Source organism: Dermacentor variabilis, chromosome 5, assembly GCF_050947875.1.
Source record: "Dermacentor variabilis isolate Ectoservices chromosome 5, ASM5094787v1, whole genome shotgun sequence".
Taxonomy (NCBI): Eukaryota; Metazoa; Arthropoda; class Arachnida; order Ixodida; family Ixodidae; genus Dermacentor; species Dermacentor variabilis.
In genome coordinates this window covers 62480835-62602730 of record NC_134572.1, presented here as the reverse complement: position 1 = coordinate 62602730, position 121896 = coordinate 62480835, and the positions used below count along the sequence as shown (strand labels likewise).

General features: G+C 46.5%; 5 protein-coding genes across 5 annotated transcripts; 1 reads left to right on the top strand and 4 right to left on the bottom strand.

Moving 5' to 3' along the window:
- Positions 1 to 5366: 5366 nt before the first annotated feature.
- On the bottom strand, positions 5367 to 35885 carry Nup205 (nuclear pore complex protein Nup205). The gene is made up of 6 exons (XM_075692580.1): positions 33189 to 35885; positions 21906 to 22513; positions 19113 to 19293; positions 16400 to 16666; positions 11298 to 11525; positions 5367 to 6326 (listed from the first exon to the last, which is right to left on the bottom strand). Exons 1-6 carry the CDS (start codon positions 35751 to 35753, stop codon positions 5538 to 5540), a joined length of 4638 nt encoding a protein of 1545 aa, XP_075548695.1. The 5' UTR covers positions 35754 to 35885; the 3' UTR covers positions 5367 to 5537.
- A 50-nt stretch (positions 35886 to 35935) lies between these two features.
- Positions 35936 to 36495, top strand: LOC142582660 (cytochrome c oxidase subunit 7C, mitochondrial-like). Its single transcript, XM_075692583.1, has 3 exons — positions 35936 to 36136; positions 36207 to 36341; positions 36422 to 36495. The coding sequence occupies exons 1-2, from the start codon at positions 36023 to 36025 to the stop codon at positions 36321 to 36323; spliced, it is 231 nt and encodes a 76-aa protein (XP_075548698.1). The 5' UTR covers positions 35936 to 36022; the 3' UTR covers positions 36324 to 36341; positions 36422 to 36495.
- A 590-nt stretch (positions 36496 to 37085) lies between these two features.
- Positions 37086 to 51737, bottom strand: Pldn (biogenesis of lysosomal organelles complex 1 subunit pallidin). Its single transcript, XM_075692581.1, has 4 exons — positions 51656 to 51737; positions 50152 to 50255; positions 44048 to 44129; positions 37086 to 43008 (listed from the first exon to the last, which is right to left on the bottom strand). The coding sequence occupies exons 2-4, from the start codon at positions 50226 to 50228 to the stop codon at positions 42793 to 42795; spliced, it is 375 nt and encodes a 124-aa protein (XP_075548696.1). The 5' UTR covers positions 50229 to 50255; positions 51656 to 51737; the 3' UTR covers positions 37086 to 42792.
- Positions 51738 to 57670: 5933 nt separating this feature from the next.
- LOC142583545 (uncharacterized) lies at positions 57671 to 74511 on the bottom strand. Its single transcript, XM_075694032.1, has 8 exons — positions 74431 to 74511; positions 72594 to 72992; positions 71635 to 71943; positions 69130 to 69600; positions 67235 to 67462; positions 63150 to 63563; positions 58934 to 59226; positions 57671 to 57865 (listed from the first exon to the last, which is right to left on the bottom strand). The coding sequence occupies exons 1-8, from the start codon at positions 74509 to 74511 to the stop codon at positions 57709 to 57711; spliced, it is 2352 nt and encodes a 783-aa protein (XP_075550147.1). The 3' UTR covers positions 57671 to 57708.
- Positions 74512 to 74589: 78 nt separating this feature from the next.
- On the bottom strand, positions 74590 to 77219 carry LOC142581872 (uncharacterized). Its single transcript, XM_075691317.1, has 2 exons — positions 77102 to 77219; positions 74590 to 76835 (listed from the first exon to the last, which is right to left on the bottom strand). Exon 2 carries the CDS (start codon positions 76667 to 76669, stop codon positions 75644 to 75646), a length of 1026 nt encoding a protein of 341 aa, XP_075547432.1. The 5' UTR covers positions 76670 to 76835; positions 77102 to 77219; the 3' UTR covers positions 74590 to 75643.
- Between the last annotated feature and the right edge of the window lie 44677 nt (positions 77220 to 121896).

Below are 121896 nucleotides of genomic sequence, written 5' to 3'. Positions count from 1 at the left end.
TCATATGCCTTTACTCAAATTCATCACGTAAACGTAATAACACTTCTGTTTTCACATTATCATATTCTGAGCACTCAACTATTAAAGGAGACATTCCATGGAATGGACCAGAAGGTATCCTGCTGAATCAATTTTGTCGGTTGCAAGGTGACGGTTGTGTCCTCCCTTCCAAATACACATGGTGAGGGTGGTCGTTGCACATCGAACATGTCGTAAGAGGCACAGTACAGCGAATTATACCATTTATTTGTTATAGTCTGTCTGGTTTGTCTGTAGTTCTTATAGAAAAATGTTGATTTTAACTGTATCCAAGTAGCCAACCTGAAAATTTTCCTGCCATGAGCCTTCAAAAGTGGCCAATTTGGTGCAAAGTAGCCAAACCTGGCAACTCTGGACATGTGTTTTATTATTTCAAATCATATTTCAAATGCCTGGTGTAGCCAGGCTGGTCACAAGCATAACATCGGTAGTACACAAAGGGCGCTAGCTCCTGCTGTATATAATGTCAATGTGCACCCAGGTGCGCTGTGTCTAGAATTCGAGAGCGGTTTTGTCAAACGATAAGCAATTGTTTCGTTGTTGCTATCTAAACTTTTGATAAGAGCTGTGAACTCCAAATCCAGTCCTAGGTCACCGTTTGAGATGCTGGTAGACTGCACCACCTTCGCAATCGGCCCACGAAAACGGTCAGATACCTGGCACAAAGAAAAACTGTCTACATTTGACAAGAATGCTTCGCATTAAAAGCCTTCAATTGTCCCACTAACATTAAGAAATTACCCTTAGTGCCTAGAAACCACCCAAGCTCACTGCAAACTTTCAGACTGCTGGTTCTTCCGCTTTCATGCAGTAATCAGTTACAAATTTGAGTTAAATTGTGGGGTTTAGCGTCCCAAAGCAGAAAGGCAAGCTACAAGGGACCCCGTAGTGGATAGCTCCGCATTAATTTTGACCACCGAGTGTTCTTTAACATGCACAGAGCACAAGCATTTTTTTTATTCTGCCACCAGTGGAATGTGTTCGTCGAAGCCAGGAGTAAAACCCACAACCTTGTGCCCAACAGCACGCCATAACCACTGAGCTACCATGGAGAGTACTGTTTACAAATTTTGGGAGCATGCCTGTGCTGCGTTGGGAGTTCACAGAGCAATTCCTTAATTTTTTGAAATTACAACAGGTTTTTATACTTTAGCCAAAGCTATCTTATAACTTACATCAGTATCTACACAAAATTTTCTCTAACCAATGCAACCAGTTTTTAACCTCAATATGTTTAGTCCTCTAGTAGCAAGTGCTTGAACATTGAGTCTCTCTACTTGAAAGTGGTATGCCAGAGACAATGGTAAAACACTCTGGTGTGGGATATTACCACCTGGTGCTGTAACACAGCTAAAAGGATTACTTTACACAAGTTGGGTATGGCTACTTACAAGTTGGAGAAAGGATAAAATTTACAGGTTTGCCAGTTTTTACACAAAGAAGGAGCTAGAATGGAACTAAACAATTGGCATATGTTATCAAAAAGGGCAGCCAGCCGAATCCTAACATCTATGTTGAAACCCAATGTGTAGCCAAGAGATAATCTACACAAGATTGCGAAATGCAGTTTTATGCTTTCTTGCAGTTTTTTCTTTTAATATATTCACAGCCAACTTGCCATTTGTATACAGCTTGTTTCCTGAGATCTCCTTTGCAGACACAGATATCCCGTTTTTAATCACTGGGTTCAATTAGTATAACCTTCTTGCACAAGTCCGATAGGAGTCAGAAAAATAGTCAACACCAATTTTTTGTACCCTTAGGCATGTAATAGTAGTATGTTTGGCTACTTATATATAGTTATAGGCTACTTATATATAAAGACTATTACAACACGGACAGATGCGAAGAACCATCTACACCATTTTAACATAACCTCGGTGGTAACCTCCATGTTCAGAACTGATTGATTGATTGATGTGTGGTATTTTATGGCGCAAGGGCCAGGTTTGACGAAAGAGCGCCATGACAAGTGGTAATGTTGCTGATGTATTGTGGGTGACGTGCACAATGAATTCATCATGGTAGATGTAATATGGCTGTAAAAGGGCCTAAAAACTTCCGCTGTAGTTGGCGTAGAATATATAGGTGCTAAAATAATGACGGTTACTAGGATGTGATGTGGGCTATGGCAATGGGCTTTCGTTAACACATGATGCAATAAAACATAACACTGACACCACAGTTTCAAGAGAGCCCTTGAATGCAGGGCTGTTAGTCGTGTGCTAAGAGTTGCCTGGCCAAATGATTTTCAGGTAGTCGGTTTCGGCTAAAAAATCTAAGACTGTTTGCAGATTAAAAGGCAATTCATCGCTAAAAAAAAAATGCAGGGTGAAGGGGTATATTCTCGCGATATACAGCAGGGAAATACTTTTCCCTCTCTGTTTCTATGGCAGGGCACTGAATAAGAACATGGATGACTATGAGACTATTGCCGCACTTATTACAAGTTGGAGGATCACCCCCAGTCAAGAGATAAGAGTGAGTATCGTATGTGTGGCCTATCCTTATTCGGCAAAGAAGTATTTCCTTGTACCGTGCTGTTTTCCCACTTATCCAATTCCCCAGTTTTGGTTTTACAATGTGAAGCTTATTCATTTCTTGTGTATCCCACTCACCTTGCCAATGATTCCTCAATTTACGGCGCAGAAAAGGCTTTAGGTCTGTGGCAGGGATGGGCGTATTTCCATCTTTGTTGCTAAAACTCACTGACGTAGCCATTTCGTCAGCAGCCACATTGCCTTCTATACCCCTGTGGCCAGGTACCCAGCATAAGACGATCACTTGGTTGCCCATATTTGCAGAGCACAACAAGGTATACAGTTCATTCAAAACGGAGTTCTTGTGTTTTCGTAGGCTAATTAGGGCTCTCACTACACTTAATGAGTCTGTGAAGACAATAGCCTTAGCGATATTTGTGAGCCGTATGTGTTGAATAGTCTTAAGTATAGCGTATGCTCCCGCTGTGGCACAACTGGACTGTGGCACAAGTGTAGCAGTAGTGATGACACAAGCTGAAGAATATAGGTGCACAAAACTTCGACTTCAGCTGAAAGAGCAGGTGCCTCCATCTTTTTGAAAATATACATATAGGTGAAGAGCAAAGGATGTATGCTAGACATACACAGCACTGAAAGGTAGCGGTTTCACTGACAGTGTGGAGCAGTAACACCAATAGATAATGCATTATTCACACAGCAACACGTGTTTCTTGTAATATAAGCTGCAAAGAGCAATTGAAGTAACTTGCAAGCACTCTGCTCACAATAACCACAGAATTTCTTTGCAACCTTAATTGCGTGTTTCAGCTTGTGCCATCAGCAATGCAGTATTCAACTTCATTGACCTTGTTGACGATGTGATGGAGTTGACGAGGCTTAATTCCCTACAGCAGATGAATCGCTGTCCAACATGACTATGTGGGGCTCTGCAACAATTCTGGCCCCCCGGAGTAGCTTACATGAAGTCAAGGCATATTAATCAAGTGTTTTTGTATTCTGCTCCTATCGATCACAGCTGCCACAAGCCGAGACTCAAACCCACAACTTCGCGCTTGTTCGCAGGGTGCCAATTTACAACTGTCTCGTGCGCCATGTTGTGCACCATAAAGGCTGCCTTGTGAACCATTGCTGTTTGCAGTACTCTGTGAATGGTTTCATGGCACAAGTGTTCAGTGTCGGTTCATGAATGCAAATGCCATCCATGTGCTACAGGCTGCCTCGCCTGCTCTGTAGCAGGCCATCATGACTTCAGAGCTGACAAGGAAAGCAAATCACAAACATGTACAGTCAGAACTCGTTGTAATGAAGTTGCAGCTGCCACTATAGTTACTTTGTTATATTGATATTCATTATAACCAATATCGAAGGAAAAAAAATCTGAGATTGCACTTACGCAAGATAAATCTGAGTGTGACATCGTACGTCGACACTGCCAGCCACCCAGCAATGGAGGTATTTTTGGTCGTTCACTCGGAGATAAAATCACTTTCGCAACATTCTGCGTGACTAGCAACTGACTTGGTGTAGATGGGCAACAAACAGCCCCATAGGTCTGCACACACACATGCACTCATTTCAAAGGCATGAGTGCGAGTGAGTGTGAGTGGAGGTGAGTGCCAGTGCGAGTGAGTGCTCGCGAGTGTGAGAGGAGGTGAGTACGAGATGCTGTCTGATGTGACTGGCACGCCGCTGCACAGCCGTTATCGCTGGGATCGGCCATACAGCACCGAGTGACCAATCCCAGCAATAACGGCTGTGCAGCGGCATGCCAGTCATGTCAAAGCCCAGCAAAACGATACCTGCCCGCTGACCAATCGATTGTGCACCAACACCACGCAGCATGACACGTGAACGCTACCTCACCTGCAAAAACCAATTCATTTGAAAAAAGACAATTGCAGTTGCTGACTGTTCAAGGTACATTGCAGCAAAGCTTATTGTGCTTTGGAGCACAGCTGCTATGGAGCACACATCTGGTCGGACACCAGAATGTGCGCAACTTACAAGCTGTGGCTGGAGCTACGGTTCGCTAGACGCATTCGTGCAAACGACGACAATGCGGTGGCTACGAACGTTAATTTGTGCAACACGCGCAATACGATCACTTTCGTGAGGTTTGACATGACTCGGCACCGGAAGCGTCAGCGTCTATGGGCAATAGCGTTTCTCGCTCGGTGCCGAGCACACTACCTCGGCCTTGTGCCAGGAACGCTGTTTTTCAGACACCAATGTGTTTGATGCTGAGTCATGCAAAAGCAATCGTATTCTGTAAAATGATTGACCGAGAAAGCCCATCTAGAATGCCTGCCTCCCAAGAAACATGCTTTGAACTGTGAGTGAGCAAATATTTGCTTTGCTATATCCGATATTGTGTAGGATCTTGTACTTTCAGTTTTGTTATAGCCATAGGTTAAACCATTGACGTAAACTGGCCAACCAATGTACCAAATTACTTCGTTATATCCGATAATTCGTTATATCCGTGTTCGTTATATTGAGGTTTGACTCTAATAGCCATCTGCTTTAGTAATATATCTGCTGCTCCATCAGCATCTTCACATCAAAGTTAGACTGTTTCTGAACAGCACAGACAATTCAGAGAATGCACTGGCAGTGCTCAAAAGCACAAATTAAAAAGAAAAACTGCACACATATCTGTGTTTAGGAAAGACAAATTGAAACACCCAGGCGAAAATGAAATCCAAGAACACAAGGCTGAATGTACCACTTGACTGGTGGCTGTGGATCTTCCATTCAGAAACAGTAGTTCAAACAAGCCTACCCACTTGAATTAATCTGACAGCCAGACATTTTTGTATTATACTATAACCGAATAAGTTCGTTTTATTCAGTGAAAAGCCATACTCCCCCCCTTAGCCCCCTATATTTATAAGAATAGGCACTTGCACAATAACTCTGAACACAGGCGCACAGTAACAGGCCTAAATAACAACACATGTGACGACACAGACAGCAGGACACCTCCTAACTGGAACCTCAAGTTGCTGGCACACTCAGTGCCATTCTTTGCAAACGGCGTACCAAGGCCTGGCAGAACTTCGACTGTGCATTCAATGGCTCGGCATAGTCAGTCAAGGCGGCATGTGCGTCCGGTCCTAGAGGGCTCTTGCGGTGTCCGCGCCACAGCAGGTAGACCGTGCGCTCAAGCAACTCTGTGTGAGCCTGTTCGCCACTGCCAGCCCATCGCCGTAGCAGGCGTGCCAGCAGGGCCTCGTCCGGTTGAGGTTCGTTTTCGCTACCTGCACAGGCCAGCACTAGTAGCGGCACAGCCAGCGAAGGTTCGTCGGTTGCCGTGGCCAGAAGTGTTAGTGCCTGCTGCCGCAGTGGGAGAGGCGGCGGCTGCCCCAAACGTGCCACCAGTTGCGCGGCCAGTGGGTCCCTCTGCACCAACAGGTCGGCCAGCACTTCACGGTGCGTGACCAACAATGATGCGCCCCAGCGGGGACCCAGTGTGGCCGACAGGGCCAGCAGCAGCCGAAGTGCTGACTTGCTACTGCTTTCTGTCACGGATAGCATGTCGCTCCTGAGGAACTCGGAAGCTGAGAGCTGTGAGTCCAGGCCAGCCTCGAGGAGTGTGCGTGCACCACCTGAAGCTGCGATGCGCATGAGCAGTGCCAGTCGCGCCTCGCGGAGGTGTGGCCGCGCAGCAGGACTAGCCACTACCAGCTGTGGCAGGTATCCGTCTCGTGCCAGATGTTCCAGCCAGAACCTGGCATCCAGTGACACCATGGCATCCAGCACGCACAGTGCGAGCATCTGTGTCACCTGTGGGCAGGATTTGCACCAAGTTGCAGTTCACACATACTGCGCACTAAAGAAACTTGACCTTCAACTTGCACACTGAAAGGGGGACACAACTGCCACATCACATGAGGTAAACATGAGGACCGGTGATAGAGTGACATGATCATGGGCACTGCACACAAGTACATCCTCTGCATGCATGGCTCAAATGTAGAGTTGAAGTGCAATAAAGATCGTGATCTGACCTCTATTAACTTGGAAAATCAGACCACTCGGACCTGCCATCTGGTCGCAGCAAATTTGTGTATTGATCAATGGTATCAGAAACTTGCTAATTTGGAGTTATTTAGCTATGCCCCAATTAATCCAGACAACCCCAAAAATGCGGTAAGCTCAGGTTGTAGTGTTGCGATGTGCTAAGTAGTGTAGTACGTTCCACCACAGCCTACAAGAGTACGGGGAACCCTGTAGGAGCCAAGCAGGAGCGCCATGTTGTTTTGCCTAGTAATATTGTACAGTCATGTGGTGTGCCTTGTGACTGCAGTTGCAGCAAGCACTTGCTACGGTTTGATTTAGTAAGAGACATGCAATGTGAAAAACATAGCAGAAGCCATGGGTAAGTAAATAATGATAAAGGTGCTTCAAGTGAGGACCACACACTAGCTAATGCTGGTGATGATGATGTAGCCGTTGTACTATGAAGCGGATGATCACATGAGTGGATTGGACCAAAAAGAAACTAAGAAAGGAAAGAAAAAGTCACTGTTCTCGGAAAAGTGCCCTACACACTGGGCTTCTTCGATTTGTCGTTCCAGACTGTCCAGGACTGTAAGGGATGGCTTGTCACTTCTGCTGATATTAGTTTATGCTGCCACCATTTTTCCAGATGTCACTTCGTAGTTTCTACCGCCCAGACAACTTCTTGAGTCTTTTTCAGCCCCAGTGCCATTGCCAACACCTCACCATAAGTGTCAATTGGAGGATAAAGAGGAGTGGTCCCGGTTTCATGGCCCATGAGTAATGCGGTACTGATGTGGGGGCAGTGGAGCACAATGTGCTGCAGTCTCTTTCAGTGTGAGAGCATTACTTGGCTCATTGTGTGACTCCGCTGTCATAAGAAAATCAGGCAGGAAAGCCGTGGCAGAAAACTGGCAGACAAATTGTGCCATCTTCATCAAACTTAAAAAAGAAGTAGCTGCGGTGAGGATTTGATTCTCTGCACCACCATTACTGCTACCAGTTCGTAGCCGAGCACGCTAACCACTGCACCACTGTTGCAGCGGGTGACAGTGATGAATACATTCGAGGCTGTGCACGTGGTTGGGCTCTGCCTGGCAGGCATTTCACTAGATGGAATATGATAGTTGCGCCGCCACTGTCGGCGGTATGGAGTCTTCAGTGTCCGAAGTTGAATCGCTCATGTCTGCATCATTAGGCGAGATAGCAAAGCGTGGCAGGAGGCATCAGTTTACTGCCGAATAAGTATGAGACCATCACAACGCAGCAAAACAATGTTCGCCACCCAAGCCCCCACAACTCGAAAGCAGTGCAAGTGACTGCAGAGCAAGCATGGCGAGCTGCAGTAAATGCAGCGAGGCAATTTGCCACAACATAAAACTGAGCGACATAACTCGGTGGCAAGTAATGCTCTCGCATTTACACATTGTAAGAATTGCTTAGGTGCCCCCATAGTTTTTTCATTGCTATACCTAGGACAGCTAGTGTCCAATCTTGGCGAGTACTTTGCTTTGAACACCATAGTGTCAACCATGGCGATTCTCACTTTGCACAGCAGGCCACTTCCTCTGTTGTTGTCACAGGGGGCTTCCCTGGAGATTGTGTTGTTCTTGCAGCTGTATAGCCCCAGCAATGACTAGCGCTCTGCGTCATTCCACTGCCTCTCCATCTGCACCATTTTCACCTGTATGCAAGTTTGCATATACCTCATTGATGACGTTGCCAGCCTGATCAACAAAACTCAGGACAAATTAATCGGGAAATGTGCATGTCAGCACACCTGTCTGAATGAAGACGTGTGTGTGCTTTGTATTCTAAATGAAGTCACATTCTGCAAAAGCTCCAATGCAATAGCATTAAGGGCCCTGCGTAGCAGAAAATACGGCGTCGGTGTATACGGCAAAATACGGCAAAATACGGCAATGTCCGTATGAAAAAAATCATCCCGAACCAAGCATCCTGATTCACGCTGGCCCCCCGCGTGGGGCATAGGCATTACTGAACTAACTGACTTTCTCAAAGTAAAATGCATCAAAAAATTCGTAAGGTGGGACTTATGCGTTACAACCTAAAGACATGATAGCGTCAGATTATAATTTGAATACATGAGAAAATAATTCTATTACGTGGAAACTCAACCACAAACTCCTTTTAAAGATGCCGTTTGAGGTCTGTCTTAGTAGGAGCGGTGCGTCCCGCTCGGTTCCTTGCAGCACCATCCAGATGGCGCATCCACAGCTCTACCCCCCGCCCCCTGTGAGCAGAAAAAAAAAAAGAACCAGAAAGCTCGCCTTTGTGCATAGCGTTCGCCACCAGTGTTTCCAGGAAAACATTACGGTTACATAAGCTGCAGTTGCTGGGAAGTGTGAGAAACGGTCAGGGATCTTTGAATGCTATGCATTCCACTCTTAAAGGCAAAGCTCAGGCATCCTCCAAATTTTTTTTTTTCAAATTATTCTCAATAGCTTGCATATACCCATTTCCTCAAGACAGAGAAAACTGTTTCTTCAAGGATTTCACACAATTCACAATGAATTTCTTCACTAAATGAAGCCACGTTGATGCCATAAACATTCCTTAGTCTCATGAAATTACGAATGAATGGGATTGTACTGTATTGCTTTCAGTGGGCATCAATTAGCAACAAAAGTAATTTGTGGGCAAAAAGGCGCACTTTCTACAGTGATGCAAACTATGCTGCTTCGTTACAGTCGGACACTAAAGCCGCTTTCGTGTCGGGCATTTGTGGCGCTCTGCACTTAGCGTGCTCCAAGGGTTGCACTAATTAATTGGTGGATGGCAAAATGCCTCTGAATTAACAAGAGTTTAATGCCATTAAATAATGCATATGCTTGCAGGAACCAAAGGGCAAGTTCAAATGAACAAGGGTTGAAGGTCAAATTAAGGAGGGTCAAAGTAATTGTTGTATCACATTGTGCACGCTGCGCAACCGGGAGCTAACTTCCTCCTTCATGATGGGAGCTGCACGCGGAGCGAGTTGTGGCCTGCGTCCCAGGCCTGAGGCAAGGGGCACTACATGCTCCTCAGCCAAAGTAACGAGATTTTGCCGTACAGTCAAACGTAGACTCAATGAAACCATAGTTTACAAAATTTTCTACTTATGGAAGTGCCTTTTGATTCCCTGACACAGAATCATTGAGTCCAGTGTATTTAAAGCCTCAAAGTAATAAAATAAACTCAGCGTTTTGCCAACTTTAACAATAATTTTTTGGGCCTCTTGAAGAGGCAGTGCAAGATGACAAAAACAGAAACCAGGAAAGATACAGGACAGTGCTGCATTCTTCTAGAGAACATTTTCTGGGAAACATGGGTAAAATATGAATATATTGAGTTTCAGTTAAGTGATGGACACCAGCAAACTGTTCAAGGGACACTGAAGGAAATACTAAGTCAAGCTAAAGTGATAGATTGGTGCTCAAGAATCTCTAAGGTGTCAATATTATCGCGAACAGAGCCTTAATAATCAAAAAATCAAGGTAAATGCAGGACATGATTAGAGACTCCCCCGGAACATTCAAGCACTTGTCTGATAACGAAAGCACTCGTCAGTTAAATTGTGTCATTAGTACTCAGTTACTCGTTGCAAAAAGCATCCTAGCATTGTATTATAAGAGGAAATAAAATGCTACTTGTCCAGCTCCATTTTACGTTTAGAAAAAAGAGCTACTTGAAATTACTGCTGACAACGATGCGGGCAGTCGAAAGGTTTCGTTTTCACCAGACTCTGTGCCGCCCATGCTTTCACATTTCAGTACTTTCCTGATCGCGTAGTGCTGCGCTGGTTTTGCTGGCTCGCCAAACTCACACAAACTGCAAGTAGCAGAGAATTCAACTTCCATCTGATGTTGTGGGATGTGCAAACGGTCTATGCCACATGACCAAAAAGTATTTCAGTACTTTCAGTACTTTCCTGATCGTGTAGTGCTGCGCTGGTTTTGCTGGCTCGCCAAACTGCAAGTAGCAGAGAATTCAACTTCCATCTGATGTCCTGGGATGCACAAACGGTCTACGCCACATGACCAAAAAGTATTTCAGTACTTTCCTGATCACGTAGTGCTGCGCTGGTTTTGCTGGCTCGCAAAACTCACACAAACTGCAAGTTGCAGAGAATTCAACTTCCATCTGATGTTGCAGGATGCGCAAACGGTCTACGCGACATGACCAAAAAGGCAGCTGCAGCGGCGAATCCGCCGCTGTGTCTTTGCTCGGTGCCGCCTCCTGTCGGGTGCCATTTTACTCACCGACGGCAGCAAAGGGCGGTGGTGGCGTATGCAACGTCACCACTTCCCTGGTTGGGGGGCAGGAGATCTGAATTTTGAGAAAGGTATTCGGACCCTTCAGATACAATTTTCTCGCAAACTAAGTATTTTCTTGGCACGAAACAAGCACTGCGAGGTTTCTGGAAAGGTATTTAAGCAGTCCACATTAATTTAGTATTTGCCTTCGGTGTCCCTTTAAGAAGGTTTGCCGTTCCCATGAAAGAACAAAAGATAAGTGTGTACGCAGGAAAAAATTACTGCTTTTTGATCATGAATAAATATACTAATGTTATTATTTACAAGTGTCTTAATTGTTGTTGATTTAGCAAAGTTCTTGATGTAATTAATTAATGCTTGGGTTCCACTGACTCGTTAAATCAAGGCGTAACTGTAAAGTGGAACAGGCTGAAATTATTTTTTTACACTATAGTGACACTGAACTACCAAAGCTGACGCTAGAACTCTAGCTTCATACCTCATGGGAGGCAGTGGCATCGCGGCAGAGCAGCTGCCGCAGGGGCTGTCCACACAACTGCACCAGCTGAGCCAATGCAACCCTCTCGCCGCTGCCACCTCGCCAGCCCAGCAGGAGGTGCTGCAGTGCTGCGTACAGGTGGGCGCGCAATCGCTGCTGCCCACTGCCGGACACCACCATGCTTTGGAGCAGTGACCGGGTCAGCGCCAATATAGACGTGGGCGACACCTGTGGAACAAAAAGGACGAGAAACACACCCGGACCACCATCAACTCTTTGTGGTCACACGCATTTACCCTATTCACGGTCGTTCTAGTTGGGAACTATTTCGCATAGTTTTATGCCACGCAGAAAAAGTGCTCGGGTAAACAAATGCACTTTAATTGATTTATTTAGGAAAGCTTATTTATTCCTGAGGCTCTGAACAGCACTAGCGCACTGCGCGGTAGCACTCGAAGCACTCACATGGGTGACGGCCAGGATCAGCACTGCAGGTTTCTCTTCGTCACTTTCTTCTAAAGTGCTTTCCTCTGAGGGCATTTACTGACCATATGAAAGCAAGATATATTCATCAAAAGCACTAAAATCATCTTCTGATTCACTGAACTCGCATTAATTTCATCCATAAAACGCACGCACTGAAAACATCGCCATCATGTTGGCGCTTCACGCCACAAGTTACCTGAATATCCCTCCGAGCACGGAAGATGGAAAAGAAAGAGAAGCTGCTCTCGCTCGGAGACATTGCAAAGCGTACTTATTGGTTGATACAGTCCCCGATGGTGGTGCTACCAACCCAAACAACCAGCTAATGTAAGTATGCGTGCCTGTCGGGGACCTCCCAACATCTCACCACAATGGATATTTTTTCAACTCAGGAGCTCAATATATGACCGTAAAGGGTTAAAGCATGCTGTGCTTCTTAGCTTTGCCGTCAGCGTCTACCTATAGGCAGTATCAGAGGGGACCCATGAACACAACAAAAACAGTTTTGAATTTGGGGAAAGGTCACCAAGAATCCAAATACAAATCTTGGCAAACCTGTGCGACTTTGCAGAGCTGATCAAAGATAAAGCTGTCACACTTTCTTTCTGAAGAGCATCACGTCACCATAATGGACCACGCCCTCTGAACACTGGGCCTTTTTCTGATTATCCACTTTTTGAGTGGTACTATCTTGGCCGACCACTTTTGGGGATATGGTCATTTTCATGAAATTTTGCATTGCTCAGCACCAGACAATTGTTGCCTACTATCAACAGTGCTCTTCGCGCAGAGCCTAGCTGTACCAAGTCATGTCAACGTGATCGTACGCCAAAATGTAATTAACTGAAGATATTGCCCCTAGCTTCTATATGATCTTGATGATCTTTCAAGTTTGCCTTTGCGTACCTGCATATGTTGCACATCTGCCTTTGTTACGCACGCCCCATACGGTACGCCACTCTCCCTTCCACCTCTCCGATGTCGACTTCGCATATCGGAGGGGTGGAAGAGAGGTGGAAGAGAGGTACGCAAGGTAACCAATGCCTCCAGCAATGAAGGCGTGCCATGCGGAGTACGAGGCACAAAGGAGGGTGTGGTGAAGGCGTTGGAAATGCAGGCAGGTGCAGCGGCTTGCAATTTTTTTTCTTTTCATTGATCTTTTTCTTTTTAGCACAGATACTCAGTAGCCATATTTAATTGTTATAGCCAATAATGCAAGATGGGAACATTTTAGTAAGTGGTTTATGTTACCAGAGAACATGCACAAGGGTTCACAGTGAGGCAGCTAGCTGTTCATTGTTACATCTGAGTACAGCTCAGGCCACTTACAACGTCACCGCTTATAGTGCAGGACCAGATATTAATGTGGGCTTCCTGAGCCCATTTATTTTCCCATAGAATTCAATGCACATGCATAACGCTTATAATGCAGTCATGTGAGATGAAATACCGGTTATATAGTGAAACCTTGTTACTACGAACACCGCATTAATGAACTTTTCAGAGTAACAAACTTTTGCGAAATCCCCTGCTGATTTCTTATATTTTCAATTTTATTATTTATTATTTTATAAATTTATTATTTCAATATTGTTATTATATTGTTATATTATAATATTCATATTATTTAAATTTTATTATTTCAATATTTCAGTACTACGAACTTCACAATACCAAACTTTTCAGAATAATGAATGTTATTCAGTTGAATGTTAACAATGCCTCAGCACTACAAACTAATATTCAGAAATATCGGAATTGTTAGATATCTGCATAACCTTCACGGCAGTAGAAACCGCAGGCTAGCAGACAAGAAGACGCTGATAGCAAATTCCGTGGTACATGGGGTCGGAAAACTCAAGATGACGCCTATGAAAAAGAAAATGGGGGCGGGAAAAAAAAATTGTTTTCTTGAAATCTACTATGGAGAGGACGACGCATCAGGTCTTATGAGTGCGTGCTCCGTAAAGAAAAGTGTCGCCTAGCAATAGAGGTGCATCTTTTCCTTCTTTCACCCTTCTTTCTGCACACATAAATTTTTCTGACGCTTCTTTCTGCGGCCGCACTAGCTACACGTGCGGATAAATGTGACCTCCGTACTTGCAGGGATTACACATGGTCACCCTTTGCACTTTCCGGAGGGTGTCACTTATGCTCGCTTGTGCTTTTACATAGTTCAGGTCGCTGCCTTCAGTGAAACAGTTGCAATGCCGACGGCAAGGAATGTGAAAAACAAACAAACAGCAAACCATAAGATGCCAACAAACAAACACAGTAAGGGCAGCATAGGGAAATTACTTGTAAGGTCGCTGCCTTCAGTGAAACAGTTGCAATGCCGACGGCAAGGAATGTGAAAAACAAACAAACAGCAAACCATAAGATGCCAACAAACAAACACAGTAAGGGCAGCATAGGGAAATTACTTGTACTTACTTATTGAATTAAAGAAATGATAAATAAATGGAAATAAAGATGGATGAAAAAGCAAACGGCCTAGGTGGGATACAAGCCCATGTCTTCACAACTGGGCTACCACGGCACCATCTTCCCGTCCACTTTGTGGGGTATTTACTGTATGTTTTACTACTAGAACTAACCCTGAGAGTATTAGCTGGCGCCACCACTCACAAACCTTGGCGGTGGATGTGGAACGTCCTTTCTGCCGCAGGTGTCACGAGTATGTGATCTATTTAGGTGACGAAAACTGTTCAATAAACCCACACATGCTACTTGAAGGCATTAATGTTGCCGGATTCGAGACCCTCGCTATGTAATGAACGAGATGAAAGGGAACCAAGGGGCCCGGGGTTAGTTCTAGTAGTTAAACATAACTACAGTTGAACTCACTTATAACAATATTCAAGTGCCCCGAAAATCCCATTGTTATAACCGATGACTGTTATAACCGGGTTGCATGAAAAAATCAAAATAGGGGGATGGCAGAGCTGATGTGAGAAAACTATAATGGTGGGGAGGCCAGTGCCCCTCCCCACCACCTTCCTATCCCCGTCTGCTAATGGTGCTCACTCATTTAACTGCTCCTTGGGAGCTCCGATCGCATGTAACAAGCCGCGGCTGTCAGCTGCTTTAAAGAATGGCACTGCTATAACAACTGCAAAGAGGGTGGCAAGCGATCTGCGAGTACCGCGGAGGCATCACCTTGGTGGCTCCAAAAGGGGCCTTTTAAAGAATGCTAGAAGGTTGCCCCGGCAACCTGTAAGCTTGAGAAATCCAGCAGAAGAAATGCTGAGGTGAGATTGCCAGAAGCATCTCGCCACATACTTTTCACTGGCTTGCACGAGAAAACCCTATGTCCACCAGCCTTGCATGCTTTACGCGAAGCTCACCGACCTCCTTCTCCAAGGCATCCAGGTGCTCCGTGTAGTGCAGCGGAAGGTTTCTCGTGAAAACGAAGCCCTGGAGTGACTTAATGATCTGCCGCGCCTCCACTGAGGACAAAGTTTAAGCAGCCTGCCCTACCGCATCATCACTGCCGTCATCGCTATCTGATGCAAGCACATTCGTGACAATCCCCTCGGTTAGAAGCATTTAGTTTCCAAATCTACAGCCGTGCGCTTTCTTTTCACTGGCAATGTCATGCATTGCCGATGATCAGCGGGCGCATCAGTCATCTTTCGTTTTGGTGGCGAGTCAAACTAACTGTTGATCAAAGGAGGCTGAGAAACCGCATGGTCAGGAACGATTTCGACGCAACCAACAAAGACGAATGCGAGTGATTAAGCTGTTTACAGAACTGCGCTGAATGAAGAGCTAGTGAGCAACATGCAAGCAACCTGCGAGCAGCGCAGTTGGCGCGATCTATTTGTGTTTCGGAGGGTAGGGCGGCTTAGTGCTATGAGCGCAGCCCATTTGTATTCGGAGGGTTGGAAGGGCGACAGGAGCGAGGCACGCGCAGATGGCTGGAAAATGAGTGTGCAGCGGGTGTTAAAGCAGCGGCCCATTGCGCAGCGGCTCGAATTTCTTTTCTTTTTTTCTCTTCAAGGATTTCATATTTCACTACCTTTCGGCTCGGACACCCAGCAGCCAGACTTCATCGCTATTACCGATAATGCGGCATCGGGGCAGTAAGCGAGTTATTTCACCATGGAAAAAATACAAAAGTTGACGGTGCAGCAGCTTCTCATTGTTACAACCGATATAGTGTTAAAACCGGTATTGTTATAAGTGGGTTCGACTGTATATCGAATTTAGTGGTGAACAGAAGTTCAGTGTACGCGTAATACATTGTTATACTTTGGCATGAGATTTTCAAGGAGAGCTTACAACTGTTCCATAGACGATAATTTGATATATCCATGTTTGATCTATCTGGGATAGACTGTAGTGTGGAAATTCGAGACTCCAGTGACTTACGTTATCAGTTATTTATGCTGTATTGTTAAAACTATTAATGCTATTAAGTGGGCTTGTCTGTACTTCTTTCTGTCTAATTAATATGCTTGGATGTATGTCCCCGCTGCTCTTATCGTCCAAGCCAGCTATAAAAATGGAATTTTTTGGGCATTTGAATATTGTTATAAGTGGGTTCGACTGCACTCAATATGATTCAATTAGAAAATCTCTCTATATTTGAACACACCTACAAAAGAACCAACCTGATCGGTGGTCGTGAGGCTTCCCTGGCGCAGAGCGGCCACAATGAGTAGTAGCAGCTCGGCTGCAGGTCCTTGCTCATTTAATGTTCGCGACGGCACCAGGAGTTCGTGTGCAAGCTCTAGCAACAGCTGGGCATCCAGCTGGGATGCCCAGCACACCACCAGCACCGAGGAGAGCTGCTGCCAGGCATTAAATGCTTGGCGTGAAACGTAGGCACGCTCATGCTCCGCGTTTCGCTCTAGCGCAGCTTGCAGCACCGCCTTCACCTGCAATGTAATCCAAACAGTCAGCTCTTATTCACGCTTCACAATAATCAGAGTCCTAACCGTTATAACCACCAGTCTAGCTTTTGACTGGCTGATTAATTCAATCAATTTATTGCTACACTTGGGGATATTCTAAATGTACAAAGAATAAACACAGACATACAGAGATCATCATCAGCATCATCATCATCAGGCTATGCCTTTATGCTTGCTTGTAGGACGAAAGCCCCCTCTCAGCAATCTGCAATTACCTCTGTCTTGCATCAGCTGATTCCATCCTATGCACACAAATTTCCTCATTTCATCATGTCGCCTAGCTCTGTGCTGTGTTCTACTGTGTTTTCTTTCCCTTGGTACCCATTTTGCAACTCTAATAGAACAATGGTTACCTGTTCTATGCATTACATCACCACATCGTCCACATCGAGGCGCAGTTTTGCCGTCACCATCTCAGGCGACCAAGTACAACAACATCGTGAGTGCACTTAACCCGACCACTGCAGCTTTGGTCTGCAAAATTTTGCTAGCTCCTCTGCCCGATGATCAGGACGACACCTTTAAGCGTGAGTTACTATGGCGCACCACCGACTCTGAGTCACGAGAGATTTAACAGCTCCTCTAATCGGAGGAACTTGGTGACACAAAACCGACTGCGCTGCTGTGTCACATGACACAACTCCTGGGAACCTGTCCATCATCAGCAGACTTGAAAATCCTTCGGGAGATCTTCTTCCAGTGACTACCGAACTAGGTACGCATGATTTTATGTGCCTCACCTACTACGACATCTGTCGACGCCTTAGCGACAATGACAGACCAGATTATGGAGTCATTCCATCCTGTGATATCCGCTGTTGACCGTTGTAATGCACCCATGGCAACAAGACCTCAGTTACAGCACAACTTTGACAAACTCGACAGTTCAAGCACGCACCTTGCTGTGCAAGTAGAGGAACTAACGAACAAGTTGGCTGCCTTACACTTTCGTGCGAACAACCATCAGCAGCGGCATCGCTCGCATGACCAAAATGTGTCACACCCTCTGTCTCCCTTTATTTGTTGCTATCACACTATCGCTCTTCTGAGAGCTGCGTTTGACATGAAGGCTTCGACACGTCGGACGAGACCTTTGAGGCCACTTGCCCGGAGGTCGATGGCCCCTTCTGCTGGAGTGACAGAGCAGCGCTTTCTGCAACCACTGGGAGGGAGATGGCGTCACTGCCGGTTCACTGCATGTGGGCCGGACAGCCACCGGAGGCCGTTGTCACTGCCCCCTGAAGCGTCACATCGACAAAGGTGTTCTTTGGCAGGCAGTATACCCGCCTGCATGCTTCCTTAAAACTTACGTATTCCTTTACTTTGACTGTTAAAATTTCCTTTTCTTTTTTCCAGGGTGGTCATGACCGCGAGTATACAGCGTGCTCCCTATCACAAGTTACACAGTGGAGAGAGTTTTCACAAGATTCAGAGGTGTGCCTATGAGCACTGCATTTCGCACAGGCTTGGCGGCCTCGGCAGCTCTGTGAACTGCAGCCGAAACGCTGGCATTTGAAACGTCGGAGGGAATTTGGCACGTGTGGCCTAACACAAATATTGATGTACCTGGCCTCAACGGAGTTGGGCAGAACACTTGAGCCGAAAGTATCAGGTGCTTGGCCTGGATTTCCTTGTCGTCACACCTCATTTTAATTCGTTTAATGTTGATGACGTTCTGCTCGCTGAAGACCTCCAGTTCAGCTTCAGTCAGCTCCAGCTGATCATCATCTGAGACAACACCACGGGTGGTATTCACAGCACAGTGCGGGGTTACTGTTACTTGGGCATCCCCATATGACACTAGATTGGGTAGTTTTTCATATTGTTTCTGGTTACGAAGCTCCAAAAGGAGACCACCACTTGCCATCCAGGATGCTTTATAATCTGTACCAAAAATTTCGGTAAGAGACTTAGAAATGAGGAATGGCAAGATTGTTCCCATTGGCTTGTATGGTTTTCCAGGGTGAATAACATGGAAACAGGGGGAAGATTCCGTTTGATGACCAAAAAACTCGAAGACTTCATCCGTGTGCCCCCTCTTCAAGGAGCGATCAGGTCACAGGGCTCCGATGGTCATGCAATACGACAATGACACTATACACGGACAAAGAATTTTAGTAGTGTTATTCTGGCTTTGTTAACGATATAAGAACAAGCTTATTGTTACGATAAAGCTTAGTATACCTGTTAACAAATGTTAAAGACCCACAGGAGTGCATAGAAATGACCAATCAAATGTGTGCCATCAGGCTTCATATCATGGTTATGGATTCTTCGATTATCCACTGAAAAAAAAAAAAACATGCACACAAGAGGCAAGTTATATGTTGCTCCTCTAGGATTGTTTGCAAACAGGTTTCAGCTGATAGATGCATGCTACTTTGCAATGACCCTCATGAGTACCACTGACCTCCTGCTGGACCCTTTCCTTGCTGTTGACGGCCAGCAGTGCATGGCTGTCCTCAAGCAGTCGCTGGTGAAGTGCCGCCACATCAACCTTGCGGGGACCGCCCAATGGGTCACGCTGCTCTAATGATGACAGAAGAGACTCAACCTGCGATGTTTCCAGCAGATCCCAAGATGTGCCGCTTCTGGAACACCAATGCATGAAACATCAACAAGACCATCCTTGACATAGTTCCACCACACAACGAGCAGCCACCCTTAGTGTTTCATTTTAAGCTACTAATATGTACCACATTCTAATTCCCTTCGAGCGCTGCGTGTGCAATTGTGCACTCCTAGGAAACACCTCAAAATTGGAAGAAGCAATTAAAATAATGATTTAAATATGTGAAGTATATCCGGAGATACTTCTGATCCTATCTGTGCTCGAAAATTTATTTACGTGTGCCGAGTGTATCACTGAAAAGAGTTATAAGATGCAAGTGTGTGTGTTTGCTGCAATGTTAGTATGTTGCCATTTAGAAAGGTTCTCTTTTTTTGTTCTTTGTGACCATATCGGTTTGCACTCAGTGAATTGCTGAAGATTGCCATTTTCCAGTCCCAATACACATGAAGTTGTTGATACGATTCTTGTGCCTCAAGTGCTTCTTATAATTCAGATGTGGAGTCAATATTTGTAACACAACGAAATTCAACGAACTAAAAATTTGTTCAGCTGTTACAGTAAAAGATTGTTAATTTGAATTCTGCAGGGATGTTACAAAAATTCAAATTATACAAGATTCGAACTAATGAAAGTTGGAGAAAAAAAATAGCTCGGTGCAGGTGCGTATATAGTCCGACGTGGCGCGAGCATGCACACACACGCTACGTCATGTTGGTGTGAACAACGTCTATACTTCGAAGCACTGGCACAGCCAACGTGGTCCAACGTGCCCAACATCGAGATCGTTCTTGCGCCATCCGCACATTCGTCGTGCCGACTGGCACGGAGAAAAAACAAATGTCACAGTTTCGCCCAAAAAGCGAAGCATCAATTGCGATACCAAATTAGTAGATAGCTTTATGAAGTAAGGATAGTAGTTTTATCGGCCGTATAAATTTGTAAACATGCGCTTACTAACTAAATTAACAAGTATAGTGTCACGCGTGCACAGGTAAACATGAACACATCTCGCTCTATGACCACGGAAACTCACTGGAGTGAGGAATCGCGGCAGTAGCAGCGAGCGAATTGACCTTCGGACAGCTCTCGCTGCAACGCGAACGAAACGTAGGAAGCACATCGCATACAAAGCTACCGGCACCATGCACAACCTGCAAACATTGCGGATCACTTTCAAGATACGGCACCCGCATGGCCGCACCGTAAGCAGCCGCCTAAGGTCAGGGACCTTACAGCCACCGGAGAAGAATGTCCCCTCCCTCCTTCCCTTTGCCTTACCTCCGTGCCTCATGCGCGACAGGAGAGAGCGCACATCCGTCCCGCGTTCCTCGCTCGCGCACGCGAGACTGAGCTGCGTATGCAGGCTCACCCTCGCACACTTTTTCTCGCACATATGGCGCACGGTGATGATTTTATCACCCTTGAGCTTTGTACGGAACCTCGGGGGAGAGAAGCGACCTGCAACAGTAGCGTTGGCCATGCCTGGCCAGGCACAAACGCGTCTCTCTCCAGTCAGGCCTAAACGAAGGGCCGCGGATAGAAAAAGCAAAGTCGCACGGTGACGCTAGCGTCGCCAACATGCTCCAGCACATTAGCACTCTCCCCATCCACGATGGCGCAGAGTTCTAATTATCAGTGACGATGCGGATTTCAGTGTGAATTAGCGGGATATGTTACATATTGCTTTCAATACATTGTGGCACGGACCACGGCAGCTGCTTTGAATTATCCTAAATTTCGAATTAACGAGTTGTGAATTAACAAGCTTTTACTGTACTTGTCTTTAATGATAATGAAGAGCAAGGAAACATGCTCAATCTGAATATTAAACAAGTGAATTAGATTGTGCCTAAAAGGGTTATTTGAGTAAAGGTTGGCAGTGAATGAAGGTCGATCCTTCAAATTAGAATTCACATGATATGAAAAAAAAAATTGCCTGCCTTGATAATATATTTTGTTCTCCCTAACATGAAGGGACCTTGAACATCCATTACCCGAGCAGATGTTCAGCCCAAAAGAGGTTCGCTGGCTCTATGGGAAGGAAGCAACAGTCACAGGAGTCTTCAGCTCATCAAAGGATTATGCTTAATAGCCGTCTTCACCAAAAGTATACTGTAGGTCTGCGCAGGAAGAAAAATTCGAAGAATGACAATTCTCAGTTTTATGGGGATTTGACAGAAAACCTGAACTGAAGGTAGTCGCATAAAGGCGGATGGCACATGTTGTGGCTGCACCTGTACAACTATTTTCACTGCAGTCACGTTACATACTTCCTGGCTTCATTTTTACTCTGACAATAAACTATACAACTAGCTTTTGCTTCAGTGAAATTAGGTCCCAAGATCTGTCCTCTGCTGAAGGGGGAGAGAGGCAAGATAAAGAAGTTGGCTATGCCATCGCAACAATCGTTTTCAAGAGTTTTAGTGGTGTGGACCAATGATCTGGCACTGTGACTACCTCACGCTGGTTGATCGCAACTGCAGATGGACCTCCTTTCATCACAATTACGAGTTGGCCCTCCTTTCTTGGACAAAACTTTTGGAGATACCTACTGTATCTACTGCCAATCTACTGTATCACAAACTTTACAACAGAAATGCTTAGTAAATAAAGAATGAGAAATGGGCATGCCTCTTGGCAGCAGAGGTAGAAGGCGGCGGCTTGGTGCCATCCAGCATGCGCAGCAGCAGCCGGTCCAGCAACAGTAACCGCACCAAGCGCTGTCCATGTGAGCGGGGCCCGTGCTTGGCTGCCAGGCGCAACTCAAGTGCCAGCAGCCGCACAAACCAGGCTTGGGCCAACGGCGGCGGCCATGATGGCAACAGCTCCAGGTGCCGAGTAAAGAAGTCCCGCGATGAGCGCAAGAAGCGCATTGCAGTGTCCCCGCCACATGCTGGCCGGATGCACAGTGCCCAGAGCAGCTGGTAGCCGAGTGCGAGCAGTGCACCACTCCCGTTGCTTCTGCTGCTGCCACGGTGTGGCGGCGGCCGTTCTAGCAGTGCCAGCAAGGCGTGCAGGCAGGTGCGTGCCTGGCCTCCTACTCCAGGCTCCTGCAGCGAGGCAGTGTGCTCGGCACCCCCCAGCAGCAGGAGCTGTGCTAGGCCAGAGCCCGGCTGCTCGGGAGGCTGCTGCTGTAGACACACTAGCAGGAGCTGTAGCAGCATCCCTGCTGTGGCCGCTCGCACCTCATCAGGGGACCAAGTGTCCTCGTGGCCAACGGGTAGCTCTAAGCTGGGAACCTGGATGAGTGTGAAACCAGAGAGATTCAATGCAAGTTGAAACAAGGACACAAGAACTACTAACAAAAGACAAGTGCTGACTGACAGTGCTAGTCTCGTGGTGGATGTTTTACAGTGTCCTTAATTCAGTTGTGTTGTTGCAGCTTACATCAAAAACAAACCAACTACCTCTCACCAAGATGGTATTATTACGCAGAGCTTCATGCTAGCATATGAATGGGTCTCTGGAACATGTTTCAAGTTCCTTTTGAAGCTGCAGTGGTGAATGAATCGAAATAAAAGCATAAGGCTTCCAGTGTGGTGCAAATTCATGCCTGTTCCCTTGTAGTATAGGTGAAGAATTTACTCAGCAAAGCTAAAAGGCTCTGAGATTAAGAATTCAATGCTCCTAAGAGGCTTCAGAAGCTTGAGAAAACTCAGTGGTGCCTTGTGTTCACAAAGGTCTGGAGTGTGTTAGCATCAAAGACCAACTACAACGAAATTTAAAGGTAAAAAAATGAAAATAAAAACTTCACCTAGAGCAGCCTTGGTACAATATTTTGTTTGAAATGTAGTCGACACGTCACTAAAGGCTCACAATAGTAAAAGTTTTTGATACGGATACTGGAAAGAAAAAAAATGTCACCAAAAGCGATGCCTAACTTAGTATCATAGTACTGATAACCAAAAGCAGGTCAAAAGCCTAATGCAACGAAAACTGACCTACTTGGCAGTTACGCTGGTGCACGCACGAAATGAAGGTGTAATTAATGGTGGCACAGAGTGCTCAATTATGAGACCTTATCACGCAGTGATCTCACATGCTTTATGCTCCCCCGATGATGAGGGAGGCGTAAGCTATCATATGACTCATGGATGCCTTCTAAGGGGCTGCTTTGGCAAAAGCGATCCAGAAGAAATCATTTAAACATCATCTTCCCTCTTTTTGAAGGCTCCCTGAAACAGTTTGCACAAATTTTGTAGATGCGTAGGGTACAGCTACAGTAAAACATTCACACCGCAATTTAAGTGAAGTGTTTCATATTAAGAGAGCTACAGATGATTACAAGTCACCTTCCTCCCTAGCTATGCTTTTTCACCACAACACAATCACCGAAAGGCTGGGGCTAAGCTCAGTATTCCCTCACTCTGCGACATGATGTGACGTCGCGACGTCTACTTATGGTGTCTTGAAGCCAACGTGCGAAGCCTCTCCAACCTCTCCGCAAGCCTCCTGGCTGTTGATCCCCAGCTAGAGCTATCAAGCAGTCTGCGTTTTGAGGGTTGTATTGCAGTGCCGAGTGTGTACTGTATTCTAGTAAACACAGGCGAGCTGGGTGTTCTGACAGATGGGAAGAGGCATAAACTAAAGTTCCTCCATGCTACTACTGCTGAGATGAAGGTACTTTAGCATAAATGAGAGCAGCCTGTATTGTGCAGCTACCTGGTGGTGCAGAGATTAGCCTGCCAAACACAAAGCTAATATTGCTGTAACCAAGTCTAAAAACATTTTAGACACTTAAAGGGACAATAAAGGCAAATACTAAGTCGACGTGGCAAGTTTAAATATTCTTCCAGAAACCTCGGAACGCTTGCTTCGTGCCAAGAAAAGACTTAGTTTACAAGAAAATTGCACCTGAAGAGTCCGAATACCTCTATCGCACTTCAACTCTCCCACCACACAGCCAGGGGAGCGGCGATGTTCAATATGCCATCACCGCACTTTGCAGCCATCAGTGAGTAAAACGGCACACGACAGATGGTGGTACCGGGCATCCTGTCACATCACATGGATGTTGAAGTTTGTGCGAGTTTCGTGAGCCAGCAAAACCAGTGCAGCACTATGCGATAACTACTGAAACGTGAAAGCGTCGGCAGCGGTAGGCGGCGGGGAGTCGAATGTTTTTCCAGGGCTCCGTGGCAGCGACGAAATTATATGTTTTTTGTGCATGCTTTGAGCTTGCTTCTGTTCTTGATTTGCTGATTTTTTAAGCCTTTAAATAACAATAGGGTAGTTTTCCTTTGTTTCTATTTTTTTTTCATTGTGCGGGTGTGTTTCGTGTATATTTGGTTTTGCAGGATAGTCAGAGCATCCTTTTGCACCACGTGCTTCAACACGTATAACCGGGTGGGATGTTAAGTCTTTATAGCCTTTAAATAGTAGCTTGGAAGTGGCAAAACTAATAGCAATTAGTTGTTTTACTGTGTGCTTTGGTGCCTGGAATATTGCTTTTGTAAGAAAGTGAGAGCATGGCCACGTGGTTGAACACGTGCGAACATGTGTCATACCTCAAGTCTGTGCAGCATTGATTGCTTTTAAAACACTGGCTAAAATTACCTTGCGGCATTTAAAAAATTTAGATTCTGTGCGTATCGGTTTTTGCTACAAGGCAGATGTTCTGAAAGCTTTGGTACTGGCATTAGAAAAAGCCATGCAATACTTGGCAAAAAAGAAAGGAAAGCGTGCAGTGTACAGGCAGTCCCTCAAGTCAGACGAGGGGACGGATGAGAATGGAGAGGGAATCGAGTCAATCGGCAGACACTGTGATGTCGATGCTAGGCTGAAGAAAATGGAGGCTTCCCAGGATGAGCTTGTCAAACAGGTTGAAGAGCTCAAAAATTAGCTAAATATGGAACATGATGAACATATGAACACGGAAGGCGGTGGAAAAGACTTCAAGCAGCCGAGGAAAAGCTGAACAGGGCCGCCATTGTGAACGAGAATGGTCATGACAATGGAATGCAGTTTCCTAACGTGACAGCAGAGGGAGCATCAGCAAAGCACGTGGAATGCGTGCAATGGGGAAGGGGAGTAGCTGGAAAGAACGGCACCTACCTTGAGGCCACCACACAAAAAAAGCAGGATTTCAGGGGTCAATGCCCCTTGTCAAGTCCAAATCATGTGGAAAAAGATAACAAAGGGAAGCAGGGAGAGGCCTCGGTGATAGAAGAGAGTGAAATGGCGATTATCGCCGGAAGTTCAAACCTGGCTAGGTGCTCGGAATTGTGGAGAGGGTGAAAGGCAATAAAGGAGTGGTGGTAGGGACATTTCCAGGATGGAGACTGAATTCTGTCATGGAGTGAGCAAAAGCAAGGCTCGCGGAAAATGCCCATGTCTGCAACCTTGTCATAATAGCAGGTGGTCTAAATGACGTCTTAAACAGGAAAGGGACAGGACTAGCCCAGCACTCGGCGAAGGGGCTGACGACTTGCACGAGATGGCAAGTCAGGTGCAGATCGTGGCGTGCACAGTGCCGGAGGTGCCTGTATGTAGCAGTCACGTACAAAGAGCCGTAGTGGCTGCTAATGAGGCGATATGGAAAATGAGACGAGAGAAAGGTTTTCGAGGTTGTCGAAGTAAACAGGGAAGTGAGAAGGTGTGGTGGTTTTGTACGAGACAGGATCCACTTCAATTGCAGGCTTGGATGAGAAGTGGGCTGGCGACTTGCTGGTCGCATTGTTGCTTTTTTAGGGAGCCCACGGGCACTCAGGAGGCCAGAGTAGGTAGTAACGGAGCAGATCCCCTAGGGGAACCTCAGGATAGCATCGCCGTTAATAACAGAAAAAGGAAGAAAGCAAGAAAGAGAGCTCGCCATGCAATAAGCTACATAAACATGCAGGGCAGCAGAAGAAAGAAAAAGTGGGCAGAGATTGAGGAGCAGTTAAATAGAGAACAAATAGGGGTGCATGCGGTATTATGTCTCAACACTACAAAGGCGTTAATTGGACATTTGCCACGTGTCAAAGCACCGCACCTCCTATCCAGACGACAATGCAGCGTAGACACTGATGGTTGAAGGGCACTCACCCCACCATTACCTAGAAACCTGAGCAAAGGATGAAAAAGAGGGAACTGCGACAACGAAATGAGAGGCACGGTTAATTAGGCGAGTCAAATCACCACCCAACCCCCAGCACTTATCCAGCTGTCAAGGCAGTGTGTGAACCGGGTGTTGCAGAGTCCCACGAAAGGCACTCATCCTACCCTTTACCTGGCAGCCTGAGCAAAGAAGAAAGGGGGGAAGGCAACGATGAATGCACTAGGTGTTACCGGTTGATTTCTTTCCACAGATTACAAACCAGTTTCTTCAGAGGCAGAGTTACTGCGGGTTATTGCGAGCATGGCCATCCCAACGGAGTTGACGATGGTGATTTGCTGCTAGAGAGCCTTCAGATTCCCTAGTCTAGGGAAGACAACAATATTAAAAGAAATGTTTTCGAGAGTGAGGACACAGGGTCCTGATGTGAACTGAGACGTTTAACTTGCTCCTGGATGGAGCGGGCTTCTGTATTGAAGCCATGTGATTAAGCCAATAAGCCCTTTTCCCTTCATTTTCTACAACTTGACGTAGTGGTCGATGGGCTTGGTGGATTCCATGCCCTGAACGCCACCCTATTCGCAACAGCAGTTGCAGAAACACACCTTAGAGACTCAGAAGAGCCGCCAGTGATTGAAAATTATGTTTGGGAAGGGTGCAACAGAACCAAGTAGGAAAGAGAGGGAATCGGAATGCTCATCCATCAGGGAGAGAAATGAAAAAGAGTAAATTCAAAATGTCAGGAGCATCTTTGGTTATCAGGTACAATGAGCGGAAAGAAAACTTGGCTGGGCATAACGTATTTGTGGACCGGAAATAATTGCACAGAGAAGAATCAAGAGTTAATGGAATGCCTAAGTGCTCATATTAAGGGTTTCAGGAATGATGCTGAATTTATCCTATTAGGTGACATGAATGCCCACATACAGGATCTAGATGGCTATACTGCCAACAATGGGAAGTTAATGCTAGATCTTTGTGAGCAACATAACCTCATTATCGTGAATATGGGGCCTAAGTGTGAAGGACAGACCACTTGGGAAGAGGGAAACCGGCAGTCGACCACTGCTTACTGTGTAATGACAGAAGGAATTCCTGATAAGTTGAAAGAAATTATCATTGACGAGGAAGGGTATAGCAGCATAGGGAGTGATTATAAACGCATCATCTTGAAAATGGGACATGTAGTTGGGAAAGAGAGCAAGGAGTGCAAAATAGCCAGTCTAAATTTAAACGCTGAACAAATAACAAATATAGTCACAAGAGTTGAGGAAGAACTTGGAAAATGGCCAAGAGTGGGAATATAGCGAGCTGCTAAGTGTAATAATGATAGAAATACAGAAAAAGAAACAATGTGCTCGTTGGAAAGGAAAAAAGAAACCAAAAAGCTGGTGGAACAGGGAAATACGAGAATCAATTGCCGAATGACAGAAAGCATCCCGAGAGCACAGGCAGGCAAAAAAAGCGCAGTTGCCGCAGGATGAAGTAGCCAGTAAATGGGAAATATACCGGGAGAAAAGATCTATGGTTCAAATACTGGTGCAAGCAAAGATAAAAGGTGAAAGTGAACGATGGCTGTCAGAAATACATGAGAAGAAGGCCGCACCTAGAATATTTTGGAACCACATAAAATTATTAGGGAGGAAGTCAACAATACAACAACATATCCTCGAAGAAGATGGAAACAAACTGGAAGGGAATGTGGCATTAAATTACATCCGTAAAATAAAAGCCGAAATCTTTCCAAGGCAATGACGACGTTGTATTTGAAAATAAAAAGAGCATGAAAGAGAACCAGATGGAAAAGGAGCTGGTCTGACTAACTTCCACTGGAAGAAAGCCGAAGGGAAAATTCCTAAGCGCACAGCCACAGGGCTAGGCGAGGTTCCCGTTTGGCTGATTAATGAACTAGGACTAAAAAGTAAGGAAGCACTGGTGCAAGCAGTGGAAAAAACTTTAAAATATAGACGAATACCAGACAGTTGGCGACAAAGTAGATTGAATTTAATTTATAAAGGTAAGGATCAGAAAGATAGAACTCCCTCATATTACATATTTACTCATTACATCGGTAACATACAGGTTAGCAATGCAGGCAATTAAAGCTGCAAGCATGGGCAGAGAATAACGGCATTTTGGGAGAACTTCAGAATGGCTTTAGAATAGGTAGGCATTTGGATGATAACTTATTTGTTCTTACTCGGTGTATTGAAATATCAAGAGCAGAAAGCAGGCCATTATATGTGGCCTTTTCAGACATTACAGGAGCATATGACAACATAGACCCCGAAATTTTGTAGGATATTCTGGAAGGGGAAGGCGACGATTGTCAACAGCTTTGAGAGAGATATACCTAGAAAATACCGTTTGCGTAGAATGGGAAGGGATGAAGAGCGAGGAGAAAGTTGATATCAACAAGGGACTGAGGCAGGGGTGCCCTTTATCCCCACTGCTGTTTATCATGTACATGGTGAAGATGGAGAGGGGGCTAGAAGGAAATAATATCAGCAGTAGAGCAACAGCTTCCAGGTTTATTTTATGCGGACGACATTGTGTTGCTAGATAACAAGCAAGGTGATTTGCAATGTCTGGCTAATATCTGTGGACAGGAAGGCGAGAATTTAGGTCTGAAATTTAGCTTTAAAAAATCGGGTGTTATGGCATTCAATGAAAACAGTGAACAGACAGTGGCAATACAGGGCCAGGAAACACCTCAGGTAAAAGAATACAAATACCTTGGTATATGGATAAACAAAGGCAATAAATATATGGAAACACATGAAAAAAGAATAACAGCACAGGAGAAGCGAAATGCAGCCACAATAATGCACAGAGTGCTATGGGGATACAATAGGTACGAGGTACTCCGGAGTATGCGGAAAGGTGTAATGGTTCAAGGACTTACATGTGAAGATGCGGCTGTTTGCTTGAAATCAGGAGTACAATCAGGACTCAATGGAAAACAAAGGCCAGTGGGACGCCTCGCATTGGGTGCTCACAGGAAGACTACAAATGAAGCTATGCAGGGTGATATGGGCTGGACAAGGTTTGAAGTGAGGGAAGCTCACAGTAAAAATGATCATGAAGAACAACTGAAGAATATGGAAGAAAGTAAATCGGCTGGGAGAGTGTTGAGGTATTTGTAAAGAAAAAACATTGATTTACAGTGGAGGAAAAGAACTAGGAAGCGTACCAGCAAGTACGCGGACTGTAGGGTAAGCAACACAGCAACAAAGAACGCCAAGCGGAAAGTAAGAGAGGTTGAAATAATCTCATGGGTGGCGGCAATGGAAAAGAAACTTGCCATGAGTAACTACTTCAGAGGAAAAAAACGAAATCAGGAAAGAAACAATTTATAACTCAAAGGGAAGCTCATTACTTTTCGAAGCGAGATCAGGATGCCTTAAAACATGCACCTATAAAGCGAGATATAAGAAGGAAGAAGAAACATGTGCTTGCTGCGGTAAAGCTAGGGAAACATGGAACAGTTTTATTAGAATGTGAAGATATCTGCCCAGCGGGCCATTTAAGCACCACTGGCCTCCTTGAGGTCCATGGGTTCAGGGAGAGCAAGGGAAAAGTAAATACGTCCGCAATAGAGCTTAGTAAGGGGCGATTGGAAGATTGGTGGAAGAAATGTAGGGAAATTACAAAAAACAGATGTAGGAAAACAGAGTTCACAATAAGGGGTCAGAAAATTTGATTATTGAAATTCATCATGGTTTTCTTTTCCTTTTCTTTTTTCATCTAGGTAGGACATTAGGCACTATAATAGCAAGAGCTTGGTGGCACAACCCACCGCCCTGTTCTAAAGGGGATGCTCATAACATCCATCCATCCACAGGGATACATTTGCCGTCAAGTGGCGGAGACAGTTCGGGCATCCTGCGACATCATATGGAAGTTCAATTCTCTGCTACTTGTAGTTTGTGCAAGTTTTGCTAGCCAGCAAAACCAGCGCAGCACTAAGCACTAATGAAACTACTGAAGTGCGAAAGCGTGGACAGTGCAAAGTCAAGCGAAAACGAAACCTTTCGACTGCCCGCGTCGTCAAGGGTAATTTCAATGAGTTCTTGTTTCTAAACATGAAATAGAACTGGACAAGTAACATTTTATTTCGTCTTATAATGCAATACAAGGATGCTTTTTTGCAACGAGTGGTTGAGTACTAGTGACAGGATTTAACTCAGGAGTGCTTCCGTAATTGGCCGAGTACTTGCATGTCCCGGGGCAGTCTCTAATCATGTCCTGCATTTACCTGAATTTCTCAATTATGAAGGCTCTGTACGTGATAATATTGACACTTTAGAGATTCTCAAGCACTAATCTATCACTTTAGCTTGACTTAATATTTGCCTTTAGTGTACCTTTGAAAAGACATGTTTACGATTATGTGGCTGCCGAGAATTTACCACAGCAGCAAAGTAGAATATACTTGGTTACTGTTATTGACCCTTTTTTTGGCGATCTCGTGGGTGCTGTCATGTTTGATCGCGTGGTGACACATCCATTGCTTGCCTAAGTTGACTCCATGTTTACAATGGATGTGCATGATGCTTGGTGCGGCTCAGCAAACCTCTGTTTTGGCTGATGTTGTAGACGGTGGCTGGGTGAACGACATGAAGCTTTGGTCACAACTTCGGAGAACGTGTAAGCAATTTCAGTGCTCATTATGACATGTCCAAACAGTGCAAGCGGCGTATAGGGTGCTTGTACTAAAAGCAGGGTTACAAATGCATTCCAAGCTCTCCAAACTTTCTGCTTATTAATTAAATCAGGTTCTGTGTGTTTGGCTCTTATTTATCTGAAAATCACTTTGAACCAATGGTGTGTCACGTTTCTGATCCCGTAAAGTTCTTTCGTGCAGTCACTATTCGATTGTTTACTCTCCGCCTAATTGCTCACAGGTGTGCTCAGTTGCGATACGTTTGTTCTTGCTGCGCACAGGCTTGAAATGTAGATGATCCGTGCTTTGTAATAGCTGGTAGCGAAGTGACTAGCGAAGATCGCTAGTCACTCACTCACTCTGTGGACTGTCACGAAACATTCAGCTTCAAACATTCATCAAACTACACAGGTGTAGTCGTTGTCACCCATGCTTCGGTGCATTGATTCAAGAGTGAGTCCATTCCCTTATCCTTGATATGTGGGCGATATAGTGGGTGTAAGTTTGTGTGTGAGTTGGGGTGGATATGTGTAGATAAAACGCGATAAACTTACTATGCCAGAAAGTGGTGCTACTCCTTAAGTCTCCGTTTAGCTAGTGGTACTCACTCTTGTCAACATTTTGGGGTTGAAGTCCTTTTTTTGATGACTAGCGATACAATGCTGGCGCAAAAGTTAATTTTTTTATCCTCAAGCAAAGCCACGTATCGCGAAGGGTGGGCAGCAATACATGCAGTCATGTCGCAGCAGTCCAAGGGCTTGGTCAAACAAATTCATTCCATTCCTTAATACGACAGTCACTATTTTTGCAGCCGACCACTGCACATGCCTTCCCTCTACTGTTCCACATTCTGCAGCATGAAAGGAGCACAGTGCATTAGTGAACACCCAGTTGCATTTCTGACAGCTAATCACACAGCAGCAAGGCGGAAGGGGTAATGGTTTCATATTTACGTTCATTCGCTGAGGCAACGTGCGGCGTGCCGTCAAAAGTGCCATCTCGTTACTCTAGAGCAAACTGCTCTATGAAAAGAGTCAATATTAGCTCTTTGTTTGTTACAAGCTCTGTGCCACCAGGTGCATGCACCCTGCTAGCCGCTGACGTTTGCGCCTCTGCCCATCTGGCACAACGCCCAGTCCGCCTGCATTTACCAGAATATTGGAAACGCTAAAATTCTCTACCGTGGTTTCACTGGCATGAAGTGACGGCCGCAAACGGCTAGATCCTGGCGCGGACCGGATACCAACAGCCAGATGCACTGCAGCCACTTCGCTCGCCTGTCGCCTTGCAGCACAGCGATATGTCGCAGTTTGACATGGAGCCAATCACTACATTTGCAGCCCACAACGCAACAAGAGCAATTCATGGTCCTCGTGAAAAGAAACCTCGAGACAAACACGGAGCATGTAGTACCACAAGCAGACGACACTTGCTGTGTGCAGGAAGTGCTTGAGTATTGTGATAAATTGTTGTTGTGTATTTTCTTTCTCTTCTTTCATAGAAATATATTAACCAATATTTAAACTATTTTGAATAACATTTGTTCACCATAAAGTTAGAAAAATAATCAATGTCGCTACCTGGGTAGCCAATCAGTTAGCTCATGTGTGCTGACTACATACATATATTGTAATGGGGCGGCTGAAAACTCGGAGGAGCGGCGCCGCTGTGATTGGTAGCGACACACATATTCAAGGCTTTATAATAAATCACATGCTTAATGGGAAGCGCTTAAATGTGTCCCTTAATGATCAGAAAAACCTACTATAATGACTCAGTACATTCGTACAAAATCATCAAAATCATTTCAAGGTCCCCTTAGTAATTTTGAATGCATTTCATGAAACATGAGGTATAACATTTTGGCACTTTCTTTTTGTCTGGATGGCTATACCAGTGCTTCCTTTCAAAATGGAATTTCACTATGGCAGGAGCTACCTACTGTAATGAGGCACTAGAAGGTGGCTTCTACTAGCACCGCCACAACCGGCATGTTGGAGGTCCACTAGCATATTCAAAAGGTGCGCCTTAATCTAACCTGCTTATTTCCAGCAGTGAGAGTGTATGAGCTTGCATCCATGATGCCACAGGCAAATCATCTACTGTGTCGTGTGAGAGAATTATTATTCACACGGCCCTGCTGACAGCAAAAAAGCTAGTTAGTTATTCAGTTACAAAGCTAAGAAGCAAAAATCTTTATTGAGCAACTTACCTCAATAGCCTCAGCAAAGCCATGCATGAGGACTTGGACCCTGTCAGCCCGGAAGGCAGTTTCCACCTGGCTAATCAAGGACGGTTGCATGCACAGCTGCAGCAGGATGCGTGCTGCCGACAAGGCATGACGTGGCTGCAGAGCCCCGTGGGTAACATAGGTGGCCAGCACACGGGCACAGTCGGGGTGTTGTGTACGCGGGTTAGTGCTGGTCAACAGCAGACGGTGCAATGAACACCCTGGGCGATCACGAAATGGTAATTGCAGGGCTTGTTCTATAAGCTGTAGGGCACACAGGCTGGCCTCTGCAGGGTCTCCCAGCTCACCAGCAGCTTCATCCAGAAGGTGCAGCAGCAGCGACAGTGCACCCCCTTCTTCAAGATACTCAAGCAACAGTACTTCCACACAAGGTTTGCCCAGCACTTTCAAACATGCAGCTGCCAGCTGCCACTTTTCAGTCGCATGTCGATAAGCACGAACATTAAGGCGTAGAAACACAGCCTCACGCACATGCTCCAGGAAGAGTGTGGTGCCAGGCACCGGAGGATGATCAAGCAGGGCAGCCAGCAGAACCAGCAACGCTGCCGTGATGGGAAATTCTTCATTGCGGCTTTCAATCTCGTCTAGCTCAGCACGGAGACCTTGCAGGCAGGGCACTAGCAGCTGCCAGATGCGTGGCGTCAACTCGGGGGCTGTGGCAAAGGCAGCTAAAGCACGCAGTAGAGCCGCTTTCAGCTCTGGTGGCACAGCACAGCTTATCAAGCCAGCCAGAAGCGCCAGTGTGCTGTGATGTGGGTGATCGGCAAGAGTCAGTCGAGCGAGCTCATCATACTGCACCACCGTCTCCATAAGCTTGAGCATGGCAACCAGTGCACGGAGTTCAAGCGCTGTAACAGGCTGAGCAGCCCGGTATTGCTCAGGCGGGCCTTCAGGGTGCAAGCAGTTGAAGTACTTGCGCATTGATCCCAGAAAATGCTCCCATGAAACAGGGCTCCATTGTGAACCTGCCAGGTGGCCATTGCTCTTGAGAAGTTGAAAGCAGTGCTGTGCACTAGTGCGAGACCGTGCCAGGCTGCTCAGTGCCGACACATATGGCACAAAAAGTGGCGCTTGAAGTAGGTCACCCGCCAGACGCACAAATTTAGCCAGCTGGCGCCTGTGACCACCCTCGGGGGCTTCAACCCAGAAGTCCTCTGCCAGTCTGAGTTCGAGGGGATCCTGTGAATACAGCTCAGCAACCAGTTCCAGCAACTGCTCGAAGTGACGTGGTAGTTGCACAGGCGGCGGTTGGCCGTTTTGCGCATAGGTGCTTATAATACGCGCTGCCTCATCACCCTGGTTGCGCAGTTCTTTCAGCTTGAGTGGCATGAGGGCTACGAAGTCAGCAAGCAGTGTGTGCATCTTCTTAAGGAAGAACTCCTCGCGATGCAGCAACGGCGAAAGCACCACCAGCTGCCGCAGCGCAGAAAACACCTGGGCCTCGATGGCGATATCCACGAGACGCTCGTCTTCTTCTAGGCAGACGGTCAGCTCTGACTCCAGGCCAGCCGCAGCCGGCAACTGCGACGACGCGCGCAGACTGAGTGCCCAAGCGAACTGTGCGATGCGGAACAGGGCCTCTTGCTTCCACGTCTGCTGAGAAGCCGTGAACTCGCGATGCAAAGCCAGGGCCAAATCGGCGTCTCGAAACAGCGGTGTCGTGTCTAGTGCATAGAACAACGCCATTAGCAGCGTGAGCGATACGCTGTCGAGAGCGCCATCACCTGCAGTCCGGGCTCGCTGCGACAGAAAACGCACAATCGCCAGGGTGTCGCTCTTGGAAAGCGGTGTCTGGCAGGCCCAACAGAAGACCACCTCGGCTAGAGACTGCTGCGTCTCCTGGATCATGTCCAGCACCTGACGACGGTAGCGCGGTGGCCCAAGGGCGCGGTTTCTTTGCAGCATGTCGAGTTCGCGCGCGTAGTCAAAGCGATCGAGCAGCTGAAGTGCGCGAGCCAGCACACCGTCCTCGTCGCGCAGACCATTGGTGTACTTGGTGACAGTGGCCAGCACGTCGGCGTTGAGGCCGACCGTCCAGGTGCGGCCCTCGGTGACCTGAACAAGCGTGCGCAGTGCATTGACCAACGCACGCCGGCCGTCGTAATATAGCAGGACGGCTACCAAACCACGCGTGAGTTCAGGGAAAAGCGGCAACTGCTGCTGCGCCGCTAGCACCAACTCCAAGGAAGCCAGCTCGTTGAGATCAAACATCTCGCTAAGCAACAGCGCCTCACCCACCACGTCCTGCGGTAGCAGCTGCGGCGTCGACTTGCCGGATACCGCGATTCCGTCCTGCGGTGCTCGCGACACGGCATCGCGATGCTGGGCGCATCGCGCCGGGTTTACCAGCAAGGCTGCGAAATCCCGCCGATGGCGCCGAAGCGCAGCGACGAAGTCCGCCACGGCCTCAACATCCCTGTGTACAAGCACCGCTTCTACAGCCTGCTGGAGGTCTTTGTATGGTGTCCACAGTGAAGAAGAGCTCATGTTTACGAATGGCCCCGTGCTGGACACTGTGGTGGCCATTTTTATGGCAGCTGGCGCAACCCGGGAGTCACAACTAGAGAATTTGTTCACGCCGTTCACTCAAACGCCCGTTCACACACCGGCATGACCGGCTAGCTCGCTCTACGCGCGCTTGCGCCGACTCTGACACTGGCTTCCATGCTGGCTACTGCCAAGACTTGCACGATTCCGTATCCAATGTAATCCTCAAACGGAGCCAACGTTGGCGGAGCTAAGGAGGGTCAAGAAGGGCACTCGGTAGACGTGCGTACGAGTATCGAGTGAAAGGCATGAATATGTCTCGCGTTGCTCGACTGGCCGTTGTAGCGCGGAATTTCACTACCTCGGCCATCCGAAGAAGTGGTGGCCATGATGACCACGACACGAGCGGCATTCCTGGTTCGGTGAGATAGGTTTACGGAAGACACCGGTACGCGCTCACTGACCTGCTTGCCCACACTTTTCTTGCTGCAGAACTTGCCCTTCAAGATCGATAACAAGTACGGTCTGACCATCAAGTTTGCCCTCTTCTTCGGGAGCGCCTTCGCGGTTCCTTTCTTCGCAGTTCGGCACCAGCTCCTGAAGCAGTAATGCTGTAAAAAAATATTTGTAAGTTCTGGCTACTATCGATTGCACTGGCGGTCTGGGTTTCACATTTTATTGCTAACTACTATCGTTTGTCTTTTCAGGACTCCGCTACGCGAGGCAGGCACTGAACAGCTAACTGTCGATTTGTGTAGAATAAATTCTGTCGCTTCGAATATTTGGTGGCTCCTTTGCAGTCATTTGGCGACCACGAGGCCTGGCGGGCATAGAGCAGACCCCGTCGGCTGAGCGGGGAAACCTTGGCACCCGCATTTGAACTTGCCAAATCAATTCATTGGTTCTGACCAGAGGCTGTAGACACAAGTGGTAGTGGGCATCTGCGGGTTTCAGTTTTGCGGGAAGGTCGACAAGCACGCGACACGTGGTAGAAAGTGCGCAGCGCAGTCCGAAACCCTTGGCATGCACCTTTCGTTAACAAGTACAGAGCCTCACCTTCTAGCTTTTGTACTTTATGATGCAGGTTCAAGCCCAATGCTTGATATCTGTGGCAGCGTTACTCGGCCACTAGACTAGCCATGTTTGAATAGACCTAATTTGCGCATTGTCTTCTTAAATGAAAGTTCCTGCAGCAACACCCAAAGAACCTAGTGGAACTCCCGAGTGAATCTCGTGGCCTTCGACATATGCCGCCCACCTTCTCTTCTTCAGTTATATCATTCTAAAGTTTGACTTATTTAAGCTAAGAGCTATTTTCAATGCCCCACAACATCTGGGCTCGCTGCTATTGAGTCATGACTCAAGAACACATTCCAGGAGAAAAACCAGTCCACTTTATTACCAAGCCACATGTACAAATTCATTTTGGCACAGCAATGCCACTGGAATTTATATGGACAGTGAAGAAAATATGTACTGTACATAACTGTTTTATTCCCAAGCCACATGTACAAATTCATTTTGGCACAGCAATGCCACTGGAATTCATATGGACAGTGAAGAAAATATGTACATAACTGTTGCAATAAACTTTGTTAGTCCTTAAAAAAATACAAAATACAGTAAAGCTAAGGAGCATATTTTTTTATACAGCACATGATCACATGCATACTGTAGGAACTCTGAACACCAAAAGAGACTATTTGAATCTTTAAAGCCAATTGCTATCACCACCTCAAATTAAAAACAGAGCACCTTGAAGGTAGCGTGCTTCAGGTTCACATTGTTCAGTACAGGACCATGCCATCGACAGTTCACTACTGCTGTTGTGCAGTCGCCCACAACAGTTTAAAGGGGCCCTGTACCACATCTTATTGAAGAAAGGTATTTTAAAGTGAAAAGTGGTTATTTCAGAAGTACTTTGCCACAGAAAGTACTGCAATGCGTTCAGCAGAAGCAGAGTTATTGGCAGTCAAAACACTGCCTCCACTGTGCTCCCATTTGTTCAGTGCCTTGCATTGCGAAGGCTACGGCACAGTGAAACATGCCGTAGCCTTCAAATTTCATTCAGGCGTTAACATAGATGCCACGACTTCTGCCTTTGGTGCCTACAATGTGCTAAACATAAGCCAAACGCAGTTGTCCTTGGCAAGCCACAGTGCGCTTAGCCAGTGGACTCGTGGTGGCACCCCATGGCGGCTGCTGTATCTACACCATGTAGCTGACCGCAGCTTAATGTCAGCTATTGGCCAATAGCAGCTGTCTAAGGGAAGGACATAATAAAGCGTCCAGAAGAGATAAAGAGTCCAGAATAGGGCCTTCTGTTGAAAAGAGCGTTTGAGAGAAAGGAGACTTCACAATCAGCTTGCGGGCCCTCCACGTACAACAGCAAAACTTGGCCGAGATGTTCACAGCAGCGTATGCCACCTGTGGACTATGTTATTTCACCAAGCCCGAGGGGTGGTTCAGGGCCCCTTTAAGGGTCACGAGGTCTGTGAACTGGCTGAATACATTGACTTGTATCCAAGCTTCGGTCTGCAATATGCAACGTGCACAGCAATTTATTAAATTGTGAAACCCATGTCCCATTATCTTCTGTGGCCAACTATACATAAACTTGTAATTGCCCATTTGACGAAAGCTCGTCTGGTAAGAAAGTGTAGTTGAGAAAAATGTGCACTCATAAATGTGAAAAAGACACCTGTATTGGGTGCTGAAACATCAAAAACATTTTCGTTTTTCTTTGTTTTTCAATTGGTGAGTGCACATTTTCTTCAACCATGTTGTTTTCTCACCAGCCGAGCTCTTGTCAAACCCTCAATTGCATTACACTTCGCAAATAGCCTGGACAACCCACTGCAATGAAAAGCTCCTTTTACAAGCATGCAACTTTGAGACGAAGGCAACCACAAAGCGCCTGGAAAACGATTTCCTTCAGCAGGCTTGAGCGCCTCAACCCCACGGAATTCCACGAAATTGTACTCCATTAAATTAGCACTGCTGCTGCGACTCATTTCTGTTGAGTCGCAGCAGCAGTACTAGGAAGACAAGTTTTTGTTGTTTGAGAAATATCAATGCCCTCACGCCCAGACTAGTGTTTGCAACTTGTCAATCCTCGATGCTGCAGAGCTTCATCTCCTAAGCCACGGCCGCAATTTTAACATTCGTACCACTCCGAGTATGCGCAAGATGGTATGTTCAGGAGAAGCTGTATGCTAGGTCAAGTCTGCTCTGCAAAGTGAAGCATGTACCTGTGCCATTGAGGCTGTTTTGAAGCTTCGTAGTGCTACGACCTCAAGTCTCGGCAACCTTGATAGAGAAGCCATGAAGAGACTACAGAACAACCAATACACCATGATTTTGCCAGCGTATAAGGGGAATGTAACCATTGTTTGGGATCATGAAAACAGTCTAAAAATTGATGGCACATCTCCAGGACGGAACAATGTATTGGAGAGTCAATTGGGACCCTACGAAAAAGACAGAGTCCGAACTTGAAAAGCTACTGACCGAGTCCTTTAAGTTTGTACTGCTGGAAAACAAGCATCTGTATTACCACCTGCTTGCTGGCTCGGCCCCTATGATATACAGCCTCCCTAAGGTTTACAAGCCTGATGCCCCGCTTCGTACAACTGCACACTTCACACATTCCTCCTTGCACCAGCTTTCTCGATATCCTCATGATGTAATTCAGCCCATGGTAGGACGAACATCAATGTACATGAACAACTCCATTGACTTCATCGACATCAAGAACGTGGCTTTGAAAACCGAAAACGTTGTGGTCTCCTTTGAGGTCAAGTCAATGTTCACGCACATACCTGTAGACTATGCTGTTGATTACAGTAGAACAGCATTGCACAGCGACACTTCTCTGCCTTCGCACACCCCATTCGATGTCAACACCTTGTGCTGCCTTCTTGATTATAACTTACGCAACACATATTTCTCATTCAATGGATTATTCTACAGGCAGGTGTTTGGGTCAGCGATAAGGGCATTAGTCTCAGTGGCTTGTGCCAATCTTGCATTGGAAGCTGTTGAAGGAAGAGCCTAGGCAACACTCCATCCTGCACTGAAATTTTTCATGCGGCATGCTGACAAGTGTTTTTATGTTATCCGCCACAAAGATGTTGCACCTTTCGTGGAACACCTAAACTCGTTTCCGTGTACGATCAAATTCACTGTTGAAGAAGTAAATGGCCACATTGCTTTCCTTGATGTTGAAATCAACTGCACTGCACCCAGCCTTTCAACAAGCATACATCGAAAGCCTATGCATAACAGGGAATAGCTGCACTTTAAGTCATCCCATCCCATAGGGCAAAAACGATCAATTGCATTGACACTGTTTTCCCATGCATACACTTATGTTCTACTGCTGTTGCACGAAAACTTGAGCTGAAGACTGAAGAAAGGTGTGCTGCTAACCCTCCTGCCAGAGCAACGACAAGGAAGTGGGCTTCACTTCCTTAAGCACAAGGGGTGAGCAAGCTAACTTCAAGAATATTCAAAGACTATGAAGTGCAAATCTGCCACATCCCCACAAGCGAACTAAAGCAGCAAGTCGTCAGAGTAAAATATTTGGAGAATGCCTAAGCTTCGCCTTTAAGAGTAAAACACAGTAACATTCAAAGGTCCCTGACTGCTTCTCACACCTCCCAACAACTGCTGTGTATATAACCGTAATATTTACTGGGAAACGCTATGCACGAAGTTGGGCTTTTTGATAGAAACGCGGCCTTTTGCGTGGGCTGTGATGCGGCAGAGGCGAGTGCCATCTGGAAGTGTTTCAAGGAAACAGGCGCACCGCTTCGTGGACTCCAAGATATTCATGCGCCAGCGCGTGCAAATGGCGGACGTCGTGGCCAGTCTATGAATGGTAGAAATGCTGGAAAAGGGGTTTCTTTGAGTTTCACATAACAGAATTATGTTTTCTCGTATAGAAAAATTACAATCTGACACTATCATGTCTGTAGGTTGTGTGTTTTTTCTACATTTTTCTACATTTACAAAATTCTGTGTGAAGACTGCCAGGAGTGCTATGTAGGCAAAACTGGAAACTTAAAAAGAAGGCTACAGCAGCACAACAATGATTTAGCAGGTCACACAGTGTCTAATGCATGGGCAGAGCATCATGAAAAAATCTGGTCACAGTATTGATTCGCAATTGGCTTCAGTCATCGAAAAGGAAAATAAACTACCATCCCGCTTGCTCCTTGAATAATTTTGCATACGATCTATGGCAGCCACGATAAAACAAACATGGGGACCCCTCCCTGAGCTAAACGTAATCGCAATGTCTTGTGAACAAGGCACCCGTACTGGATGCCAAAACGTAAAAAGAATTTTTATTTTTTTGTTTTTCAGTTGGCGAGTGTATGTTTTCTTCAACTACAGAACAACCTTGTGTACTCACTTGCTGTACACCAGTGAAATGTGTTAGGGCCTGAAGTCCTGTTTACCAGCACTTCTGCTCCAGCTTTTTCTTCAGGGAATAAACTTCACATATTCATTGAGATGGAGGGAAAATCCACATAACTGTTTGAGGGGTTTCTTCATCCCATTCATATTCCACATTGATTCCATAAGATTTGTATCATAATTATCTCAGATAATGAGCCACTCATCTCGCACAGATGTAGTTTGTTAGAAAAAAGGTGACATGTCATTGAGCAAAAGTAGACGAAAAAAGAAAAATGCCAGTGTGAAGGCCTGCCTAGGGCTGTAACATAACTGACATGTTTCAAGAATGTTTGCCAGCTGTGAGCATTTACCACATGTCACTGGCCATGCCACTTATGGCTGCTGAATTTCGACTCTAATGTACATAGTAACTTGTGATATTGAGTTGTCTACGGAAGTTCTTGCAGAGATGGACAATCTCAATGTGCTTTGTGAGTAGAGCTGGATTTGACAGAGCAATAAATGGGGCTATTTGTATATTCATTATTCTTGTGCTACGTATAGCACACACACTAATGGGAACTAGAGGAACACCTTTAGGAATGAAAATGCAAAACTGACACGAATGAGAACTCCATCCACACGATAGACTGAATCGCTGATTTAGGGAGTTTACGGACAAGTGTGACGTGGCACTGAATCGCACCACATTTAATGGTTCTGCAGAGAAGCTGTCAACAATGCAACAGACCCATCTCATGCAGGTTTAAATAAGCAGCACACTTTGCAAAAATATTGAAGAGAAACACGCCTGTCTGTCACTCTTTTGTCCTCACGCAAATTGTGTACTTTGAGCAAGGACACAAGTATGAATCTAGTAGCCTGGCAACATGTTCCCCAAGACCCACCTCACCATGTTCAGAATGCATGCACAGCTGCCCTGTTAACATAATGATGCCTGTAGTCCTCTCCGCTTCCCTTCAGCACTTAGGTTCAAGGCAACTTTGAAGGAAATGCCAAACAAAATTCAATGTAGTGGATTTTTCCTGCTGATTATAAGGGCGAGGTGTGAGGTTGCAGCTTCTCAAACCCACTCCTATTGCAAAGTTTTTCTTACCATAGTTGCCCTTCAGCCCTTTAGGACTAGTACACAACTACCAGCGCCCTTTATGGTAGCGGTGGTGCAGAGGAACTGGTTGCAGCTACAGTGTAGAACATCCAATACAAGACACACCACACGCATAGTGCTAACATTCAACTTTCTAATTTCCAGGGACAGAGCTAAACAAGCCTTTCAACAGGCAAATCACTGAACATATGCTCAGAGCAATGGCATAATAGCTCTGGTCCTGAATATAAGATGCTTGTGAAAGTTAGCACCGTATGTGCACCTGGTGTCGCTCTTGTGTCCCGTACCGAGCACTTTACTCTCTCTCATATGATACACTAACAAGCCCAGCATGTCACCGTAGTGAAACTCATGGCGAGGTTGGTCTACTGAGTGCAGATGTCACATTAATCTAGAGGCTGGATCAGTTATTCACTTCATTTTGTGATTCTATCATAGAGGTGAGCGATCAATGAATTTGGACATTTCGCAGGTACCTTCCTTTTCCCTGCATATTGCACTGTTCACATCATAGCCACAGCATCTACACATATGCTTGCTCATTTAAGGGGGAGCCAATTGTGGGGCCACACGTGGCTGCAGCTGCCGTGTGCGCTCCAGGTCTCGCTGGCGCTGTTGCTCTGCCTGCAGGGCCTCCTTCTGCTTCAGCTGCTGTAGCCGCAAGGCACGCTTGCGCAGGCGGCTACTCCGCTGCTGCAACTCCGTCATGTCACGCTTGAGGCGCACCAACTTGGCCTGGTACACCCGAGCCCGCTGCAGCTGCACACCAAGCAATCGGCTTGTTTGTTCGTAATCAATAACTTGAAATAAAATATTTCTGGTCTGCAAGACAGTTCCCCAGCTATTCCAGCTCTAAAACATCACTTCGAGTTGTGAGTATCCCTGGAAGCTATTCCAAGTTAGTCGACTGAAACGCCATTAGCGAGTGACAAAATCAAACACTGCTTTGGAAAGTTGACACTACCACAGCATGTTGCCTGCTCAATAGGAAAAACATCAAAATGGTAGATTCAGTAGTGAAAAAGTGTTGACAAGAAAGTTCATTTAATAATTTTACCTACAGCGTTTTCTTACACAGCATTCTTTCCCCGTAAAGCTGGAAGTGGCACAATCCTGTGGGAACAACAGTCTGTGGTCAGGTGATATGAAACATGGGAGCCTATCGAAGATTTCCAAGCTATAGTACAAATAAGAGCTACAGCATATGTATAACATGCTGCTCTCACACTATTTCCAATGAGATTATGTATAGTAGTCCAGAGAAGCTTGTTCGATGCTTCGCTGACAGTGACCTTGTTTTAAAAATGAATTGTTAAAATTTTTATTTATAGCGAGATGTAGAGTATGCCACTAACTTGCAAAACAACATTGATTCAGTATGCATTCATTTATCCAGCTTTACCTTTTCAGCACACCATTTGCAATACCCATGTTCATCCACTTTGTATATGCATGACAGGGTGATCAAAATTAATCGCTCCCACAACGTTGTGCGCTAGTAAAGATGATTTCACTAGATGACTATAAATCACATTCGGAGATATTGTATTGAGCGCATGCTGAATGATTGAAAAAGAGTTCACGCAATTTCATGGCAAGCATGTGAATGGGTACCAGGAGAGCTGTGACACCAGTAACCACACCAAAACGTTTTGCAGCCTGTAATGTTGTGCAGTGATTTCAGTGTAGCCAATATCTATTATTTAGCAATGGTGGCCAGAGACTGCGCTGTGATGCCCATCACCACGGACCCATTACTGTAGTCTGAAATAAGCTGCATACAAAATAGTTGACTGACCACGTCATCAAGGCTCCCCAAGGCATCAGCAAAGCGGTTGTTTTCCTGCTGCACTGTGTCCAAAAGCAGGCCCTGGTTTCGTCTGCAAAACGAAAAAGGGTTTCCTACCATTTCAGGAGCCAAGGACATTAGATGCACATGTTTTGCACTGTCCTTCAGTTCACTGCTTTATGTTTCACAATCAACAGTGTAAAACGTGATTTGCCAGATGAAGTGCAGCGACCATGCCTAGAACAAGTTAAGAAAACGTTAGGGCACTTGCCACTGTTTACCAAACGCAATGCATCCAGAGACTTTAGCTGTAGCACGCCAACATGCCTTCATCTGGTAGCACAAGCAATTGTAGCGTGTGAATGTGCACTGCTGATGATAACCTTTCTTCATCACCGTGTGCAATTTCTGAGCTGTGAAAAATGACACCTCATCACTGCAATGGGACTTCAAGGTGATACCTGAAGTGGGGTCGAATCTATAATCAAATCTATAATCAAATATTTGAACAGATGTGCTACCATGCTGGAACAGAATGCAAATGAGAAAAGCATGAAAGTGCAATTCAATTTTCATATCTGCCAGTGTTTGTGACACTGGCATGATTCACTTCACAGGCAGTATCAAAGCTAAGAAGCATTTGGCAATCAGTTAAGCAATGATCACGCTTTGCGTTTTTAGACAATTGAGTAGAAGCACCTTTTTTTTCCCTTTTAAGTCTTATTACAGACGATAGTACACACAAAGCCTATTTTAATATGAACATCTTATGACATCTGGCTGCCTTAATCTGGACTATGTATGATGTACATGTATCATATGTATCAGCACAAATTCAAACACAAGCAATTCTGAAACTACTTCAATGTGTTCTTCAGTTTCCTGCATTTGCAACAGTGACTAACTAGGTAATTCAGACCTCGAACTGTACACTTGGGGCAGCTCCACGACTGAAAACCAGCTGCATGAGCAATTATATATCGCACTTCCACGTAATTAAGTGTAACAGGCATTCTAATTAGTTATTTCCTGTTCACATTTTAGTCCGTGCTGATGGTATGTCGTGAAAGCTCCTTTGCGATATAAAGAAAAGTGTAGTGACAGATGAGATACAGCCATGAATACTGCAGTTTGAATCCAAAGGAGTGCCTCATTGTTCTGTGGTGTCACTGCTGTAGTGTACACTCGTCCATTTTGTCAGAGGCAGATGACAATGAGGTTCTTTAGGTACTTGGTGAAGCCAGATTAGCCGTTTTCCTAATCTCTCTAAATATCCACTGTAATAATGTGCAGATGTTTGCGCTATGAACTGTCTTCTTCGCATCCACCCTTACTAGTCTTGGCTGTTACTGTAGCCAGCCCTTTTGCTGTTGCTCAACCAATAGGGAAACTCCTCAGCTGAATGCGTTGAGAGACTAGTTCCTGCGCATTCACAGTATACAGTAAAACCTCGTTAATTCGAAGTCATTGGGACTGCAAGAAATCTTTGAATTAAGCGGATTTTTGAATTAACCGAACACACAAAGAAATACAACCCAGGCAAAAAATTTCGCTGCAGGAATGCACTACCTTCATTCGACAATCTCTGGATTAGTTAAAGTAATCAGAGATGCTGGTTTGCCGCGTCCTGTAGTTCGGGGTTCCAAGGGTCATGTTGTCTAGTTGGCCAACTACGTGCAGCATTTGAGAATTTCCACCGTGGCACTCAACAAAACTGCGGATAACGTTCAGCGATCCAATAACTTCCCCGAGAGTGGGTGCTCAGGAGGGCTTGTGAGCGTCATCGTTGTTGCTGTCACCACACATGGTCGCATCAGCGGTAGCTTCACTCTCCAAGTCTGAGTAGCACATTTGTTGATCATTTTCAAAGTTCAGATACTCGGCGAAGCCGACTGCACCGGATTCACTATCCTGTGCACAGAGTGCATTGATGCGGTCACAATACTCGGCTCCTTCTTCATCAAGTGCACATGAATAGTCAGCATCAGCATCGATGGTGCTTTCCTTCGAGAAACCAGCGTGTTCAAAACAGTGCATGATCAAAGTGGCTTCCACTTGCTTCCATGCATACACAATAAGACATATGGCCCCGAGGAGGTCGATGAAGTCGAGGAGGTCGATACCAGGCTTTCCTGTTGTGCTGGTAGATAAGCTCATCCCTCGGCGGCAGCGATGCATTTTTAAAGCAGCTGGGCTTCCCACTCTTTCCAACTATGAGTAGCAGCAGCTTGTATTTACCGCACATGTTCACGCCGAACAGAACGGTAATTGTTTCCTTGCCCTGCTTTCAACCCTTAACCACAGTGTCCTTCGCTGCGAACATTTTTAAGGGCAGCATCTTGTAAAACAGGGCTGCCTCGTCAAGGTTGTACACATTGTCTGCACCATACTCGCTAAGCAACGGAGCCAACGTGTGTTTCTTCCAGTCGTCGACGACGCTCTCGTTTGCGCTGCTGCTCTCATCACAGACGGCTACAAAGGTCAAATTATTGCGCTCTTTAAAACGGCTGAATCATCCATTGCTACACTTGAACTCTTCGTGCCCAAGTTGTAGAGCCAAGTCGTTGGCCTTCTCGCGTAGTATCGTTCCATTGATGGGAAGGTGGGCTGCGTTTGCTCTCTGCAGCCAGCGAAGTAAAGCTGATTCCACATGTTGGTACCTGGGAGCCCGTACTCACGACCGCTTCTTACTGTAGGCCTCCAGTACCTTCGACCTAATCTTCAATATTGTGGACAACGTCGAAAGGGGCACGCTGTGCCTTTCAGTCAACTCAGTCTTGGAACACGTGTTCTTACCCGCTTCTGGATCAAGCAGAACTTATGCTGCAGCGTTAAAGTCTTATACTTTGGCATCTTCGCTCACTGGCACTTTTGCACAGTTCAGAAAAAAAAAAAGAACACCACACTAGCTGCAACACCCCTAACCACCGCACACAAAGAAACGGCGGAGACCGGCATTGTGCGCACACATGTCACCACGGGCGCAGAGAGAGAATGGCCGAACGGCAGCCAGTGGCAGTGGCATAGAACACATGCCGACGCTGCGACTGCGAGGCGCGTGTGGAGTGGGGGATGAGAGCACGTGACAAAAACCGGTATGCCCGCCGCATTGCAGTGAAGCACGTTTTCTCCTCTGCAGACATGCATTCCGGCGGGCCGCCAGGCATACCGTGGACTGATTTTTGTGCTAGCAGTACTACGGATCGGACGCTTCATCTATAAATAATCACAATTGCTATGTGGCATCGCCTCGCGGCTCCGAATGATCATCATTTCATCGGGTGTGGTGTGAAATGGGGATCGGGAATTGGCGCATAGCACCCCAAATCTACAAATTAACTGGGTTGGCCTAGGCTGCCGGTTCGAATTATCCAGTCAAATTTACATTGGAAAATACGGGACCGCAGAAAACCTTCAAATTATCCGGGATTTCGAATTAGACGAGGTTTTACTGTATGTACTTTAATGCAAACAGGACAACACAAGGAGGAGACAGGACATAGCGACTTGTCCCGTCACCTTCTTGTGTCATTCTGTTTGTTTTGATGTTTATGATGAAGGGCATCTCCTCTTTGAGACTAAACATATTTGAAGGCAGTATTTGGTGAACAGAGGGACTAACAGCAAATGCTGCCTTCTTGGATGGCATCTCCCAAGTTCTAGACCTGTCCCTTGCAACAGTGCCAGAAAATCATGTGGTTTTCATCCTTTATTGTCATTCCTGACTAGCATCAAAAATGTGCATTTTGGAATACTTGTACTTGTGAACTTGGTGCTTGGTACTTGGTGCTTAAGAGTGCACATTTAACATTTGTGCTGTAGCCAATTGCTTTGGAAGGTGGATTAACCTGAATTCGTCAGTCTTTTCAAGACAGCATAATGCAAAATGAGGCTCATTAACTAAAGCTAGAGAAGTTATAGGAAAACAGGCTTTACATTCCACAATTACCAGGTTTTAGTAGTTTTCTGTAGCTATATGTCTTCGCAGCATAAGAGTTCACAACAATACTTTAAACAACATTTAAAATGGCTAGCTTGATCGAATAGTTCTTCGTGTATCTCTTTTATCTATCTGGTTCTGGTCATGTAAGCTGTTTCATCAATTGGTGACGCTTTGCCTGAGGTAGCACATAAATTGAAAAAGCAGCGGAAGCCATCTCACAATTACTGTCAATGGTAATGCATTTAGCCTTGAATCAACATAGCGACACAACGTATTGCCACGATCGAAACGAGTTATGTATGAGACATGTACTGCAGGGAGGTTCCTTTTTTGTGCTTCCCTAAGGACAATCAGCGCAATCTAGGGATGCCACTGCCACAAAACCTCCAAAGTGCATGGCATGCTGGTACATGCAAATGATGAGAAACATATGTCATGTGGAGACTGGGCTTGTCTCTCGCACTTCTTTCTGGACGAACTGTGCCATCTAGCGGCACTGCCGAGAAGTCCTCACATGGCCTCCAAGATGAAAAGTGTGGTGTGCCGGTGCCTGCGAACTATGAAAATTGTTCCCTCGCTTGCCGCACACTTAGTGGTACACACTCACTGACTTAAGTTGGCGAGAGGTTCATTGAAGAGCGGCACATAGCCAGTGCGTTCATTGTCCAGCCTGCTAAAGCGTCGGGTTGCTGTCCTTGAGGGACTTGTGACATGGATTCGATTCCATTCAGCATCGGTGCAATTTAAGGGATCTTTTTCATAACTGTACTGGAGTGGCACATACCTAGCTACTTAAGTTGGCACCAAAGTTGTTCGTTGTAGAGTGGCATACACTTACTGGCACATTTCCAGTGGATCAAGTTGGCGCCAAAGAGGTTCATTGAAGACCAGCACAGACCGAGCGGCACATACTCAATGCTCCAAGTCAGCGTCAAAGTGTTTCTTCGAGCAGTGGTGCCTACACAGCCGCACATCTACAGTGACCAGTTGGTCTGACGGTTGGTTTCGAACCCTGTTCCGTCACCAAGGCAACCCAATGTGCTACACATTTGACCACAGACTACCCATTGACTCAGGTACGCGGGAAAAGATAGAAACATACACAGATACAAACATACCCCTGGAAAGTGCATGAAGTATCCTAATAATCCTAGTGTCCTAATGCCTTAACAAACTGAAAGTCCCAGTTAAATTAAGTAATCTTAATATGCGTTAGAACACGGCATGGCAACAAGTACCTTGCTAATCATTTTTCAATGATGGTAAGTAATTACAGAGCTTTTTTTTTAACGATGTCATACAAGCATGCATAACATCACTAGACACCTCCAATGGCTTCTCAGGCATTCAGTTACACATGTTGCTGCCTTGGTGCACAATTGCCATCAGTATTCTTAATTAGCCTTTATGCCAAACCATAACTCTGATGCCAAAAATCTTATGCAACTTGAACAAACTATGCTTTTGTAATACATTTCAGCTCATGAACATGATCCTCTTTCTGATCACAGGCAGCTACAACTGCAGTACACTAAGCGAGGGATGGTGACATCATGTTTGAGTAGCTCAGACAAAACAACAGCAAAACAACTCATTTGAAATATTGCATGTGCACACAATGCTCATTCTAGCAGTAGAAGGCCAAATATTGCCCTAGCTCCACTGCTAAGCCGACTGCATAGAGCATGAAGGTACATCAAGTTGGCTTCTTCATTGTTTTGCAGCTAAGCTGACTGAATGCACATCGCTCGTGCCCCTGGGATACTAATAAAAAGTGCATGCTAATAAAAAATGTGAAAGCAAAGCAGCTCTATGCAGTATCTCGATGCGTGAAATATGAGCAGAGCTTACTAAGCAATGCTCTGTCTACTATTTCAGGAGCCACATGGAACTGTTTCGTGTGCATAGTATGATGGAACGTTGCAAAACTGACAGCTATTGGTAAAAGGCAAATGCTTGCACAACACTCAATTCCTGACACTCGACAAGCTTGTCAAGCCACAGGTCACCGTAACTCCTACATTTGTCTTCCATTGTTTCCGTCCTACAAGCCACGGTTTCACACTGTTTGAGGAAGCCATAAGCCCCCAGGGATAGCATGGACACCACTTATGATGGTGAGTTGAATGATTTTGCAATGAAAAACCTTCATGTTGCAGGCAGCACTTACGTCAAGTCACCCAGGCTTGCCTGCAGGGCACGCAGATCATCCACATGGCCAAGCTGCTCCATGGTAGTGGTGGCCATGCACCGAAGCCGAGCTTGAAGCTCCCACTGTGATACATATGAAAAATCACGAACATTGTCAGATCATAACGAGGCAATTACAGCCGATATCAATTTAAAAAATATGCAATACTAACATCTTCTAGGTGGATGTCGCAACTTAGCCCCATACCAATTTGAAACTCGCACACTTATGACATCATGAAAGAAAAATTGTCACCAGCCGAGAGTAGCTAGAAGCCTTATGCTGCTCGCTGACGGATGATAATCTCCCCTTATGTGAAACTTTCATTTTCATTCAGCAACATATACATGTACATGTTACCATACCTTATTTGGAAGCGAACACTTTGTAGGCTGCCTTTGGATTCCACGAAACAATTCACAAGGTTCACCTCTATTTTACAAGGCTCCAGAAGGTGTGACGATGTGCTTTCATCAATGCACATCTAGATTATGTAGTGGTGGTGCCTGCCAAAAAGACAGCCCAGTTGATGTTTTCTAACACTAAACCTACAGTGTGCACAGTATGCTACAGAGCTATCAAGGAACTTGTGCCTGCTCTTTAGACCACAGCAACCTTGTGTCAAAGTATCTACATTCGCCATGTACTATTTCTTTCAGCACAAACAGCAAGTTTCCCCATGTTAATGTCGTAAACATGACAGTGCCTGCTGAGCATTTTATGGAAAGGCGCACACAGCAGTATTGCACCAATTGCCACGGCTGCAAAAGCACAAAGAGCCAGTTGATGATATAGGGAATACATAATCTAGACATAAAACATTCTGAGGACAAGTGCTGCTTCATTGCACATTCCAATACTTGCCTTTGAAGGCACAACAAAATAGTAACTGTACTATAAGTGACCGCACAAGTGGCTGTTGAATATTACTATTACTGGTGTGCCTATGCATTGGCACAGTGCCCCGAATCAGCTGAACGAGCAATGTGGCAACAAGCAAATTAGTCCAGTTGCACCCTAATATATATATCGAAAACTGAAGATAACTTTGTGCTTGCCGATTTACTGTTTCCTTTGTGCATAAACCAACCCAACTTTACGATCGTGGTCAGAAACGCATAATAGTAGCAGACCTCGGTAAAAAAAACTACGCTTGGCGGTGTCTCTCGGAAACAAACGTTGAGATCGTAGATTTTTGCCACCCAATTTTTAAGCAGCTAGCAGCTATCTTTAGATCATTAAACTTAGATCCATGTTATCGGCGCACGGATTCCTCGTAGCTGCACTAACATGCGTGCATCACAGAGAGCAGCAGCAATTTACGGCAGAACCAGCGTCGACTGTAGGAGCGGTATGTGATGCTACCCACTCCATCGAAGCAGTCACATGCGCGCGTATGAATTCTTTCAGCCTGCAACGCTCCGTTCGTGGTCCTGATGCATGACTAAGACAACCTGATAATCAAAAATGCAATGATAACGACCTAGAACGGCGTAGATGAGTGCTCGAGTGCGATCAGCTGTAGCTGTCGTGATTATACAGTCATTATACAGGGTTGCCAGCAGTACATCAGAAAGCGCCCAAATGCATAAAACACAAATTAGTAAAAGCTCACAAGCAACCCTTGCGCAAAGTATGGCAAATATTTGCACGAGATTTTTACAAAGGCCGTTTAGTGCCGTTATCATCGTAAGCCGAAATTATGTATGCCAAAATGATCATGTTTCATCCCGCATTGTGGAGATAACAGCGCCCTGTTATCTTGAAGTTCATGCAGGACAACACTCTAAAAACTGTTTGCACCCTTTGCGGTGTATATTTGTCCCACAACAATAATCGACATCTGCCTTGCTTGCGTTTCCTTTCTTGAAACCTCGGCACTCGCTACTTTACTGTCGAGAATGCTGCGTCACACTGATAACGCGCATGCCGTTCGTGACAAGGAAGTACCGGGCTCGCAGCGTTAAAGAAAGGAAACGCGGGCAAGACGAATGACGATTATTGTTGTGGGACAAATATACACCCCTAAGGGTGCAACTGTTTTTAGAGTGTTAACACTCTAGAAAAGTTTACACCCTTTGGGGTGTATATATGCCACACAACAATAATCGTCATCTGCCTTGATGCGCTTCCTTTCCTTAACGGTGCGAGCCCGGTACTTTCCAGTAACGAACGGCATGCGCCTTATCAGCATGACATAGCATTCCCGACAAGAAAGTAGCGGGCGCGGCGTTTTCAAGAAAGGAAACGCATCAAGGCAGATGACGGTTATCGTTGTGTGGCAGATATACACCCCACAGGGTGCAAACGTTTTTAGAGTGTACACTTTAAGAAAGTTTACACCCTCTGAGTGGTATCTTGCCACACAACAATACACTCTAAGAACAGTTTACACTCTAAGAAGAGTTTGCACCTTTTGGAGTACCCCTTCTGCCACACAACGATAATCGTCATCTGCCTTGATGCGTTTCCTTTCTTTCACGCAGCGAGCCCGGTACTTTCCAGTAACGAACGGCATGCGCGTTATCAGCATGACATAGCATTCCCGACAGGAAAGTAGCGGGCGTGGCGTTTTCAAGAGAGGAAATGCATCAAGGCAAATGACGATTATCGTTGTGTGGCAGAAGGGGCACGCCAAAGGGTGTAAACTGTTCTTAGAGTGTCCACCCTTTGGAGTGCCCCTTCTGCCACACAACAATAATCGTCATCTGCCTTGATGCTTTTCCTTTCTTTAACGCTGCGAGCCCGGTACTTTACAGTAACGAACGGCATGCGCGTTATCAGCATGGTAGCATTTCCGACTATCATCGACTATCACTATCACTATTCGACTATCATCCGACTATCATCGACTATCACGAACGTTACAGGAAAGTACCGGGCTCGCAGCGTTAAGGCAAGGAAACGCATCAAGGCAGATGACGATTATTGTTGTGTGGCAGAAGGGGCACTCCAAAGGGTGTAAACTGTTCTTAGAGTGTATATTTGCCACACAACGATAATCTTCATCTGTCTTGCCCGCATTTCCTTTCTTAAAAACGCTGCGCTCGTTACTTTCCTGTCGGGAATGCTTTGTCATGTTGATAACGCGCATGCCGCTCGTTACTGGAAAGTACCGGGCTCGCCGCGTTAAAGAAAGGAAATGCGGACAAGACGGATGACGATTATCGTTGTGTGGCAAATATACACCTCAAAGGGTGCATCCGTTTTAAGAGTGTAGAGAGTAGCCGTTGCACTCACTTCGACAGAGTGCTATAAAAATCGCAATTTCTATGAATTGCGTCTCCCTCCCTGCAACGCGGTAGGAAAAGCTTGTTGAGCGCCGTCTCGATGCGGCACGATACGGCAATAACATGGATGGATGGATGGATGGATGGATGGATGGATGGATGGATGAAAAACTTTATTAGGGTCCTTTAGGGCGCGCACTAGCGCGCAGCGGGCCGCTCCCACGTCGGGACAGAGAGGCCGAGCCTCTCCGCCGCGTCGCGGGCCCTTTGGACAGCCCATAACTGTTCTTCGAGGTTGGGGTTGTGTAGGACCGCATCCCAGCGTGAAGAAGTGTTGCTTTCATTGCCGCGTAACGCGGGACATCGCCAGAGCATGTGAGATAAGTTCGCTAAGTCATTGCATAGTGCACGTGCATTTGTTGTCCGAATTTCGGGGTACATCTTGCGAAGAAGTAGGGGGTTTGGGTATGTCCCCGTCTCTAGAAGCCTTAGTGTCAAAACCTGAGGCCTATTGAGTTTGCAATGTGGGAGGGGGTAGATCCTTCGAATGGTGTAATGATATTATTGAATATTCTTACACCGTGGGCAATATTTCGTATAGACAGGATGTGACCAAAGACAGTGCCGCTTTGATGATTGGTAAAATATGTAACGTGGGATTTATGGTCGCACGATATTGCAATACTGCGTAAAAAGCTACGACATTACGTTTTACAACAGTTTTGAGTATCGCAGTTCTCATTTCCTGAAAGCCCCGCCTCTTGCGCATGGGAGACGGTTTTCGGCTATGGTACTAGAATATTGGGACCATGTTTCAGCGCACACTTGAGGTCAAGAGGAGAGAGGAGAAACGAAAAAAAAAATTTTTAAAAAGATGGAGGACGCCTAAGCTTCGCCTTTAAGAGGAAGCTTTAGCTCAGGCCCAACTCCGACGCGGCCTATTCAAATACATGTAAATCGCAAAAACGTTTTTCTGAGATAACCCCTGAACCGATTTTGATTAAAGTTGTGGCATTTCAGAGGGAAAGTTAAATTCTAGTGACTGTTGGAAGCGGAATTTCGATTTAGTGCTTGAATTTTGTTAAAAAGATCTTCAAATATTCGACCGCTTGAAAAAAATAGAAGCACGAAGTTCACAAATTCATAGCTCTGCATCAAGAACAGATATCGCAGTGCTGTAAACGGCATCCATTAGATCATTTAAGGCGGACAAATTTGATATGTCATTTGAAATCTTACGTGAATTTGTTACGTTGGTTACAAGGGTTCTGCAAAAGCTGTATTGCCATGTTACCAAATTTTTTTACATTCCTGTGTAACATATGAATTTTGTCCGCTTTAGATGCACTATGAGATGCAATTCACAGAGTTGGGTTATTTTTCATTGCTGAGTTAGAGTTGTAAACTTGATAGTTTCGTGTTTTTTAAAATTTTCGATTTTCGCTAATTTTTTTTAATAAAAAGCGTTCCTGGGAAACTAAGAGGCCAGTTCCTCCCGTTTCTTCCTTCTCATTAGCTCTGGTATAAGCGCTGTCCAAAGCTGTAGAAAGGCCGAAGACACCTAGGTAGTCTGCATTGCGCGAGGCTCAGCACCGTATTGTTCGGGTGACCCGTCTCGGCAACTCAGTATTTACCCGGGAGCGCAATTTTCGGACAAGAGGCAGACAGACACGACAATAAGCGGACAATACGCTACTTGGAGCTTCTCTGTAAGCGCTGATGTTTTTTTTTTCTTTTTCTTACTTTTGTCACACAAGATTTAAGCGCTGTTCAAATTCGCTGAAAATATATCGTGTACCTAGGTGCATTCACGGCCGCATATGTGCGTGAGATTCGCGAACCACGACGTCAGGACCACTGAGAACTGAAACTATATCGTGCAACCTACGACGATGCGCAAAACCCGCAGAGGGCGGATAATTCAACGCATGTCTTAGGCATGTAGGGCCCTCTGGGCTGTACTTTTCGGCGATAAGGTAGCCTCGCCGCCTACGGGATTATCTGACCGAGCTATGTGGGATGCTGTGGATATATATATATATATATATATATATATATATATATATATATATATATATAAGGAACGATAGGATGGCCAAGCACGCTGTCTGCTGTTTTCACTGTCGGTGTCGAAGTGCCACTTCTCGGTAAACCCTGATGAAACCCTGATGAAGGTATACATAGTTAAAGTATATATATATATATATATATATATATATATATATATATATATATATATATATATATATATATATATAGAGAGAGAGAGAGAGAGAGAGAGAGAGAGAGAGAAACCGATCTGGTGGGACGGCAATGTACGTGTCAATGTCACATAAACGGTCAGACAGTAATACATATGCATACAAAGTGGAGGAAGTAGTCAATGAAAGCTTTAAAAAACAAGCATGACAATTTTTTTCCTGCAGTGTGTGTGTGTGTGTGTGTGTTTGTTGTGTGTGCGTGTGTGTGTGTGTTTGTGTGTGCGCGCGCTGTTTTCCTGTGAATATTCAATGCAAACAAACAGGTCTGAACTTTCGTTTTGCTCAGGAGTTGAACCGGAACAGAACCGTACTCGCCGACACGGAACGAAAGAAAGGTTCGGCTCGCCACTCTGCCAGTGCCGATGAACTGCGACGCCTGTGTTCCATCTGGAGTCTCGCATACATTGGCTGCTCCAGCGCCGGGAGCGCGCACCACTAGTTACTTGAGCGAGGGCCAGGGCACTGAGGCGGGTGTAACCTTTTTGTGCTAGTGCCGCTTTGACATGCCCCCACATATGCTCCCATGACAATGGCGTAACGGACAAAGAAGTATACGCCCGTGACCTCTGCGTATTTCTTTTGTTTCATGGAAATGATGGTTTAATCTCGTTTCACTTTGTCGATTACATACTGAGCATAAGCTTGAGCAAACCAATCGCGATTTATTACTCGAAAGTGCGACGTCGCAGCATAGCGCAATCGGCAGACGAACTAAACATCCTGCATTGCGCGCTTCAGGAAAGCAACACTGCACTCACTGGCTGGCATGCGAGGCCAAAGACGCATTTCGCACTTCAACTTCGTACAATCTATACTCTACAATGCTTGTGTCACCATGCGACTATGCTTCGGCATCAGTGAACTTTCAAAGCTATTCAGTCAGCGAAGGCGAATCACAAAATGCGGATATAGTCAGAGACATGAGAGTCTGAGCCAGACGAGTAGAAACTCCTCGTTAATTTTGCTGCGCACAGTATGCGCTATAGTGAAGAGCAATATAGCTCGGCTAAAGGGTATATAGACTACTGGTCAGTCTGTATATGTACACGCACGAGATAGAATCGAGTGCGATCGAGTCAAAGATGCACATTGTATACAAGTCGGCTTGTTTACACAACAATGAACAAACATCAGCGCCAATTGCGAACAGTATTGCTCAGTAACTGGGCAAAGAAAAACCAGTCGCTCCGGCTCAGTTGAAGACGGCAAGAGCCACAAATTACCAGAAATAACAGAAAACATTCAGACGACAATAAGTCATCAAAAACCATGGTTGTCCCAGTTTTATATATATCTTTGCCCTAACTCTACCAGTGCGACAAGAGTTCGGGCACCTACGCCGATTCCATGCACATACGTATAATGCGACACTAGTGCGTGAGACGCTATTTCTGCATGTGGGCCACTACGCCATCCACAAGTCAAATAGAGTAATAACGCGTTTCCATACTGATGTATGCATTCAAGTACTTGAGATGCGCACGCACAAAACCGAAAGAATGCGCGAAAAAAGAAAAATATGGTCCCGATGTACCAGAACATAAGTCGACCGTATAGACAGTACAAGGGGCACTCGGTGACTTAGTGCCATCAGTCTTTCTGTCCAGTGGCAGGTGAAATGGCGTCACGCGAAACTCATGCGATTCGCAGTACCAAAAATATCGCAGGAGTGGATGTCCTTGGTTCAGCCATTTGGGATCGGGACTGTCAGTGACACAATGATCAGAACCAATAGTCGGATAACAGTGCTGCGACGGATAAAAAAAATACTTGAACGAACACAATTAACGCGCAAAAAAGAAATTAAGATACAGAAGTAAAACGAGTGATTGGTCATAACGCGAGCACGAAGGGGGAAAAATATGTGAATGCGAACGTTGGCAAATCAGAAATTCTGCGGAACGCAAATACATAAAATAAAATAAAAATAATAAGAATAAAATTCCCGCAAACGGTACGACACACTGGGCATATAGTCATACGACGCAATCCCTCCACGCACTCCACGCACGAAACGTGCAGCTTGCTGCGTCTGGCGTGTGCTTTCAGAAGACGTCTGAAATGTCGCAAGTCCCACGGGGCGCCATCTGGCTTCCGGCCCCGCAGCCGAAGGCAGCGGTGAAACCGTGCACATTGCGCACTGCAGCGTTGCAGTCCGGACCAGCAGGCAGGTGTCCGGGGAGCCGACGGTAATCTGCGCACCTTGAGGCGAGATGAAAGAGGGAATAGTGGAGCTTGGCGTCAAGACGGCATGTTGGAGAGGAGTACTTGCATCGCCACCGTAAAAGGATACTAAACAACAACAACAACAACAAACACAGCAATCAGTTCAGACAGATTACGTTGTCTTTGAAAACTATTTTTGTAAATTTTGTGATTATAGGTTGATTATTAGAAAAGAACGCGAACGTTGAAGATCTATTTGTGAATTTTCACGCCGAAATTTGAGCTCTGGCACGTCAGTGTGATGTCATGAATTTAAAGTACATTTTTTTTGTTTATTTGGGCTGCATTGGCTCAATGAAAGCTTTCGAAACTTTCGAACTTTGTATCTTTCCGAAGACAATGTCTTTACTGATAAACAGTTTTTGGGTCCGAGCCCACGGCGTCAAAATTCATGACGTCAAGGCGAGATCGTGCGGGAAATTCAAGGCGGCGGCGCCACCCGTCTTTCGTATTTTTTCTGGCTTACCAAGCCTATCCCGGCGGTAACACTGGCGCTTTGGTTGTTGAAGGGTAATTTACTAGTACAGGTAAAATAATTTTTTCTTTGTTGTCCCTTCAAAGGGACAGATTAAAGAGAGAAAAAATATTTGAGCATTATTGGTGAATTGCCTTTCTACAACAATAAATAAGCGACTCTTGCCGCGATGAGAAGGGTTGGTAAACCAGAAAAGGGCCAATAAAGAAAAGGCGGGTGGCAAAGCCACCTTCCAAGTCTCTCCCAATCTCGGCGTGACGTCATGAATTTTAACGCCGTCTGCTCGGGCTCCGTTGTTTATCGATAAAGGTGGACACATTGCGTTCTAAAGGAGCCAAAAATTTAACATTGCAAGTTTGGAATGCATTCATCGAGCCAACGCAACCTAAATACAGAAGAAAAAGAGAAAGAACAAGTAACTCGAAATTCGCGACGAGTCCAAAGCTTCGGAGCGAAATTAAAATAAAGGGAACGTGGAACACGGAGAAAGTGAGACAAAAAAAAAAAATGCTTAGCATCAGAATTATACGAGGGCGCCCCTCGCCCGCAACCTGTGAGTGCGTGCGCACCTGCTCAGGCAGTAGGTGAGAAAGAACACCTGGTCGGCGGTGTAGAGACGAGTCTCCCCGTTGGAGTCTCTGATGGACAGAAGCTCGGCAGGCGGCGAGCGCCGTCTGTGCCGCTTCGTGGCACCGGGTGCAGCTGCGGCCTTCTTCAGCGCTTGCCAGCTGAGTTCCAAGGCGACGACGTCGGCGAGGTTGTTGACGAACTCGGACGGGCACTTGAGGCTCTCCGCCCGGCGTTTGATGTCGCTGGTGTTCGCCCACGAGGACGACGCGAGTCCGCCGTCGACGTCAGCGTCCTGAGTCGGTGCAAACAGAGCGCGGTGCGCTCTTGCATCATCTGCGTTTTGTACGCACCCGAGAGCCGAAGACGGCGCAGCAACATAATCGCATTTTAAAGGGACACTAAAGGTTACTACTAAGTCAACGTGGACTGTTGAAATACCATCACAGAAACCTCGAAACGCTTGTTTCGTGCCAAGGAGAGACTTATTTTAAGAGAAAATGCGTTCTGAAGCGTCCGCGTACCTCTAGCGCAGTTCAAATCGCCCGCCCTCCGATCGAGGAGTACTGACATCATGGTCTCATAGTGACGTTGCGCCATCGGTGAGTAGAACTGCGTCCGCAGACGGCGCTACGGCTTTTCTGCGCAAAACGCAAACGCGCGGCCAGAAACAGAGCCAAGACAGAGCCGACAGCAGAGCGAAAGCGGGAGTATGGCGGCTAGCGGAAGGAGAAACGAATTACGTCCCACATTACGTCCCACGGCACACGGAGAGTCCGTTTTCGTTAAACTATAGGCTGCGGCGAGCTCGCAGCGTGGTCGGCGTTGTCTATGAGAAGCGACGAGCCTTTTCGCACTCGCAACGGGGCATAAAAATGTGCGAATCCACGCAAAACTCGGCCTAGAAACGTGCTTCGCCACAGCCAGGGCTCAATACGACCCAAGCTGGCACGACCCAGATGTCGTTTCCCGCACCGCCACCAGGCGCCGCTACTATACCTCAAACTCCAGCGCAAGACGCCCATAAGCTGGTACTTCATTCTATGACGCTAACTTCGACGCTCGTCGCAATTGACCCTGACACCGACAGATTGGCTCGCGATGGTGGGCTCAACTTCAGCGATTTGAGCACCGACGAGCGCGACCGATGAGCGAGACCGATCAGCTTACTGTCTGTTGCCTACAAAGTATTTACTAAGGTAATTGCAAATAGAATCAGGAACACCTTAGACTTCTGTCAACCAAAGGACCAGGCAGGATTCCGTAAAGGCTACTCAACAATAGACCATATTCACACTATCAATCAAGTGATAGAGAAATATGCAGAATATAAGCAACCGTTATATATAGCTTTCATTGATTACGAGAAAGCGTTTGATTCAGTCGAAACCTCAGCAGTCATGGAGGCATTACGGAATCAGGGTGTAGATGAGCCATATGTAAAAATACTGGAAGATATCTATAGCGGCTCCACAGCCACCGTAGTCCTCCATAAAGCAAGCAACAAGATCCCAATAAAGAAAGGCGTCAGGCAGGGAGATACGATATCTCCAATGCTATTCACAGCGTGTTTACAGGATGTATTCAGAGACCTGGATTGGGAAGAATTGGGGATAAAAGTTAATGGAGAATACCTTAGTAACTTGCGATTCGCTGATGATATTGCCTTGCTTAGTAATTCAGGGGACCAATTGCAATGCATGCTCACTGACCTGGAGAGGCAAAGCAGAAGAGTGGGTCTAAAAATTAATATGCAGAAAACTAAAGTAATGCTTAACAGTCTCGGGAGAGAACAGCAATTTACAATAGGCAGCGAGGCACTGGAAGTCGTAGGGGAATACATCTACTTAGGGCAGGTAGTGACGGCGGATCCGGATCATGAGACGGAAATAATCAGAAGAATAAGAATGGGTTGGAGTGCGTTTGGCAGGCATTCCCAAATCATGAACAGCAGGTTGCCGTTATCCCTCAAGAGAAAAGTATATAATAGCTGTGTCTTACCAGTACTCACCTACGGGGCAGAAACCTGGAGGCTTACGAAAAGGGTTCTACTCAAATTGAGGACGACACAACGAGCTATGGAAAGAAGAATGATATATGTGTAACGTTAAGGGATAAGAAAAGAGCAGATTGGGTGAGGGAACAAACGCGAGTTAATGACATCTTAGTTGAAATCAAGAAAAAGAAATGGGCATGGGCAGGACATGTAATGAGGAGGGAAGATAACCGATGGTCATTAAGGGTTACGGACTGGATCCCAAGGGAAGGGAAGCGTAGCAGGGGGCGGCAGAAAGTTAGGTGGGCGGATGAGATTAAGAAGTTTGCAGGGACGGCATGGCCACAATTAGTACATGACCGGGGTTGTTGGAGAAGTATGGGAGAGGCCTTTGCCCTGCAGTGGGCGTAACCAGGCTGATGATGATGATGATGATGATGATGATGAGCGCGACCTGCTGCTGAGGGCTAGCACTGCCGGCGTCGTTGCGTACTACGACGGCGGCCTCGACACCGGCTCTCCGGAGCGGGAAAGCAACGATGGCTTCCCACGACATCACATGGACGTGGCATTCTCGCTGCTTGCTCCAAATGAAAGTTTCGCGAGCCAGCAGAACCCTCACAGCACGACGCGATAACGAAACTACTGAAACTCCAAAGCGTGCGCGGCGCAGAGTCGAGCGCGCAGAGTCAAGCGAAAACGAAACCTTTCGAACACCCATATTACTGAAGGGTAACGTCAAAATGTTATTTTTTCTTAGAATCGAATAGACGTAGACAAGTAGCATTTCTTTCCGTCTTATAATCGAATGAAATGATATTTTTAATACGAGTAGTTGAGTATTAGTAACACAAATTATGAGGAGTCCTTTCGTCATCGGGTTAGTACCGGGATGTCGCTGGGGGGTCTCAAATCGTGTCATGCATTTACCTCAATTTCTCGGTTACTAAAGCTCTGTTCGCGATTATATTGACGCTTTAGACGTTTTAGAACATTGCTGTACCACTTTAACTTGAGTTTCTGGTAACCTTTAGTGTCCCTTTAAGTTGTTTTGTGCTGACGACTGCTTTGTTATACGGACGTGAACTCGCCACCCCCCTTCTTTTCTTTTTGTTTAAATATTTAAATACCATGCTTAGATTCTAAAAAGCGTTGTCTCCATGTACGCTGACAAAGCAACGATGGAGTTGCCTCGGGTTTATGTCGCCATGTTTATACACTGACGCGGAAAACGCTTTTGATTTGCCGAAACACACAGATCGAAATGTACCTCAGTGCGGTAGTTTCATACATAGCGGCATTTCCATTGCATTTCACAGGTGTTTCTCGTCTTCTGTCGCGACAGGGTCGTTTACATCAAGTTTCACAAAAGCTGACAAGATTGTGATTAAATAACCTTATTACTGTCCCACAGCTGACGTTATTAATATTTTACTGAATCACTTCGGAGTCCATAGACTCAATATTTGTTAAGCAAAGCAATGAACGGGGCTAGTTGGTGGACGTTCATGATTGTGTTACGCTTCCGCGTTACACTGAAGGAACTAATGGACGAACATAAGAAACAAAACGCGGACGTACGTCGCGCGAACTACCAACTTGTTTCGTGTTCTTTAACAGTGTCTTTAACAGTTTAATAATAACAGCGTGTTCCTTAATAGTATCAAACAAGTTGGTAGTTTGATTCACGTACGTCCGCGTTTTGTTCCTTATGTCAGTCCATTAGTTCCGTCAGTGTAACGCGAAGCGCAATACAGCCATGAATCAATATTTGTCCATAGCAAGTATTCACCAATATCGAATATCAAATTTCCGAATGAAATACGAACTGAATAGCCGGAACAACTCCAAATGTATTTCCTATATCTCCATTACACGCACACATTTCGTAAAAGTCAGCATCGTGAAGTTGACCTTAACCCCTGTTTTGTCAACTCTAACCCATGCGTCTTATGTAATTCCTCCGTATTCCGTCGTTTCATGGCGCTATAAATTTCCCGTGATGAATGCCATCCAACTAGCCCGCTTATCTATATCTCACTGAACTTTAACCCAGCACCTTTAGGCCATGCCTCTGGTTAGGCTTAAGCCATGGCGTCCGAGATCTCGGCACACGTTGCCCAATCTCGGAGGCTGCGCTTAAACCATTATATTCCACGGGTCAAGCGGACACTGAATAACCTCCGTTCGCGAACCACTCGCGCCCACTCTCTCCAACTCACCGGTGGCATAAACGTCAGCAGAAGGTGAGCCAGAAAGGAGGCTCCGAGGCCCCCGTAGTTCGCGTGTCGCAGTTCAGAGGCACCGGGATGGTAAAAAGGGCTGAGCAGTGCAGCGTGCGACACTCGAAGCCGGTTGTTCAGCGGCTCGTACCGCATCGCTTCGAGCGTGTCGGCTTGCCAGCGCAACTGCATGTCGTCCAACTTGGCGCCATTCACATTCCACAGCACTTCGCTCGTGTTCAGCCAGTAGTCCATCAGCGTCGGACGCGTCGTGCTGGAGTTCGCGGACGTCGACAGCGTCGGATGAACGCCCGTCGAGTTGGCGCCGCCTCGTTCGCAAGAAAGGCAAAAGCCCGAGTAAAGCTGCCAGAGCGCCTCGTCGGACCCATACTCGTCTGGCGGCCACACAGAGACCTTGAACGAAAAACAGTAATATGCGACGAGAGGAGATAACGTTTTCTATTAGTTAGTCTATGCGTGAACTAATGGATGCACCTCTGATGATATCAGGCAACGAAGCTGAAGCTACGCGAGCATAGTATGCTCTCTGAAAACTCATTCGGCGCCTTTCACAGTGCAGTTTCAGTGCTGATCTGTGACGCTTTCTACGGAATAATTGAGTCATATATTACAACTGCTACGACTACTTACGTACGAAAGGTTGAGTCCAATTAGGGATTACTTATGCACCTTTTGTACTTGCCGTAAGCGGCGTACTGTGTTTTCGTTGCGGGCGCACGTCATGCGCTGGGACAGCTGGCGGCAAAAAAAAAAAAAAAAGAAAAGAAAGAAAGACAGAAAGAAAGGAAAGAAAAACGTGTCACTCGGCTCGTTCCGCGGTAAATAGGTTTAGATCGGCGATGCCTTCCACTGCTTTCACGTGATAATTACGTCATATGTGTATAAAATTCCGAGACAAAACGTTACATCGCATTGTATGACGGAAACCTACATCTTGTGACGCATTGCTTTACAGCGAAGCTGTTAAACACCGATCACACGGAGCACGGGATACGCGTCTCGTTAAGCGTATACGTGAGCGCACGCATCTCCGACTCCATATACTCGCGTGACGAAGAGCGAGCAGCCATACGATACAAGCGAGCGCTTTGAGCGTATACCACAGTGCGGATAGAACACCTTTGGGGGAAACGGTTGAGTTTGAGGAAAGTTTATTCTTAACTTGCGCAAAAGAGGCATTTGCGATCGAGAAACCTTACTTCAATCGGGCTCGATCGCAATTGAAAGTGCCCTGCGTATGACACCCGTACAAAAATTTTGAGCACTTGCCTCTTACGTCGGCGTTGGGCATCGCATTTCTCGCCACCTCGCTCCACAAGCACCTCGTCACGTGCTCATTCTTATGGCACTTGTGCTTCGCCAGCCAAAGTGCATGCAGGCCGATAGCCCCAACGCAAGCGACCAGCGGTTCATTATTGATAGCGTGCGTCCATATAGTCTTTGTGCGACACAGAACCGGCGGTGACTCCCGGCGTGTCAGCACGATTCCGAAACCACTACCGCCTGTTTTCAAGCACCCGCCGGAAGTTCACATGCCGGCCACGTGACGACGGCGCACAGGCTTCCGTCGCGCACGCTCAAAATCAAGCACCGCATGACGCGTGCGTGGCCTGCGCGTCTCCCCTCTCTAGAAGCGTCTATATATTGAAGAAATGTTGGGACTGTTATGTGAAAGGCAAATTTTAAAATGTCCGTGCCAATTAGAAACCCTAGTTTCTGGCCCATATTGAAGCGTTCTATGAAAGGCTTAAAAATTGTTCTCTCTTCTGCGAGCGTAGCGCAAATGGACGGTATATTTCAAATTTCAAAGAAACAGAGGCCACTCTATCGGTGACGTGTACCCAAAGTTTGAAGTGTAGCGCAATTATTTAGTTTAGAAATAATTACGGAATACTTGTCGTCTCCCAGTGTCTATACTTAATGCACGGCCCATATAGGTGCTGTTTTTCAGCCCACCTGGTGAACTATGGGTTGCTCGTCGCTTATATTTCCTTGAGGTAGAAAGCATGCCCTGCGCGACGAACGACAAATGTTTAAGCTGCGTAGCCCAATTACTGCCTTTGTAGAAAGCTACTTATCCAAGCGTTCCAGAGTGCCGTAACACTGCCGCAATGCGCTATGTTTACCTAAGTACTAAGACAAAAATTAAATTAAATTAAATTATGGGGTTTTACGTGCCGAAACCACTTTCTGATTATGAGGCACGCCGTAGTGGGGGACTCCGGAAATTTCGACGACCTGGGGTTCTTTAACGTGCACCTAAATCTAAGCATACACGGGTGTTTTCGCCCAGCCGCCTAACACCATAGCCACAAGTACTAGGACCACTGCACAGGAAACCAACTTCAAATTTGGTGAAACTTGTTTGAATAATCTCAGTGTGTGGCGAAACTGTCGTTTTCCTGGTTTAAATAGAAGCGTTGCAAGGAATTAATGAACCCTCGCTTTTTCCTTACTTTCACGTGTCATACCATGTTTACAATTGGTTTTTCTGGAGTCCTCAGTAAACTATAGTCAAGGCAACTTGTTTAGATTTTGCGAAAATAAGGGGCAGGTTATGGTTAATGTGCATGGAAAGTTCGATGTATGTGTGTTAATTGCGGCGATGACAATAAATAATCAAGCACTCCAGGGCATAAGTAATTATCTTTTTCTAGCGCCGTAATGTTTTTCAAGCAGCCGTTCCATACTGCACATGTATTATCAAGCTCAAAGTTAACAACAATAGGCGGACTACTGTGGATAATTTGTGTGCGAAGTTAAATGCGGGTGGATCAAATACGGCTTTTGCGAAAAGTTAGTTGAATATATGTTTCCACATGTCACGATAAGAAAGGGGGTTAACCAAGGGGCCCGCTTTTATTAGAGCTTATCAATGTTTGTTGGCTTCTCATGGTACACTTGTCACGATGTCGTTATTAGCTACGTTTCCCAATGCACGGAAATAACTCTGCGTTACACAATTTTCATATTAACAGGAAAGAGAAGAATTCTGTGCGCAATGCGTCCCGAAATTTTAACATTACTGGCTTAATTAGGAATGTCACGAAAAATTAATGAACTCTCGTTAGTATTTCCATGCGTGAAGCGACGTTCATCCACTATACTCAGTGAACTAAAGGAGGTACCTTTTTCTCTGTTTGGTGAGAGTAAGGATCATGCAATGGGCAATCCGTAGGCGAAGTTCAAAGTTGGTGGGTTTGTCGCGGATTTTGCAATAAATTATTCATGCAGGCTCTCCGGAGCATTATGGACTTATCTTAGGAGAGGCGCAAAATTTAGCCCGCTGTACTGACATAACTACCAAATGCGACCAAGAATAAATTGAGAAAAAAGGGGGAAGGCTTGTCTGAAGTTAAATGCGTGTGAAATAAGTACTGCCCTTGCTAACAAAATTTAGAAAGTGTTCGAAAGTGTCGTGCTGCCGCTATGGGCTATGCTACTCAGTAAGAACGCAGGCTTTAACGTGCGGCCCTGGTGGAAATGTAAGCTGCAACAAGATCACATCTAGTGAAAATGCATGGGAGGAATATTATGGGCAGTATGCCCGCGAAGGGAAATGCTTGTGGATGAATTACTGCATTTGTAAAGTTTTTTTTTACCAAGTGCCTGAATGAGTGATATGCTGGAAGTTTTCTAACGGACAAGTCATAGAGGGGCAACGTTTTAAAGTGTGTGACTTATTTACAGGCTGCTGACATTTTTAATTTTTAGTGCAACTGCTAGAAAGAAACAGCATGTCTGGAAATTGGGTTGCGATTCGGCGTGGTCACACAAGTCTGCAGTGTTTGATTTAGAATGCGAGTAATCGGAGACGGCCCTGGAAGCCACCGAAGCGTTACTATGTGTGAAACGTAGTATAGAAATGCGTTGACTTTAGCTAGTTGGTACGGATTGATTCCTCCGAACACAGTGCGAATTGAACAACAACAAAGAGAATACACACAATAACGACAACACGAGCGACGCGCGATAGTGAAATTGAGCACTGCTGACACGTGGGTGGCGGTTGTGGGTTAGGCGTGACGCCGAGCTTATGTTACTTTCGGGCATACCATGCATACCTCGAGATCAGACAGCCTCTTGGACACCACAGCTTTGGCTTCGGCGCTCAGCCACTCTGTCTTGGCAAACGATTTTACCAGGAGGTCGCGTAGGCTTTTTAAGAAGACGTCCACTTCCTTGCGCCCTTCCGGTGAGAATTCGTGGACGGCGCTCTCGGACGCCAGCAGCAGGCCAAACCTGCTGGCTGCGACCGAGTAGCACTCGACCTTGACACCGGTAGCGGCGGCCTGAATGTGCAGCAAGATTCTTCAAAGCGCTGTTTCCGTTTTACTGGTCAAAGCAATTGAGTAATCGGCAAGGTCTTTGTCAAAAGATTCGAAGCCATTTCACGAGTTATAAGGTTAGCCACTTAACATTGTTCTGGGGCTCCTGAAAGACTGCTCTCTAATATCCCGCAGAAAAAGTGAGTTTGCAGCTGCTTGAGCGTCGGAGCGACTAAAGCTGTAGAGGGACGCCTGTACGTGACCTTGGGTAACGCAGGTTCGAAGCTTCTCATGAAGACGGTCGTGGCTCGAAATAATGCTTAAAACTCCCGACAAAAACACGAAATGATCGTGCCATCACAATGATGAGGGTCGCAATGAAACAAATTACAAGTAAAAGATTATAAGACGAACGCTTCTTGACCGTTTCTCGTTGTCACAATAAATAAGCTGTCATGAATAAGGAACTTCAGCTTAAACAAAATGAAAAAAGAAACATACGAGACGCTGAAAAAAAAATCATTACATAATTTCCTGACTAATAGTGGCTTTCTCTGTGCGATTCATAATCGGTAATCGTAAACGCAACACCCTTGGCACAAACAATAATTATTCGAAACAACTCAAGGTTCAACAACAAAAAGTGATTCCACGGAATGTTGAACGTTAAATGACGAGAAACCTGTTTGAGTTAGCGAGGTAGCAGCAGTAGCGGATAACACAACCACAACCTCGTAGATTGCAGCTGTTAACTGTTCGTGCCAAGAGGATGAAGGCGGTGTATATGGCACCTCTTGAAAGATGAAGATTGATGAGAAAGATGAAGTGCATGGTACAGAGAAGTACGACGCACATGTAAATACATCTATGGCTACAGACTTCTTGTGTCGCTGGAGCGCATGCATTCTAGCGGGGTTGACCAACAATTGGCACATACACAGTAACGCATACCCAGTTCCGAAGTAGTCTGTTTGGGCGCATATTCGCTGCCACATACATAGGGAGCCAAGTTCCAATAGGGAGCCAAACATACCCGGCTAGGAAACGACGGTAAACGCGAACCTCAGGCAAGAGGCAAAGAAAAAAGAACACTATCCTGTCGACGCATTCGCAACATGAACATTTATTTCATGATTAAGTTCACAAATTCCTCACAGATTTGACGGGGTCTACAGAATTCATGCAGCCTGCTGTGCCTCCTTATACATTTCTTAGAACTCTAGCTGCAGCTGCAATTTGCTGAAATCTAGCTGCAACTGTAAGTAGTTACGGAGCTTACTTCTTTCATTCAAAGGTTATTTTGTAAAAAAGAAATGGTTCTTTTTAATATTGTTTTGTTCTCTCCAATTTTCGTGAAATTGTGGCCTATGTAGAAAATATGCCCCTGGCAGTTAACATATTGGCACTTTCTTTTATATGCTACAGATATCCACCCATATTCGTACAGTGAATTCCGCGCAAAATGTTTTGTCCCTTCCGCGTATTTGAATAAGAGCTACCGCAAGTAAAGCTTATTGTATACTTCCTTTAGTCCAAGCTTTTAGGCGGGTAGTTGTCTTTTCATATATTAGCGCCAAAGATTACGCCAACAGGCTGTTGATCATTACAGATTTTGAAGGCTTTGCAGCAAACCATCTAAAAACTTTCTATAGCAGACTTTCTATAAGCATTGCTTTTATAAGGGAGCTCACCTCCTGGCTGCCAGCGATGACGTAGTAACCCTTGGGCCAGCCTATCACCGTGAGGATTTGTACTATCCACCAGGACAGCTGTTCGGCTAGCGCATCTGTGCTGTACGTGGACAGCAAATCGTCAATCCTCCACAGAATACGCACGTCTTCCAGCGACACTAGCGTCGTCCTGTCCACACTCCTGCCTCCGGATGTTTTTCTCAGCGGCTCGAGCCAGTTTCCTATGGTAGAGTTTGGCACAGCAGCCGCGACCTCGTGTACGGTGGTGACTGCAGGACCCGCTCCTGCTCCTGGCGTCCTGGCGGCGTCCAGGATGGCCAACACGTCCTTCTCGGTCTCCAGCAGTCTCTCCCTGCTGCGCTTGTCCGGCAGCGACGCGTTGAATAGCCTGTGCAGCTCCTCGTAGTAAACATGCCGACGGTCACCGAGTGTTCTAACAAAGTCGAGCCACAGTGTAGGTTGTGCACAAGCCTGCGACATGGTAGAGGGTGGCGTTTCGATAGGGTTGTTCAAGGTCCGCACGTGACATAGCATGCAGCGTAGAAAGTGAATACGAAGTGTTCTGTCCCGACAAAATAATAAAAAGAAGCTGGTCTTACGCACTCGGGGAATCGATCTTAAGCGAAGTATTTTGCTGGCACTTGCTTCCCAGCATCGTTTGAGATAACGCAAAGCGTTACAAAATGGGCCAACGTGCTTTCGTAAGACGAGCAACTGTGTGTCCGACGTGCGCGTGTTTGACGACAGCAGCAAGACGATAGTGACAACATTCGTGTGACAGCGATGGCATGATTTATACCCTGGCCGTTCAACGCGAACTTACGACATGCCATTTGTTGGGTTCTGCATAGGTACTGGACAAGAAAGTGAGAGAAAGACGTGGATTATGGCGTGATCGGCGACTATAATCGTAGGTTACCTATGCCTATATGTCACGTGGTTTATGTTGAAACGACGATGGGAATTTTCACCACGGCGTAAAATACTGGGGAATGTGGACAGATCCCGTAGACGGTGCAGTCTAACACAGTGTCTCAAGGCGCGAGCTCTGTCTCGAAGAAAGAACACGAGAAGATGACACGTGACGCACGCGTCGAACGTCTGAAGGAGCCAGTCGGCTTTGGCACGACAAAAGTACTCGTGCAATCGTGGCCTAGTAGTCAGAGCATTGGGCTGCTGTGCTCGAAGACGGAGATTCGATTCCACTATCGATCGCGAATTTCGCTTAATTTCAGAGTTTCAAAGCGTGGCGATTCTGGAAACACCTATTTACTGCAAAGTACCTGGAATGAGGCACAGAGTGGTTCGCATTAAAAGAAGTTGATTAACCTGACCAAGATTGTGGACCGGGGACTAGAATCGAAAATCAAGGTGCCATCAAGCGGACTGTGGCTAGCAGCGGGAACGCAGTGTATGCGAAAGCTTGCTTGGAAAATTTTGCGTATGACTCAGTAACTTCTATGCAAAGACACACATGATCGATGCATGCAGGTGTATTTTATTTCAGACCTAATTTTTTTACCGATGCCATAGCTGTGCGTGAGGCCTCTCGCTAAGTGCACTCATTTTATTTGAATTAATTTTTTACCCATGCCATAGCTGTGCGTGAGACCTCCCGCTAAGTGCACTCGACGATATACCGACACCAAACACTGAGAAACAAGCAAAAGAACGCACGTGTCCCAGCAGTAACCTTATAAATATTATCAAAACTTGAGCTACCTCCAGCATCGGCTCGCATTACAAACTTAAAAACCTTTACGAGGACGCATATTGTGCACTGGTGTCAGGATACACCCACAAGGTCGCGATTTTGTTCAAGTACTTTATAAGCGCATCGAACAAGCTTTCAGGACATGCTCCAGCAAGTCCCAGCAGGTTCCAACAGGTTCCAAGGGGTTCGAAGTATGGAGTTAGCTACAAAAATTACAATGGAGACAACTCTTGGGTTAACGTCTATAGCAGCTGCAACATTGGCGCTTTAGCATGGAAATTATGAGTATTACACGGATTTGCCTCAACATCGCCCTTCTAGCTTCGAGGCAGTTTTGTGAATTTGCGAGTTCATAATTTTGAACAAAATGCTGCCTTTAAATGCAACAATTGGCAATAATTAGGCGTGCATGCAGATATTCATAGCGGTACAAGGTAGATAGAGAAGGTTTGAGGAAGCAAAGGAAGGTTAAGGAGATGCACACACAAATTCTAGAATGAAAGAAAAAGTGTACTACTGCCACAAGGACGTCTGAAGCAGCAAGCGCTAAGATTAGCCGAATCCATGTACTAACCATTATTCCATGGTAGCTGAACATCGCGGCGCCAGAGTTTCCTTTAATAATCCTTATAGGAAGCTCTGTGGTGCGAACGGAAACATCAGCGACAACCACGTATCCTTCTGGCGTGTCGTTCAACGGATTGCTTGGTTTGAAGCACGCATTTTTCGCTTCATCTGCGCTAGTGAAGCGGTGTTTAATTGGACGCCTTAGCGTATCAGTGCCATCTAACCTCAATGAACAAAGCTGAGGCGTTGCCGTAACCCGATACCGGTTTTCTGGCCCTGTCGACGTAGGCGCGGAACCACGTGTCGACACCCAACCTTATGCTGAGGGTCAAAACGGCCTCGAGCGGGTGCACCTCTGGCGAGGAAGAATTGCTGAACGGCCACCGTAGGGGCACACGCTTGAAGAAATCCACGAAACGATCCACGGAGTGCTGTGTGTTTTGATTGTCCGTGCACTCCCACAAGAAGTCGCGGACAATCCTGCAAAAGAGGGAGAAGAGTTCATACACTGAGAGAATTCCGATCACTCGAACCTGTTATCTCCAATTTAAGCAGTTATCGTCAACATAGTGTCACAGTTTAATGCTATAATGCATTGGCGGAGAGTTGAATTCGCTCCTGGAGACGCCGCTGTACAATGTGGCTTGAAATAATGAAACCTATCAATTCCCTCGAAGTTCTCTTCTGGAACAACTCGCTCAGACAGCATCAGTCTGATCAGTGTTCGCAATATAATGAATATTTCTGAGTAACTTTCTGTATCTGTTTCAAGGGGATCCAAGGACTGCATTAACAAGAGAACGATAGAAGGAAGCGCCAGACAATAATAATAATAATATTTGGGGTTTTACGTGCCAAAACCACTTTCTGATTATGAGGCACGCCGTAGTGGAGGACTCCGGAAATTTTGACCACCTGGGGTTCTTTTAACGTGCACCTAAATCTAAGCACACGGGTGTTTTCGCATTTCGCCCCCATCGAAGAAGCGCCAGACAATCGTGATAGTGAGCATAACATCAGCGAACGCAGCTACCCTATGACAAACAATTCTTACGAATAAAACGTTATGAGCACGGCTTCTGGTTTGTAGAGCAGTTCGGACGCCAGAGTGACTGTGATTCACATAACTATGGTGTAAAAGAGCAAGCCTAAGGTGCCCCAAGTAGAGTGCGTACTTGGATGCCTTGAACTTGGTATGGCCATCGAGGAACAGGTCGACGATTTTCAATTCGTACTGCCTGATGACGTGCGCCACAAGGCTCGGGGAAGTGCGGCCGCCGGAGGTGGTGTACGCGGAGATCTTGGAGCAAACGAACACGTTCATGTTGGTGCAGGGGTCGGTGCTGTAGTTCAGCAGGCCGTCGAAGGTCCTCGACAGCTGCAAGCAGGCAGCGGTGACGCAGGTGGCTCGCGTTCCGGTTAGGCTCCTGCCGCGAAGCCACACGAGCGAGGCCACGAGAAGAGCGATGAGCGCCGCAATCCCCACGATCGACATGATGCGGCAGCGCAGCTTTTGCAGCGTCAGCGAGAGCTGGAAGCCTTCGGTGCGCGCCACCGTCGATTCACTTTTCAGTGTGGTCGCCTGCGATTCGAGTGTGACAACAGCGCGAGCTCTCTAACGGTACTTTGGAGCCTATCGCGCTCCAAACGGACTTGCAGTGATGCGGAGGCCTCTCGACGTTGAAGCCAGAGAAGGCATGCCGGAGCCAAATGTTCAGCTGCTCTCAGAGCAATCGGAGGAGCCACATGATCGAAATTCTGTCGTAGCTCGATTGCGCTCCCAGCTCGAAGGTGAGAGCGCCTCCGAGTGCTCCCAGATAGAGCGCGCCGTTCCAAACGAACCAGGCGAATGTGTTTTGAGCGGTCGATTTCGACAAACAATGTAAACAGCAACCAGAAGAGCCTTAGAAAAGCACCATTTGAATGCGCCATCAGTAAACAATCCTATCAGAACCATATGTTTCTTCCGGCCTATGCCAGCGAGTCTACTATTCTATAGACTGTGGGGCCCATATTCCCCAATACAGATGCTGCTATCGCGCCAGCCCAACAGCATAAGTTTAGGCGTCAGCTTGGTAAGTACAATTATTCATTCATTGACACAAGTGAGAGGTGGGCGCACATCAAGCGAGCATGCTTATCAAGCGGCGATCTCGGTCGCTTCATAATGGCCCGACGGTGAGGCGCAAGCAATCACGTCGCTCACTGAAGTCACAGTTGCGCTCTTCGGTTGTTCAGTCTCGCTTTTCTGTGTGAAATTCGCCTGCATTAATTACGCTGCAAAAACTAGTAGCGTAAGCTTTTCTGAAAACGGTTACGAGTTCCTTGGATCGCGCGCTTCAAGTCTTCAACTGGGACCAATTGCATATCTATCTTGGGTAAAACGTTATTTAGTCTAATTTACATAATTGTTTATTTACTAATGCATTTCGTGAAGCACCCAGTATAACATCGGCATGCTCAGGCAAGCTAGGTGACTACTTGTCGCCGCCCCCTATCGAGAGAGATTTCCAATATAAACCAGCATCATGAAGTGGTGAAAGAGCATTGAGTTGAGGACCGTTCGGGATCACGAGGAAAAGATGTGTTTTGAAACACCGGTGTGCAGCGCAGATCTGCAGCAGGCACGGCGACCCGCAGGCACGACGACCCGCAGGCAAGGCGACCCGCAGGCACGACAACTCGCGGCGCTCACTCAAGCAATTTGCGCTGGCACATTTCAATGAAGGCGGAGAGCATAACAGTTGCTCAGGGTGGGAGGAAGGTTAGGTACGTAGCCGCAGACAATGTCGCTGCCTCTCTGCCTAAGCGGACAACTGAACTATCCTGCAGTAGACGAGCAGTCATCGAGCACCTAATCTATGTTGCCAGGCGATACGGTCTTCCGTCATGCCAAAAGCAACGCCACGCTCAGAGCTGCTTAGGCTAGAGAACCGACAAAATTAGCGTGGCATGGACGTTGGCTCGGATCAGCCATTGAAACCCTGTTATAGAAGGCCCTAAAAAGCTAACAATGTTACACAAGCTTCTGACAGCCTAGCGCGCGGGTGCTGTGCCAGGTGGCCGTCGGGTCTGCTGGACGAACCCGTGCTTTGCTCCATTTTCGATCGCAACACGCAAGCTAAGTCCTCTCCACAGGGAGAACTGTTTTTTTAGCTATGCGTGGTATTTATTAAAAATTAACTGAAGGTACACTTGCCATTTTTATGTTTCAGAACAGAGGTTTCTGGTCGTTTTGCGAGTTTGGTGCTCTAAAACTTGCCGGAATAGCAAAAAAAAAAAAATACCTTGAGGTTAAATGTCGCATAAAACCGCACTTTTTCAGCTTATTCACGGGGTGCATTTCTTTTTGGCGAGGACTTATGCAGAAGAAATTGAAGCACGCTTTCTCGGAGGAACGCAAATGGCCACTTTTTCAACATTTGGTGTGAAGGTCCTTTTGAACATAACCTGTCATAATCCTTTGTAGCCGTAGTCTAGCTATGCATCTGAAACATTGATATGATCAACAGTGTTTCAACAAGGAGGAGCCAACGTGTTTCAACAAGGAGGAGCCAACGTATCGATAACAAGACTAGTCTTCGACTTTGTGGCCCTGACAAATACAAGTCTCCTTGTTTAAATTTTGCCTCCGGAGAAATATTTTGTTCAACCACTGTTAAACACTTGAAGTACCCATCATCCTGTGTACCTGCCTCGCTTAAAGCTTTGCTATGTCCACAGATAGCTTTGCCGAGAATGTTGTTTTTGTTGAAAAGCTTGCACGCAATATTGCACAACAGCTCGTTCGTCTACGGCGCACGATACATGTCTGTTCCAAGTAGAAGCTTTAGAAGGCTGCGCACCCTACTGCTTTTAAAATGACGCTTTCTTTGCCTCTTCTCCGCACTTTGCGGGCGCTGTCTGCTGGCTCCCGCTGTCTTGCCGTTTATATAACACTTGTGCCACTGGGTATGTGTCCGAATAAATAACTTGGGTCATTGGGCACATGTCCGCATAAACTTCTTGGGAAACTAGATGTTGGCAACAGAAAACTGAAGTCGGCCACAGAGCAGGAAAGTCGACATCAGAGGCAGCAGAGTGTGGAGAAAGAAGCTAAGTGAATACAATGAGATCGGAGCGTGTATTCAGCGACGAGCTTTGAGCTTAAGTGAAGTGAAGATGTTACAGTAAACATCAAATAAAGCTTCCCGTACAACAGATTCTCATATATGTGTGGGATCCGCCGAATATTTAAGGTGAAGTTGCACTGCGATGGTTCACTAAAGTAGCGGTATGTCGAGTAGTGATATCGGTACTTGCCAGCTCTTTGAGCGTTGAGTACATGATGGCAGAGCGAACGTCTGCCTCCGTACCATGAACACGGCGTTCACGGCATCTCTGTTCGACGCGGAGTGCCTTGGGCGGGATGGCCGTAGTAACGCCGTTCCGAATAGCGTCGTGCCCACGATTCGGCGTCTCTGTTTGCATAGGGGGTGCTTTCGCAATCGTCTGCGATTCGACCATTGTTACGTGCTCTGCTTCGGTAACGCCCGCTACAATTTCTGTCTGGTGTTCGGACCTTCCATTGGTCTTGCCTTCCATATCAACGTGCATCGTGGAAGCGGTGACGATGCCGGGCCTGGTACTGGTGGCGTCGGACGTGCTCGCAGATGGGATATTTCTAGGTGCGAGCGTGCGCATCTTACTCTTGGAAGTAGTGTCGCTGACGGCACGTTTAGACTTGTATGTTGTCGCGGTCGTATCGATGTCGGGCTCGTGCTCGGTCCTGGTGCCATCGGTTGTCTCCGCGGGTAGAATATGGCTATCCGCGAACTTGCCTTTCTTGCTTCGGTCAGCAGGCTTGCCAATAGAAACTTTCGACCTGAGCTGCTTGGCCTGATCCGAAGAATGTGAGGGCGCAACCTGGCCGGCTTCGGACCCCCGAGCTCGGCCCGACCGAGTGGACAAGCCGTGGCTCTCCTTAGGTTTGGGCTTTCGAGACGGCAACGACTGTTCAGGCGATGGCGGAGAAAGGACATTCAGGTCTGCGGGGACACCCTGCCGCGCCATGGACGGAGCCCTCGAGCGACCCCGTTTGCTTTTAGTCTTAGGATCCCGCGATTGTTCTTGGGGTGGTTTTGTGGTCGCCATCGCAGAGTCCAACTGGGCTGGAGATGCAGTCAGCTTGTCCAACGCCGGAGCCAATTCACCCTTTTCAGTGGTCATTGGGAGTTCGGAGGACGTCTCTAACGTCTTGTGCGTTGGAGATTCCTTCATGGTACGTGCGTTGTCTTCGGTATCATCGGTGACTCGAGGGCTATCGCTCAGTTCAGCATGGTCGGTTGCGTTCTGTTGCGTGTCCGTGACTGGTACAAGGTAGCCACGCGCGTGCAGTTCAGAGGTGCTGACTGCCAAGGGAGGCTGTCTGCCGCAGCTTCTGGGCCTGCAAGGAGGACGAAGTGTTCTATGTACCGCTTGTGCAGTGTTTCTGAAGCGCTCACGACTAGATCTAGCGGTCTGAATACGCCAAGCTGGAGCAGGTTGCCTCAAGTACTCTGGACCAGAAGCGCCACCGTAAACCATTCGTTCACAACAATGCGACAGCCACTAATGAAATAGACCTGCATGCTCAGCTTTCTACCCCATGGGCAACTAGTTCCTCTGAAACTGCACGTCTTCAGAAAGACGGATACAGGTCTTATGCTTTACCTTGTCCGCCTGCGCCGCTCGCCGACCACTTTGTCCTTGCGCAGAGTTTTGCAGAAGTGCTCTGGATTGCGCTCGGGGCTGTGCTCCGACGTGGCGGAACGATGCGTGCCTCGCTCTCGTGGTGTCTTCTTCTGATTCGCACGCGACCCACGCGGGCGCACTCGCACTGTTCCGTCCTCTTCTTCTTTCTTGGGATATTATTCTGAGATAGGAATTTAAATATCTGGATGAAGATAGCGCTATTTTACTTTTGAACGAAAAATGCTTAGGAGACCTGCTCCAACTGCTCCGAAAGCGGCAGCATTATCGCATGGAATACCTCTTAGCCGTCGACCCTTTTATTAGCTTTGCGACATAACCTTTTTGCATTTAAGGAATCTATAGGAATTAGGCTCATGACGCCATTCGTGTGGAGCGCTAGCATCGTCCATGGTTTCCGCCTATTGCCTGTCGCGATTTCATGAGTTTGGGTCAGTTATTTTGGTACGCGCCATTTGGTCAGAATTAAAGTGCAGCTTCTCTTATCAAAGATGTAGTACGAGCTCGTCGTCGAGTAATAAACCTTTCTTTGGCGGCCTTAACCGTAAGGGAATTAGCCATGTGACGAATCAGCACTCTTAAAGGCCAACTGCAATGAAATTTCGGACCGCGCAAAAAACTTAGGTTTGGATATATGTAGATACGTGTATGTAGAGATATGTCGTAGCATAAGAAAACGACAAACAAGGACAACGAGGACAACACATGGGAAATTACTTGTACTTACTAATTGAATTAAAGAAATGATAAATTAATGGAAATGAAAGTGGATGAAAAAATAACTTGCCGGAGATAGGGAACGATCCCACGTAACAAGGTAAAAGGAAGGACGTCATCATCATCATGATCCCACGTCTTCGTATTATGCGCGCGAAGTATACGGAGCCTCCGTGCAAAATTTGACGTTGGAAATACGAGCGGAAGCGCTACCAAAAGCGCGCAAAAATAGCCGTTCGTGATACCGAAACTGGAAAAAAGAAAGATGTGGTTGATCCCTCTTTCATACTATAGGTTAGAACACGGAAGTGAAACGGGTCTTCACAGAAGCTGTTGCATGTTTTCTTCGTGAACTCACGGTCCGCTTCAGCGAAAGGCGCACGATTTGCGGGCCGGCGACGGTGTTGCAGGCTTGCTTGGCGCGCGGCGTCCTGTTGGCTAGCGGCATTTTGATGCTGAGTCGCTTCGGCGAAGGTACAGTCACAGGTATACGAGAGCTTCAGCCCGGCTCCGTAATGTCTTGGGCAGCCAGTCGAGTTACGACGCGCTCAGCTTCAGGAATGCGAGTGGCAGAGTTAGCAGCGTGTGCCGCGAGCACGTTCTGCTTCCCGCTTGCGTGTCTCTCGCCGGAAAGCGAGATTCACCCGTCGACATCGTTTCCTTTCTGCGCCGCTTACCGCAGCATTTTGCTTAGGTGTTGCCATCGCAAGCGAAGCAGTAGGCGGCATGCAAGCATTGCTTATGCATGTTGAAGCTGCACGCCGTAGGTGACGAGGCGTCACGGGCTGATCGGACGCTAAAGACGAACCATGCGCAGAAACTGCTTCGTCGGCTCAGCAGAAGGCCTACACCGCCTACTCCAGGCTACATCTCGTTATGGCCACCAACATCCCCGATATATACACCTCCCTGGACATTACTGAGACCACTAATGAGGCTTCAAATACCTGTAATTACGAAGAATCTCACGTTTCTTCCATTGGCTTGAAGCAGCTCACCCTGTCCCACATATTGACATTACATAGTGCAACTGTACAAGTATATACCGATGGTTCGGTCACGCCATCTGCCACCACGGCAGCAGCATTTGTTGTCCCGAAACTTGGCATTACCAGGCGATTTCAATTTTACCACAAATCGGCATCTACGGCTGCGGAACTGGTGGCAATATGAAAGGCTGTCCGTTTTATGAGAACACAGACACCTCATAAATGAAGGATGTTTTGGAATGCCAAATCAGCATTGCAAGGGCTAAAATGCTTTTTAAAGAAAGGACCATATTACCTACTCGTGCTGGAAATCGCTGAACTTCATCACAGCGCCAAGCGAGGTGGCCACTTGATCACTTGTCCATGGATACTTCGTCATTGTGGTGTGATTGGAAATGAATACGCTGACAATGAGCCAAGATCGGCATTCTCTTCCTCTGATCAAGCACGAATTGCCTACTCGCCACCTGACACCAACTTAATGATCAAGACACTCATGCAGGACATTATCAAGGCATACAGAGCCCACGCTGACAACACCCACAGACGCCTACATATGATCGACCCAGAAGGTAAACTTTGTTTGCCCTTGAAGGTCACGCGGAGCAAAGCGTCATAGCTACGCAGGATTCAGCTGGGCGTTGCTTTGACGCGCCACTACGCACGCCTCATCGGCCAGTCGAGCAGCCCTGATAGCGAACAATCTCAGACGCCTGGAACGCTGGAACACATATTGTCGATTGTCCAGTATATATGTTGGAGCGAAGGACGCTAGATAATTACCTAGCCAACGTTGGCAGGCAACCACTGTCGGAGGAAGCTATTCTCGACCCATGGCCATACACTGAAACTTCAATGCGGACGGCTAAAGCGCTGTTGAAGTTTCTGCATGACACAAAACTAGACAAGCGACTCTAGTAGGGCCACCGTCTAACGTACACAAGCACTTACTACTTTTCTTATCATCATTATCCATCCCAGTACTTCCACTCGCCTTCCCTCTTCCCCAGTGCAGAGTAGCGGTCTAGAGCGCACTATAGCCCAGGTCAACCTTTCTATCTTTCCTATCAATAAAATCTATCTATCTAAGATTACCGACGCACTCACTGTCGGCGCTCGTTAGTGTCATCATACAATACTTCGCTTCACCGCTCCAAGATGGCGGAGCCATCCCTGTCAAGAGAGACCATATTTTACGCGTTCGCGCCGACGTCACATCCGTTACAGAAGTTTACGGTGCAACCCGGCGTAAAACACCTTCGTGAGAAAAAAAAAAAAACGCCGCTATTATCGCTCGCCAGAAGTAACGGATTACCTAGAGGGCGCGGCTCCTCAGCGCTGACATTCGAGATGAGGCGGCGCCTGTGGTTGCCCGCGGCGCAGTTAAATGTCTCGGAGGCGGCATGTTGGAACGTACGTCATAGCGTCGACCACCAAGTGGACGCGTCGTCTGTTTAGGTGGTATTTAAGGGCGGCTAGCAAAAAAAAAAAAAAAAAACTCCGCCATGTGGCTTTGCCAAGATTCCTTTAGTGCAATAGATGTATTACTCGTATACAAAAATAAATATTTAGTGAAAGTGAAATCTCGTTGCACAATTCCAGTCTCAATTCCAGTTTCAAGACTGTTGTCGTGTAACGCCGTCGCAACAGCTTAACAAGTGGAATCGTAGAAGCAACCGAGATCGCACGGGTAGATGATTGCGTCAATTGGCCATCAATGGCTTTATCAAAGAACGATCTTTTAAGAAGGAAATAGGTTTGGGCAAGTTGGTGGTTATCCATCGTAATGCAGGTAACATAGCGCGGTAAGGACGAGGGACAAGTCGAGGCAGGACAAACGCTAACTTTCAACTAAGATTTTATGACGGATCCATACCATATATATGCACCCATCCGAATCCGCAAAGACGAAGGTACACTGCCACGCGCAGACTATGTCAAGAATTAAAGATCGTTCTTTGATAAAGCCATTGATGGCCAATTGACGCAATCATCTACCCGTGCGATCTCGGTTGCTTCTACGATTCCACTTGTTAAGCTGTTGCGACGGCGATACAAGACAACAGTCTTGAAACTGGAATTGAGACTTGAATTGTGTAAACAACTCCCTTTTTTCGGGAGACGTAGGCATCCTGGTGCTTGGTAGTACAGTGTGGTTTGCGCATTCGCGTAGGGCAGCTCAACTTGCACAAACTCAAAAGATTTTAAGAGGAAACTTTAGTTCTGTATCTCCCATCTAAATATATGGCAACGGCGAAATCCTTTTTCTCGGCAACCGCTGCAACAAATTTGATCAGGTTTGTTGCATTTAAAAGAACAAAATAAAAATCTAGTAACTTGTGCTGTCAACTGTATTAATAAAATTGATAAAAGTTGGAAAACGGAAAACAAACTCTCGTATCAAATTTACAACTCTAATTCAGCAAAAAGAAGTTATATAATTATGCTGTAAATTGCACCTAATAATAACTTAAAGCGGACAAACGTGCTGCATCATATTTTGCTCTATGATACGCCATTAAGTGTGAGTTGCACTTTCGCAACACCCTCGTAAACATTGTAACCTCTTCGTCTGAGCCGTAAATTTATTCTCGACATTGTCCGCTTAGACGTTCTAATAGGTGCATTTCACAGAACTGCGACATCTAATTTTAGTGCAGAATTACGGATTCGTGTACTCCGTGCTTCTAAATTTTTTTAACTTGCCGATTTTCTGCTATTTCTGTTAAACATTTTGAGACCAACAATCAAAATTCTGCTTCCTGGAATCACTAGGTGGTAAGTTTTGCTAATGTACCAAAGTTTCGTGATCAGCTGCTAGGCCTGCGCTCTTTCAAAGACGTCTACTTCAGTATAAAGCCCTTTATGCCTACTTGCTGTAGGTCGCAATGTCCTCGTGCGAAGCTTGGGCCGTATACCACTTAAGTTAAAAGCCTTGGCCAGCGTTCCGGGTTGCGTTATGTTCAAACAACTTAAAAGCTTCCTGGGGTGTCCGTCTTGCTTCCGCCACTTTATACCTAGCTTCGGTGTTCGTGCGGGAAACGCCAAGAAACTTAAAAAGAACCGTTAGAGGTGAAGCTGGGGCCCGCTGCAGGCTTTAGCCCCTTCCGGAACATCAGCGTAGCCATTACGACATCAATGGTTCATGCACAATAACAGGACAGCGAACTTAGTCGTCTAGTATGAAGTTAATACAATGAGAAACACTTGCACAACACAGTTGCAGATTTATCTTGACAGAAAGGAGACAAATAATGCTATAATCAAAAGGAACAAACAAATAAACATAGCAAATAAGTTCTCTTAGTTTAACGTCCTCCAAGGAAAAAGATTACCGCACTACACTTATTTATGCGATGCAGCACTTTCTCGCGTTTATTTTTATAGCTCGAATAAATGGCGACGCTTCGTATTATAGTAATTCCGCGGTCTGGGTAAAATACCAACCAAATTAAATTACACTTGGTCAGCCAGCCCATCGTGCAATTAATTAAACTATGACTTCCTGCGTTCGAACGTGAAGATACCTTGCTGGCTGATCTTAATAAAAAATCACTGAATTTTGCATCGCATAACTTGACCTAACTGCATATCGTAACCTTATGTCAATAGTGAATAGCAGGTGAAAAATCTGAAATGCAAAAAAAATTTGTAAATTGTTTACTCAGGTCAAAGTGAAGCTAAGGTCTACGGGACCACGTAGCGGAGTACATTTTGTAATTCGAACTTGTTAACTAACGGTGAAATTCTAACACACGCTTAGGTTTTGGCAGATTTAAATGCTGTATTCAAGCCCCTGCAACAGTGAAACGCGGGAACCGTTGCACTTGTTGCCAGTTGCTTAGCAGCTGAATGTCTCAGGCGGTGAAGTCGACGAGGCGAATGCGAAGGAAAATTTGTTTGAGCAAAGATCTATAAGAATTACGATGCACACATCGAAGTGGCTTGACTTCGCTGTAGTCGAGATATTCCTCACCAGGAATATAGGCAGCAACGGGAACATTTGACGTGAAGAAACCGTCATTTAATAACTGCACTTCACAAACCGGCACGGACTCCACAGCGTATAAAGCGAAGTCAAAGACACTATGAAAATTTATTCGAGCCGCCGGCAATCGTCACCAAGCGCTTGCCGATTAACATAATAACATGAAGTAGTGGGGGGCTCCGGATTATTTTGACCACCCGGGTTTTTTTTACCATGCACCCAATGCACGTCACATTGGTGTTTTGCATTTCGCCCCCATTGAAATGCGGCTACAATGGCTGAGAATCGCACCCGCGACCTCGTGCTTTGCGCAACGCCATAGCTACTACGCTCACGGAGCATTCAATCAACAGTGTCCCCTGCGAGGAGCACACCCCACGCACAGGCGCTTACCGCGATGCATAAAAGCAATCTCTCCTCTTATAGTTATTGGTGGGTTCTTATGAAGAACCACGTTAGCTCCGGCACGTTAGCTCCGAGATGTGCGCTACATCACGTGACTAGTATACCACCGACATCGACGCAGCATTGTACATGCGTCGGCGGCTGCCGATCTGTCATTCTGAATCAGAATCACAATCAGAAGTAATTGTTAGAAGTTGGGTCACATTACAAATATTCAGTATACAGAAGGAGGTCCCATAGTCTAAAGCTCTATCGGGACCTCCTGTACCAAAACAGTTATGCAAGCTAACATCTCAAAGCAGCAGTAGCGTATAATAAGGTTGTACACAAGCAACAAGAAAGGAACGGTTACAGACCAAAATACAGAATTGATTACAAATAATAACAAGGTTTAGGATATGGTCAGCGTAGCATATCTCATGATCAGCAATTAAGGTATTTCGGTAATCCCGACAACATGAATGTTCGCTGTGTAATCTTGCTCTCTTTTACAGTTACTTCCGCAAAACAATAAAAAGTGAAAATGGCCAAATAGTAAATCAGAACAACAAGCGTCGTCACTGACGCCGACATTGACTCAAACAAAAACTAACAGATGCTTATGTCTTCGCCAGTCAGCATCCTTATCGGCTTCCATCGCTCCAGCATTTCAATGAGCGCGGTGCTGCTTTTACAGAAGCGAGCGCTAAGTGGTTTTATTGCGATAGCAATTACATAGGCACTCCAGGTGCATTTTTCCCGTCGTGTCGGCATCACCAAGATGTTCCGTATAAAGCCCAAGGGCGATGACACCATCGCCGCGCGTCGTGTGCTGTGTGTGCGAGTGAAAGCAGGCGAGGGAAACCGACGATCGCGCCTCAATATGGCGTGCGCGGAGGAGGAAGCGGAGGCCAAACGCGCCATCTTCCTTAACGAGAGAGGCCGTGGGGGATGGAAGGGAGGGAGGGGAGGCGGCGTTGTGCTCCGGCAGCAAGTGAGTATTTCTCGACCGGGGGCAAAGGGAACTGACGATCGCGGCTCAATCTCGCGCGCGATAGGCAGGAAAGCAGGGAGGCAGCGCGGAAGGGAGGGTAGGCGGCGGCTTCTACTCCGCCAACAAGTGCGCCCTTTGCACGGCCGCGCGCGGGAGAGCGCGCCGTATCCTGAAAGGGATCTGCAGAAGGCTCATACCTTTGCGCGCTGTGTTCTCACCACTCTTGCGTTGAACCGATAGACAGCACGAAGGTCACTTCGCTCGCTGCTGCTGCCGCGCTTGCTCATACCAGCATTTTGACAGCGAGTGTTTGCGCTCACGGAGTGTGATGTGTTTATGTTTGCTTGTACACGCTGACACCATGTTTGTTATTTCAGTTTGTAAAACAAATGTTTCCAACTTTATACGGCCAATAAAACGACTATCCTTACTTCGTATAGCTGTATACTAGTTTGCTATCACAATCGATGTTTCGCGTTTCGAACGACATGGTGAATTGTTTTCTTGGCATTCTGCGGCCCGCTACTCCCTTTTTTGCTCCGACCGCTGCAGTGCCACAAGTGGATAAACTCGAGCCGTTCCTCCACTGTGCAGGTAGCGATGACCAACCAAGAACAGAAATAAAGTACAATATTTTCAAACTGCAACAGCTCCCCTCACGCTGCGAAGAATAGCCCGTGTCTAAAAGAGAGATCGCAGTACTCAACTATGAGGCTAAGATTAAGTCAATACAATCTTATGGTAACCGTCATCCTTCCGTTTTAAATGTGTAAGCATTTTTGCGCCTACCCAAAAAGATGATGACAAGAACTTTATTGTTCCGCCAGGTAAGGAGGCCCCCTACTCCCCTTCTCCGACACACCGGCCTAGGGGAGGGGAGGCATGACCTCCGCGATTAGAAGCAAGCAAAGAGGTCTTGACTCTTGGCGGCTACTTCAGCCAGGCGGATGGCATGTTGCTGTGAAGTAGGGTTCTCGCTCCGCATCAGGGCTTCCCAGGCCTCTCTACAATTTATATTTGCTTTAGCCCCAGGGGAGCTCGCGTGTTTCCAGATTATGTGGTCGAGGGTCCCTCTTGCCCCACAGTGCTTGCACTTATCGTTTTCTCTATCATCTATGTGGATGTTGTGCAGACAAGTGGGCAGCTGGGCAGGGGCGTGTCCGACCGGTAGGATGGCTGCACTCTGTGGCACGGGAGGCGCGAACCGGTCCGCCAGAAGTTCCGCGAGGGCCTCTTCTGCTGTAACGGCCGCAGACTTCTCGAGACACAGGCTGCGCCGGCACATCATCGCCTGCCACCCGGACAAACGGGTATTTCTGGGCCGGCCTCCACGGACTGTTCCACAGCACGGCCTCCTACGAAGGGATGCCTCCTTGCTGCTCCGACTGCGAGTTGACTGTTATTGGACGGCAGCCCGCCGGCACCGCCTTGGGAAAGCCACCTCGCCAGCCTGTGCCTCCTGTGGTGAACCAGAGACTCTGGAGCACCCCCTGCTGGCCTGCCCTGCTCACCTGCAGCACCGCGGCCGACTTCTGCAAGAGTTCCACCGCCTGGGGCTCCCATGTTTACGACAGGAAGATATCCTCTTCCCCTGTCGTAATCAGCTACCAGCCTTCCAAAGTGTGGTCGAGTACCTCGACTCGCCGGGCCTCTCGGCGAGACTATAGGACATTTCTACAAAGACGGATGACCTGACGGCCATCCCACCACCTCGGGCTTCCTGATGCGACACTACTTCGCTTCCATCTCTACGACCCTCTACCTTTCTCCCTCCTACCATCTCTCTCATTTAATACCATACCCTCCACCCTGCTGGCGCTGAGCCGTGCTCCCGCATGGATTGCAGAAAATAGTGCTAGCCTTTCCTCCTTCCCCACAAGAACTACTTCTCTCTCTATCATCTATGTGAACATGGTATGCCCCATGGAGCCGCCTGACTGCCACAACATGGACGAGCGTCGGCAAAATTATACGGAGATTGTCGAAAATTATCATTTACGCAGGAGGCTGGTGGCACCACCGGAGAAAAGTAAACAATAGAGTGGCAGTCGCATGGCGGCGCCTGCAAGCTCGGAACTTCGTAAATCCAACGAGAAATTTGTCTGTCACGTAACACAGTGAAAGGCTCATACCTCCGTAAGCAAAAAAATGCAATGACTCATACCCACGTAAGGCAGAGGCTACAAGTGCTAAACAAAGTGAAGCGAGCAGTGCATACACTCATAGAAATCATTCGTACAACACACAGAACAGCATATGTTTCAATAAAGAACAAGCTCAATACAAACATCCGAACCATCATTAAAGCACTGCATACCCCCCTCAGCAAATGTAGCGGTGGTTTTGCAACGGCTTCGCTAAATTACCCTAATTCACCTTGATTAACACGAAAAGTCGAGGGTTCGGGTGCCTTAATTAGCTCTATCTTAAGTAACCGTGCTTAATTAGCTCTAACTTAGTTAACACCAATGGTCGTGGGTTCGAGAGCTGTAATAAACTCTATCTTAATTAAACCTGCGTTATTGTGTTCGCTATGGAACATGATAAGAGAACGACCGATGAGGGCTGATGATGATTTGTACTGGCCGGATCAAGTTCCATAACATTGATAACGACACCGGGCTGCGTGTAGATGAGCAAGTGGCACAACGCTTACGCATACTTAGACAACTACCAGAGAAGTTTCTGCTTTAATTTTTTTGTTGAATACTTTTGCCAATCTTCTCATGTGGATCTACTCGCATTTATACAGTTCTGTGCTAGGAAAGAAAGAATGTCCCCGCGCGCGCTTCTACGTACTTGCTTGCTTCCTTTAAAGGGTGCTTTGCTGTAAGATAAGTATGCAATGTAACAAATCCGCTAGTTGTTTAAGCATGTATGCCCACATGAGTGCACTTCCACACAGATGTTGATCATGTATCGTACGTTATAAAGAAATAAGAACATGAACAGAACATAAGCCTGTTGCAAATCGATCCACAGCAAGCCTGTCATCGTGTGCAGGAATTCGTACAGAAGAAACGACAGAAGCGGTTGAAACTGCTATGAAACTAAGATGGAGACGTTTTCTCATGAAAAATTTTTAAGCTGCTTCGTGAAAATTTCGCCAGAAGGACGAAAACTCAGACCAGACGATGAGTACCTGGTAAACATAGGCACAGGCTCGCAAAGGCTCGTAACAACGCATGTTATCACATCTGTCGCCAGAAACATAAATGTTATTTCCATTTTCTCTCAGAATATGAACAATTAGACTCAGAACCTGCGCTTGATGAGCCTTTTCAACACGCCTGGCAATGATTCGACGCTGCCACGGGGAAAAACAAAACACAAAAAAACGTGGCGACTCAAAAGTGCACAAGCAATGACCTACTTCTGTCATTGCATGAGACGAAAGTTCCTAGAAGTCCTATACATAGACTGATTCCGCATTAAAAACAAGTAAATAAGTAAAGAAAGAAGTGAGAGGAGACAAAACGTAATAAAGACTTCACAACCCACAGAATACGAGTCCGGTGACCACATTGCTGCGCTTCTCTCAGAGCAACACAAGCGAAACATTCTTTTCTTTTTGCGCATTAATCGAGGAAGGCATGCAATCCTGTTTCCTAGGACCTGCACTCGCACCAACGCGGCGGCAAAAGGGCTTCGGGCAAACAGCGAGGAATGACGGCGAACGCGGCGTCAGCGTTTTCTTCATCCACGTTTCGCTCTGGCCGCACTTCCTCGAGGAGGAATGCATAAGTTAGCGACCGTGTCCGAGCCCCGTGTACGTACGGGGACCGCCCCGGAGCGCTGATTGCAATTTGTCGCTACTAGAGCGCCGAAATGAACTCTTGGACGAGAGCGGAGCCGTGCGAGTCGCTGAGCCTCAATAAGCACGCTTTTATTCCCTGCAATTTCGCTAGGCTGTTTTTTGCCCCCGTGACCACTTTTGTCATTTCTAATTTCTTCCTTTTCGGTGTCGTCTGGCTTCTGGTGATATTTTCTTGTGCCTCCCTCACTCTCTTTCTTATTCTATATTCATAATTTCGTTTTGCAGGTTATCCTCACTTTGCCTGTGTCCTCGTTGCCGCTTTATTTATTTCTCTCTCTCTCTCTCTCTCTCTCTTTATTGTAGAAGCGCCTTCTCACATCAACTGGAAACTCCTCCAGGCATGAAAGCCTCAGATGCTTCTTCTTCTGCTTCTTCTTCTTCTGCTTATTTATTTATTTATTTATTTATTTATTGCGTTGTCGCCCATTCCTCAACATCTGCAGTAGCCAGCAAGCCAACAGTACATTCAAACGACGCGTCGAAAAACCATTATCCCGTCGGTCTGTGTTGAATGCTTCAGCTGAGGGAGGACAGAGAGTGATTTTTTTTACAGAGAAGTCAGGTAATGAGGACGACCTACTACGTGATATAACAAAATAAAAAGGAATATCTACAGAACATTTATCAGAGTAACGACGTTAAGTAGCGCGATAAAAACGAGAGAGAGAGAGAGACAGAGAGAGAGAGAGAGAGATTGTGACTATGAATCGGCGCATTGGCAATCTTGCGGTTCGCCGCGAAATTTATGCTTTTTTAACCTCCTTTTTCTCGCAAGTTAGCGCCTGCGGCATTCTGTACGGAATGCTTTGCGTGTAGCTGCGAAAAAAAAATAAAATGAAAAGATAAAAGAAAAGAGAAAGGAACGGTGGGCGTTTTTCTGTCCCGCTCACTCTGCTTGAAAGAAAATGTCAGAGGCTACAGAATACCAGCTGAATTCCTTAGAAGCGTGGAACGACGTTGTTCCCCGCGACCAGCTTTGAGAGTGATGTGACGACGCGAAACCATTCTCAGCAGGCATCGCTGATGCATTGATTCCTCTGGCACATTACCACTCTTCACATTGAGCAGCAACGGCAAGAGATGATGACGACGGTGCGATGATGACGTCAAAAATAATCATGATGTAAAGGAGCAAAGAAGGTGATGACACAAGACAGGCTTCTTAAATATAAGGGAAAAAAAGAAAGGTCACATACAACGAAAGTCACGTACCATCTGAATGAATCTCACGTCTTGTAGACATCAGCGGTATCGACAGAACGTTATCAATTAGTAGGGAAAGTTAATAAGGAATTCCGATTTAATTCTCTTAGATGAACAGTTTGCTTGAACGAGCTAGGCAGCGGGAAGATGTATTTCCTCTTGCAAGGGGAATCGCATGAAAAACAAGGCGTTATGACTAAAGAAGAAACATTAGCTCGGGACCAACTCCGACGCCGCCTATTCAAAGACATGTAAAACGCGGAAACGCTTTTTTGAGATAACCCCCAGATCGATTTTATTGAAGTTTGTTGTATCTGACAGAGAAAGTTAAATTGTAGTGACTGTTGGAAGCGGGATCTTAATTAAATTAGGGCTTGAATGTTCTAAAATGAGTTTTGAAAAATTTGTAAGTTTGATATAAGATAGAACCAAGATGTTTAATAATTCGTACCTGTGCACCAAGAAAAGGTATCGAAATCCTGTATACAGCATCCGTAAGGCCATCCAAAGCGGAAAGCTTGGTATTTGAATTGATATACGTGAATTTGTTACATTGTTTACACGCGTTCTGCAAAAGCCCTACTGACATATTTGCGGTATATTTGATAGCCATGTCTAATACCATAATTTCTTTCGATCTATATGTACTATTAGATGCAAGTTACAGAATCGTAATATCATGTTTTATTGCTGAGTTACATAGTTGTAAACCTTATAGTTTCGATTTCTGGAAATTAGTGATTTTTGACAATTTTTACAATAGCATTGCCAGTCTAAATCAAAATTTCGCTACCAACACTCCCTAGATTTTAAATTCTTTATTTAAGCAACAAGCTTTATCAAATTTTGTGTAGTGGTTGGCGAGAAAAACGACTTCTCTTTTCGCGTGTATTTAGATAAGAACCCCCGAGCTATAGCTTCCTCTTGTCTCGAATACCTCTAATTTACTTTGTTGAAGCAAAACTTTCCTAGCGGTCTTTCCCAAACCATTGGCTGGCTCTATTCTCTACAGGATAATGTAATGAAACAACGAACAGTAAATACATATTTTAACTGCAATAAATACATCTCTAAGCATAATTTTTTTTATTCAGGCGCATATTTCTACGTCTTGTTCCCCGAGTTGTGGCCCGTCTACTCTGTCGGTTTCTCGCCCAATTATGTGGCCGGATTCTGAAGACAGTGCAAAAGATGGGTCGACCCTAGAGGTGGTGTCAAATAAAAACTATGCTCCTTCGAATGATTGACGCATTTGCAAACTGCGCGAAGGAGCCAATCGCGGTCGAGAATTTCGATCCGGATCGGGCATGATCGCAATCGAAAGTAGTCGTGTGACGCCGGTATAATGCCGATCACGGGGGTCGCGTGAGTCAAGTGGATCGTGTGGTGAGGGTCTCCTCGTATTGCCGTCTTTTCGTGCAGGCGCGTAATCCCTATGCTGCAAAACGCGGTGCAGAAGGTGAATTGTCTTTACAGCGCCTAATTAGTCACTTCATGAAAGCTTCTCTTCGCATAGATTCCAATAGGAAAAAGACGCGATCCTCCGGCCAACCTCACCACTTTTCCTTTCATCAAACGTCTCTCTCTCTTTCTCTATCTATCTATCTATCTATCTATCTATCTATCTATCTATCTATCTATCTATCTATCTATCTATCTATCTATCTATCTATCTATCTATCTATCTATCTGTCTGTCTGTCTGTCTGTCTGTCTGTCTGTCTGTCTGTCTGTCTGTCTGTCTGTCTGTCTGTCTGTCTGTCTGTCTGTCTGTCTGTCTGTCTGTCTGTCTGTCTGTCTGTCTGTCTGTCTGTCTGTCTGTCTGTCTGTCTGTCTGTCTGTCTGTCTGTCTGTCTGTCTGTCTGTCTGTCTGTCTGTCTGTCTGTCTGTCTGTCTGTCTGTCTGTCTGTCTGTCTGTCTGTCTGTCTGTCTGTCTGTCTGTCTGTCTGTCTGTCTGTCTGTCTGTCTGTCTGTCTGTCTGTCTGTCTGTCTGTCTGTCTGTCTGTCTGTCTGTCTGTCTGTCTGTCTGTCTGTCTGTCTGTCTGTCTGTCTGTCTGTCTGTCTGTCTGTCTGTCTGTCTGTCTGTCTGTCTGTCTGTCTGTCTGTCTGTCTGTCTGTCTGTCTGTCTGTCTGTCTGTCTGTCTGTCTGTCTGTCTGTCTGTCTGTCTGTCTGTCTGTCTGTCTGTCTGTCTGTCTGTCTGTCTGTCTGTCTGTCTGTCTGTCTGTCTGTCTGTCTGTCTGTCTGTCTGTCTGTCTGTCTGTCTGTCTGTCTGTCTGTCTGTCTGTCTGTCTGTCTGTCTGTCTGTCTGTCTGTCTGTCTGTCTGTCTGTCTGTCTGTCTGTCTGTCTGTCTGTCTGTCTGTCTGTCTGTCTGTCTGTCTGTCTGTCTGTCTGTCTGTCTGTCTGTCTGTCTGTCTGTCTGTCTGTCTGTCTGTCTGTCTGTCTGTCTGTCTGTCTGTCTGTCTGTCTGTCTGTCTGTCTGTCTGTCTGTCTGTCTGTCTGTCTGTCTGTCTGTCTGTCTGTCTGTCTGTCTGTCTGTCTGTCTGTCTGTCTGTCTGTCTGTCTGTCTGTCTGTCTGTCTGTCTGTCTGTCTGTCTGTCTGTCTGTCTGTCTGTCTGTCTGTCTGTCTGTCTGTCTGTCTGTCTGTCTGTCTGTCTGTCTGTCTGTCTGTCTGTCTGTCTGTCTGTCTGTCTGTCTGTCTGTCTGTCTGTCTGTCTGTCTGTCTGTCTGTCTGTCTGTCTGTCTGTCTGTCTGTCTGTCTGTCTGTCTGTCTGTCTGTCTGTCTGTCTGTCTGTCTGTCTGTCTGTCTGTCTGTCTGTCTGTCTGTCTGTCTGTCTGTCTGTCTGTCTGTCTGTCTGTCTGTCTGTCTGTCTGTCTGTCTGTCTGTCTGTCTGTCTGTCTGTCTGTCTGTCTGTCTGTCTGTCTGTCTGTCTGTCTTTCTGTCTGTCTTTCTGTCTGTCTGTCTGTCTGTCTGTCTGTCTGTCTGTCTGTCTGTCTGTCTGTCTGTCTGTCTGTCTATCTATCTATCTATCTATCTATCTATCTCACTGAGTTCATCGCGCATCATGGATAACCAACTAGCCTTGTCTCACACCTTGCTCCACTGACGCCATCTTTGATACGCTGAATCAGTGCAAGTGCACGTGGTCTGTAGGCGTTTCTCAGCATTGTAAAATTAGTGGTGCGTTTTAGTAAAGCCGGCGCTGCGAGTTGTGAGGCGCGTAGCAGGCGGCACAAACGAGTTCACATATGCTGCCGTTCTACCTCGCGAAGAGTCTCAAGTTTCCTTTGGTTTGTTCTTTTCTTTTTCTTTCCTTCTCACTCGGTGAAGGCGTTGTTTGAGGAGGCACGTGAGAAGTAAGAAAATGTAGGAATATGCATTGGGTATATAGAATTCACTCTGTTTTGCGTGTATATCTTCGTTTCCCGCGCCCCGCGGCTCGCATAGTTCGCGTTCTCCCGTTTTAGAGTGGTATTTTTAACCAGCATTCACTTTTCTGCCATAGCAGATACATGTGTGCTAGATCAAGTAATGCCCCCCCCCCCGCTGAGTTCGTGCTTCATGACCATGCGCTCTGTTGCCCTCTGCAAGCCTCTATACACTTCTATATAATTTCTTCCCTGTACTTGTTCTGCTCTCTTTATTTATTTAGTCTTCTTTTGTTTACGAGAGCAGCACATCAGTTTGTCTTTCCTTTCTATCAGCCCACATCCACGCCTATGTTATGATGTCGATTACGGAATTTATTTATGGCTTTTTTTTCCCCTTCTTCTTGTTCAACGCAATACTTAGAAAAGGTTCGCGTAGTGCAACGCTTGCGTCAGAGTTTCTATCCTTGAAGATTCACCCCGCGGGTGCGGTTTGTCGCCTTCAGAACGCTCGCTCGTGCGTCGGGTGCAATGTTGACACTGTCTTACATTCTGAGCACCTGCAGATTAGCTTTCGCTTTTCATCGGAATACGTCTGCATTTACAAGGCCCAGGCAATACCCAACTTAGGCGTCCTCATTGTAGATTCGAACACGGGGTTCAAACTTGTAAATTTGAGCTTGCAGGTTGACCCGCACTATATTTAGAGTATTCCTGACTTAACCCGCCCTGGCGCAAAACTGCCTTGTGCAATCGCGGTAAACAGCCATGGACGCCTTTTATATGGTGGTTCGGTTTCAGACTGAGTTTGTCTGGAGTATAAGTTTTGCAGGGGTAAACAAAAGTAAATGGAAAACAAGAAGGCAGGCGGGAAAAAACGGCGAGACTCTTTTCTGTTTGTCTCCTTTCTTCCATCAAGCCCTTCTTTTTAACCACTGGAACACAAAGTGCGTTTATAAGTCAACTGCGAGCCCGCTTTATATAGCCTGAAGTGTTTGCGATCGCATTAAAATGAAATATAAAAAAAAATGATCAAGACAGCAAAAAGAAGAAAAATCATGTCATGATATCTTCACTGTCACAACTAAATGGTGAACACATTAACAGAACAATCCCACAATTTAAATCGCTCGATTTTCAAAAAGTAGATGTCGAAAAGCAAGAAGCCTGTCCAATCAAGTCAAAAGAAAGTGGCGAAATTGTGCCGCTTGACACAATAATAAAAAAAGGGGTGTCAGTTATACGGGAATAAAAAAAAATTACCGACGATTACGTTACTTCCTAATGCGAAATTTGAGCGCAGCAAATAAGCTGTTTCACCTTTTCGATAGATTGAGGCAAAGAAATCGAGCAACACATGTATGCGCTATCACAGAATTTTTTTTTATTTTTCACACGTATTCCTTTAACAAAGACTCCACTAGGTAAGCTTCTGCTTCGGCGGCACGCACCTCTGGATTCTGACGGCGACGGCGCTGGGCCTCTGCTCTGGCAGCTCGTTTAGCAGCAGCAGCAGCAGCAGCAGCAGCCGGAGGACTTCCATCGGTCGTCTCGCTCATGGCTCAGAAAGAACTGGCAGATAATTTCGCAGTGGCGAACGGCAGCGGCAATTTCGGCTCGGGCGGTGCACATATACAGATCCGCCGCCGCCGATCTGGCTCTCTGATTGCCACCGCACAGGGCGAACGGCAGCGGCAATTTCGGCTCGGGCGGTGCACATATACAGATCCGCCGCCACCGATCTGGCTCTCTGATTGCCACCGCACAGGGGTTGCATTGGAGGAGGAGCGAAGAAAGGAATTAAGTTCGAGCCGGCGCTTTGACAACCGGAGACTCGCAGGAAGAGGGGGGAGGGTGGCGGCGTGTACACCCAGCGGCAAACGATGGGGGCAGAAGCGCGCGCAGCAAGCGGACAACACGATAAAGGGAGGAGGGAAGAGATAGCAGCGACTGACTGATGCCGCTGACGCCGATAGTGAGTCAACCCCAGCTGCGGAGTTGGTTTCAGGGACAACGCCGCCGATGCCGACACAAACAATATGATACCCTCGCTTCCGCAGCGCTAAGAACTAGGTCTAGCCGTGGGAAGGTGGTCACGTGTTCGTCGACGTGCCGGGGCCTACGTGAAATAACCGGCGCGTCGGCAACTGAAGAGCACCCTATCCGCCACACAAGAACAGGGGGGGGGGGGGACCCTTTCCTCCTCTTTCTGCATGGCGGCGACGGTGTTCTATGCAGTCACGTTATCTTGACTCTCTAGCGGCGTCAGCGGCATCCAGCGGTATCATTCGGTCGCTGCTAGCGCTGGGGGGATGAAAGGGGGGCGGAGCTGGTTACGAGGCCGACGACAACGCCGACGACGACGCGAAACCCAGGAACGGACGCCAAAGAGCTGCGCTCTAAAACGAGATGTTTGCGTAGAGGTTTATTTAATCGCTTTGTTAAGGTGTTTATTTACACGGTACGAAGGATGGGAGAGGTCGAACTCGTTTCAGAGGTGTTACCCTGCGAGCAACCAGAGCCGACCTCGTACGCAAATGCTGGTGAGGAGTCTGGCTGGCCAGAGGTTCTTCTTCGCTACAACTCAATTTTTTCTTCCGTCAAGTTGCTGGTCAATCGCAGAGTTCTTTTTTACGCGCACCAAGGCTAGAAACCGACAGAAGGGGCCGCATTTTGTAAGGAAATGTTTCCTTCGATTTCATTCGTTTCATCTCACTTGTGCTGCCAGATGACCAATTCCGATGACGGCGGGTGTGTTATGAAGTACTTTAGGAAACATGGCTCCAGGGGCCGTGTTAACACTTTAGTGATTTCTTCCACTTTGCATTCACTTTACTATTTGCGGATGACTAGCATGAAGACGTTATAGTGCCATATTGCCGGCTCCGGCCAAGCTTGGCAGAACGAATGATAAAAAATGAATGAAATTGGCGTAAATTAGTTCTGACCAAAATGAGCTCCTTTATCTCAAGGACTGGCACACGTAATGAATCGTAAACTGTGGCCGATGTAATGCGAGACAAAGCTAAATTCCATTACACGATTCCCCTCTTGCTATCGCTATGCGTAGGCGTGAAATTCACATATGCGAGCCTGAATAGAGAGGTAAAAGGGCATTTTATGCGGACGGTTCGTTGCGGCTACATTTATTACACACTTTCTCGTACGGGCAAGAACTGCCTATAACTTCACAGATAAGTGAGCTCTTTAATTTTATTATTCAGGATGTCTAGGCAACTGGAGGCATAGGAAAGAAAGGGAATAATGTAGAAAGCGCGTTACGTGATGGATGTGTCGCTAGCCTATGCGAACGAAGGTCGAATAAAAATGAAAAAAGATTAAGATAAAAAAAAGGCTTTCGAACAATACGATTCTTTCCTGTGACAGGCCCAAGCGCCGTACACGTTGGTGCACAAACTCAGTAGCTCTCCTCCTGCATCTAAATTGCAGCACGTCGTTAAGCCCTCTCGGTTCTGTCTCGTTCGATTCGCGTGCAGCTATGCGGGGAAAAACAATACTCGCTTCTGACAAGGACGCTGTTTTCTCGGTCAGGCGAGCGCACAACAAGCGAGTATCGTTAATTGCAGTCGCCGTGGCTGTATCTTCGCAGGCGTTCTTGCTGCGTACGCGGCGAGTCTACGTCTATCGAAACGTCAATCGATACGAGCGCGAGTTGACGCGTGGCAGACTCCCACGTTGAGGTGTATGCCGACAAAGTTCGTGGTATAATCGCGAATGCGTGATTAATACGATTCATAATTCAGACAGCCACTGCCGAGAGTGCTTTACGCGTCTGCATAGACATTAAAGGTTGAACAGAAAAGGAGAATAAGAAGGTGAACGAGAAAAATACCAAAGATAAACGAATATGCGCGAGATACATCGAATGTTGTCGCCGTTCTATATAGCCATGAAAGATATTGGTCTAATCAGATTGCTCGTTTTAAGCGAACAGTGTTGTACATTCACGAATGTACGCGAGCGCCAGCAATTACTCTGGAATATAGTACGACGATACGTATACAGAGGACGGATATGACCGGAGAGTTCATTCGACTACTGTGCCAGCTGCTATCGTTGTACTTTGATCATTGCCTGTCTTTCTGTGCGCACACAAAAAAAAAAAGAGTTAACTTCTTGACTAACGCTTTTCACCATACTCCAATCCTTCGCCTTCACAATACTAACGTGACAATGCACACGACCCAGGAGCAGAGAGAATTTAAGGACACGAGTCGTTAATCTGAGTTCACACTCTGTGACCACCTGCACAATGCGGAAGTAAGACATTCCGGTTTTCGTTTGGCTTATTTTCTTCGTCTGAGGTGCGTTTCGTGATAACGCGGAATTACAAGTTGTGGGCGGCTACCGTTCGCCGACCGAAACAGGCTCAGGGAAGCTGCTTACGAGATGCAGCCGCGATTCGCATCCTGTGTCCGTTCATACCACTACGCGCGGTCCGCAAAACCCACGTGAATCTTTCATGCGCGTGATGCGTTCGAACAGGCTGGGAGCGACTCTAATTACAAAGTTTCCTTCGCAGCCTCTGACACTGGCGCTGTGCCATGGAATGAAGGAGAAAGAGAGAGGAGGGCGCGAAATTTGAATACAAAACGCGAGGCTGTGCATCAGAACCCTCGAGTCCTTGTGCGATGGTATCGGGCTTTTCGAGGCGTCTCCCCCTTGCTCGCTGTTATTGCTTTTGACGAAGCTCGTTAGTGGCGGCTTTGCGTTGTTGTATAAGACGCTCGGCGACCGACGACGTGGAAAAATTTCGCGGCTGGTCGGATTCGCCTGCTATACAGCGACGCGTGCAAAGTTATCTGCGGCTTCGCGAGCGAGCGAACTTGAGGCTACGCGAGACGGTTGTTCGCGACACCTAATCACCGAGCAAGAGCCATCGCGCATCGAATGGGATATCGCGACTGGCTAATAAGATTGTCTGTCGGGGCGTGGCTTGCCTTACGGCCATTGAATTGCGAAAGCGGTCTGCGAAGGCGCGCGTCGCTGTGGCGACAAGTCAGAGCGATTATTTCGACTCGCCTCGTCGAACGCTTATAGTTAGGGCGGTGGCTTGGACGAGTGGTGCGACGCACGACGCGTGGGAGCTCTGCGTAGAAGATGCAGAGATTCCTGCAAAAATTACACGAGGAAGCTCTGGCGCTGAGGTCGTTCACCGACGACGGGAACGATGGGCAGCGCACGTATTTGTCTTGTCTTCGTGCGTGTGACTTCAGACGGTCTTGTGGCTTAATTATTTTTTGTTCGCACTTCATATTTCACAATATTCGAGCAATCGTAGCTTTCCGAAGCCGACGAAACAGTAAGTCAGTCAGTGAGCCAATCTGCACGTGCGTAATTATTGCGAATTGTTGCCTTTGTAACTCAATGTTTCGATCATCATCATCATCATCATCATCATCATCATCATGGCTACACCCGCTGCAGGGCAAAGGCCTCTCCCGTACTTCTCCTACTACCCCGGTCATGTGCTAATTGTGGCCATGTTGTCCGTGTTTTGTTAGAAACGATCAATTTACGAAGTCACGAAGCAGCCTGAAGCCAAAAGGACGACGTTCAGGTAAACCCATGTACTGACCGCGCCGTTAAGGGCATTTACATGAACCCGACAGAAGCGGGTCAAGTTGACTTGTCTGGATAGAATCGGTCTGTCGAGTTCACGTAAACACCATCGGGTCGCGTTGAGCGAGCGTCGAGTCGATCTGAGCCAAGCCTCATTGCGTGGGGTAGATTGACCCGGCCCGACCAGCTTGCAACGTGCATGCGAACGCAGACGGGCAGTGCGGTACCATTGCGCGGTACCACTGAGACGTCAGCGTTTTATGTGCCGACAGCGGGAATGGCATCTGGAGAAGGCAAAAATAAGCACTGTGCCGTAAAATCAATTGCAACGACAAGAGCCACGAACTGTAGAGCTGTTCGAAAAGTTATCGAATTATCAACAGCTGTTTTAGCAGTTATTATAAAATGTTATCATACTAGTGTTCATAACGTTAGCAAGCCTGTGCCATTTATTTGCACGTTATGAAACGCAGTTCATTAAAAGCGTGAAAGGAACATTTAAAGAATATAAGCAGTTGGTTCGCATACAAAAAGAAGTCTTCGGAGAGTGCAAATGATCATGGTTCAGACGGTAAAGTCCGGCTCCCATATCAATGTAACCGGCTTCACTACCTATGTTCTCACGTTTGGTGCCATTAATAGACCCGCGATGATGAAATTTGACGAACTTCTGCTCCAAATTTATGCTTGATTGCGCATACTCGATGTTTTGAAATATTCAAAGGCTGTTCAAAAATATTCATATTTACGAATAGTGCCTATTCGATTCGAAGACCTAATCAATTCGAAGACGCTATTCGATTCGTTATTCGTAAATCTGATATATTCGCACGTCCCTGTTTAATTGTCATATCGTTTTCTTTCGCTATACCGCCTGAGACATTTTAATGTGTTTCGCTATCTCAGCACAGCAGCTGAAGGAACTGCTCCACCCCGTGGACCATGGACTCAAGTTGGCGGGATAATGCTTAGACACAATGATATATAGGTAGATAGATGGACAGCTATATACCAGGAAGTGCGTGAAATATCTTAAGAATGCTAATAATATTAAAATTCCGGCTTCTTCCCTGCTCTCAGTGGATGGTGGGACTATATATGCGAATGTATAATAACCTTTCAAACGTACTTCGCTATAGTTCGCGCGCTTCCTGTTTCTCTCCCGATAGAACGAAATACGGACTGCTTTGGCTCTGCATAGCTGTTATATTTGCGTCAAGTGACGTGCCTGTTTCAGCGGCACACCAGGCGTTATACTTAGTTGTTTTTTTTCTCGTTGCTCACGAAATATTTTTTCTGGGGGGGGGGGGGGTGCAGTGGCGACAGTTTTGCTCCTGTTTTGCCTGCCGGAATATGTGAACAGTCATTGCGGTCACCAGACAACATATAAACTGTGTAATATATCGTAAAATGAGAAAAGGACGCGGTAAAACCAAAAAAGAAAGTGTTCATGGTTGGTGAAATAGTCATTCATGCAGAGTCTGCTTTCTCCGCTTCTGACGATGCCTCCTAACAAAACAGAAGCCATCAGAATATTGCAGCTGAGTCAGGCGCAAACCTTAAACATTTTGTCACGCTTCTATTAGTACCTTACACATTCGCATATAATTTGCTTGCAATGCTACAATCACCATCAGACGTTATCTGAAATTGTGGTATATGAGAGTACAAACTGCTTATGTTAAAAAGAAACGATGATTGCTGAATATAGAGTGGCTTGTTGGCTTGTAGTTTCCTTTCTTCAGTTGCCGGTATTAGGAAATGTGGACGAACGCTCGTTCGCTGTATTCATTTCCACGGACTCGTAGGAAAGCTGACGCTGTTTCGACATCGTCGGCGACAGGAGCGCTTTAACGAGCGCGCTGAGGAGGCCACAAAATTCATTTCTCCGACAGGTGGTATAGAAAAGCAAGGCAGGAAAAACGGCGTCTCGGAAATCGCGTATGAACGTCGCTTTGCGTATAAATTGCAACGTCTCGATCAACAGATTCGCAGGTATACGCTTTGCTTTGAAACATAAGACGGCCGCTGCGCTCGATCCCCATGTGGTGGGAAAATTGCTGACACGGCGAGTCCGTCCCGCCGCGCAATCGTCCCCGAGTGGGATCACCGGCGACGGGGAGCACGACGCCCACCCGGCCCGTGTGCATTTATATAAGGAGCGCTCGCAGCTTCCGTGGGTATCGGCTTCGGTGACCTGCACTGAGCGCATTCTGCGTTCTGATGCTTGAACGGAACTCGCCGCGCTGGCTTTAGCGGCGATGGCGTCGCGCTGCAAAGTACGAGGTTGCGAGATCGAATCCCAGCCGCGGCGGCCGCATTTCTACGGGGCTCAAACGCAATAACGCCCGTGTCTCGTTCGATGGGGACTTAAAGATCCGCTGGGGTAATAAATTAATCCGCAGTCCCCCACTACGGCATGCCTCATAATCAAATCGTTGCTTTAGCACGTGAAACCCCAGAATTCATTTCAGTTCAATACTTGAACAGAACAGAAGAGGCACATGTCTGCAAAAAGAGGATATCTACAAACGCTGATAAAAAATGGATAGCTCATATAGTAAAAAAGTTATTAATTTCCACTCGCGTGTATTGTCTATTCCGAATTATTTTGTTTGTTTTATGATTGATTTCTTTTGTATTCCCATTTATATTTTGTTATCATAATAACCACCCTACTCTCGGCTTATCATCAACAGTGCGTTTTGGCCAAATTGGTAGCATTCATCATCATCACTTGCCTAAATTTTTTATCGTTGTAGGATGCATTAAGGTGCAAGCTGCCTGCAGGTAACACAGGGGGCCGTTTGTGGAGCTGGAAGTGTTCAAGTGCAGCAACGTAGACTTCTGATCCGCCCTGAACAAAGGCGCTGAGCGTGTTCACGTGTGGGAGACACTGAGGTGTCCATCAATAGGAACGTTATGCAGACGCTAGAGATCAGTTGAGTTGAAATGCTTAGGAGTGAGCAGTGAAAGTTCATGGACCTCAGACTCCGACGGCAGATAATGTCATATAACGAACATGCAGACAGAAACGTCGGAGTGCCCAAAGTGCAAACGATGGCCAACGGCTCGAAAGCGGTCATTCTTTATGTACTTGGTGCGTACGCTTGGTAGCTCAAAAACTACTAGTGACCTGGCGTTATAGCTGAGAGGTACCCGGATGGTCTGCAGTGTCACACGACAGACAGTGAGAATCTTCGTGCAGCTTGTCAGACGTGTAAATAGCATTAAAACAGTAATCTGTATAGCCGGAAAAGTTCAGGAGCCAGCTTTCCCCAAGTGCATCTTCAGTGAAGATGGCCTGTTGCGAGTGTGACAGTCAGTGACTACTGGCAGCTAAAGAAAAAGCGTTCGCAGGCGCTTTAAAGAAAGAAGCAAGCACAGGCTTCTTTAAAGAGAAACTTTTCTTGTTAACACTCGCGGACTTTGCTGACCACGCTGTCTTGACGCGTAGCTTAGCACATGCAAGAGCATATGAAACTAATCGGTGTATACAGCCATCTGCACTACTCCTACAGTTGTGCTGGTCACCACCTCTGGTCGCTGCACCATTACGCGATGAAACAACATGTTCAACCTAAATAGTCTTCGCGCAAAAAAGCTTTCGCGCTCATAATACGTTTATCAGGGAGAAGCTTCTTCGTTCTTTTTTTTTTTTTTTAGTTCCCGGCGTTTGGCGCCTCCGATGACACAGTATCTCGCCGAGTAAAGTGGCCCCATCTTGGAAACAGTGGGCCAATCCCGGAGATAGTGTACTCAAAACTGAGCCGATTGCGGAGGCAGTGCAATCGGTGGTGGCGTGGGTAACGCAGTTCCCATGGCGAGGTGCGTCCGTGGCTTCTTGTTCTGTTGGGGACGAACGCATTCGTTATGCTGCAAAACGCGCTGAGAAACAGGAACAGTTAGTTACACGCGTGTTACTGCGATGCCAACGGATACAAAACTTCCACGATGGAAAATAAAGCTGCAATCATCATGCGTGTCCGTGCATGTAGCATTTAATTGAAACGTTTCAAGAAAGCTTCACTTAGTCTTGATCGCAACTAGTGTGTGGGTTCTGCCGCAGTTTCTTGGGCACTGCAAACTAAATCTAGACGCTGGTGCTCAGGGGTGAAAAAAGTTAGGTTCGAAGAACGTTCAAAAGAAGGCGCTTACGAGAAGAGAAGCTTTTGTGTTCATGCTCTTGTTTATAGGGAGGGCGCCACCCATAATATTCCTACAGGGGCACATACGGGGAAAGAGCCCCGTAAAAAATAAACCTTCTGGTGAGCGCAAAGATAGGTAATCACTGAAGTTCGCCGCTAGCCCAGCATATGATGCACTTAGATGAATTGTGTTTCACAAATACACAAATTGTATTTGCTCTGTAACCTTGTTTAGTTTTGTTGTTATATTTTCTGGATGTAAATTATAACTTCCCAATTGTTGCTGATCCTAAGGCATAGTGCTTACTAACAAATGTATGTACCCTCTCCTGCTTGGACCGATCCGGTCTGCAGTATTTTGTGAATAAATAAATAAAATAAATAAAATGAATTTTACAGTAGATGGCGTTACTTCCAGATTCGAATTACACAATTAAATTACCTCTTGCCAGCAGCGACGCTTTAATACGCCTCTTCTGTACGGAAATTTGCGCGTCTGCGGTCATCAATGATCAAAACTAAGTTTACATGCACTACTTCAAGAACCGTTATAAATGAATATGTAGGTCACACAATGGAAGCACAGTGGGATGCAGTGGACTCGCGTTAAGTGTGCCTTGTCGGTGCGCCGACGAAATTTGTCTCCTTTTACACCAAGGCGGTAAATTAAACGGGGAGTTCAAGACGCATATTGATAAAGGCCGGAACGTTCAAGGTGATCAAATTAGGCTTACAAATTAAATTAGGCGAGGTCGAATAAGTGGCCAGTAGTCCGCTCTTTCAAGTCTCTAGTTCCGCTCCTAGACGCCGACGTTTCATTCTTTGACGCCGGCTATGAGCCGTTCTTTTCTAAGGGCACATTTAAAATTAGCCACTTGTTTGTTAAGGAAGAATTGGACGGTCGCCGTCACGCGGATTGCCTTTAGGTCATTTGAGAGAGGCACGACGTTACCGAGAATCTCTCTTTTTATACGCGCAAGAAGAAAGAAAGAAAGAAAGAAAGAAAGAAAGAAAGAAAGAAAGAAAGAAAGAAAGAAAGAAAGAAAGAAAGAAAGAAAGAAAGAAAGAAAGAAAGAAAGAAAGAAAGAAAGAAAGAATGGCCTAAGTTGGGGCTCGTGTTGGCTGGTTCTTATGTACTGAACGAGGGTCGACCATAGGCTTAGCAGGTTCATATTGGTAGACTTTACCTTCTACGGGAGGCTACGAGCGTTGGCTTTCTGTGCGCTGCCTTCCCAGAAGAAAATCCGCATGGTAACTTTATATGCCGGGTAAATAAATTTCTCTTCTAAGTCCGAAAGCAAACACAAGCTCAAGGAAGCCACCTAGACTTTGTTGTCTTGCTTCTGTTAGTCAGCCGCTTAAGTATTTTGGGCTTGGTGTTCTACCACAACTTAAATGCTGGGCCAGTCAGTCAGGTGCTTAGATGTACTTTGCTCAGCGATCGAAACGCCATACGCAGGCCCAATGGCGGTCGGCGCTTTTTGCTCCTTACGAGAGCGCTCAATGATCACTGAGCGACCAAATGCACTCACGATGCGTCGCAAAGTCCCTGGCCTTCATCGTACGCCTCAACTAGTGACCTCGGAGTCCCCAGCGCTCAGAGGTGGTGCAAAAAGCGCAGGCAGACACGCACTCCGAGCATCGCGTTTCAATCGCTGAGCACGGTATGCTTCGACAAAAGCTGCCTGTTCTTTAATATAGAATCTCAACACCTGATAGCATCCTCACTTATTGAAGTGACAGAGGAACACTTTGCGTAATCACTTCAGAAAAAAATTTCGGAAATTTCTACGTTGCATCATTTCTTTCTCGAAGTTTTCTTTAAAGACCGGTCACGTATGTCCGCAAACCTGCTGCTTTGCGAATACGGTTTTCTTTCCGATCTGATGCAGGTTGGCGTGGTTCCCCTTTCTTTAAGCAACACAAATTCCAAAACACCGATTTGTTCTATCAGTATACGTCCTCTATAACCGCCATGGCCATAGTTGTAGTGCTACGCTGAAGTCAGTCGAATTTCATCGCCAAATATGGAACAATGAGAATGCTACAATGCTCCCAGTACACGTATCATGTCAGCTAGAAAGGCCTAAATATATGTCTTCGATTCTTCGATTTATCCCGCATTAGAGTGCGAAGGTTGTAAATGAAGTAAATTGCTTCACACACAATGCTTTCTTATCACTATATTGCTCGCCCATTGGTCCACAGGCCCGAGATACGAACTTGGAGCCAACGAGTATCTGCACCTAAATTACTTTCGTTACGATTCATCAAGTATGCGCCTTCCAACTAAAGCTGCTGAGTCACGATAAGGCTTTCCGTATCTCTGATTAAGGAACCGATATAAGATCAACGCAAGCCACGTTTAGTAGTTCACTGCCCTGCTTGCTGTACTTGTCGCTCATGGCTCGGCGTTCACAGCAGTTGAGGAAGGTCACGCGTTTACGTAATGGAAGAGAAGTTGTGGTAGTACAACAGATCCTGCAAGTACAGTTTTTCCATCTCGCTCATCGACACTCGCGTACGCGTGAACGGTCTCGGTGAAGAGGCACCACCGCCGATGGTCGGTGGAGTTACGACACTCTCCTCGTCTTCATGGTTACAGGACTCCATGTTGTCTACATGGACGAGGTTGAGGTGCGCTTTACGCGACAGCGGGCCGGTGACCAGCGCTTCTTCCGCGTCGCACGAGAGCGGTTCATCCGCGAAGGCCGGCTGCAGTCGTCTCAGTGCGCCTGGCTTTGCGAATACCGCGCAGCCTTCGAGCTGAGGAAACGGGCTTGTGTCACGACCGACGGTGACCCGGCCGAACAGGTCACCGTTTGACTGGGTGAACCAGTCCAGCGCCGACAGGATGGCCTTGACGTCAACGAACGTGTCGTCACTGACCACCAGTGTTAGCGACGCATTGGGAACGAAGCAGGGAACCCACTCGGTGGCAAGAACGAAAGTGCATGTCTTCCGCGGGTCCCGTCTGCCCTTCAGCTCGACCACGATGTCCTTGTGCAACTGGAACTCGGCCTGCGTTTCGAGAAGTGTGACAGACCCGACGGCATGCCCGTGATACGCTGAAATATCAATATTTCGAACTGCTAAATTTGGTAATCAACATTTATCAAAAGGTTACAAGCAGTATGCGCTATGTGTAACGGATTACTTTGTGTCGCGTTGTTCTTCTTTTGTGGGCGTGTTTTTTTTTTTTTTTGTCGGCTCTTATGATCTTGCACCTATTGGAATATGATCTTAATACAATTTGTTATTCTCCTTTCGTCATTACCCATTTCATGCGCTTCTTTCAACGTGACACCTTACCACGAAATGGCCCAGCTCAGCGTTCCCACACGGCTGCTTTTCCTTCCCGCGAGTTCGCTAGCAAAAGAAAGAAGGGTGCGGAGGGTGTTCCCACAGCGCGCACCCTGATGGGTCTGACGACAGCGTTGGTCGCGGCGGCGCCCATGAAGAAGACGAGTCCGAAGCTGCAGTTCGCGTAGTTGCCGCGGTAGCCCCAGGTGCGCCGGATGGCGCTGCGCTGCGCCCGCCGCTGGGCCTCGGTGCGCACCGCCACGACGAGGCTCGTGTAGGGGCACTTGCTCGCTCCCTGCGCGCTGATCAGCAGCTCGCTGTAGTCCCACAGCGCGGTCGCGCGCTGCGCCGTCAACGCGGTGTCGGGCGAGCGGCCGGCTGGCGGCGGCTTCCGCAGCACCAGCCAAGGACGCGGCAGTGGAGACGAGCACTCGACGCAGGCCACCACTTCGTCCGGAGGGCCTGCGCGACGCGCGAGTTTTGCAAGAGGTCGCCATCAAAGGTGCTCGAAATTGGACATCGGCAACGTCTCACAGCAAACGCCACTAGTCCTCAGATCACCGCTCAGCAGCGTTGGAGCCGTTTGGGCTAACGGAGCGAGGTTTCTCAGCACCAAGTGCTGCTCAGTTCGGGGCGTCCGTCTGTTTTGAGTGAGACAATTACGGTATCTACGGCGGGTCCTGTACTTCTGAAGTTCGCTTGCCTTACGTTTTAAAGTTATACCTAGTTGCCTTGTTCATATGTATATATGAATTGTTCACACACACACACACACATATATATATATATATATATATATATATATATATATATATATATATATATATATATATATATATATATATATATATATATATATATATATATATATATATATATATATATATATATATAGTTGTATTCCTTACGCGGTTCTTTATCCTCTATGCCCACCCTCTTACTCCCCTACCCTCATCCTCCGTCTGCTGACCACCGTGCAGGTGTCAGCAGATTGCGTCAGACATTTACACTGCGGCAAGCATTAATCTTAACCTCGTCTTTATTTTATTTATTTACTTTAATAAAGAACCAGTTACTACTACTACTGCGTTTCAAAGTGTAAGAAATTGTCGAACAGGCCACTTTTGCTGTTATTGCGTAGGCACTACGCCACCGGCTTATGTCATTTTTTTTTACATCACAAAGAGTTTAAAAACCTGTGGAAGAAAGCGAAATGCCGCCTCCTGCCTCTTCGAGTGGATTACTTGACGGAGCGGACACAGCTTGGACTACAAATCGCGGTGCCCGGTCAGCCAAGTGAATCCAACTGAATCCAGGTGGCAATGAAATCATCCTTAGGTCAGAGAACCTTTCGAGATATGCGCATACCTCAAAAATGTGATACAACGTCCAGTGGCGTTCCAACTAGTTTTCTTCGCAGCGTGCGAAGGAAGCTTTTAGGAAACGAACTATTTTTGGGCGGTTGTTTCCAAACTGTTGCTAATATCAAAATTTGTTCTAAATGGCAATGACATCATATATACTGCACCGCTTGCGCTTACTCCTAAGATTAGTCGATAAATTATTTCGCGGGGCAGCTGATCACGATTTTCATGCTTACAATAGAGTTAGTCTAATGTATCGTAGTGCAGTTTTTCACAGTTAGTTCGAGTGCCTTCTTCCATAACCCTTGGGCGTAGCCTGACTTGTTACGGTGCTAAGAAGGGCAACCAAATTTCCCATTCAAATAACCTTTTTACGAAAGTTGCACGCGGGCTGTGAACAGTCCTTAAACGAAGTGCCCACGACTGCCATTAGTAAGCGCTCTTAAATTATAGCAGAAACTCGTGTCGTTCGCCTCTCTAAATTTTCGTCGTTTTTCTGTTCTCATCAACCTCTATTTGTCGTTCCGCTCGGGTATAGAAACTGCCAGTGCCTTGCAGACGAAACAAGGTGTATTCACACCGGCATTTAAGCGTTTTGAAAAGCCATAGCGCAATCTCTATACACAAATTTCTGGCAACCGCTTCTGCAGAAGTAATTTCTTTTCGCTTGAATAAGTCAACTTCCGAGAGTACTCGTGCCACCGATCGAGGACACTCTGTTTTGGCGCATGTACACCGTAAGCGCACTCCACCGGAAGAGTTAACATACGTCCTTAGAGGATTGAACAGAAGGCTCGAATGTATAGCAAACAGGTGCTGCAAGCGAACTTTGTTTTCAGAGCGCAAAAGCCCACCTGTGACGCAGCATGCGGCGAGAATGCGGCTGAGATTGAAGGCACTGGGGTCGGCTGCGTCGAGTTCTTGCAGAGAGGGTGCATCGACTGCTTGCGCACTGCGAGCTTGCTGCACAACGAGGCTGACCAGGTAGCAGGCCTCGAGGAAGACAACGGCGACCAGCACGTACACCGCAAAGCAGAGCTTGGAGTAACTCGGAGACAGCGCCAAACCGAAGGCGGTTCTTAGCTGCGTGCACAACGGTGACCGAGTTAGTGAGCGAATGATAAACACGTAGGGAGGAGTGCGTGCGTGAGTGAGTGAGTGAGTGAGTGAGTGAGTGAGTGAGTGAGTGAGTGAGTGAGTGAGTGAGTGAGTGAGTGAGTGAGTGAGTGAGTGAGTGAGTGAGTGAGTGAGTGAGTGAGTGAGTGAGTGAGTGAGTGAGTGAGTGAGGGAGTGAGTCGGTCGATCGGTCGGTCAGTCGGTTGGCCAGAAAACTTCAGAAATAGCGAATGCAAAACACAGTATGTGCGTCTACTAAAGAGTGCTTAGCTAACTTCAGCCCCATAAGCAAAAATAATGCGTCAGGGGCACTGCGCAAGCGTAAAACCCGAACATTTAGTACGCAGGGCACATAGTGCACTCTAATTGTGGGTCTATGCTTTAGGAAGTGTGTTATTTATTGTGTGGTACAATGAAGGCGCTGATTAGTAATGAGTGAGAGTCAAGGACGAAGAATGTGATTTAGCTACCAAATTACTTTAATAGCGAAACTAAGCTGAAAAGGAGAAAGCCAACATGAATCAATATCATACTGTCACATGTACATACAAGCACAAACCTGCTGCAAGGCAACTATGAACTGCGAGGATGACATGAAAGAGAAAACAATTATTGAGCCACCGCTGCCTCCAGACGCATTACTTTTTTTATACATGCCTAAATCATGGCCCACCGGCTGTCCTAAATTCTGGGCAACTCTATATTCGTTTTGAATTGTGGCCTACTTTGAGCAAACACCTTACAAGCACAACTGACCGTTGTCTAGTTGTGTCAAACTATTGCCATGCAGAGCGTCTCTTGGCGATCTGCATCGAAAGCGCGAAAACGTCACCCAGAATTTCGGACTCAAGCTGGTGTTCTCTCAAGAGGCGTTTCACCGCACGCTAGCAAGCATGGACCCCATTGTTGAAGCCCAACGCATGCACAGAGAAAAATAGCAGCGCATGTTTATTTATCGGAACTGGTTACGATTGATCCACGAAAAAAATCACCGACAATTACGATTCTCACTAATGCGAAATTTGAGTGCAGCTCTGTATAGGTGTTTTCATTTCGCGATATATTGGCTGGCGCGGACAATCTGTCTCGTGTGGCACGTTCCAAACGGAGTGAAGTGTCTGGCATGTTTGCCTCGCTAATCCGGAGATTGCAAGAGGCAGCGCATGGGTGACGCGTGGGTGCGATTCGTCGCGTGGGAGAAGCTTGGGTGACGCGTGGCTGCTTCATAGAAAGACCTGCGCTCATGCAGCGCTTTGTTTCCATAGACGACGCGTGCTGCTCTGACGTCATATCGTAGCCATCGTCACCACACAGACCGTCTTGCGCGGCACCACGCTTTTCTTGTCCAGCTTTCGTCCACCAACGACGAGAGTGGCCCTTCGTCGCGGGCAAGTCGTGCCACCAGTGTCAGCGGCGACAACACCCAAGGGATCCTCACACCGAGCCTTACTCTTATCTGCTCGCCATCGCCCCTTGCAAGGAGCAGTGATCCCCATCACACACGCTGGTACCGCGGACTGACCTCAGCGGTTGACGCCGCAGACAAGCGTAGGCCTCCTCACCTCACGGCACCATGCCCTCCCCCACCTCAGAAGCGCATATGACCCGCAGCTGCAGAAGCCTAGGCCACCGGCAACTCTGCGCAGGCGCAGGTCGTCTCCCCACCGCTCCTCCTCCACTTTCCGCTTCATGGTTCCGCTGCTACCGCGTTCTGCGCTATCATCTTTCTTTCATCTCCCGCTGCGCTCCGCGTTCGACTCCATTCTTCGCCGACGCTCGCCGCAGACACGGCCGCCTAAGAGCTGTGCTCTAAAAACAGACCTAGCACCAGCAATGGCTGCTTCACGATCACTACGCCGACAGACATAGTCCATACAATACGCCAAGGAAAACTGAGCTTGCTGGTGATGCGTTTTTTCGTAATTTTCAGACACCGACTACGTAGTGACACCTGAGAGCATTAGGTAATTATACTGGTCACGAGCTTGACACCATTCGCAAACACGGCGACATCTTATGAAACGCCAGTGGAAACCAGAAGCCACGAGGTTGGCATTGCAAGAAACAGACGTGCAAGTACCGTATGTACGAAAGCAAAGTGTGGTCCACAGATTTTGCCTCACTGCAGGTCAAGGACAAGATTATAAGGTCTCGAAGCACCATAAATATGCGTGCTGAAGATTTGTTTACCTGCCCAAAGCGAGTGATGGTGCCCATAAGGAAAAGTTCTTCTTCTTCTTGTTTTTTGTACACCTGAAGCCCACGTGAAAAACATAACATACGTGGTGATGATGATTTGCACCGGGCGAGCATAACACAGCAGTTCTTTTCTAGCTGTTGTCATTTCATAAACAGCACGGCGCAAGATTTTTGGGTGAAGATAATCAAAATTATTATTATTATTATTATTATTATTATTATTATTATTATTATTATTATTATTATTATTATTATTATTATTATTATTATTATTATGTGAAGCAAAATTAGCGCCAATATTCTTCATTATATTAGATTATGAAAACTAGCTGTAGAAGGTGAACACGTTAAAATTTAGAATACGCTGTATATGAAAGACATCGGGCGAGTTAGAAAAGATGGCCCTGTTCTTACCTAAGCAACGCTTACAATTTACTACTATGCGAGGGAAAAGCATTTGTGCGGGGTGGGTGATCCATGTTGTCGTCGTTCTTGTGCCAGTATTAAATTGGCACATGTCAGTCCGGAGTCATTGGCCACCCAAGAATAACGCGAGATATTCACATGATAAGCTATGTAACCTCAAGCTAATAAAAAGAAAACAATGCATACAACATAACCTGAAATATTCAATATGAGACATGTGAGGCCTGTACTGTTCTTAATACCGTTAGACATAAATGCTTCGCAAGAGGCAATACTGACCAATTAGCTCAAATTAACGGGAATAAAACAGCGCTGGGAACGCAGCGGTACACATCGTCCCCCTGTGTTGACTCTAATAACACGTTCTCACGCTCTTTTATGTCACTGTTTTATTGTTGACCTACTGCGACAGACAGTGTGGGGAACACATGATTGATTGATTGATTGATTAATTGATTGATTGATTGATTGATTGATTGATTGATTGATTGATTGATTGGGATGAACATCACTAAGCGACACTGGGGCTATGAGAGACGCCGTTGTGGAGGAGTCCGGAATAATTCTGGCCACCTTTAACGTGCCACACCTGATTGATTGATTGATTGATTGATTGATTGATTGATTGATTGATTGATTGATTGATTGATTGATTGATTGATTGATTGATTGATTGATTGATTGATTGATTGATTGGGATGAACATCACTAACCAGCACTGGGGTATGAGAGACGCCGTTTTGGAGGGGTCCGGAATGTCACCTTTAACATGCGTCCAAGTTATTTGAAAACACCAGCTTTTCAGCATTTCGCCCCTATCAAAATGCGGCTGTCGCAGCCACGATTCCAACTTGCGACCTCGCGCTCTGCAGCATGACGTCATAGTCACTAAGCCACTACGGCGAGTGTAAGAATCATTTGGTAAGAAGATGTACTTTGTAAGGATACTTTTCAAACGTTAACAAGGTAACGACTACAGAGACAAGGCAAAGTAAAAGTATAGTTAAGGACTATTTATCTTGAATCTGTTAATCAACAGCAAATACTAAATATTTACTGTAGGTACATGGCACGTTACTGCATCTTTACGAATAAACTTCGGACTTGTAAATCTGGAGAAAAGTTTAATACGCTTTAACTAGGAAAAAAGGAAAGGAAGAAACATCCTGTGTATGAGTGGCAGATGCTCTAGGATAGAAGCTACTAGTACTCGAGAGAGTAAGCAACTTCTGTGACTAAACCGAAGCTCAGTTAGCAGCTTCGTTCTAAGGAAGCAATCGTTGTTAGCCATCGAAGGAATCATCAAATGCTGCGTAACATGGTGATAGCTGACTGGGCGAAATCGTCGGCGATTGACAGCGGCAACGTGCGTTTACGATGATGATCGACGTAGACAGCGGCGACGGCGCAACATTGATGCCCTTCAGTCGGCAGCTTCAGGCGGCAAATGGTGAGCTTCGCGAAACATCGATAAAACGAAAAACAAAGGCATTTTGCTGTCTATTAATGACTACGAAAAGCATGCATATCTGCCCGAAATTGATATGTCATCGAAGACACGGAAGACATATCAGGTAAAAACAGGCATTCAATTGCCTTCCTTTAGAGCAAAAACAATACCGAAACATTTTATACGCGCGCTGTATAGGTTCTTCTTAACCTGAAGGTAAGTGGCGCGTGCCCACAATCGGGCATGTACCAAGAATCGGCCCAAATTGGCCAAGAATCGGCCGGCTGCGCCGGGACATGTGACATCTTGGTGATGATGCTAGCGACGGATGAAAACTACAACATTCTCACCTCATTAAGTGAATTGCAAGAGTGAATAACTGCTATTTGTGTGATAAATGCGTAGCAGTAGCAGTTATTGTCACAATTCTGAGCGCTTGGAGCTCAGTTAGTGATAAACCCACTGATGTATACTACGTGCTGTGGACTTGTTAAAGCGCATCATATACGGGGAGCTCCTACTCAGGTTGTATGGCCCCTGCAGTGACCGGCATGCTGATATATGCACGTGGATTCAAAATGACGGTCAGACCCTTAGTAGACTTTTTTCTTATGCCTTCAAAAATTAGGACGGCGACCCCCCCCCCCCCCAAAAAAAAAATTAAATAAGCTCGTCGGCAACTCCGCATTGTGGTTCTACGCGTGACTGTACGAACGACAAGGACGGCGATAACAGTGATGACACTCGCCAGTCACCGCAGATGACTTTCTTATCGCGCTTGTAACTTTTCATGCATGCCCTAGTTTCAACTGCTGCTACTTTTTTGTAATAAAAGTCAAATTAAACAGTGTTACGTGCCTACAGCAGGTTGGTTGACGTTTGGTGGGTGTGCATACTGGTGTATATCCTCCCTTTATTTTCTTTTGCTTAACGTTTGTTGTTGTCAGCTCCACGGTAAGCCCAAACAAGTAATTATAAAGCCAATATCAAAAGTGTTTAGTCGTGAGGAGATGTAGAATAAGAATTAGAGGAAGTGGAGGAGGAGGAGGAGGAGGAGGATGAGGAGGAGGAGGAGGAGGAGGAGGAGGAGATTTTAATCGTTTCCGTTTTTGGTAAAATATTAATTTACCTTAAAATCACAGGTTGTAATTTTATTTATAATTTTAGTTATTCCATTTCAAGATCACTTTTAAGACAACTTCTCGGCCAGCCTTCTATAGTGTGCAAGTTCCATTACTTGAGAACAGAAGCAAAAAGTATGTTTATTTTCCAGCATCAATTTCACACTACAATATTTCAACATTTTCGTTTTTTTCTCTATTGCTCTTGTTTATTTATTAATTCATTCAGTAACATTATCAAGTTTATTTTTGTATTCTTGTCTCCTGTTCTTGGCATATCCCTCTTAGTGGGTACGAGCCGTAGTGGGGGATCATCATCATCATCATCATCATCATCATCATCATCATCGTCGTCGTCGTCGTCGTCGTCGTCATCGCCATCGTAATGCTGACGTCGGTTCCTGTGTCTGGTTGGGCGCCGAGGAATACTCGAACATCCGACAACAATGAAGCAAGCGAAGTCTCGTGTTATCGGGGTAAGGGTACATCTTGTACATATAAACAGGCTAGAGGCGTACCACCGGCATCAGTCCTTTCTCCACTGTTGTTTAGCTCATTTTAATCATCTTTCCCTCACCTCAGATATTCAACTGTATCGCTAGGCCGACGACACTGCTTCTCTCTCTACTAGTGGCGGGACTGCTATACCATGTACGAGAGTTTACAATATTGCGCGTCTGAACTCCAGTCCTGGCATGACGGTGTCTTTATTTTTTTTATCGTTAGTAAATGTCCTGTACTTGTATTCACATTTCTAATTTCTCTTCGTTATTGGCAGAATATGATTCCTCAAGTGCTTGAAGGTTACTTATAAACTACCTTAGTTTGGTGGCTACATATTGAGGCTAATATACTCGCAAAGGAGAGTAATAAAAATACCGCAATATGAGCAGCAACGTGTTGACGATTTACAAATGTTATATTCATCCCATTCTCGGATTCAGGTGCGTCATTTTTTTTTTCAGGATATCCAGGTTACAAACTGCCACCTTTACTACTATAGGAAAGGTGGATACTGTGTTTGTATCACGAGTTGCTCCGCTAGATTCCAGGGTTAATTACATTACAGCACAGACTTTGCGAAAACTGAACGATTCAGCGCTCTCCTGTTCGCCAAAACATTCTCATCACCTCTCCAGATTATTTTTCCGTTACACTTGCATCGCTATCAGTGGTCCCAGAATATCGTTGTCCACAAGCATTCCTCGAATGTTCGACAAGTCATCTAGACTTAACATTCTCGACCTCAAACCTATTCAGCGTATGCTAGCGGGGGGTAGGGGGGGAAGCGGTGCCCCCCCCCCCCAGCCATGGGTACATGATAGTAGCTCTGCATAATTTGACGCGCCCGAAGGGCTGCGCTGTTAGTGGCGGTGATTCTGGCACACCACTTCTTTTTAAAGTACGCGCAATCAAATTCTTCTTTCATTCTGTCACCTGGTGTTTTCCTTGCGATTATTTGTTTCATTATTACCTTCTGTTCACAGTTTTTCCCTTCTCCTACGTGGCCGATGTCCTGCGTATAGCTTTCAGCCGTGTTTTGAGGCCACACCAACAACAACAATGCTCCGGGTCTTGGTCCTCCTTAGCACGCACCGCGAATCCGCCCAGCATTTCACATAAAAATTTGGTTACAACACCGCAATGTTCTGTGCTTTTATACCTTAGGTACCGAATTGACAAAGGTTTTCGTTCGTAAGAGTCGCTTACCATTGGCCGGCAGCCTTTGCTAATTATATTTTCGACATCACCATTATTAGCTGTAGCTAGAAGGAACAGCTGTAGCGTAAGAACGTTTTCATGAGTACGGGTCCAGGGCCAAATTCACAAAGCTTTTCATTCTTAAGTTATCTTTGCCACTGGTCGGTCGCCTCCGCTAATCATGCGCTTAGCATCAAGATTGGTGGCAATGTGCTCTTACGAACAATTGCAGGACGCCTTAAAAACTGAACCGCCGCCTAGAATTCATGCCTTGCTTCCTAATATCGTTGTCTCTCCGCAATATATTCTCTTCTTTGTTCGCGCAGTGACCATAGCCGCCGATATACTCCAGACTGCTCCTTTATTTTTAATTTGAGGTTAGGATGCGAATGCTTATATCCAACCTTAGGCAATGTGCGGGAGTGAGACAACGCACCACAAACAGCTCAGTTCAATAAACTCTTACGCATTATTCAAGTCGTGGAGTTTCGCTTATCATACACAGGGTGCAACAGTGCACAGAAGCCGCGGAGGTGGCTTCATGTCTCGGTGTGACAGGTTACTTTTACTGTGCGTAATTCAATGATACCAGAAAGTGCCTGCAGTCGAAAATGTTTAATTTACCGGTGAGCGTGTCAAGATGACGATAGAGAATGACAGCTAGCAAGGCAAGGCAAGACAGGCAGATAGACAGGCACAGACAACCACATGACATATCCTGGTGCGAACGGAAGGCAAGAGCTGACGATGTTTGATTCTCACGTTCGCAGATACTGAAGCGACGCTTCGTGACCTGGCCGACCTGGCTCTCCTTGGTGCTGCTGTCGGTGGGCTGCCTGCGTATATGGGTTTACGATTGGTCAGGACGCTCGCCCGTGACGCAACGCCTTCCGCAGCCGTGCATCGGTAACTCTCTCGACTTACTTTCTAGGAAACGGCCCCGGTTTGCTAGAGAAGACTATTGGGATCGATGGCTCTCATGCTCGCATTTCAGAACAGGCACATTGCAGCGGCGTTCTCAAGGCCAGTGACTGTTGATAAAAAAAGAATGCAGATCCAACGCACATTCTCGAATCTATGTGAAGCGAAGCTATCGTGAGTTGGTCAATTACGTGTTCTAAAACTGTCTACCTTCTGCAACGCGTTTTGCAGCATAGCGCTTACTCGGCTGTCCGGCGAGCCACGAAGACGCGAACTCCCCCCCCCCCCCCTCGCAAACTCACGTGAGCCACGCTAGCCTCGTGATCCACGCGACTGTGAATTACAATGTCTCCGTGATAGGCCAATTTTTCATCGCGCCATCTCCGAAATCAGCCAAGTTTGCATTATTGTACTATTGCAGCGGGAATTTCCGGCTCCACTCTGTATTTTATTGACAATCATGTAAGTGACAGGTCACAGACAGAAGTTAGCGGCACTGTTTCTGGCGTTAAATATACTAACCAAGGGGTCCCGCAAGCATCAATTTTCGGCCTGTTTCTTTATCCGTTATTCACCAACGACTTGTCCATTGTACGTGACCATACTGACTGTATAATGTACGCAGAGGACATGGCCATATTTACATCACCCAATGCGCTAAGGAAACTCCAGCACTTTGTGCAATAACAGCGCACTTCATGTTATTATTTAAAGCCAAATTCATGATATTCCATCCCCCCGTACTGAAGCTGACTCCGATATTATTTACATTTGGCAACCACGTAGTACTGGCAACAGATATCGCTAAGTTGCTTGCTGTAATTTTATATCCCTGCATGAAATATGACCCTCACGTTCAGTCTAGCTGTTACAGAAAGTTTCATTCGGTGTGCATACACTGAAAACATGTTTACTTTCTAAGCTAACATGACCCCTAACGCTTCTTCAGAATTGCGTTATTTTCTTGCGATAGCAATCATATGGACACGCCAGGCGCATTTTTGCCATCGCCGTCGGCGTCGCCGTGATGTTCCGTATGAGTGAAAGCTTGCGAGGGTGAGCCGCTTGCGAGGGTGAGCCGGCGAACGCGGTTCAATCTCGCGTGTGCGAGCGAGGAACGCGGCGTGTGCCCTCTCCTGTGGCGCGCGAGGCGGGGGTGGGGGTAAGGCCAGGAAGGAGGGGCGTTCTTCTGCGTCATCCTTCTCCACTCCGTACAGAGTGGAGACAACCGCGGCATCTTCTACGGCGTTGGCCACGTGAATCGCGGACGCCGTAGTAGACGCTTTGGCGGACGCCGTAGGAACGCATTGCCGGCGCTCGTGTGTCTTGAAAGCGATCTGCGACGTGGCCAAAGTGCGCGCCCGCGCGGGCATCATCTTCAAAGCTATCTGTGATGTTTGCAGAGTGCGCGTAGTGCCGGTAGCTTCGTATTCGCTGTACTTTCGAGTTTCGCTCGCGCTAAAGTGATACATGCATGAAGGTCAATTCGCTTGCTGCTCCAGAATTTTCACAGCGAGTTCCCGCGGTTATCGAGCGAGATGTGTTCATGTTTACCTGTGCGCGCGTGACACCGTGCTCGTTAATTTTTTATTCTACGACGCGGTACACACACACACACACACACACACGCACATATATATATATATACATATATATATATGTAACAGACAGCAGCGCACCCATGCGCATATGTACTGGTTTGGAACAAATAAGGCAGCAACGAGACATGTGTAAAGGAAAGTTAAGATGATATCGAAGATGAAAAAAGCGACCATGCATAGCCAATTTTTTTTGTAACTGCCAGATTAAAATGCTATCTCCATCAACCCACCCTCTGTGTCACGTTTAAAAAATCGAATTATTTTTTTTAAATCGATTGAAGGCGCACTAACACAATCGTTCCCCAAACTAGCAATCTTCGCCGCTTCAATAATCTCACGTGTTGTTTGCGTTGGGCTTGTTCCTATCACAGTGCACTGATTATAAATGGGACTGCACCCATGCTTTCTGCAGTGAAAAGCCAGATTCCCCACTCCTCCAGTTCGCACATTATTAGCGTGTTCACTCAGCCCATCATTTACGCACCTTCCCGTTTGGCCGATGTATTTTTTGCCACACGACATGGGCAGTTCATGGAATACCAACAAGTTATGGAATACCAACATCCCCGAGCCAACGCTCTTTCTGGTTAATTTAGTTAAAACACATTGATGGGTTAGTTGGTTTAAATCCATGATAGAATGTGTAAGCGCGATTGAACAAGGACGTAAAAAGAAGCAGACACACAGATACAGTGCTGTCTCTTTGTGTAATTCTACGTCCTCGTTGAGTCACGCTTACATATTCTATCATTGTTAATTTAATTACTAAGTGAATGTTTACAAGTTTATACGGCCGATAAAAGCTACTATGCTTACTTCGTACAACTACTTACTAATTTTCTCTTGCAATCGGTGCTTCGCCTTTCGGGCGGAACTGCGAATTTCTTTTAGCTCATTCTGACGGGGTTGGGGGGGGGGGGGGGGGGGGGTGTGGCACCTAAAATTTCTGCACCAGCTCAACGTGACGTCATACATTTTGGTACCGTGTCGCGCCAGGGCTACAGAATTGAATTGTTAATTGTGCGAGAGAATTATGCCGCAGCCGGAGATAAAAACTAAATAGGGAGGCTTTTGTCGACTCCTGATTGCACGCGAACGCCCCCATACGCGGTATTACGCGAATATACCATGAAATACCCTAGGTCATCGCGAGTTCCTATAGGCGCTTCGATTTGGACGCACAATTCAAACAAAAACACAGACAGACAGACCAACCGACTGACCGACCGACCGACCCGGACGCAACCTTCGTCTACATTGTCCAATACCGCCGAATATAGCACGAGTTTTGGCAATGTTACGTGCTTGTCTCGTCTGATCTGGTATACATTATTCGCGCCCTTTTAGGGGCCTTAAGTTCTGTTGGCCATTGGCGGGCCACCTTCGCTAATAATATCACATCACAATGGTGTGGCATCTGCCTTTACGAATAGTTCTAGCGTAAGAACGTTTTTCTTTTTGTAAGCACGGGCCCACGAGTTCTATGCAGGATGCCCCGAGTTTCTCGATCACCTGAGTATTCTCGAAAGCAGTCAGTGAACAAAGATAGCGCGTAACGCGCGGCAGCTGCATACAATAAAATGTGCAGATGGCGTCACATATGCCAACACGAGCGCACCCTATGCACGCCGCTTCCTCGTTTTAAACACAGAAGACCCGGCAATGTTAAGCGCCAGCGCCGCTCATTGTTATCAAATCAATGTCGTGATACCGTGACTGGTTCGCTATCAATACACACAGCGCTAGCCGCATGTCACATGTTCCAGGGCGCCTCACGCGCGTGCCTTCTTTCGGGAATTATCTATCCGCCGTCGAATGCGAACAGTGCAAGCGGGGAGCATTCTCATGACAACCCTTTCCTTTCATTCGAATACGTTAAAAGACAAATTAAAAAAAAATAACTTAATCGCATAGGTAATGCATGCATTAGGTGGAACGTCAAACAAATGAAAGACGGCGGCAATAGTTTGACCACGTGACTTCTTTTCTCGGCCGACTATGCGGTAAGGCCCTAGTGATGATAACCCAAGAGTGACTCTAGATAAGCCAGTGAAACTGCAGTCCAGTCGAGCGTTGCATTTTGTCTTGATATCGTTAGCTCATTCATCCGAGGGCGTCGCCAGAGCTCGCGGAGATACCGAACAACTTTGCCATGCTCGGGCCTTCCTGCACAGCACCCCAGTTTGTATTTTCTCGTTCTTTTCCCCTCAAGCGCTTTCGTGACGTTCCTTGCACGCAGCCCCTGGTCCCTCGCTCGTGGCCTGCGTGAACTGCACGAGCAGGCAGCTGCGGCGCGCCACGAGGACAGTGTTTCGAGATGTTCGGAGAGGGTCGCAAGAGCTCTCCGGGGGCGCCGATCTGTGGACCTACCCGTACCTGCACAAGTATGCGTATCAAAGCAGAGGAGGGCTCCAGATAGCCATTCTCGTGATGACGTCAGCCAACGGGCTAGAACAGCGGAGAGCCATCCGCGAGACCTGGGGAAGAGAGTCGAATTACCCGAACAGCACAGTCCGCGTCGTCTTCTTCATGAACATGGTGGCCGACGAAAGAGCCTTGAAACAAGTCGAGGTGCCCGTTCCTTCTTTCAGCATATGGCCGGTGTTTATTTTCGTTTTTTCTTACAAGGTCCAAAATTTTTAAAGGTTGCCATTTAATTCTGTCCCTTAATCTACCCTTACTCGGTGAGGTGGCCATTACTTCTACGAGAATTCAAAATGCATAATTAAATAATTAACGTAATTGCACTAACTTTTCTTTGTTTTAAAGCACATATTTAAACCTACGCAACGTAGCCGGTGAGTTCGCAAAGCGTATCCACTGGAACGAATTCTCTGGACTGCACCAGTTTCAAGATATTAATCTTCAAAGTGTCCGATGAAATGGATTCGTGTTACGTTACTTTTGTGCCTCAGTGCATAAAACCACGCTTTCTTAAAAGTTTAACTTTTGTGCTTCAATGCATAAAACGGCGTTTTCTTAGAAGTATCTGGAACGCCAATGTATTTCCTCGGACACATTGAAAATTAATGTATCGAAACTGGTGCAGTCCTGAGAATTCGTTCCAAGTGAATACGCCTTGCGAACTAACCGGATATAATTTGTAGATATAGATATGTGCCCTAAATTAATTAACTAAAAGGTAATTAGCGCAGTGTTATTTACTGAAGCATTTTCATTTCTCGTAGAACTAATGGTCACCTCATCATGTAATTTAGACCATGCAAGGGTTAGAATCGTGCTACCTGCCACAGGCAATATTTAAAAATTTTTGACTTTCTAAAGAAAAGCACCCGGTATATCGTCACTTATAGCTGATGTCACTAGTGGCTCGTTCGCTCTACTGCTTCGTCAACGGTGACGTTTAAAACAAGACACACCCTTTGCGATTTCATTTTGCCACCCTTCAATAATCGCCGTGGCCCTCGTCACCGGACGCCGTTTCCTATAGAGCTGTCGACGTATCCCAAAAGCCACCGGTTTTCAATGTCACAACTATACCATGGAATGCACAACCTCGACAATTGCTTACAGTATATGCGCGTAGGTTGTCTGTACGTGTTGTCCGACATTCGTAACGGTCTCAAAGTTCTAAATGTTCGGCAGCATGTTACGCTCCTGTAGCATGTGAAGGCAAAAGCCTGCTGCCCACTCGGTAGTGCATTAAGTTATACAATCGGAGGGGTCAGACTTCTTGCAAGACAGCGAACGAGCCGCAGTGAGAAGTACACGTGTGGCGCTTTAGGTCAACCTCCTCAACGACACATGCGAGCCCTTAATGCACTGCCTAAAGGTGCAGCATGCTTTAAGTGTCATGCCAGTATGTTACAAATGTGTAATCCAAGCCGAACACAATTACGCTGCATCCCTTATGCGGGGGAAAACAGCACTCGCGTTTGAACGCCTTGCTCCCCCGCCGGTTCTCACGTCGTACCTCGTTTCTCGCTCGGCGAGAATCCAAGGCCGTAGCGCACTTCCGAGGCTTACCGCACAATCCGCCAGGCCTCGGGCGAGCGTACCCCGTTGCCGTCCCTGTCGCTTCGCAGTTGATTGTCGCCGCAACCGCCGCCGCTGCCGCCGCCGCCTCGTGACGTCAGCAACGCAATACCTGTTTTTTTTTCTGGCTGCGCGCGCCGCTCGTTGCCCTCTGCAGCCGCTGCTCGCTCGGAGAAGGTCACGTGATTTTTTTTTTGTGCCACTCGACTAGAAGCCGCGTTTTTTTTTTATTTTTCAAGGCCATCGCGCAACGAGCCACTTAAGACTATCGCCTTAAAACTATAGCGGTAAATAATGTTGGTGCTAGCGCATTCTTAAGCGAACTGCCGTTGCCGCAAGGCTGGGTTCTGCATGCGTTTAATTGTCGT

Excerpts from the sequence above, each read along its gene's own strand:
- LOC142583545 (XM_075694032.1), bottom strand. The coding sequence starts at position 74,511 with ATGGAGCAAAGCACGGGTTCGTCCAGCAGACCCGACGGCCACCTGGCA. Across the intron at positions 69,601-71,634 it reads CCTCAGCTTTGTTCATTGAG|GCTTGTGCACAACCTACACT; the intron begins GTTAGATGGCAC and ends ACCATGTCGCAG. Across the intron at positions 57,866-58,933 it reads CTCACCTACTGCCTGAGCAG|GTGCGCAGATTACCGTCGGC; the intron begins GTGCGCACGCAC and ends TCTCGCCTCAAG.
- LOC142582660 (XM_075692583.1), top strand. The coding sequence starts at position 36,023 with ATGAATATGTCTCGCGTTGCTCGACTGGCCGTTGTAGCGCGGAATTTC. Across the intron at positions 36,137-36,206 it reads CGAGCGGCATTCCTGGTTCG|AACTTGCCCTTCAAGATCGA; the intron begins GTGAGATAGGTT and ends TTCTTGCTGCAG.
- Pldn (XM_075692581.1), bottom strand. The coding sequence starts at position 50,228 with ATGGCCACCACTACCATGGAGCAGCTTGGCCATGTGGATGATCTGCGT. Across the intron at positions 44,130-50,151 it reads GCAAGCCTGGGTGACTTGAC|ACGAAACCAGGGCCTGCTTT; the intron begins GTAAGTGCTGCC and ends TTCGTTTTGCAG. Across the intron at positions 43,009-44,047 it reads TGGGGAGCCTTGATGACGTG|CTGCAGCGGGCTCGGGTGTA; the intron begins GTCAGTCAACTA and ends CTTGGTGTGCAG.
- LOC142581872 (XM_075691317.1), bottom strand. The coding sequence starts at position 76,669 with ATGAAGGAATCTCCAACGCACAAGACGTTAGAGACGTCCTCCGAACTC.
- Nup205 (XM_075692580.1), bottom strand. The coding sequence starts at position 35,753 with ATGGCCACCACAGTGTCCAGCACGGGGCCATTCGTAAACATGAGCTCT. Across the intron at positions 19,294-21,905 it reads TCTACCTCTGCTGCCAAGAG|AAGCGGCACATCTTGGGATC; the intron begins GCATGCCCATTT and ends TTGGTGTTCCAG. Across the intron at positions 16,667-19,112 it reads AGGAAAGGGTCCAGCAGGAG|GTGAAGGCGGTGCTGCAAGC; the intron begins GTCAGTGGTACT and ends ATTACATTGCAG.